The sequence below is a fragment of the Chelonia mydas genome, chromosome 9 (assembly GCF_015237465.2).
Source record: "Chelonia mydas isolate rCheMyd1 chromosome 9, rCheMyd1.pri.v2, whole genome shotgun sequence".
In the NCBI taxonomy this organism is placed as follows: domain Eukaryota; kingdom Metazoa; phylum Chordata; order Testudines; family Cheloniidae; genus Chelonia; species Chelonia mydas.
In genome coordinates, this window is record NC_057855.1 from 84,629,484 (window position 1) to 84,773,662 (window position 144,179).

At 41.9% G+C, this 144,179-nt stretch overlaps 2 long non-coding RNA genes across 4 annotated transcripts; both read left to right on the forward strand.

Moving 5' to 3' along the window:
• Positions 1-14,902: 14,902 nt before the first annotated feature.
• On the forward strand, positions 14,903-77,165 carry LOC122461716. Of its 3 annotated transcripts, XR_006283829.1 has the most exons (5): positions 14,903-14,961; positions 16,940-17,044; positions 47,673-47,741; positions 73,287-73,357; positions 74,222-77,165. It is a non-coding gene; the product is annotated as an uncharacterized LOC122461716 (long non-coding RNA). The 3 variants fall into 3 exon arrangements; XR_006283831.1 differs by lacking the exon at positions 47,673-47,741; XR_006283830.1 differs by lacking the exons at positions 14,903-14,961; positions 16,940-17,044; positions 47,673-47,741 and adding an exon at positions 58,574-58,636.
• An 8,526-nt stretch (positions 77,166-85,691) lies between these two features.
• Positions 85,692-88,510, forward strand: LOC122461717. Its single transcript, XR_006283832.1, has 2 exons — positions 85,692-86,141; positions 86,510-88,510. It is a non-coding gene; the product is annotated as an uncharacterized LOC122461717 (long non-coding RNA).
• The last annotated feature ends 55,669 nt before the right edge of the window (positions 88,511-144,179 follow it).

The window sequence follows — 144,179 nt, forward strand, 5'->3', positions numbered from 1 at the left end:
TGTTGAAAGTCAATGGGAGTTAGGTGCCTAACCCACTTAGGTGCCTAGTCAGATTTACAAAAACACATATCTTCAACTTGAGGTATGTACATGCCTTTGTAAATGTGGCCCATAGACCTTAGTTTCCAGTTGGCTATGTCATGAAGAGGAGGGAAATACATTCCTGCCCACATATTACTCTGAAAAGGAAACCTCTCTTAAGAGTAAATATGACACGCTTGAAAGACACCAATTCCTCAGCCTTTCTGTTGGGCAGATTTCATTAACTTTCTAAAGCAGAGTATGGATGGTGTTGTCTGATGCTACAAATCATGTTAAGAGAATTCTGTGCATGGGACAAAAATAGCACATTGCAGCTGTTCTAAAGGATGTGGTGGAATGCATGGAGGAAAGACAAACGAGAAGATGGCATTTTCTTCTCAGTTTGGGTACAGCTGGAACTTCCAACATCCCCCACCACAGGTGTACTTTTCCTTCTGTTTCTGAAGATCCTTTGGGGTTTAGTTTATTTTTTCTCCCTTTTACTGACCCCTCTGACCTGTAAAAGCCCATGCTAGATTGGACATTTTCTCTGCCAAAGTGAAACAAGATTTTTCCAAAGCCCATCAACGCCACTCTTTTAGTTATCCAGAAGAGGTGGCTGGAGAGCAATGTCTCTCTGTTGGGATGCCCTTGCTATCTCTGCATTAGTCCCAGGTCTGTGTGTGTTATTCCTCCTTTTTTTCCCCCCTTAAAGTAGACTCAGAATTGGTTGCACAGTGATAGAGGGAGGTCCTAAATTATATGGAAAACATCAGGAATAATTAAGAAAAATGACAGTGACTACTCCAGCCTCAGAAATACATTACTTGCAAAAAGCTCTCCCCCTAAATGTGTAGAAATCTTCACCAGCAACAAGAATTTGTTATAATAAAACGAGCTGCCATTAGTATTGCATATCATCACCTCATCCTTAGTGCTGTGTGAAATCAGGAGCATTTTAAGACACCGTGTTTCTGTTTTTTCTTTTTTAAGAAAAGTGTGGCTCTCTGGAAGTTCTGTCCTTTTATCTTAAACAACCAACTGCAATTTTCCAGCTAATAAGTGTCAATACTCAATAGGTGGCAGGTACACTAAAGAATATCAAGCTTTGTTTGTACTCAGATGAAGTCACTTTCTCATTTTGTAAATGACAAGGCTTTTCCATTGTTATCATGCAAGATTTCATCCAGAGTTGTAAATGCAAATATAATGTGACTAGGTGGTGCTGTTCCAATCTCAGCAGGGAACAGGAGCCCAAATGCTCTATTGTACTGTTTAAAGGTATGGTCTAAGAATAGAAAATTGTGGTCGTCTTTTAAAGTATATTATTATTTTAAACTAGTTAGCTTGAGGTTATGGATTACGTTATCTCCTTCTGCCAAAATACTTGTACTCTTCTGGAAAAGAGAGAGTGGATTTTTTTTTAATGCAAAATTTATACAGCAGGCTGCATAGTGCAAAGTAAATATCTCTTCAGGCTAATTAGTGCAATTTAAATGTCACCCTAGTTTATCTGCAGCTCAGGTCACAAAGATGGTGAGTGCATTGTCTGAATACAAACAGAGTATATTAACCATAAGCGACTAGTTGTGCATTGTCTGGTTGTTAAAGTCTGGAACTGGGAGACAGGTCTTCTGTGTTCTGTTTCCAACTTTGCCACAGAACCACCATGTGAGCTCTGGTAATCCTTAATGTTGATGCTTTCAAACTTGGGTGTATAAAGGTAGACGCTTAAATCAATATTTAGGCTCCTCAATCAAAATAGCATGGGCTATATCTTCACTGAAAAAAGAGTGAGTGGTGTTGTTTTTTCCCCCGGTGGGATGACATGTGTTAGATCTTCTGCTGTAAAATCCAAGTGGAGACAAGACACTATAGTTTTACTGTGAGGTAGCTAGATGAGGTCAACCTTATTCCCCACCCCATGGATGACTTCACCTCGTTTACCTCCTAGTAAATCTACAGTGCCTTGTCTCCACTAGGATTTTACAGGGAGATAGCTAATGCCTGTTAGAAATCACCATGGTAAAAATTCACCTTTTTTGGCAGTGAAGGAAAAAGTCGTGATTGGTGTTGAGTGTCCCCAGCTCCCAGTGACTTCACTGAGTACCCAAAATACAAGAGAGAGCATTCTATTGCTGTCTAGAAAATACTTCCATAGAAGTGCATCTTTTTTTTAATATATTTATTTTAAATGTAGGAAATTCCATACAAAAACTCTGTGAAAGAAACTTCAGGGTTGCAATATGAAGCACTAAAAAATACAAAAAAATGTCACAATCTTAACTCTGTCCCTTTGCACACATGCATTTCTTTAATTAAATGATCAGATTCTATTTTTTTTCTGCAGGACCCCTTCATCATTCACTGTGTAGTTTGGATTGTGAATGAGGTAGAAGTGTGTGACCCATTTATTGTGGGAATTGGATAGTGTGTAGTGAATAAAGCAGAGGCACACATTGAACAGCAACGATAAGAATAAATCTCAAACTGCCTTATTCACTGGACACTGTCTAATTTGCACTTGAAATAAAACAGGATCCTTTAAAAAAACAGTGTGTGATCATGTAATTGAAGACTGTATCCTAATGCAGACACTTAAAGGGGTAGAGTTACAATGGAACGTGACCTTTAATTTGGCATTTCTCGACTTTGGCATTGCAGCTTTAAAGCTCTTTAAAGTTGGTTGTCCGAACAGAATAACACTTACCTATCTTGCAGGGATTTGTGGACACTGAATTTTTGGATGGATTACAGTGTAGATGTGCAGAAAAAGAAAACAAAAATGAAACTAAACAGTAGTAAGTAGGGCTGGCTGCAAAATCGGAGGAAAAAAATCTCTCAAATTGTCACTTTGCTTCATTTTTTTTTCCACTGAAATTCAAAATGCTGATGAAGATTTTCATTAAGAAATCAAAAATTCAGTAATTTTTGGCCAGCCATAGAAGCAAGTAAACTCTTACTGTGGGTGGAGGATTATCTGGCTTTTATTATACGATTGCAAGAAACATTTTGCTCAGGATCTGTTCATGGGCTGGCCGAAGGAATTCTTGCTAACATTGTGGCTGATGAGAGGGGGATTAGTAATGGGATATGGAACTTGTCTCTGCTAGCTCATCTGTTGAAATCCAGGCAAAGTCAAGAGAGGTTGAAAATTCAGTGCAATGGAAATAAAAAGAAAGTTTTGAAAGAACAGCGAGAGGAGCAAGAAACAAAATTGAATACTTGTTTGATTTTCTCCAAACTCCAGGTCTCTTACTCAATCCTACTGATATTAATGGCTGTCAGCCACAGTCTGTTGTCTAACTGGGAGGAGCTTGTGTTACCTGGCACTTCTGCTCAGTTTCCCAAGGACAAATCCCATGACCTGACCTACATGTGATAGTTCTCTTCAAGGCTATTTGGGTCTCCCTCCATGCATTGAGTCCCTGTTGACATAATTGGGAGTTTGGGGTATTTAGGGAGTTCAAAACAGGTATCAAGAAACCTGGGGTGAAACCCTGATACACTTAAGTGAATGGCAAAACTTCCATAGATTTCGGTGGGAGCAGGATTTCATCTTTGTGAAAAATAAAAAGGAGAAATTAGCCACTAGTATTTCATGGGGTTAACTGGAAACCCTGCCTGAGGATATTAAAATTTTCTCCCATCACTTCCCTGGAGGCCTATACATCCTCTGATAGGGACTTATAGCATAAACTTCGTAAGTTACTTTGAAAGCCAGGAGCATTAAGGGATGGACTATGGGTGTGAAGCTGGGGTCAAGAACCTTCTGCTGATTTGTGCTTCAGAATCCCTGCATTGGGTGGCTGGGATGCACTCGGAATGAGAACTTGTAAAGAACAGGCAATGAAGCTAGATTTATGGTGCAAAAGTAGCCCTGTTGTGTTAAGGGGTTTTGAAAATGTTTTGAATATACAGCTTCATGCTAGAGTGGCTGTGAATCATTCAAACATTGAATTTTCTTTATTTTAAGTATTTTTCTGGTGGATCACAGAGGGCTTTTAAACAAGGCCAGCGCAATACTGGAAACAAACTAATTGTCCATGGCTGCTTTTGCTGAAGTTACTTAGAGCTGATGATTGGTGCTATATTAGGCCAGCCTGAAGAGATACTCGCAGGAGGGAGAAGGAAATGAAAAGGATTTATTGTATAGTAGCCTATCAAAGGTCAAGTACATAAAACAAATTCCTTTTTATTTCAAGTAGACAGATAATCTGGGTAGCAGTCTGAACTTTCTTGTAACAAAGGCACTTTTTCTTAATATAAAAGAAATAAAAATGTCAACTGGAGGCAGGTGAAGAGATTTTTTTTTTCCCCCCTGGAAAAATGTACTTCGGCCTAGTAGCCAGACAAGTTTGATTTTTACCTTTGTAGATCCTTACTGTAATATAGACATATTACTTTCATCTTGTTGTTCTGCAAATGCTGGGAGGGAATAAAAGGACGATACCCCTTTATTAACACTGCAATAATACTATTTCATTGACCTCATAACAGTGGGATTACCTTTTCTTTCCCACTTGGCAGTGCTGTAAAGGAAAAAATTCTTCTTTACTCTGGATGAAATTAACCACAGGAGGAAGTACGGTTTAGTGGTAAAAGTACATAATTGGGTTCTATTATTGGCTTTGTCACAGGATTGCTGCACGACCTAGGGCAAGTTAATTAACTGCTCCTGCCTTGGATTCCTCCATCTGTAGAATGGGGAGAGCAGAACCCACCTCACCTGGGTATTGTAAAGTTGAACTAGGATTTGTAGAGTGATTTGAGACCCTGTCTCCCTAAAAGTGCAAATTATTATTATTTTTTATTCATATTTATTTCTGCACTGGAGTTGATGAATTCAAAACTATGCTAGATCTTTTTGAAAGGGTTGGGTAATTTTGATTGAATGGTAGCTATGTGTGTAGGCAATAGGGGTCCTCGAGCTTCATGGTGCATCCCATGGGCATCGTTGCATAGTTATCTAGGCATATTATACAAGTTCATCAGTTCTTATTCAAAACATTTTATTAAAGCAACTAAGTTTCACATTAATCATTTAAAATCAACTTATGATAATTTGCAAAAGCTATCGGACATTTTATCATACACGCACAAATGTATTCAGTAGATACATGTTCCGTACACGGACTCTGTACCGTTTCAAGCACCCAGGACACTTATGTGACAATATGGCTTCAGTCTTCATGCTTGAATCTGAAATACAAAGCAATGGTAGCTCTGTTACACAGATGAGAAATTAACAATCTTGTCCCAGAGCTACACTGCAGTCTTGCATCACATATGAAGAAGACTGTTCTTCTTGTTGCATGGTTTATTTCTTCCTTTCTACCACCATTGTTTTGATCACCTAGCAATACTCGGTTGTTGAAAAGTCTTACCAATACAAAAATGTTCTAAACCACAGCCTGGTATCTTTCTCCTGCAGCACATTAATGCTTGGTGTCCTGCGAGCATGTAACAACGACCATGACTGAAAGTCTCTGATGAATATTATACAGAAAGGCAGTCAGCTATACAAATGCAGTTTCAATGAAAGAAAAAACCCCACAATTCCCAAATCCCAGCAGAAGAATCAGTGTACCTTGGGCTAGCAACAGACTCTCTTGATTTGATCTGGATGCTTTTGTTGAGTTTTGTTTTGCAACAAAAATTCCCCTTCTTTGCTGAAGTATATTCCCCTCCTGTCACATGGTGTCCAATGCTGTAATGGTGAAGTCTTCTTCAAAAGATAGGAGATGAGTAAGAAACCTGTAGGGAACTAAAATCAAAAACCAACCCCCAACTCTTTTCATAGGAAGTGAACATATCTGTGTCAGAAGGTCAAAAAATATATGTGCTTGTTAAGACTTGCCTGGCTTTCTGTTTTCTGATTTTTGTTCTTCTTTTTGGAACATACATCATATGGCACAATTTCCTAATGAAATGGAAATGTTCAATATGCCTGGGGTGAATTTTTTGGGAGCTGTTGAGGGATTGGCCCATTTGAAAATGTTGACAATAGGAAATGGGGATAAGTAAATTGTAAGAAAACCCAAGCCAGTTCCCAAGAGAGGCGGCTACGTACATGTGAGCCTTTACCTACTCCTTACAAATCCCATAAGAGACTTTCCCTCTGTGGGAAGAATGAAGAAATGAGTCCACGAAGAAAACAATGACTCCTTTTATTGCATTTGGCACCTACAGGACTTGCAGATGTATCCTTCAACTGCAGTCTGCCTACAGCAGCGGTTCTCAAACTCAGCGTCAGGACCCCAAAGTGGGTCGCAACCCTATTTTAATGAGGTCGCCAGGGCCAGCATTAGACTTGCCGGGACCCAGGGCTGAACCTGAAGCCCGAGTTCCACCCCCACCCAGGGTGGTGGGGCTTGGGCTGCGGTCCCCTTCTCTCCCCACCCGGGGCAGCAGCACTCAGGTTGCGGCCCCCTCCTGAGATCATGTAGTAACTTTGTTGTCAGAAGGGGGTCAAGGTGCAATGAAGTTTGAGAACCCCTGTCAAACAGGTAGTGAATCAAGGGGACCAAAACATGCAAAACTGTCCCACTGCTTTTGTTAGCCAATGGTTGATGGGTTAACCTTAGATGGGGGGTGTAGGCTCTGTTGGTTTCTTTTTTTTAAGAAGATTGCAAAAGCTGTCCGTTCACCAGTAGATATGCTAAAATACACTAAGTTCTAAGTAATCTTTAAAAGGCCTTTTTGCAGTGGAAGACATCAACTGCGACACAGAACTCCTCCATCAAGTTGGGCTGAATGGATCCTATGTATGAAGCATAATGGTTACTGGATCTACCATATAAGAATATGCAAAAGCACAGCATGGGTGGGTTGACTACTGGTTATTCCAGGAGCTAAAATCTGAGTCTAAAATGTTTGTCAGATGTTTTTCCGAGTTCATGGTAAAGATGTGTTGTTTAATCAATAAAAATGAATAATTTAAATTCAATATCTTCCTGTCACTATCAATAATACTTTTGTGTGTGATGTATTACTATGGTAATTCAATTTGTCAGACACCGCCAGTTTTACATGACAGTTTGTTAAAATTGTAAACTTAATTTACTATAGACAGTTGACTCAGGCTGTTTGAATTACCTCGATGCTTTATCTTAAAAGCATTGATTTTCTTTAAAGTATCTTTTCTGGCTTTGCATTATAATATTACTGCATTAATAATAAAGCAGAGAGGGTAAGGAAAACTTTGGTGTGAGGGGTGGAGGAGAGCTTTTCTATATGGATCAGATCCTGATCTCAGTTACACAGTTGTAATCCAGAGCAACTGCAGTAAAGCCAATTTAATTAACTGGATTTCTGTTGGGGTAACTGAGATCAGAACCTGGCCCTCTGCTCATGTCAATGGAGAGTGTTTGTGGGTGTTGTTTTGTGGAGAGACAAGTCTAGGATGGGATTTTCTGAGCAGCCGACCAGATTTAGGTGCCTGATTCCCATTGAATTTCAAGGGGGTTTGCTCCCATAGGTTCCTTTCAGCATTCCAGCCCTGGCATTTTACTGTGCTTTTCTGCGCCCACGACTTAGTGCATTTCTGTTTTTGGCATAACACTTTGAGTGTCACTTACCCTACTCAAGATGCTCCAAGTGGTGACTTCTCTTAAACCGAGACCTCCCCAGCGGAGAGTTTGGAGGTTCTCCTTGGAGATCTCTCTTGATTTGTCCTGTGGGGAGGGGAAGGTTTAAAAAAAAAAAAAAGTCTGAGGCAAGTGGAGGACACTTACTTTCAGGAATCAGGCCCCAATCACTGGCTGTGGCTGAGAAACACAGTGCAGCTCAGGAGAGAGTATGTAAAGGTGACTTTAGGCCCCTGATTCTGGGCCTGAGAGCTGTTCTGAGTAATGCCACTTACTAATAGCCAGCCCCAAGGAGCTAATGTGGTAGCTAAGAATTGTCATCGTATAAGGAAATCCTGGCCATGTTTTTAACTTGGCCACACCCACTGCTATGTAGAAATCATTAAGTCAGCTCCATACCACTCAAAGATCCCTTTTACACTGGGGTGATCCAGCCACAGGTAGCTATGCCAGATTTTGGGCTGTCCAGGATCAGGGCCTCAGTTGCTCCATCTGCAGAACGGGGGGATAATTGTACAGAGCTGCCCCACAGAATTGTTGTGAAGATGAATGAGTTCATGTCTACGGAGTGCTGTATCAGCAATAAACAGTACAGCATTATGCAAATTATGTATCTATATAAAAGACAAAGTCCTGATCATTCCGACAGGTGCATGCATGCAGATCTCATTCAAAGGGACGGTTGTTTCATGCAGAAATCTGCAGAGACAATCAGATCCACATCTACCATTCTGCTTTCCTTTCCCTAGGTTTTCATTCTGTTCGTGTTCTAGGAATTTTTCCAGTGAGCCGATTTCTGCCCCTGTTCTCCCCACCCTTCTGCCCTCGCTGTTCACATATTGCAGGGACCTAGGGGACTGGCTTTGCTCACTAAATCAGGTTTTTAGTCTATGGATCTGTCATATTGTACAGAGCTGCTTGGATGAATACAACCCACCTCATATATAAAAATAAAATGGGCAAACACCAGAAGATGAAAGAGCACTCAACTTGCATTCAGGCATTCGGGGAAAATAGATTCTGTTTAAAGCCATTATGAATAATAACATATTTCATGGAAATGGCCAGCTTTTGAAAGCTCAACTTAACTTTATAAAACATTTAGTTAAAATGATGGATGTTTTTGTCAGCTGTACTGAAAAGAATAATCAAACGATTACAGTAGTTCTGACAAGAGGGTAGGAAAGGAGCAGAAAAACATGGAATTCAGCAGCTAGTTCCTCCTGAGAGACAAAGGTACAGCTGATTGATGAGGGATTCATCTGTGAATTCTGACTGCTATAGTTTTTGTAGACTCTCTTTTACTTTCTTTCCGCTGCAGCCATTCTGCAATCTGAGTCATTTGCATTCTGGAAGAATAATGTCGAACAGTAATTTGATGACTGCTGTGATGCTTTGGGGCCGGCCCTCGGATAGAATGTACTTTGTAGATGAACAGGTGTACCGGGTGAAATTCACCCCCCTTAGCGGGCCAGCACAAGTCCTCTGGGCCAGTTAAGCAGTTCTAGATTACATTTTTCTGCACTGAGGTGGTGTATTGGCCTTGTGCTGATTCCTCTGCAGAGGCGTATATTTTACCCATTGTGAATCTACCAGAAATAACATTCACTCTAGGAAATGAAATCCTCCTGCCCTTACCCACGAAAGTCTCTCATGTGAGTTCTGTCTAATTTCAGATGACAGGAATGGGCCCCATAGATATTATCTCACTGGATGTTTAAATTGGTGGTTGTTGTTTGGTTGGACATTCCAGTGTTAGGAATTGAAGAGCAGCCGAGGCTGCATGGGGGATGTGTGGAATTAGTGCAATGTTTGATGCTCTGGCTATGCCCCACCCCTATTCATTATCTGGGATGGGCTAGCTGGCCTCAGGCCTCCCGGTTAAGTAGGAGGTTGCCAGAGGCTTGCATCACCACACGCTGGCCTTTCAGCACTGGAGGCCAGCATCTGGATTGTGCTGGCAGCATGCAGGGAGTGAATCATGCGCATGGTCAGCCTTTTGGCCCTTTCCACCAGAGGATCTCAGAATGTTCTACACATATTAACACTGAATTGAGCTGCACAATACCTTGTGAGGCAGGTAATTATGAGGACCCTCTTTCTGGAGGTGGAGAAATGGAGCCACAAAGACACTAAGTGACTTGCCCCAGGTCTCACAGGCAGTCTGACTCAGAGTGTGTAGTGAAGTCCAGTCCCCAGTCTTGTCCCTGTAACCCTAAGAAAACAATCTTTCTGATGTCATAAATGGAACTACAAGGAGTTTGGTGTTTCAAAGATGGCTCCCCATGTGTGAATACACGGTGCAAAGCTACCTTGAGGGCATCTTATACATTTGGAAATCCCAACATGCTTCATTGTGAAAACAGTACAAGTGCTAGCACCAAAACAATCCGCGTAGGAGTAAATTGAATTCAAAGTTTAAAAACTTCTTCTCCCGCCCCCCGAAAAACACCTGGAAAGGGTAATGATTTCCAAGGAAATTAGTATGTGTGAGCTCTTGATAGCAGGAACATCTTCTATGAAGTTGGGTCTTCAGAAGACCAAACACCTCTCTGTAGTAAAGAAAGTTAGATGTTCAGACAGTCACCATGAAGTAGAGTTGATATTACATTATTAGTAGGGCTGTCAAGCGATTAAAAAATTAATGGCGATTAAAAAAATTAATTGCAATTAATTGCACTGTTAAACAATAATAGAATACCATTTATTTAAATATTTTTGGATGTTTTCTACATTTTCAGATATATTGATTTCAGTTACAACACAGAATACAAAGTGTACAGTGCTCACTTTATATTTTTATTACAAATATTTGTATACTGTAAAAAATAAAAGAAATAGTATTTTTCAGTTCACCTAATACAAGTACTGTAGTGCAATCTCTTTATCATGAAAGTTGAATTTACAAATGTAGAATTATGTACAAAAACCCCCTATATTCAAAAATAAAACAATGTAAAACTTTAGAGCCTACAAGTCCAGTCAGTCCTACTTCTTGTTCAGCCAATCACTCAGAGAAAAGTTTGGTTACATTTTCAGGAGTTAATGCTGCCCCCTTCTTGTTCCCAATGACACCTGAAAGTGAGAACAGGCGTTCTCATGGCACTGTTGTAGCCAGTGTTGTAAGATATTTACATGCCAGATGTGCTGAAAATTCATATGTCCCTTCATGCTTCATTCACCATTCCAGAGGACATGCGTCCATGCTGATGGTTCTGCTTGATAACAAGCCAAAGCAGTGTGGACCGATGCATGCTCATTTTCGTAATCTGAGTCAGATGCCATCAGCAGAAGGTTGATTTTCCTTTTTGGTGGTTCGTGTTCTGTAGTTTCTGCATCGGAGTGTTGCTCTTTTAAGACTTAAGAGTTCAAGCCCATCTCTAATAAAAGCTCAAGCAGAACACGATTTGCCAGATTCAACATGAGAAGAAAAACAAGATTATATTTAGAATTAATTCCATTTGCTTATTTGTATTTTCTTAAATAATTGTAAGGGTGTGGTAAATGGATTCCTCTGATGCCCTCTTCTGCCCTCAGACACATGGGCGCAATACTCAGTGGCTTCAAAGGGAATTCTACCCTTCTATCTGCAGGCAGAGTTGGCCCCAGCATTCAAATACTTTAGGGAACAAGGTGCTTAAGTTATCTTTCTCTAGGATATCTTTGATACTTTGCAAACTAACGCATCCTAAGGTAAAAAAATTTCAGCTTAATTTGCCTACTACTGCTTAGCTCTCACAATTAGAGAACTACTAGTGATGATGACAAAAATCTAGAGGTTTGCACCTGCTCACTCTTAAACGGCACTTCTGATTTTCCATCCCCTGTTCGGTGCCGATTTCTAAGGTCAGCGTTGGCAGCAAGCTTTTGTTCCTAAGACCTCACCAACTCTTACTTTTTCTTCTCCTAGTCGATACCATAGTCATTTTCACAGCATCCGGTTGTACTGACAGAAAGAGAGGATTATGAATTCAAGTGCAAGAAAAGAAATAACTAGGAATGGATGAACTTTTTGAGGAAAGAAGTTGCTATTTTTCATGCAAATGTTGTTAGTTATGAAGAATGAGGGCAGAGAAATGTATAACATACATCACATGAGGTAGAATTGTTTCAAAGTAGGAAATTTTTATTAGGTTTCCAAGAGGCGTCAGCTGCTCTTTAAAATTGACTTGGTGATGTACTGGAAACCCCTGCATGAGTACAGCACAGGAGTCAACAACAAATTTGGCTGATGTAGGAAATCTAATTGCTGCACCCGGAGCCCTCCAAAAAGGATATATGGCTACATAAAATGCAATGCAATAATCAAGTCTACACTACTGGTAATGAAGGTTGGGATAAATGTCTGTGCATCAGTCACAAGAAGTAAGTGCTTCACCCTGGCCATCTTTCTGAGGTGGGAAGAAAGCCATTCACTCTTTGCAGTGACAACAGAGCTTGGACAGGGTCAGCTAAAGGTCTAAATCTACTCTATTAATTTGTTCCTCACAGAAGTGATGGCTCCAAGGTCTGCCCCACTCCAAGTTGGAGATAATAATGAGAAGCCCTTTGCACCACAGTCTTGTAACAATTCAGAGCAATTCTTCACCAAACATTTCTTGTTTGGAATTTCAAGCCTGGTGGAAGATTCTGGATTGACAGACCTGGAGACTGAAATCCTCTTTTCGTTCAGGGTCTAGTACTGCCCTGAGCCAGAGTGTCAGCCCAAGACCTAAGCATTACTTAAGCCCTCAAAACAGGATTTCTCCCTAACAGAAGAAGTGCATTGGGGTGGTGCTGCACAAGCTTCCCCCTCATTGCCATATCAGCATGCCTTCGAGTTGACCCTAGAGGGGGTGAGAGAGAGAGAGGTCTCTTGGACTCTCCGATGAGACTGCCAACTAGGGTTGCCAACTGTTTAATCGCACAAACCAAACTCTCTTTGCCCTGCCCCTAGGGTGACCAGACAGCAAATGTGAAAAATTGGGACAGGGGGTGGGGGGTTAATAGGAGCCTATATAAGAAAAAGACCCAAAAATCAGGACTGTCCCTATAAAATCAGGAAATCTGGTCACCCTACCTGCCCCCTGCCCAGCCCTTTCTCCGAGGCCCCGACACCCACTCACTCCATCGCCCCTTCTGTCCGTTGCTCGCTCTCCCCCACCCTCACTCACTTTCACTGGGCTGGGGCAGGGAGTTGGGGTGTGGGAGAGGGTTTGGGATGCAGGCTCTGGGAGGGAGTTTGGGTGCAGGAAGTGGCTTAGGGCTGTGGCAGAGGGTTGAGGTGCGGGAGAGGGGTTGGCATGCAGGCCCTGGGAGGGAGTTTGGGTGCAGAAGTGGACTTGGGGTGGGCCATGGGGTTGGGGTGCAGGAGGGGGGAAGGGGTGCGGGCTCCAGCTGGTGGCGCTTACTTCGAGTGGCTCCTGGAAGCAACGGCATGTCTGGCTCCTAGGCTCAGGGGTGGCCAGGCAGCTCTGTGTGCTGCCCCTATCTGCAGGCACCGCCCCTACAGCTCCCATTGGCCGCGGTTCCTGGCCAATGGGAGCTGCGGTGTCGGTGCTTGGGGCAGTGGCAGTGTGCAGAAACCCCCTGGCGGCCCAAAGTAGGCCCTCCTGATATGTGATCCTTTCTCTTTGGTCCCATTCAACATTGTACAAAAAGACTATTACAGACATAAACAGTATATGCTATAGATGGTATCCTGAACAAGCAGCCAAAGAAAGAGTCACCTTCTGCTGCTGGTATCAACTGTGCAAGTTTGAGGAAATCTGGGATCCATTTTTAGAAACATTTGAAACATAAGAAACACTTGAAGGCTCAGTGGGCAGTCTAGATCTCCTCCTCCGGCCTCCTCTCCCTTGACTTTTTTCCCTCCATTTTTTTCTCCTCTGCTTTCACCTTTCTCCTTCCTGCCTTGGCTGTGGTGTTGCCCTGATAGTTGCAAAGTATTAATTTATTTGATTTTATATTTTTTATTTGAGTTTAATGTGAAGGTTGTTAAAATGGTTTTGGACATAAGTTACAGGTGATACTTTTTAAGTTGGTAACTTCCATTTTTTTGGGGTTTCTTTTTGTGTAGCGTTAACGAAATTACTTCAGTTTTGGATTGATCAGTGATCAAACAAGCCAACTTAGTTGACCTTGAGCTGAAAAATGGAAAGCTTTCACTGTTTAGGAAATTGTCTTACAAAGCATGCCACTAACTTGAGATCTTGTTGAATTCATGAATACAAGGCCTTTGGTTTGTCTTTATTGAGTGCAAGCACCTTATTTACAATTTCCAGTGGATGTCTGATTGATTTAGTAGCTGAAGGTATATATTAGAATTTGCAAATATACATATTAGATGTTCAAGACACATACAGTGGATGTACTTAAAAAGTTCTCTATTTTTTAATAGTACAAGCTGTATCACACATTTTACACATATAGGGCAGGGGTTCTCAAACTGGGGCTTGGGACCCCCCAGGGGTTGTGAGGTTATTACATGGGGGGTTGCGAGCTGTCAGCCTCTACCCCAAACCCCGCTTTTCCTCCAGCATTTATAATGGTGTTAAATATATAAAAAAGTGGTTTTAATTTATAAGGGGGGGTCGCACTCAGAGGCTTGCTATGTGAAAGTGGTCACAAGTATAAATGTTTGAGAACCACTGATATAGGGAATACTGCTCTCTACAGGAAATACCTTACCAAAAGCTAAAGAGGGCCCGGAAACTTTTTATGGATGTCCTTGTATGTGACCCACTAGTGCGCTTTATAAGGAGACTAGTCATCTAGTCAGGGAACAGAACCACAATTATGGATTTTGAGGCTCAAATACCAACACTGGAAACTTTGTGAATAATCCGTAGATTGCTGTGACTGGTACAAAATAACCACAAATACGTACAAGGGAAAAAGAGAACAGGGAAACGGGTATTCTTATGAAAGTTCTTCATTGGAGTTGGTCCTATTTTTTTCTTTTTAAAGGAATATTTGGGTTACCCATGACATCTTTTCTTGTGTTCTCTTATTGGTGGTAGGAGGACAAATTGGAACTTATTTAACTTTTGCTTCTGTTTAGAGAGTCACTGCTGCTGTAGTGTTAATTTATGACCATGACTCAGAATAAATACACTGATCTGTCCTGTCCCAGATATACGAATGACACTTTGTGGTAAAGTAGATAAGGCAAAATAAAGAACAAGGAGTACTTGTGGCATCTTAGAGACTAACACATTTATTTGGGCCTAAGCTTTCGTGAGCTACAGCTCACTTCATCGGATGCATTCAGTGGAAAATACAGTAGGAAGATATATATATATATATACACACAGAGAACATGAAAAAAAGAGTGTTGCCATACCCACTGTAAGAAGACTAATCAATTAAGGTGGGCTATTATCAGCAGGAGAAAAAAAACTTTTGTAGTGATAATCAGCATGGCCTATTTCAAACAGTTGACAAGAAGGTGTGAGTAACAGTAGGGGAAAAATTAGCATGGGGAAATAGTTTTTACTTTGTGTAATGACCCGTCCGCTCCCAGTCTTTATTCAAACCTAATTTAATGGTGTCCCGTTTGCAAATTAATTCCAATTCTGCAGTTTCTCATTGGAGTCTGTTTGTTTTTGAAGTTTTTTTGTTGGAGAATTGCGACTTTTAGGTCTGAAATTGAGTGACCAAAGAGATTGAAGTGTTCTCCGACTGGTTTGTGAATGTTATAATTCTTGACGTCTGATTTGCATCCATTTATTCTTTTGCGTAGAGATTGTCCGGTTTGGCCAATATACATGGCAGAGGGGCATTGCTGGCACATGATGGCATATATTGTGTTGGTAGATGTGCAGGTGAACGAGCCTCTTATGGTGTGACTGATGTGATTAGGTCCTACGACGGTGTCCCTTGAATAGATATGTGGACAGAGTTGGCAATGGGCTTTGTTGCAAGGATAGGTTCCTGGGTTAGTGTTTTTGTTGTGTGATTGTGGTTGCTGATGAGTATTTGCTTCAGATTGGGGGCTCTCTGTAAGCGAGGACTGGCCTGTCTCTCAAGATCTGTGAGAGTGAGGAATCGTCCTTCAAGATAGGTTGTAGATCCTTGATGATGCAGATAAGGCAGAGAGACTTTAAGAGCAACATAAATCTAAAAGTGGTCTCTGGTTTACGGTGCCCCTTTTGCTTTTACATAACCAGTTTTAGATATTTTACTACTTTGATCTGTGTTTTGAAGTCATACAGTGAGAGAATGTGTTTTTGGGAGCCCAGATAAAGTTTGTGTATCTAGCTGCAGAGGCCTGCAAGAGCTAAGAATTAGATGCACCATTTTTTCTCCCCCACTGGAACTTTTACAGGATATTATACCAAAGGTGCTTTACTTGTGAAAGACAATGATGAGAGAAAAGCCATTTTCTTTTAACTTCTTCTTAACTCCCATAGAACCAGTCATTACTTGGAAGGAACAATACCAACCGATAATGAACTATTTTCTATTCAAAGCTGCAAGTCAAATATTCGTTTCTCATTAATAATTCAATGTGACAAATTTATTACCTTGAAGGTGCTGTGAGGCAATTAGACAATGGGAAATTGTGTCTTCCTTTCAGCCCTCTTAATTGGCTTTCCAGTGTGACATTCATCAAACCTTGACTTTTTATATAAACTTTCCATTGTGTAAGCCATGGCCCAGATCCTGCAACTGTGCATGGTTGGCAAAACTCAACTGGGGGTACGTTCACTTTTTTTTTTTTTTTTTTTAATGAGAGGGGGGAGAGAGAGAGCGAGCTTGTGAGTCTCCCAAAAGCCTAATTAAAGTCAATGGAGAAATTGCATTGGCATATTATTGCTTGGTACTTCCCACGTAATAAAATAGTCCATAGTTACTATGCAGTTTGAGTTATGGCTATTTGTGCTCTGTCAATGAAAATGTTACAAAACTGAAGGTGAAATTAACATATTTATCCTTTTCAGTTTCCTGTATTGTTTGAGATAGAACAGAATAGAATTTGGTTTAAATAGCATCTTTCATACCCGAGGTGTCTTAAAGCACTTTACAAAGTAATGATATGATATTTAATAGTGACAGAAGGGGGAGTAACTTCCTAACAAGCTCCCAAGGGCAAACAAACCATTTTTGAACACTTGATTTAATCTTTTTGGACCTCTTTTCCAAAGTTACTAACTTCAGTGTTGACCTTTAAAAGACTGCCATATGAGCTCTTGAGTCTGAGGAGCAGCTCTGAGTATAGTAATTTGTTTTGCAGCTATTGCATGTGTGTTTCCAATTGGTGACATTCACATTTCTTTTCTTTTGTTATTTATGTGGATTTCTTTTGTAACCTGTAACTGATTTGTTTATGGCTACTGTCTTTCAAGAGCACTCTTGGAAATGGAATCTTCAGCTTCAAAGGTTTGATCTGTCCTTGCAAACTCAAGTACAATCGAAAAGAGTAGAGCAAGTATCTCTCAAGATGTGCAGAGGTCAGTGATTTATTCTTCTCTTATTCGGTCATAATTATGGACACGATTATGTTGTGGTGGTCAACACTGTCACAGAATCTGAAAAATTTTTTCAGTTTGACCACAAAAACAGCAAGAATGCCTTGAAATGTGCCATTCCATCCCTGTAAAACTGTTTTAAATTTTTTTTCTTTGTAAGAACTATAAGTATATGTAAAAAAAGAAGAAACGAAACAAACTTGCTAACATTTGTTTTCATTCAGCAACGTTCCCTTTGTTTACAGTCAATCACCTGTAACTTTAAGGATGTTACATCATACAGCCTTCATGGAATTTCACATGTGAAAATCATGCATGTTGTAATTAATTTAATTTAAAGTGATTTATTTGAAAGAATGGAAGAACAACAGCAAACAAACAAACAAAATGAACAAAGTGGCAAAATTAAGTGCTAAGCAGTCAGCAGAACAGTATCCTAAAACATTTCATGAAAATGGAGGAAAGTTGTTTTGTGCGTCATGCAATGTACCTTTTGATTTCACGAGGAAGGCTAGCTGTGATACGCATCTTGAAAGTGCAACTCATAAGTGAAAATGAGAGGCATTAAAAACGGACAAAGATAGAAATTAAAAAAAGCAGAAAACAGCTACAGAGCTGTTTTATATCAAGGCCGAGGAGCAGCTTTACAGGAGGAATGAAGTGTTCAAATTAAGAGACGCTTTCTCTGCTGCAAATATACTTCTGCATACCCTTGACAATCCAAAACTGAGAGGGTTTTTAGAGAACAAGGTAGGTATTATACCAAGTGCAGATCAACTTAGAAAGTTTTAACTACCTGAAGAGTTTGACTGTCACATTGAAGAATTAAAGGAAAAGTTTCTGTCCTGTGAAGGAATTAGCACTGTGGCAGATGAAACTACTGAGGCTGAAGATTGGTATGTGCTTAACATTCTTGCCGTCCCCGTCCCAACAAGAAGTGACAATGCAGATACTTCAGATGCAGGTAAACACAAGCTGGATGGTTTTTTGTCACACTGTGAAGCTTTGGAAGCAATCAATTTTAAAGCAGTCAGCAAAGCAACACGGGGAAACTTGAAAAATTTGCAATACCATTTGATCCCCTCACTGCATTTGTGACCGCTAATGCCATGTACATGGGGAAAGCTTGGCATCAAGTTTTGAAACCTTTGTGTTTCAATGCTGTACACCTTAAATGCATGGCACATTTGCTTCACCTTTGGGCAATCTGTGCAGGAAGATGCTCTTGAAAGTAATTGAATTAGTTGTGGCTGTAAAACGTGCGTTTGCTGCCTGCCCGGCCGGAGAAGCCTGGTTCTGCATGTTTCTAACGGAAAGAGGGAAACGTCCTTCTATTCCAGCAACCCCCATAATAACCAGATGGAACAGCCGGTTCAATGCAGCTCTGATCACACTGAGGATTATGTTTCATTTTTTTACAGAGGAGAATGGTCACAGCAGTAGTTCAGGTGTTCAAGAGTGTGTTGATCTTTGCCAATCCACAGCAGTTATTGAAGAACTCCAGGCTCTAAGAGTTTGCACCCCGATCAAGAACAGTTCGTGCTCATCAAGTCAAAAATGACATGCATGATCTTGCATTGGGGGCAGAGAGCTGCTCTGAAATTTGCCAACACCCAAGAGAAAAACCAGCACTCTTGGAAAGCTCAAAAAAAGGTCATACATGGACACTAACTCAATCTCCCGCTTTCGCCAGCCTGCTGCCACTTTCTTCAGTGCATGCCGTGTATTTGAGCCAAATGAAGCAAAACACCTGGACATTTGTGAGACCACAGTATTTGAAAATATACCACTGTTTGAAGACAACATTCCAGCACAGAGACAATATCACGCTTACTGCGGAGCAGTTGAAGAATTGAGGAATGAGGACGTTTTCCTGTTCTGGAGAATCATGACGGCCAGATTCCAGCTCTGTCAGTGCAGTAGAACCTCAGAGTTACGAACAACTTGGGAATGGAGGTTGTTCGTAAGGCTGAAATGTTCGTAACTTTGAACAAAACATGATGCTTGTTCTTTCAAAAGTTTACAACTGAACATTGACTTAACACAGCTGTGAAACTTTACAATTCAGAAGAAAAACGCTGCTTTCCCTTTTTCTTTAGTAGTTGACGTTTAACACAGTACTGTACTGTATTTGCTTTTTTTTTAATCTCTGCTGCTGCCTGATTGTGTACTTCTGGTTCCAAATGAGGTGTGTGGTTGACTGGTCAGTGCGTAACTCTGAGGTTCTCCTGTAGTTGCCCTGTGAGGCTTAGCAGTATCACTCTACACCGTGGACGCCGAACGCTCCTTCACGTCTTGTACAAATGTTCTTGGGGACAACAGATTGCGCCTAAAAGTAACAATCTGACTATGCATCCGATGAAGTGAGCTGTAGCTCACGAAAGCTTATGCTCAAATAAATTGGTTAGTCTCTAAGGTGCCACAAGTACTTCTTTTCTTTTTGCGAATACAGACTAACACGGCTGCTACTCTGAAATATGTATAACTTGTTATACCAAAATTGCAACAGTTTGCAAAAGGGACTCTACTAAAAAGAATCCGTTATTTTTGTTTTTTGTTGTTTGAAAAATGATTGCACAATATGCATATATAATTTCAAAATAGTTTGCTTTAACAAGGAAATTAAAACTATTGCATTAACGTTGTTTGTTTCACTGAAATATTATACTATAAAACTTTATTGTTAAATTTTTACACATTTTTTGTTGCCGTGACCATACCCTGATTTTGTATGTTTTTACCATGACTGTTCTGTAAATTTTGCCTAATTTTACCATGACAAAATGGTATCCATAATCATAATGAATTTTATTAATTGAAAACACTTGCCTCTGGCATCTTAGCATACTTGCAATGCAAGTTGGAAAATAGCTTGCAAAGCTATATCCTGTTTACTCGTCCTATATGTTTGTGCTTATTTTTTGTCTAGCAGGCAATGTTTTTTGCACTGACTATATTAACGGACAACAGTTTACTTCTCTGACACTTCTGCGATGTTGAATGGTGTGCATACATTTATTTTCCTAGTATTTCTGCATACATGGGTATACTGCAATACACTATAGTGTACATAGGATATGGGATTAAGTGGAGAAAAAAAAGCACTGTACAATATTACAATACAATATAATATTAACTTTCCTTATAGTTACAAATTGTTTCCTGATATCTAACCTAAACCTCCCTTGCTTCAGATTAAGCCAATTACTTCTTGTCCTACCTTCAGTGGACACGGAGAAAAACTGATCACAGTCCTCTTTATAACAGCCCTTAACATATTTGAAGATTATTATCAGGTCTCCCCTTAGTCATCTTTTCCCAAGACTAAACATGTCCAGTTTGGTTAATCTTTTCTCAGAGGTCAAGTTTTCTAAACCTTTTATCGTTTTGTTTGTTTGTTTTTTGCTCTCCTCTGGACTTTATCCAGTTTGCCCACATCTTTTCTAAAGTGTGGGACTCAGAACTGGGCCCAGTACTCCAGCTGAGGCCTCACCAGTGCCAAGTAGAGCAGGACAATTACCTCCTGTGTCTTACATATGAAACTTCTGCTTTTTCTTATATAGATTTACAAGGTCAGTAAAGTCCTCAGGATTCACATTCCTTTCTTATCTCAGCTACTGAAATTCAGTAGAATCCATTAGTTTTGGCTCTGTGTGCTTTGCATTTGGGACTCTATTTAGTACCTTACAAAATCTGAAAAAATGTGGCCAGTTTGGGTTTGTGAGTGGAGAAAATCTTAGAAGTTAGTGACTCTAGAATATTTTGATTCTTACTAACACAAAAATGATAACATTCTTCATACAAAGGAAATTATTAGGCTCAGTGAGACCTAATTATATTAGAATGGAAGGGGATACAGGTTTGTCAGATGACAGAAAATGTACTCTGTCTGAAGTGATCTTTGTTAGTAGGATCATACATGGGACAGGAGAGACAGGCGTTTAATCTTCAGTTAAAATCCTGATTCAGTAAAATTATATCTGAAACAAACAACTGGCATGATTTAGTAGGCTGAACAATATCATATGTTGTTGGTCCATGGTAAGGACAAAGTTGGCACCTTTGTATAGTTTGCACATTTTAAAAAAAAGTTATTCTATTTCAAAACATAGTTTAGGACCTGATCCAGCAAAGTACTTGTGGTTAACTTTAAGCATGTGCACTGTCCCAATTATCTTAAGTGCTTTGGTGCAACAGGGCCCTACTGAGCCAATCAATTTGTTTAATGCTAGGAAAATATAAAAACAAACTTTCTGTACCTAGTGCAGGGGTGTAGCTGGCAGCTATATAACGTGAATTTATAAATCCTTAAGTACTCAGTGATATATGTCCTAGAAGTAAAAATAAGATTAATGTATTCCCAAGAGAAAAAATAAATAAAAAATATGGTCTGACATAGCATTTTTTGATATGGAGCCAGATTCTGTTCTTAGTGATACTGGTGAAAATCTGGAGTAACTCCATTGACTTTAATGGAGATACTACAACTCGCCAATTATTAAATGATGGCCAAAACAAATAGGTTAGTGTAAAAATTCTGCCGTAGTCTATGATAATCATCCCAACCCAACATTGCTATGGGTCTTGGACCATTCATGTACAATACTGTGTGGTCCTTTTCTGAGAGGGTGTACCAATTGATAACGTTAATATTTGTGAGAGCAGGTAATTACACTTGGTGAGAACTAGTCAGGTTTGCACTGATGTTTGAAATTCTCCTTATCAAAATTCTGCAAGACATTGCAACCATCTTGGTAAATATACTGAGGGAAACATTGCTCAGCTCAGTGGAGTTTGTGTAAGATTTCTATATGCTCTGCAAAAATGCTATATATTTTCAGTTGGCACCTAGCGCCTTGCCTCTGCCACCCCTCCACCCCCCAGTGAAGTTGATGGGAGTTTCGTCTTTTGATGGGAGCAGAACCAGGTCTAGAGAATTATGGATCCGATAGTCAACCAATGTAAATTAGTGTAGTGTGATGCAATGCTGATTTATTCCAGCGAAAGTTCTGGTCCTAGATACCTGTTTTCTTTACCAACGCCTTAGGGTTAAGACACAAAATACACACGTGCACACACACTTTCATACTCACACACAATTTACATTTACAGATCTGTGATTCCTAAAAAAATAATTAAAACATGACATCTTTCCAAATACACGGGATGTACACAATTAAACTTGGCATTTAATTCAGGAAAAAAATCCTGTCAGGCCTAGCCTATTGATAAGGGGAAGACTGGCCTTCAGATCCTCTAGTTGGTTTTTATGACATATTTATATTTTTGTCCACCTAGTTATGATTTTTTTTTCACCCCTGCTGCCTGCAGATTACCGCTTACCAGAGGCATCACACCCAGTGGCATTAATGTTGGTTGATTTTATTTCTCCCAGTAACTTTTTTGAAATGTCATGTGTGCATATGGAAGCCAGTCTTTCATATCAGATTTATGCAGTACCCCTGACAAATCATTGTTTAACATTTCCTACATGCGAGGGTATTTCTCTGAATTGGATTTCTCAATATAATGCAAGACCATTTCACTTATAAAAAGCTTGTTCATTAGCAGCATAAAGTTGTCAGTTGGTTATGCCCCTGTAAATATCAGGGCACATTAACATAAACTTGCCAAACAGGAAAAAAAGGGGCTATTTGCCTTGCAATGCTTCAGCAGGAGAATAAAAAAAATAAAAAATAAAGAGTTGTTGGAACAGCCGCTATAATTCATATGATTCATCTCTGTCTCAGACAAGGACACACTTTGTCCAACAACCACCAGAGTACACAACCGTCTGAGTGTCCATGTTATTTACTGACTTAGTCCAAGCCGTATTTGCCATCTTGAATTTACAGGAGAATGTGCTGGATTATCTCATGAAAATATATTGTCTGGCTATATTTTTAAAATGCTGTCTACCCTTCTTGTAAGACTTGAGACCCAATCAATCCTTTGTTATGACCAGGTGTAAGTCATAAAGGGGCTCTTATTACAGAATTTTATAGAGTCAGGAGCTAGGATACTCCTGAGGAAGATATGTCCATAAAAGCCTTAAACAGCAAACTATACTTCATAGTGTCTGGTTCTGGAGTCAGGATTCCTGCACTCTGTACTTCTTGTTTGCTACTGATCTGAAAGGGTGAGAGTCATCTCACTGTTGACAGCTTGAGCAAGACCCATTTAAGCCCAGCATGGGTGGAAGAGCTGTATAGGGCTGTTGGTATTGTAGTGGAACACGAAGATAGGTTCCAAATCAGCTCCCAATAAGTTAATAAGGAGGGGTCTCAGAGGCAATGCATGGGGGGTAGGGGGACATGCAGGGTCATGTGTCGTCCCCCACCCGATTTCTCGGGCTGCCTCTTGCCAGGACTCCCAGCAGCGAGGAGGCAGAGACTCCACCTGGTGGTGGCACTCAAGGTATGTCCTTGCAGCATGGGGAGGGAGGAAGCACCAGGGCCCTTCCCTCTACATGGGGATGCTTCTCCTTCCCTGCTGCTGGAGTCCCAGCGCTTCCCACTGCCTGCTTTTCAGACCATGCACTGAAGTGAGTCAGGGTGGAGGCAGAGGTGATGTGTGGGGCTGTCATGTGCCCCCCCCAAAACCTTTCAGTTGTGCCCCCGCACCACTATCCACAGTTACATGTCACCTCTGGGTCTGTTAGATGCAGGCCAAAGGCAAGCAGGAGAAAGAGGAAGTGCATTGATTTATGTAGGTCCACGGATATGGAACATCCTTATGGTGAGCAGAGGCATTCAGGCTCTCTGTAGGCGACAATTTGGAGTATCAGCTAAGGAGAGGCCATGTTTCCAGCCCCATGGCCTTTATCGGGTTGGAGAGGCGGGTTGCTGGTGGTAAATTCCTTGCCCCATTTAGTTCCTGACTCACAGTTGAGTGAGGAGGGGTGAATTCCACCGTTAGGTATCAGGATTGAAAATCCTGGATAGAACAGAAGGCTTAAAGGGCCTCATTCAGCTCCACAATAAATGGACACAACACCAGTAAAATCAATGGATGCCCCAGGGATGGATTTGCCTGAATAACTCTCTTCCATTTCCATTTTCCATGATCCTGTCTGGAATATGGCACAAAACATCTCCTCCTCATTCTTTCCTCACATCCTGTACATGTCAGGGCAAAAATATCTTACAGCTGACAGTATTGTAACTAATACATATTTATTAAATGTCTATAAAAATGCTGTAACATGGAACATCTGAGCACTGCTATGCAAAAATAAACCACAAACAGGAAATTTCACAAGTGGCAGATCGCTAAATAGGACCTGAACTTGTGTACAGAATCCAGAGAAAAGAGCAGAACAGCCCTCACACAAAGTAGTATTGACTTAACAACCTCTGCCTGAAAGATTTTGTGGTGTATCCTTTCTCTTTTCTATGAAGTCTTGTTCCTGACTACAGTGCCTATGACAAGGGTGGACATGTTTGATCCCACCTGATTTAGTGTAGCTATATGCACTATATAACCTACTTGTTTGCCATCCCTTCAATGCAAATTTTCCTCTCCTTTCTTTTCAATCACAATTCACTGAGTGACACATACTTCGCAACCAGGTAATCACACTCTTTTAATGATTATTACAGTGGGCCACCCTTAATGATACCGAGTAGAACCTTGTTTCATTAATAGTATCCATTGATGTTGATGTTAGCAAAGGTGCCAGAATCTAGATCTATGTTAGTATTATTATGTCATATAAGCTATGCCTACCGAGCGTGGCACTCTGTCACCCTCCGCCCCCTGCTTGGTGGTTAGGCCAACTAGAGACTGATGAATAAAATTCCTAAATTAGGGCTCGATCCTGTACTACCGCATGCCTCCTGTAAAGTGCTGAGAGCTGAATTTTTAAAAGTATTTAAGTGCCCAGCAATCCAATTAGGCACCTAGTGGGATTTTCACCTAACTTCTGCTGAAATCAATGAGAGCTGGGCACCAAGATGCTTTTTAAAATCCCACTAGGTGCCTATCTGCATGTTTAGGCACCTAAATTCCTTTACAAATGCAGTCTCGAGTGCCCTGAGCGCCTACTGAAATGAATGGGCATGGAAGGCACAGTTCTCTATATGCCTCTTATAATTTCTGACATCACTCCTCCTGGAAAGGAAGAAATACAGGCCCTGCTTTTATCTCAGGTTACAGACTTAGTGCTGCATGTCCTGCTTTATTTGCATACAAAGAAAACACAGATGCTCAGAGAAGACAATCTGCAACATTAACCAGATGAAAAAATGTTAGTTAATATTATTATTAACAGTATTAATAATAGTTAATATTAATAACAACAATCTCACATTTCACAGAGCATATTAATCAGATATTAGAAATGGCAATATACAAAAACCTGTAGGGAACACTTCAACCTCCCTGGACACACAATAGCAGATTTAAAGGTAGCCATCCTGCAGCAAAAAAACTTCAGGACCAGACTTCAAAGAGAAACTGCTGAGCTTCAGTTCATTTGCAAATTTGACACCATCAGCTCAGGATTAAACAAAGACTGTGAATAGCCAGCTAGAAAAGCAGTTTCTCCTCCCTTGGTGTTCACACCTCAACTGCTAGAAGAGGGCTTCATCTTCCCTGATTGAACTAACCTCATTATCTCTAGCCTGATTCTTGCTTGCATATTTATACCTGCCTCTAGAAATTTCCACTATATGCATCTGACGAAGTGGGTATTCGCCCACCAAAGCTTATGCTCCAATACATCTGTTAGTCTGTAAGGTGCCACAGGACTCTTTGCCGCATTTACAGATCCAGACTAACACGGCTACCCCGCTGATATTTCATCCAAGTATCTAGAATTCCTTTGCAGCTTGTAGGTCATGTTTACAGCATATAATAGTGGTGATTTTGACCCTGCATGTGAATACGTGGGGGTAGGAAGGATACGATGTGGCAGACAGCTTCTATGGCTTGTATTGTGCAGGAGGAAATGTAAGTGAAGAGTGAAACTAGAGGGAGTGTCTTTGGTTTTGTGCTTTGTGACAGGGCTGAGCACTTTCTCAGGCCTTAAACAACAATTTTAAGTCAGTCAGGTTATAATTACCTAGGATCGTAGTATTGCCAGAATATTTGTCTGGCCAAAATACCAACTCCCAGGACTTGTCTACTCAGAAAGTTGCACCCGTTTAACCTAAGGCATAAATTTCACCCAAAATTAGTTCAAGTGGTGTCGACCCCTGTGTGGACATTCTTATTTCAGTTTAAGAGTATTTTTTACAGTTTCATTTAAGTCATATGGGAATTTAGTTAAGCTGAAATAAGTGTCCACTCAGGGGTTTGCACTGGTTTAACTAAATTTGTTTAAACACTGACATAAATTAAACCAGTGCAACTTTCCACTGTAGACAAGGCATAAATTCCTATTTCCTTTGAAAAGTGGCATATAACTTTTAATATGTTTTATGTTAGGTTTTACATCTCACTCCTAGCAGCACTGTATCCCCTATGCGTCCCCAACAATTCTTCCTGTAACGCTTGTTTTTTCGATGGACAATTCCCATCTAAACACTGAACAGGCCCACAACCCTTAGCTAATGAGATCTGACAAGATCCAAGCGCGAGGCAGCATGCAGAAGGGACTTAGCAGTCACTTTCACGTAATGTGGCACTGCTCATAAGACTTGGCTTGATCCCATCATGCTTGAGAACAAAATACTTATGTTAGGTCAGTAAGAATGACCCTAAACTACTTCCCATATATCCAAAGTTTTGATGGTTTCTAGTTCTACTATTTTTTGGGCTAATTCTGCTTCCAGTGTAATTTGTCAGAATATTTGTAGAACTCCAAGAATCCATTTCCCGCCACTCCCCTCCAAATGAAAGAAATTTAGGGCAAGACAAGATATAAGGTACCCCCACTGCTATTAACATTATCTTAATAAAATAGCAGGTACGTACATTCTGCCTGTCACAATTAGGGTGATAAATGCCTCTTACTTTGAGGCTTGTTTGAAAGTCAATTATGCAGATTATTTCTGGAATACAGACAGATGGTCTTTTCCCCCATATGAGACAATCAAGTTGAACTTTGATATGCGCATAAAAATACTGTAATTTGTCAAGTTGCAATGGGGCCCCTTTATCACAGATCACCAAAAGACTGTATGGATTTTTGTATTTGGCTCTTTTCGATTAACACAGTCTATTTCTTTTTATTCAGACATTCTTTTTTTTAAAAAAAAATGGAAGCTTTGCTATGTTTCATCTTGAAGCCAAATATTGATCTTTCAGTCTAGTCTTCAGGTTTTGATTAACGCAGAAGGTTGCCAAGTGAGCTGCTTTTTGTTTGTTTTCTGCTAATTCTTTTTTTATTATTCCCTGGCTGCAGTAAATCTTACTTTTATTGTCCAATCACTGAAAAGAGAAAAATAGATTGATTTGAGTACCTAAATAATTCACAATGCACAGCTTTTTGGAAAGCTTGATACAATGTTGACCTTCATTTCTTCCCTCTACCGTTCACAAAAGAACATTTTTGATTGACTTTAAAAAAAAAAGATTGATTTTTGACATGTTAATGATGGTTTAATGCAACAGAAGCTTTAGAAAATCATTGTTTAGTAAGACATGCTTTTTAACAAAAGAAAAATAAGCTGTTCTCATTATTTTAAGAACTATTACTTTTTTTTTGCCTGTCACTTCTCATTCTCTAAAAGAGGGAACTTCACTCAATTATTTAAATACTGAGATGTATTTATTTATGAATCACAAATGTTCAGCCTTGCTGAATTGTTCTTCATTGGCCTTTTGGAGTGTGTTTAGTAAACAAGAGTAAATGGATAAAATGGTACAGCTGTGATGACAGCGGGAAAAGATGGTCTTGTGCCTAAGACAAGAACCCGAAGAAAATAGGTTTTATTATTTGTTCTACCTCTGACTTCCTGTGTGATCTCAGGCAAGTGACTTACATAACAATTACAACTGAGTCAGGGGAGGTAGTTGCAACCCTTATCCAATTATGATACAGTTGCAAATCTTTAGCCCGATAACAAAGACACAGCTAGGGCTGGTAACTCTATAAATATTAACCATCCTGCATTTCATGGGTTCCCTGACCCACAGTTGTAGTGTACATGAGGCCTTAAACTCTCTGTGCTTCAGTTTCCCCATCTATAAAATGAGAACACCACTGAATCAAAGTGAGGCTAAATCCATTAGCATGTGTAGAGCATTTTGAGATCCTTGGAGAAAGGTGCTATGGAAGCAAAAAGTATTACTAGGGAAGTTCCCCATTTAGAGACTGGAGTTATAGCCGGGGGGTGGATATGGAGTGGGTCCCCCACCGCAGGGGGTGTAGGAGAAGGCCGAAGGAGGATTCCAGGATGGGATGAGGAGTGGCCCTTGATCAGAATTAATCTGGTAGAATATTTTCTTCTAACTTGTCTAGATTCACTGATGCACCGTAGCTCCTATGCAACCGTTTGACAATAGGAAACCATTGTCTACCTTGTCTGGTCAGCCAACTAAACTGGGTTTATGGAGCGGCCCAAAAGTAGATGGAGCATAACAGTGATCCCATGTTGGGTAGGATCAAACCCTGTCCAAATAGCATATGAGTCTTAGCGATACTTAGAAGATGTGACACCTGTTGATGAGGGCTGGCTTGTTAACTAGGTCAAGTAACATTTCTATAAAATGGAAGCAGATGTACCACAAGTGCTTGATTTAGATAGTATTATAAAATGGACTCCGTATTGTGCTGTATGAAAAGTGCTGAGGATGTGATGGTTTTAATAGTTTAAACTATTAAAGAACAGGGATACAATGGTGCTGAGAATGTTCTGGTGTACAAGCAAGAATTGCTGTGAAAGAACTGAGAGAAAGATATGTGGATTGTGCTGCATACAATCTGAATCTAGCATTTAATGATCCAGCACAGACAAATGCACCCCAGGAAAGGGGAGGGGAATTCTGATCTGCCCTCTCTGCAAACACATAAAGGATATTTCAGAACAATTCCCTGTGAAAACCTTTCTCAGCTCCCCTCCTACCCGCCCCGCTGGGCCTAGGGACAGGTTTCACAAGGAGGGACTCTTCCCATGTGAAGGGGAGGGAGAGGATCTAGAAGCCTCAGAAGGGTGTAAAGACAAAACCCCTCCCTGTAGGAGGTCAGATAATTAAGGAGGAGACTGAGGCAGAGACTGTTTGGAAGCAGACTGATACTCAGATCCTGAAGTCAAGGGTCTGGGGTATGATAGGCCTACCCAACTGTAAGGTATGATAGGTAAGTGTATAGACTGTATGTTTGCTGTTTTAAAACCCCCTTTTCTCGTATGTAATGCTTTGGTCCCGCTGTTAAGATTAAACAGTACTTTGATTTAAGAAGGCTGTTTATGGTCACTGTATTTACCACTGGTTACAGTTCCCAAAGGGAAGAGTCACAGGTGGGACCTGCTGAGCAATCCTGGTTAGTTCACAGGGTACTGTAGACCAGCCTCTGACTGAGAGCGGGAGAATTGTGGGATTCTGCCCCAGAATGGAGAAGGCTCGAGGTTTAAAATCTGGAGATGCTCATTCAGAAGAGGGGTCAAAGTTTGTACTTTGGCCCTGAACCAGGACTGCTGGCTTTGGCTAAAAGTGCATGAACAGGGTGCTGGGTATTCCACATTTACTCCAACCTAACAGTCTGTCATTTGGTACCACAGTAAAATTCTTCCAGCTCCATCCTTGCTGGATTTCTTCTATGTCTTTTTATTCTTCTGGGCATTAGAAGCAAATTTTCTTGTATTTTGGGAAGATAAAAGACTGATGTTTCCCATGACAGATGGAGATTTTGCTTTTTTGAATCTTATTTTATTTACTCCTCACAGTTTATGATTCATCAGGGCTTTGTCATCCATTCATGACACACACACATCACGATATTACTTTTGTTTTTGTCAGAGTACTATGGTAAAGTCTCACCCAGAGTTTAAGCATTTAGTTGCCTTTGAGTCATTAAATGTTCCAAGTAACCTGCAGTCAGAAAATAAAATAACATAAAAAGAAAAGGAGGACTTGTGGCACCTTAGAGACTAACCAATTTATTTGAGCATAAGCTTTCGTGAGCTACAGCAGAAGTGAGCTGTAGCTCACGAAAGCTTATGCTCAAATAAATTGGTTAGTCTCTAAGGTGCCACAGGTCCTCCTTTTCTTTTTGCGAATACAGACTAACACAGCTGCTACTCTGAAACCTCTAATAACATGTTACTCCTCTTTGATTCACAGCAGAACAAATGACACTTCTGTCCTTTGTCCTACATATGCCTCTTGCTAGGACTAGACAATCAAAATCTAAAGACATGTTGGTGGCTTTCTAATGTGATAAAACACAGTGTGTGACAATGTTTTATGTGTTAGAGATGACCCCAACTCAAATCCATGCATCAGAGCCCAATAGTACTTTGTGGAGTTTGAAATCAGGATCTGATTTTTGCAGTCTAAATCTTTCTCTAGTTTTCCTTTAATTCAAAGAGGCCATTCAACTTTTTTGTTTCAAGCAATAGAGCAGTGGTTAGCCTGTCACTGTTCCTTCCATGATACAGAGGCTTATTCTGGGCCATATTCTGGTACTGTTACCTTATTCCCCAAACAGTCCTGCCAAAATGTATGAGTAAGGTACCAGTCAATGTAAGTATTCTGGCCCTTTGTTTTCACTTCTTCCTTATTTACATTGTGTTACACAAACACTCCATTTTATAATTATTTTTTTTAATGGCAAGGGGTGAAATTTCCAATCTGTATGTGAGAAATTAGATGCTCGGTTGTGGTTAACAGTGAAGTGGGAACTGGATGGCTGAATCCCCACCCACTCTGCCAAAACTGTTCCTTTCACTTTTCACAGGTCATGTAAACTGAACGTCTGAACTAGCTTAGGGTTCAAATAAAAGGAAGCAAATCCAGATCTGCTGTCAGTTCAGGGTGGGTCTGGTTTCCAGATAAACACAACGTGCACACATTCATGCAGATGGACATTTCTTAAAGGCCAAATCCAACATCCTTTCATACACTTGGACAGAAAAAAATTCTGCAACTGCATCCAGCCTGCTGCATTATCTTCCTGGCTGGGTTCCTCTGCAAACTTACAGCTAAAGGCAGGTACCTGTGGTAGTATCCTTATTCTGAGATGGTGATAATAGAGCTGTGAGAATTCCTGATATTTTGGCTTGCTGGCAATTGTAAAAAATTTAAAATAAACATTGTTTCGGGTCAATCCAAAACGGATTTTTATTTTTTTTAGAATTTTTGTCAAGTTGAAAAGTCAGAAAAAAATTAGTTTCTAGTCAAACAAAATATTTAGTTTAACCCCAAAGCAAAGGTTTTATTTCAATTTTGGGCTTTTATTTTAAACTATTGTTTAAATAAAAATGTAGGAAATTTTGAAAAATAAATGGCTAGCTTCACAAAATGTAGGAGCAGCAGCTACCACTCCTGTTATATCCAATAGCCTCAGTGGGAAGGGCACTTGCCTGGGACGTGGGAGACCCAGGTTCCACTCCCTGCTCTAGAGCAATGAACTTGAATCCAGGTCCCACAACCTAGGTGAGTACCCTAACCACTAGACTGTGGGGTATTCTGGGGTGGTGTACTCTTAGTCTTTCTTATAAGTTCACAATGACTTTCTGAGTCTCTTTTCCTTTCTAGCCAATGTTAGTGACCTCAGGAGATCATCTAGTCCAACCCCCTGCTCAAAGCAGGACCAACACCAACTAAATCATCCCAGCCAGGGCTTTGTCAAGCCAGGCCTTAAAAACCTCTAAGGATGGAGATTCCACCACCTCCCTAGTGATGCAGTACATTGCATCTGTCTACCTCGGATTTAGTTCTTGACAACATGGCCAGAGTTTGCTTGCTCTCTTCTCAGGGAAATATTCGATCAGTTAGGCCCAGACCATATAAAGTATATACATAAAATGTGTGCTTATTCTTCTCTGCAGGGAATGCTATTTAATGAAATGTCTGGTTAAGATTCAGCAAGCAGTCGGCTTGTTGACTCTGCATGTGCTGTACAGTGACAGATCTTAATACCGCAGGTCTTTTTCTAAGGTTATTTCATACCAACCTTTCCCTATTAGCCTGCTCCTGCAAAGTGATGAGTACCTTTTGCAAGCTAAGTTAAGTCAATGGGGGCCGTGGGTACTCACCACCTTCTAGCGTCGGGCCACAATCCCCATCATCACCGTGAATCAGATACAATAAACGGAGCATAAAAATAATGTGCAACAAGAGCAAACATCCCTAACAGGCAACTCCCTGTCAGAAGAGACCTCCCCAGAGTATCTGGAAACAAACTGAGTACAATCATGTTCCAAGGTCTGGAGCAGCTTCGGCTGTAGCTCACGAAAGCTTATGCTCAAATAAATTTGTTAGTCTCTAAGGTGCCACAAGTACTCCTTTTCTTTTTACTTCTATCAAGGTAACTGATTTTCACCAGTCCTTTCAGACAAGGTGAAATCAAGTTGATCTTCCCTGTATAAGTCCTGGAGGTCCTAATGAAGGGCACTCCAATCCACTTGGTGGTTCTCTGGTACATATTCTTCACTGATTCTGCATGAAGTTTGCCCATTGATATCTATGGCAATTTACACGGAGGCTAAAATAGGTTATTGAGATCTGTCAAGTGTGGATTAAAGAGGAGAATTTTTCTGTTTTGAGATTGATTTGTATATGTCAAGTTTGATGAGAGAATAATTGAACCGAGGGATTCTTAACATCATCCGTTGAATTTAAGGGACTAATCCTGCTCCTATTTTATTCAGTGGCAAAAATCCCATTGACTTCAATGGAAGCAGGATTGCCTGGTCCCTAACTGTGGTCTGTAAGTAGGTTGTCTTGGATGGTTGTTGACACTTGACCCCAGCATACAGTGTAAAATTGGGTAGATAGGCTGCTGCTTCCCATTAACAAAAACATGGTTGTTTCAATGCTGATTGCAGCAGTGTCTTCCCATCATGCAATTCTTACAAAGGTGAAAGGATAGTAACAGATATCCTTTCACAACTCGTGGTTGAACTACTGGGTGATATTAACCTTGCAAAGTTCCAAACATATATTATAACTAAGGCTGCAAGTCTGTCACAGAGGTCACAGAAGTCCATGACTTCTGCAGCGGCTGGTGCAAATTGGGCGGCCCCCAGGCCAGCCACACTGGCCACTGCTGGGGTAATCTTGGGCCACCGCGACCCCCTACCCCCAAGCAGCAGTGGCAGTCTTGGGCTGCTGTGCCCCTCCCCCCTGAGCACCAGCAGTGCCCCTTGACTGCCTTCCTCCCCAGAGCACCAGCTGAGCCCCTGGAGCCCCCCTTCTGAGAACCTATGGTGCCCTCTGGAGCCTCCCCTCCAGAGCACCCAAGATTTAATCAGGGTTATATAGTACAAGTCACGGACATGTCACGGGCCATGAATTTTTGTTTACTGCCCTTGACCTGTCCATGACTTTTACTAAAAATACCCATGATTAAATCTTAGTCTTAATTATAAGAAACTCATTACTAATAGCAGTTTATTTGATTTTTCCCTTTGTTCCTCTAAGTTTGCTTGCAGACTTTGCTTTATTTGGGAAGGCTACAGGTTAAAACTTGCACATTGCTGGATGTCAAAAAACCTTCCCCCAATGTGTTAATTTTGCTACCGAAATAGCAGGATATATATGAGAGTTTAGATCCCTATTATTTCAAGTCTATATGCCTTCATACATGCTCTTTATGTTTGAAATGCTGTAATATATTGAAAACAAAATGTGCAAAATAATTCAAAATGCTTGGTTGGTAGTGTTCACAAACGTCAAAGCCACATTACAAATCCATCTCAAACTGCAGGAAGCATGTTTTCAAAGGGTAAGGCTTGGAGGTATGTACAAGTTCTTTCTTAAGCTGCAGTTCAGAAAACTAAGTTGTTTTCCAATTCCTTTGCTGTGACAGGTCAATTGTGTTGTATTCCTGTGCTTCAGTAACATAAAACAAAGCAATGTGACTCAGGGAACAAGATGTAATGCATAACCACTGTGATGTGCCAGCATGGGTATATAGAGACAATGGCAAGTCCTGACAAGTACTGTTAAAGCCCCTACAGTTAAAACAGCCCAAATGTTATGTTTATCAAACAAGGTTTTTTAAACAATCACAGAACCACAGAAAATAGAAGCCATACAAAGTTATTAAGCTGTCTAGTGCAGCCCTCTGAAATTGGGTATGTTCAGTCCATGATCTTCCATGAGGCCTATCCATTGCATTCTGAAAAAAAACCTATTTGCCATCTTTATTGGTAAAATGGCCCACCTGTGATTTTTTTTTTTAAGGTCCTTGAACAAAATATGTATGGGTGGGCATTTCATACCAAAATAGAGAGCTTCGAATGTTATGCTATCTCTGTTTTCTTTAAGGGGAATATGTCGATGACTAATACAAAATGCAAATAATTACTCCTGGGGGAATTCTGTGTCAAAAAATTAAAAATTCTGCACACAATATTTTAAAATTCTGAAAAATTCTGCATATTTTAATTGTCACACTAAATAACACAATGTAATCATGCCAGTTTCAATTATTTTTGTAATTTATTTAAAAATACCTGTCGGCAAGTATGTCCGTAACAGTTCAGACAATAAAAAAGATTCAGTAAATGTCCTATGACAAATAGATTCTTTACTAGGCATATAATGCAGAACTTTGAGTAATAATTCATTTAAATTACAATATAGAAATGTATTTCCTCCATCCTTCAGAAGCAGTAAAAAGGCTTGGGGAAGTTCAGGGGTAATGGAGGAGCTGAGGGAGAGGGAAGTTAATTGCTGGGCAGGAGCCAGGGAGAGAACCTGGAGGGTTGTTGGGTGTGGGTGGGAGAAATAGGAATAGTTATTTTTGGGGGGAGGAGGGATTGTTAGGGAGTTGGGGAGCCTCCTCCATGCAGACCGTGGTTGACCCCTAGCCTATCCAAATCAGTTAGGCACATCTGCCTCTGTCCCCATGTGTCCTTGCACTCCCCTACCCCAATCTCCATGTGTCCCTGCACCCCCACTCAGCTTCCTCTCCTCCCCACCCCAATGTGTCCCTGCACCCCCTCCCCATCCCCATGTGTCCCTGCACCCTACACTCAGCCACCCCTCCTCCCCATCCGCATGTGTCCCTGCACCCTCACTCAGTCCCCCCATCCCCACATGTCTTTGCTCCTCCACTCCCATTCAGCCCCCACCCCAGTCTATCCCACCCACTAGCCCTTCTGAACCCGAGTCTCTGACCCCCCCCAGCAGCCCCATGTCCTTGTTATGTCTGTCAACCCCCATATCCTGTGTCTCCTCACCTGGCCCTGCAGGCAGAGTGCTGTGAGGAATGCAGCCTCCTCCCATCCCTTTCTGGGGGTGGGTGAGCTGGCTGCTCTCTGTTCTGGTGCCACAGCAGCCCCTGGTAGGTGAAAGGTGTAACTGCAGCACCTCTTGGGCAGAATATATTTTCTGCAGAGAAAAAAAAATCTGCGGGGGACATGAATTCTGAGCCTGCGCAGTGGCACAGAATTTGCCCAGGAGTAAAATAATACAGTATGTACATACAAATTTAAAACAATAATGGCCACTTGTCAGACTATCTGATGAGAAACACTTTCAGTGCAAATGCAATAAGATTTACAACCTATTAGCAATTTAGTGCATGGTACAATAGGAAGCCTTGAAAGAGTTACTTACAAATGAATTGGAGAACTGAAGGACAAACTCCTTGGGACTTTAAGTACAAATGCTGATGAAGAGGGGTTACATTATCTGTCAAATTGCCACAGTCCTCTTCCTATCAATATCCCTGAGCTGAGCTTCAGAATAGTCTCTGGCCCTGTCCCACATTCTTTGTTCAAATGGAAGCTGTACTATGTTAGCTCCACCTGTGGTTTGTAGAATTATGAGCCACAAACTTAAGCCCTTACTCACTTTGTTCTCAGTCAAACTCCCATTGACTTCCAGGAGCGTTTTGATTGAGAAAAGACCTCAGGATTTGACCTGAAGGGTGAAATCCTGGCCCGACTGAAGTCTGTAGGAGTTTTGCCATTGACTTCAGTGGGCACATGATTCCACCCCATGTTTTTCGAACCCAGATCAATTACTTCAATTTTCAGCCCTACATTACTTGGGGTAGATGGTCAGAACTTCGCTGGTGAACACAGGTTTCTTACTTCAGTTTTCTGTGTGCTTCTCTCCATATGTACATGAAATTAACCATTTGGTGAACTGCCTTTGTGCACGGGCTGAAATTGTGGAAAAGCAGCATCACTTGCCCCATAACCTCAGCCGTGCAGAACACAATGCCATCCACAGCCTCAGAAACAACTCTGACATCATAATCAAAAAAGCTGACAAAGGAGGTGCTGTCATCATCATGAATAGGTCGGAATATGAACAAGAGGCTGCTAGGCAGCTCTCCAACACCACTTTCTACAAGCCATTACCCTCTGATCCCACTGAGGGTTACCAAAAGAAACTACACCATTTGCTCAAGAAACTCCCTGAAAAAGCACAAGAACAAATCCGCACAGACACACCCCCTGGAACCCCGACCTGGGGTATTCTGTCTGCTACCCAAGATCCATAAACCTGGAAATCCTGGACGCCCTATCATCTCAGGCATTGGCACCATGACAGCAGGATTGTCTGGCTATGTAGACTCCCTCCTCAGGCCCTATGCTACCAGCACTCCCAGCTATCTTCGAGACACCACTGACTTCCTGAGGAAACTACAATCCATCGGTGATCTTCCTGAAAACACCATCCTGGCCACTATGGATGTAGAAGCCCTCTACACCAACATTCCACACAAAGATGGACTATAAGCCATCAGGAACAGTATCCCCGATAATGTCATGGCAAACCTGGTGGCTGAACTTTGTGACTTTGTCCTCACCCATAACTATTTCACATATGGGCACAATGTATACCTTCAAACCAGCGGCACTGCTGTGGGTACCCGAATGGCCACACAGTATGCAAACATTTTTATGGTTGACTTAGAACAGCGCTTCCTCAGCTCTCGTCCCCTAATGCCCCTACTCTACTTGCACTATATTGATGACACCTTCATCATCTGGACCCATAGAAAAGAAGCCCTTGAGGAATTCCACCATGATTTCAACAATTTGCATCCCACCATCAACCTCAGCCTGGACCAGTCCACACAAGAGATCCACTTCCTGGACACTACGGTGCTAATAAGCGATGGTCACATAAACACCACCCTACACCGGAAACCTACTGACCGCTATTCCTACCTACATGCCTCCAGCTTTCACCCAGATCACACCACATGATCCATTGTCTACAGCCAAGCTCTGCGATACAACCGCATTTGCTCCAACCCCTCAGACAGAGATAAATACCTACAAGATCTCTATCAAGCATTCTTACAACTGCAATACCCACCTGCTGAAGTGAAGAAACAGATTGACAGAACCAGAAGAGTGCCCAGAAGTCACCTACTACAGGACAGGCCCAACAAAGAAAATAACAGAACACCACTAGCCATCACCTTCAGCCCCCAACTAAAACCTCTCCAACGCATCATCAAGGATCTACAACCTATCCTGAAGGACGACCCATCTCTCTCACAGATCTTGGGAGACAGGCCAGTCCTTGCTTACAGACAGCCCCCCAATCTGAAGCAAATACTCACCAGCAACCACATACCACACAACAGAACCACTAACCCAGGAACCTATCCTTGCAACAAAGCCCGTTGCCAACTGTGTCCACATATCTATTCAGGGGACATCATCATAGGGCCTGATCACATCAGCCACACTATCAGAGGCTCGTTCACCTGCACATCCACCAGTGTGATATATGCCATCATGTGCCAGCAATGCCCCTCAGCCATGTACATTGGTCAAACTGGACAGTCTCTACGTAAGAGAATAAATGGACACAAATCAGATGTCAAGAATTATAACATTCAAAAACCAGTTGGAGAACACTTGAATCTCTCTGGTTACTCGATTACAGACCTAAAAGTCGCAATATTACAACAAAAAGACTTCAAAAACAGACTCCAATGAGAGACTGCTGAATTGGAATTAATTTGCAAACTGGATACAATTAACTTAGGCTTGAATAGAGACTGGGAGTGGATGTGTCGTTACACAAAGTAAAACTATTTCCCCATGTTTATTCTCCCCCCTGCCCCACTGTTCCTCAGACATTCTTGTCAACTGCTGGAAATGGACCACCTTGATTATCACTATAAAAGGTTTTCTTCCCTCCCCTCCCCCCACTCTCCTGCTGGTATTTGCTCATCTTAAGTGATCACTCTCCTTACAGTGTGTATGATAACACCCATTGTTTCATGTTCTCTGTGTATATAAATCTCCCCACTATATTTTCCACTGAATGCATCCAATGAAGTGAGCTGTAGCTCACGAAAGCTTATGCTCAAATAAATTTGTTAGTCTCTAAGGTGCCACAAGTACTTCTTTTCTTTTTGCGAATACAGACTAACACTGCTGCTATTCTGAAACCTGCCTTTATCTAAACTCAGCACAGAGGTACACATGATATGACAGATTGTGGCTGGCCCTTGAACAGGGTGTGTATGCAAGAATCTTCCCTGCTTGGGTGTGCCTTGCACAAGGACCAGGAAAAATTCCAGTCCCTCTTCACAGGGGAGCGTAGGGAGTACTCCCTCCATTCACCCTCTGAATCGGGGTCACAACCAGGCTTTTGCTAAGGAGGTGGCCCCGGTTACCATCCTGGCTGCCCCAAATTTGTGCAGCATTGCAACAGGGCACACACAGTCACACCATCACTGAAATTTGCCCAGTCAGCCCATCCATCATGACAGCAGAAAAGAGGCTCCCCTGTACAGATGTGATCAAGGGCAAGGGAGTCCCTGGATGAGCTCGTCATCCCAAAGAGGCCAAGAAAGATTGGTTAGGAAGCAGAGCTATGGCCCCACCCTCCCTCTGCACCAGTCAACAGAATTGGTCACATGCTCTGGAGGGGAGCACGTTGCATAATAGCACATTTGCAAATTCACTGTCTACACCCAAATGGTACCTCTGGTGATTTAGCTCTACAGAGCCCAACTTGGCGTTGAAAGTAGAGTCTGAGTGAGATGCATCGTGGGTAACCAATTCAGAACTTAAGTGTCACCCGTGATCAGCCTCCTACTCCGAAAAGTAGCCCACAAATGTTTTTGAAGGTTGCAAACACCTAGAATTGCACCCGCAGTTGAATAGCCCAAAAAGGTGGGCACATTGCATTCACAACTGGGTGGCTACTCAGTCACTATCACCCAGTCGCTATCATTGTGTCGCACATGTAGCAGCTCCATGATCTGACAATAAAATGTCTTTGGGTTGGGTGCTGAGCAAGTTCTAAATAGACAGAAAAGGGCAATGAGCATTTCGCGTAACGACGAGAAAGTTTGGAGGGACATTGCACAGTTCCTGTTTACTAGGAAGAGTTTGTATGAAGACTTTTCAGACTGGGGTCATCGCTGAGTAGTGTTTGGTCAAATCGTGGATAGCTTTGTTAAAATAATAGGCAGTGACTGTACAAGGTTTGGAAGTTATATTCACAAAATCAAGCGTTTTAAAAGATTGCTCTTGTTTAAACAGCTTAGGAAACTGTTAATGACTTTGGAAGTTTTGCATATTATTATTTAAAAAGAAAAATCTGGATGTGTACAGTGTCGTTAATGATGAATTAAACCTTTTAAATCACTTACTGCATGCAACTGTTAGACTATGTCTTGGGATTAAGTGAACATATTTGTTTTGGCCTAGATTGAAATCTGGATAAAATTGTTAAACACATTATGTTAGCTACATACCATAAAATTTACACACAGTGTGTAAGTGGTATATTTTCCTTTGTCTGTTCGCATCAGCTAAGTAAATATGATCCTGGTTAGCTGAGGAGAATTAATGAGCCTATTTGCATGACACAACAGGAGGTGAGAGCTGGGACTATCCAAAGCATTTGATCTTGAAAAAGTTCTGCTTGTGGCTGTTTCTATGTATATGTACACACACACACACACACAGTAGAATTCCTTTTTTTTAAAAACTAATTGGAGAGGAAGCAGTTAATAATAAAATCAAAAAGCTCATAAAATTAAACACTTCAAAATGACAGTAGATACGGTGCATAAGTTACAATATGGTGCCCTGCACTGCTTTCTTCTTGTCCTTCGGACCGGAGCAAAGAGATTTCCAGTATGCTGAAGGCATTAGAATGTGAAGGGATATCGACTTGCTCTTCAGTATCATCACTTTTGTTATGATTTCCCCTGCCTCCCTTTCTCCCATTCAGGAAAAATGGTTTGTATAATTGGCCATTCATAAGATTGGTGCTTGGATAATCGAGGTTCTACGGTGTAATTAAAAAGTTTATTCAAGACTGGAATAACTCTAGGTGTCTCTGAACCTGAGGCTCTTTGGAGCCTAGGCTCTGATTCAACAGAGTACTTAGGGAATGTCTACACTGCAATATAAGCCTGGAGTGAATTGAACTTGAATTAGCAGATACTGGGTTTGTTAACCTAGGGCTTGAACGTCCACACTCATTTGTAACCCCAGGTTATGAATTTGTTTAACCTGAGTCCCAGCCTGGGTCTCCAGCATCTACAATGCATTCTTCTTCTTAGCTTATGTGCAACATGCCGGAGGTGGCATGTGACCAGGATTCATCACCGAATTTGGTTTGCTAGTTGGATCATTACCTTTCCCAGCCTGGGAAGACAGTATTTTCACTTTTGTTCTCCTTTGGAGAGTCCCCTAAGGAAAGACTGCACTATACTTGGAGTCAAAGTACAGTTTAAAGCTGTCTTCCTTACAGGTCCCTTCAGTGAGATGAATTGTGTGACAGGCAAGCATGTTCACAATGTAATCGGTTGAATTTGTTTTTTCCATGTGACTCGTTTTGATGAATGAAAAATTGAAACTAGACTAATCAGTTTTGCTTTTGTTTCTAGTCAGTTACACTGCCTAGGGCTCATTCACCAGTACAATACTGCATTGTTGGAGTTGCAAACACCAAAGTAGAATGTTTAAATCTTAAAGGTTCCCGGGGAAAAATGTGGAAAAAAAAGAAAATATTTGTGTTAAAATTGGTTTTATAGACCTTTTTTCCTTCGTAAGGTCTGAACTACCTGTGTCCCTTTTAAATATTACTAATAGAAAACCTAGTTAAAGAATTAGCAGAATAGTTATGTTTAACTTATAATGCAGTAACAGAGTAGTAGGGGTAGAATGGAATTCAGAGACATAGGCAAGGAGAAAAAATAGGCATTAGAATAAGTTAAAATAACATTTTGTCAGCAGAAAATTAATGGAGTTTAGCCCTTTACCTCACAAAATCCAGCAAGAATTAAGGTAAATTTCACTGCAGCATTTACAAGTGAATAAGACGGTGTAAAATGCAGGCTTCCACTAGTAGCAATCACTCCAATAGCTACGTTAAATAACATAATCATTTATCTACCGAACTGGTCGGTGTAATATTCGTTACAGTTTGTGCTCTCCCAATGGCATCAGTGGGAGCAGGCCTTTGATGCTTCAGAGGAGTCTTTATTTAAATGGCTCGCTGACAGAATAAAGTCTGATTCTGGTTTTGATCCCAAGGTCCTTGCTCAGGCAAAATGCTTATTGATTTCAATGGGAGTGTGTCCTGAGTAAGGGTGCACCATTGACCCCTTTATTTCCTGCTAATGAAGGCCAGTGTGATCCATATCGTATCAACAGACTTTACTACTCTCTATAACCTCTTAATTGCCAAGGATCAGTGCACTCAGCTCTACCTCACAAGGGCTTGTGCTCACAAGGGAGGAAGAGGGTGCTAGAGGCTGCTCCTTCCACCCCCTGTCAGGAACAATGGGGTGTCTTATACTTAAGGACTACTATGATTCTGGAAATCTACTGCCACTGCTGGGGTGAGGCTCTGCAGGGGACCATGCACAGAGGGGGAACAGGCTGCAAACCCCATCAGGGGTGATCAGTTCATTTGCTTTCTTCCCATTCCTAGCATTTTTCCAGACTGCCCAGCATCCCTTCCCAGAGCTCTTCCCTGAGGGAAATAGCTTTTGGATTGCCTGCTGCTCAGTTCATCTCCTCCTGGTTCACCAGCCTGGGCCTGTGTTTTTATGCCACAATCCAGGACAGTGTAATGACCAGGTATTTATTCCTAAGCATGAAATGACACAGAGTCTTATATGTCTTGGTATCCTTGATGTTTTCCTCCTAAATGGGGAAGGCACTTCAGCTAGAGAGCTGTCATAACAGCCGGTCTGCTTTTATGCTTGTTCTCATCCATGGGTTTGTGGGTCTCAGGCAGCCTTATGCAATGTCTGGGGCTGTGTGTGTGTTTTAGCATTTTGAATTTCCGATGTGTCGAAGTGGGTGAATCTCAGAACATTCAGAGTTCAGTTCAGATAAGCGTTCAGAAATGTGGAAGCTCATCTATACTATCCAAACTGCCTGAGTCTGCATAATGGAGCTGCATAATGGAGAACAGCCTGTGCTACAAGATTTACAGGGCTTCCCAGCCAGAAATGCCAAGATGACTCTCTCATGGTGTTTGGGCACTTCCATGGCTGGTTTTAGGAATTTAGGGGGTCCTGCAATGAGCTTGTTCTTGGGAGAGAACCTTCATTCCATCAATCTCTTCCCTCTTCCACAAATTCCCCCCAGACCCCTCTTTCTTTGCCTTAGCACAGCTAGTGACGTGTATTCCCGTTACAGTAGCAGCAGACCACATAGTCCCATAATAAATTTGGGACTGATCCCTGATCCACAAATTGGAACACTGCCCTCCTGAACCCCATCTGAAAATTGGAGATCTCTTTAACCATAGATTGCATGTTGCCTTCAATATTGGTAGGGGTTTCCCCAATGCTGACTCTGGTCCTGTCCATATCTGGAAGGAATGATGCATGCAGAACTCACCTGTAAAATGGATGGGAGGAAAATCACTTATCTGACATTTCTGAGCCTCCAGAAAGGTTTGTTTCCAGCTCATTTCCACAAATAGAAGATTCTTGTCATTCTCTAACTTATTTTCTCGTCTCTTTAAAAAGTCTTTACTGGACTGATTCCAAGATGGGTGAGGATGATAATTAAAAGAGCTCTCCTGAATAGTGCTTAAATGGGTTAGATTTAGGACCAAATGGTTGTTGCTTTTTCATGACAGATTTCCAGGTGGAGTTCTGCAAGGCTGGGGCTGAAGAGACCCTGCCATTCATCTTGAACATTTGATTACCTTTATCTTTAGATTTGCTGGTTTTCCATTTAATCATTTAGTTTAGGCCATCCTCAGGTTTGCACCAGGATTTTCACAACTTCAAAGTGAAAATATCAAAATCCCTCCCACACTCTTATGAAAGACAATTTAGAAAATCCTGCCATCAGCGATAGTTCACTGTGACAGCAGAATCAGGATGACAAGCTTGGCCAAATATAGTTGACCTTCCTGGTGTGATGGTGGCTGCAAGTTAGTCTGCTTCTCCCTTTTGTGCTGTGATCCTAGTGAATAAATATTAATGGAAAGGCTTTCTGAATTCTCCTGTTGGGTGCTGTCTGTGATGGGTGCTGTCTGTGATGGGTGTAGAAATCCCACACAGGGGCAACAGGGATTAGGGAGCCATTCTGGGCCCAGATGATGCCCTCCCACTGTACCTTCAGAGCTTAAAAAGGAGCCAGACAGCTCAGAAAGGGGTAGACAGGATAGGAGGACAGAACTATCTTGAGAGCTCCTGAATAACAACACAGAAGAAGCCCTTCTTGCAAGGGAGGGGTCTGCAAGAGGCAGCTGCTCCAGGTCCTACAGGAGGGGCCAGGGAGGAGATGCAGGTGAGATGTAGCTGGGAGTTTTCTCCCTTGGGCTGAGGACTGAGAAGCTGAGCCATGAGTTGGGATTTAGACTGAAGACAGGGGTTGATCAGGGGCTGCAGCTTGCCTAAGACCCCAGGTAGAATCTTCTTCTTAGCGTATGCGCGACATGCCTCAGGTGGCACGTGACCAGGATTCATCACCAAATTTGGTCCACTGGTTGGATCATTAACTTGCCTGGGCCGGGTCCTGACAAGAAGTGAGACATGAACGCTGATCCATGCCCTCACCCTGGGTTGTAGGAGAGTATGACAACTCTGGATGTGGGAGGAACCTGGACGAGCTGTAGATGGGTCTAGCCAGCAAAGTAGAAGGCTACCAGCTGAGCCCAGCTGGGCTGCAGATTTAGTTATTTTTGGTATCTTCTGTTGGACTGTACATGAAGAACTTTGAGACCTTGTGGGAAAGTGGGTGGTAGAAAGTGACCCAGTGAGGCAGCCTCAAAGCACTCCAGGGTGTTTGATATTGCTTCCTCTCATGGAAGGAGCAATAAATCCCCTTCCCTCCCTGTACTTTTGTGGATAAGGAGAGGGTAGAGGCATTGTGAGCCCCAAGTAGAGGGCATGCTGTCCCCAAAGGCCTGGAGGTGGCCTAAAGACCCTCTCTGTTGAGACATTGGACTCTGTATATTTTTGTTGGACTGTGATGCCCCAGAAGGGGCAAACTCAATTGGTGACTCAGCCAAAGAATCAAGTTGCTACTTAGCAAAAGGTGGATCTCCACAGTGTGGGAACGATTGATAACGAGGAATGCTGGAGATGGGGGAGGGCTGGGCCTCTTTGGCCTAACCCCTAGGCAACACCACCGATAAGCTCAGTCGCCTGTCACAAGGTCATTATTTGAAGATGATCTTGAGAGAGGTGTGTCAGAGCTGGCTTCCTTATTTTGATTATTAGGAGATCAAACATAAACCTCAAGAAAGTAAACTGAAAGTGGAGAAGAACATTTGTGATGGATCACTTGAAAAGGCCAGCCTTGCTCCCACCTCCCCAGCTGGAGGGACAAGACTGCAGGATGCTCACAGCAGGTATAAAACACCCAGGTTGGTTAGTGTGAGTGTCAGAAATATTTCTCTTGTCTAAAGTGGCAATGATCACGGACAAAACCAATTGGCAATTCAGGACTAGCTGACACATAAAGAGGACCCTCGTGGGTTTTTTTTAAACCCACCTTCTAATTTATTAGCAGTGTTGACAGCAGTAAAAGGAATGAATTTATTCAAGTAAGTACAGCTAGAATAATGTTAATTAAATTATTCAAGTAGGCTGTGGCTGTTGTAGAGTGTGGCAGATAATGGTGGTGGTAACAAAGAACAATGACAGGAAACATGGACTGGCTTTACCTTATGGGAGTTGAGTGGAGGGGAACCATGATTTGTTTTGAGTAATAAAATTCACTAGGTTTCCCACAAGAAATCATTACATGTCAAAACCTCACAGAAAATTGTCAAGCACATGCCATGTTACAACAGTGTCCTATAACTTTCATCAGTTTATCTTTCTGTCCTATATGTTCAGCACCATACATGTATGTCTATAGGTGTATGTTAGCTGATGCAACCTGGCTGCACTATTCTTTCAATGGAGCAGTCTTCTTTTAAGTAAGTTACTACTCAATATGAATAGAGGTAGAAGAATCAGGACCTTAAAGCCTTAGTTACAATAGGGAAAATCCTGGTTTCAGCAAAATTCTAAATAGAATTGGTCAAATTTTTTTCCCTGAAAAATGGCTTCATTACAAAATTTTAATGGGAAATTGTCAACATTTTCTCATGTTGTATGTGTGACAGATGCTGTACTTTTTACGTTTTTAAAAAAAGTTATTGAAAACTTTATTAACATACTTTGCTTACTGAAAACAGGGTTCAGGTAAACAAAAAGCGACACTAACCATTTCAGGGGTGTTCTCAATGAGGTTTAGAAAGATAATGAAACAGTTGTGAAAAGTGTTTCAAAATGGTTATCAGGTCAGTTTCAACACTGTGAAAAGGAAATGATTTTGAAATTTCAAAATGTTTATGAAAATAGATTTTTATTTTGCATGCAGCTCTAATTTAAGGTGACATAAATGGTGGTATAAGTCACATGTCAGTAAGTGGGTGTCAGTTACACTCCAAGGTGGGTGGGTGGGAATTGCAGCAGTATAAACATCTTGAAGGGGAAAGGGTTACAAAATGTAACATGAAGCAGACTTCATGAGTGGGTGGTTTTTCTTGCTACAACCCCCACCTGTCTGCTCACTTGACATATACATTACACCTCTTTACCAATGCAGAACTTACACCACTGTTTGTCACTACTGAACCAGGGTAATGTATATCATAAAATCATAGAATATCAGGGTTGGAAGGGACCTTAGGAGGTCATCTAGTCCAACCCCCTGCTTAAAGCAGGGCTAATCCCCAGTTTTTGCCCCAGATCCCTAAATGGCCCCCTCAAGTATTGAACTCACAAGCCTGGGTTTAGCAGGCTAATGCTCAAACCACTGAGCTATCCTCCCCCCCCCCCATATATTTAACGTCGGAATTACATAACGTTTATCATCTTCAAAGAGTTGGCTGATTATGGTAGAATTAGAACAACAAAGCCAAAATAGATATGTTGAAAAATAAACTGGCATCTAGTTACTTTGATTGGCTATAAATGAACAAAATGCAACAACCCATCAAAGACTGAGGGTGTATTTTAGAGGAGCTGCTGAGTGGTTAAGTCATGTGGCTCACTGCTTGTGTTGTATGGTTGAAACCTTGAGAAGTTCTTGTGTAGATTAGAATGCAGGCTCGCTTGGTTTGGTAAGTTTATGGTTGGAGTTATATGTTGGGGTTGCCTGCGATAACAGGAGCCTGGACCTGATGATTCAGGAAGTCCCTCCTAGTCCTATGTTTACATGCATCAGTTTGACACTGTACAAATCTGTGTCGCTCTATACCATGGACCAGATGTGTAAAGATGTGTCCACGAACTTGTGCATGCCTAATTTATAGATGCAAACACCATGATTATGGGCGCAAATCTACATACGCACAAGCCCTTAGACTTATGCCTGCATTTCAAGTATTTGTGTATGCTAACCAGACCCATGACATTGTGTGTGCACATGTGCATGTCTTTGCTAGTGTAAAATTCCTAGCTTTAAAGAAGATACTGGATTCTCAAGAGCAGCCAGACATGAAAAACCATAAGGTGTTAAACTGCCATAGTTGGAAATGGTCCCTGTAAGCGTTAGCAGCACGTCATAACTATCTGGAAGACCAATCGTTTTCACTTCCACGGTTCCTTCCTTCTGAGGGTCCTCGTTAATGACTGAAGCATTACAGCTCCCCTGTGAGCTAAATATCATTATCCACATTTTACAGATCAGAAATCTGACTCAGATCAGACAGTAATTCTATGGCAAAAGCTTGATCTCCACACTACCAACCCCATGTCTTAGCTTCAACACCAGGCTTCTTCCAATTTAAGTGATACTGCATTTCTCTCTCTTAACATTTGCTGCACCTAACAAAAAAAAGGCCCTGAGCTCAGTGCCTGCTATTGCTGTTATTGTCCATGCAACAAACTGCGATATGTCAGCAGAAAAAAAAATTGAAATATGGGATCTTGAGGAAAAAGTGATGTTTAATGAAGTCTCTCACTCTCAGTGAAAACAGAATGATCTACTCATGCCATTTGAAGGCTGGTTATTTCCTTGTGCTAAGTTTTGAAACAAAATGACCATTTCTAGGTATTTACAGGATGCAAATGCTTTTCTGCCAGACATCTGCAGAAGGGCAGTGACACGTAGCCTGTCGTGGCATTTATTTTTCCTGTCTGAGATTGCAAACTGTAAGACTATTTATGCCTGGCATTCTAATCCTGGGGGAAGCATTCAGATTTACATTTTTAAACAACAACTCATCCAGATTTTGGCATTCAGTCAAACAGAAATTTGTCATAGTTTATAATGCTTGTTAACGAAAAACATCAAAAATTAATGCTCATTAAGGTGCTCATTAATATGCATGGGACTCTCAGTTTTGACTTAATTAAGTAAAGCACCACTTCACTGTGGTATTGTGTCACTGCAGTTAGGAAAAAAAGACTGTTCGGAAAACATACTGCAATAAGAGGTCTGAATGATGTTCCCCTCGGACAGAATTACCCTGTATTTCATTGTGGGGCACTTGTATCTTCCACACTACAACTTCCTGACAGTTAGAAACTAGAAAATCTTAACTGCATACAGAGTTACTAGGTGATGGTTTGGATTTAATGTAGTCACTACTTGCAATCTTAAGACCCACGGAGTTTGAAAATGCAACGTATCTGTATCTGAGGGAGTGAGCTAGTGTATAGCTGTTGTCCAAACATTTATAGATCTTCTAGCGTATGTACATAGGGCTACTGAGTTGTTGCTAATGTTTGTTTTGGCCTCCTGGACTTCTATTTTAAATCCGTAAGGTGGGTAAGAATTGGGAGCAGAGAATCTATTAAAAGCATAGTTCTGAATATTCATTTAATTTTGTTCTTCCTTATGTCCTGCTGATTTCCCTCTGTTTGGAATCCAGGACTCTACTGGTTACTATAGCCCCACATATGTATGGAACTGAGCTCTTTTGACCACTTCTGTGTAAAGCTGTACAGATGTGGTCCAATGAACTCTCACTCAGCTGGACCCAAGGCTTAGCGTCAGTGCATTCTGTTCAAAGCAGGCTGGGAATGTCACCTCCTTGCAGTGTTAATTCAGCTTCTGTCCTTATGCTCCTATTACTCATTTTGTGGGCTTGTGATTTGCTTTCACTTCTTATGTAGGTTACAGGGCAGGAGAAAATGGAGCAGCACTTGTAAAGGAGGCGTATAGGGACCCTGCATGGTAAAGGGCCATTTGGATGTGTGAGGTGTTTGAGGGGCATCAGTGTATGTGTGGGAGAGTGAATGTGAGGGAATATCTGGTGGATGGACACAGCATGTGTATGTGAGAAACCTGTGGGAGGGGGGCCTGTGGCTCAGGTGTATGTGGAGGCTCTGGGGCTGGGAGTGTGTGGGTGGGAGAGAAGGGAATTGCCTGTGAAGGGTGTGGGGGCGGGCTGGTAGGTGTGAAGGGTGTATGGCGGGGGGCTGTGGCTGAGGGGTGTGAAGGGCATGGGGGGCTGTGGATTGGGTGGGTACAAGGTTCATGTGGGGGTACTCTGTGGCTGGGTTGTGCGTGTGTGCGGCGGCTGTGGCTGAGGGGTGTGGCAGAGAGATTGTACATGGTGGGGAGGTGAGGCAAGGAAGGTTCATGAGAAGGTGGATAAGCAGAAACAACAAAGAAAATATCCTCTACTAAGTACCATATAAAATAAAACTATAAAATCTAAGTCTTTGCCTGTCAAGGAGGAGGTGTCATCTCCTTCCCAAATGAAAAGAGGAAGAAATGGCACGAGAGTAATTTTCAATTCTTTTCATCATGAATAAGAAATGAATAAAATAATGTACTTGGCACACATCTCTAAGAGTGAAAATGCCACCTCCTTTGATAGCAGCAGCACATTCTTCTGCAACACCATCTCGCGGTTCCCTTTGCCTCTGGGATGATCGGCTGTGCTTTCAGAAGGACTGGTTGGAGGGATTTCCATAATCACTTGCCAATCCATCTCATCGGGCTGCAGAGCCTCTCCATCTCTGCAGATACCCCTCTCTCTTTTTGGGTCTGTCTTTCAAGACTCATTACCCTACATGTATGCTATTGGATTTGTTTTCCATTTATGCAATATCCTCTTCTCTCGGGAGTGTATGATCCTCCAACTCATTAATGTAAATAACGAAGAGCTGGGTTTCCATCACTGTCCCTTACTGACTTCCATTAATAATTTATTTCCAGTCTCTTTTTTTTTTTTGTATCTTTTATTATTATTCTGCTTCACAGGTCAACTGGCACTAGGAAAACTGAGCCAATGGGTGGAGAAAGGGAAATATTATTATTGTTTACAGAGCTGGGTGAATAATTCATAACTGATAATTTATTCAGCACATTTCCTCTCCCTTTCTGATCATGAATTGCCTGCAAGGGGATTTCTCTCCCCCGCCCAATTTATTTGTTGCGTGGAATTATTTGCCCTACCATCTCCTCACCCTTTCTGGGGTGGTGTGGCTGTGCCACCTAAGTGCATGGGGGGAGCAGTCTGTATACTTCTCTGTGTTCAGGGATTGCGCTTAGCGTCTCCTAAGAATGCCAGAGGCATCTGGCCCCCTCTTCGAACCAAATCTCAGATACCAGTTTCCAGGGAATAATCCACTTGAAATAAATTGAATGACAAGGAAGAGAGTTTTAAGGCAAGCTTATCTGATGATCTAGCTCTGACACCCACTGACTCCTGTGCTAAAGTACCATACGCATTTGGTAATATGTAGCTCAAAGACTTCAGGAGTGGGCTCTGTGTTCATGCTCGCTACCCTACTACCATGGCCTGTGATTTTATGAGTTGGAGCTATCCAAACAACTATTATCTTATCTATCTTCAAGTCCTTCCTTCACACTCCCCTCAGCTCTGTGATGCCTATTAACGTCATGGCCAGGCAGATGACAAGTTGTGACTATTGCATTTCTCCTTTCCTTTCCCAACTCCCTTCTTTCCTGCCCTCAATCCTGATAAAGAAACATATACTAATTGCAACTAACAAAGCTGGGCCATTTCTTCTTTCTTGCATGTTGTATCCTTAATCCCCACGCCCAGGTGTTTTGTGTCTTTTTTTGTACAGTGTCCTGCACAATAGGTTCCCCATCGTGATATGGGCTTTTGGAGGAGATCCACGGATACATCTGTGCAACTCCCATTGAAATCAATGAAAACTGTATGTTGCCTGAATTGAGCTCTGTAGACTTTAATGGCTGGGTGATCAATGGCTTAAACATTTCTACATTCACTAGCAGAAATTAACTAAACATCTAACAAATGTGCCAATGAATCTTCTATCAATGCACCATGCTTTAAAATGATCAGGAGATCCTGCATGTGAATGTATCTAATTCTCTCTCCGCCCTCTGTGAATCCAGTCCATACATAGTCTTCTTTGATCATTTAATAATGTCAGTAAAGGATACAAAAGTCCTTATAATGTCCAGTGGTCTAAGGCAGTGGTTCTCAAACTTTTTTTTCGTGGACCACTTGAAAATTGCTGAGGGTCTTGGTGGATCACTTAATCTTTCCAAATGTTGTTCGTACCATTAGCTAACTATTGGAAAGCACTTTCGATAAAAGCGCTGTATAAAAAACCCCTTAATAATAATTAAGGTTTTTTTGTTCTACAAATAAAAGCACACAATTAATATTTTACTATCAGTAGTCTTACCTTTCTAATGCAATAGATGTGTCCTCTCTCCCCCACTGCCGCGGCAGCCCCCGAGCTGGGGCTGGGAAGGTGGGCGGGGGGGGTCTCTCCCCTACCACAGCAGCCACAGAGCTGGGGCTGGGAAGGAGGGCTGTCTCTCCTCGGCAGCCGCAGCCCTGGAGCCCGGGAAAGGCCCGCCTCTTTCTCTGGCTGCTGCAGCCCTGCACATCCCAAATCCCCCCACCCCCTCTTCTCACCCCACTGTCCCCTCCCACCTACCTCCTATTCCCCTCAAGGCCACCACCTCCCCTTACATGTGCGTCTTCTCCAGGGTCCAGGCACCTAATTAGTGGAGCCATGCCTGTGCGGCTCCACTAATTAGGTGGGTGGCTCTTCTTTCTCTCGTATGTGGCCGCCCAGGCGTGCACCTTAGAGGGAACTATCCGTGGACCACCTGAATGGAGCTTGGACCACAGTCTGAAAACCTCTGGTCTAAGGCACTGCATATGAAAGCAGAAATAAAGAAACAGCTTGATTCTGACCTCACACTGTTTTTCCACATTCTGGGCCTGATTCCCCATTGCCTGCCCTCTGGGCAGTCATTTACACCAGGGCAAAGTGAGTGTGAAATGCCACCTGCTTGTGCAAGAAAGTAAGTAGTTTTTCTTGGGAGTGCAACTCATATTGAACAGGTTTCAATCACCGTACAAGGTGCAAGGCAATAGGGAATTAAACCCTGTAACTCCATTGACTTCAGTAGAGTTACTTCCATTTTATTCTGGTGTTAAATGAGATAAAAAATAGCCTCATACATTTGTTACAAGGAGAGCCCTACTATACCTTTACAGACATTAAATAGGTACGTTCAAGCTCCGATTGGCCTCAGCTGATTTGTGGATTCAGGTCCTGACTAGTAGGGACTCAGTGCCCAAGAGAGCATAGATCCACAAATGGAACTTGGTGGTCCCCATTGCTGGAGAAGAGAGGGCCAAAAGACATAGGTGGCTGGCATTTGGGGAGGGGGCGGGGAGAAAAGGCAAGTCCCACCTGCCCTCTGTTGCCTGATTTACATACACTGCTTTATAGATTGTGGTCTGAGAGATCATACTGAATTCAAACCCAAAGGGCAGAAAACCAGCACATGTGGTGGCCCACGCACAGAGGCACCTTGTCCTACTTGAGAATCACAACGTGACGTGGGAGCAGCAGCACTTCTAACCTCTTTACATGAGTGAGAAGAAGATGACTGACTCACCCTGTGTCCTAGTGACAGCGGTCAGTAGCTTTAGCATGAGTGACTACTGTCCATTTCCTCTTCAGAGGGCACCCCTCACTGCTTCCCCTCTAGATGCTTGGTTCTCCAGGCTGATGCTGGCCATTTTAAAGTTCCAGACAACTGTCCTTATATAATTTATGCTGCAGACAAAAGTGCACCCTCACAGGCAATAAACAAGAAGGAGTGAGGGATGCTGGAAATGTTTTGTGCATTTCCCTGGTGCATCAGCACAAAGTTATTTGGCACAGGTGCTTGGGAAATTGTGATTCACTGAGAACTCGGTGTTCAGTGGCTCTCAAATTCCCAATTCCACCAGTATAGTGCATTTGTCTGTCATTAATACATGGGGCTATAATAAAACACACATGTAGGAACACTACTTGCCACTCTCTGGTTCTTTGTTCACCCAATGTAGCAGGTTGGTCACCCACTCCTGTCTGAAGGGCTTGAAATCAGCCCTAGGAGAAGGCTGAGGCTACAAGAGGGCTGCTGCTAGGGAAAGCAGCAAGCTTCGGCTGATTGGGAAACAGCCACAGCTGCAGCAACGCCCCAATCAGGCCCCAGCGGGCCTTTATAAGAGGGCAGTGGACCAGGCGGACACAGTCTCTCTCTAGATGTTGAGAGGGAGGGGCCTGATTGCTGGGAGCTGAGCAGGGTACCTAAAGTGGAGGAGGGCTAGGGAAAAGCCAGAGGAGCTGGGGATCTCTGGCCTGAGAAACCCCCAGGCTGCAGGCCTTGATGAAAGCCTAGGAAAAGGGTACGGGGTTTGCAGGGGGCAGCCCAAGGGTAGGTAGAAGCAGCAAGTCCGGACCCTCCTTGCCGATTGATGAGTGGCAATTATACTGTAGTCTGCCCCAGGGAGCAGGGGCTAGATGGTGACTGGCAGTAGCCAAAGACTGAGGTGAGGTGGGGATACAGGGTGGGGGTTCCTGGGGAAGACCCAGATCTTGGGGGGTTACTGCCAGGGGGCAGCACTCCAGTGTGAAAGGGCACCAGGGTCTGGGAGGGACTCAGGGCCCAGCAGCAAGTGGGACACTGGCCTGCAGAGGGTGCTCTGGAGGCTGGAAATGCTAATTCCCTGGATGACCAGCAGGAGGCATCTCAGGGGTGAGTCCCGCCCCACCACACCTACGTGCATCCTTTTACTTCTACATTCATTTTCAGTATATTTCCAGGAAGGGATTAAACAGCACAGGTGCTGCTGGCATAATTATACAAGCAGGCAGAAGCCATGAAAAGACTGGGAAGAAAATGTGTCTAAAAAGTTCCCGTAGCCCCATGGGAACAATCTAACTGTCAAGCAAAAGGGATTAAATACCACTTATGATACAGCCAAGCGTGCACCAACCAACCACATGCTCAGGTGAAAACGTGACAGAGGATAAATTGCAGTTGCTCCCTGGTCTGCTGGTGCTTTTGAACATAGAGAGAATTTAGGGTTTGTTTTGTTGTTTTCTTTTAAACATAACCATCAGCTGGCTTCTGTGGGTCTGTACGGAGTGTGTATCAGTGCCAGATTTCACCTGAAGAGTTTGGAAGAGGAACTAAGCAGCTATAATACCACTGAAGAAAAGGGGAATTGCAGGGACCTCCATGGAAAGTAGCTGCCTGAAACACAAGCCAAACTTCATGGAGATGATCCCTGTACATGGTATGACACAACTCAGTTTTTAGCAATTAGCAGTTACTTGCAGGTAGGAAAGGAGGAATTGTTAAGGATAAAATCAGAACTCTGCTCCATGAATCTACTTTTTTAGAACAAAAGTAGAACAGTCCCGTCTTGAGTTCCTGGAAGTAGCCGGGTAGCATCTTTCTTTCTTTTTCACATGTGTCTCTGGCTCTATTGTGGATCAAGAGGACCTGGGGAAGTCATTAAATACATCAAGTGATGACTGCACCTACTTGAAAACTCAGTCGCATCCCTCTTCTCAGAAGGGCACCCCATCTTATGCCCCTCCGAGTTTAATGGGAGCAAGGTTGAGCTTGTGATTTTTAGCCCATTTTAAACTCAAGACACTTGGATAATCCAGATAGGCAGTAAAATTTCCAGCTCTTTATTTGAACAAAACAAGTTCTTGCAAGAATTTAGCCTTATACTTATGTCTATAGTCTTATCACAGCTTCAAACCTGTGTCTCTGACAACATTGTAGTTCCTTATCTCAGTAAAGGGAACACCTTTTAGGGGGACTGTATATAGTATACACAGACATGAGGAATTGTATGTGCATATACAACATAATGAGTATATGTAATATATGCAGTGAGCCATGATCTGGGGATTTGTAGCTCACTAAGACATTAAAGTTACTGCTCTGAATGAATTACCCCAGCTCTCCAGATTCAGTCACGAGATATGGCCACCACCTTAACCACTGTAAGAGCAAACATATGAGTTCTTTGTTTTCTTGCTGATACAAGGACAATTCTGCTTAGTTTTTCCTCACTGCGGAAGAAAAATGCAGTAGCTTTGCATGCAAGCAACAGTTATTGGCAGGATGAAAAGTTTTAGTTTGGTATTGATTTTAAGTCAGGGAATTTTCTTCAGCAGGACATTCTGTGTAAAACAGTGTAGAGGCGAAGGACCCCCAGCCTCTGACATCTTGAACTGTCAATATTCTGAGTGAGATTGTTTGCTTTATTTCTGCTTCTTTTCACATAGTCTTATCCCAAGCCCAGCACCCCTCAGCTGAGAAAGCAGAGGTGTACTTTGAAAGGGAATAGTGGGGAGGCAAGAAGAGAGATTTGTGTTTTCTTGAAACCAGGTTAGGTAATTGAACAAGCTTTGCTTTTTGAAGTGTTCCTTTGGTTTGAACTCTGAAAATAAAGCTTGAGATACTCCTGAGTTCTGATCTATAAGTGTTTGGCTCTGTGTGTGTGTGTGTTTCCCTGTGTCTTTTTAAAATAATGTGGTGTTTCAGTCATTTCCCTGCCTTCAGGGATCTCTGCTCAGCTGAGCTTGTCAAAATGTCTCCTACAGGTTTTTCAATTTCTGTCACCACTTCCATTACATTTTTGGATGTCACCAGGACTGGGTGCCTTGTCAGTGGGAAGGATCTCTGACCTTTTAAATAAGCATTTTGACTGTTATCTGCACGGAAGATATGCTGAACAGATAGTCAGTTGATACCTACTTTACATCAGACTGCCACTTTTATTTAGGGGAAGCAGGTTTTGATACAGCCCTTGGGAAATTCAGGGGAAGGAAATACTTCTGATGAAGTAAACAGACTATTTAATGTCAGTACTGATGTATACAGATGTAGCTGAAAGAGGAGATGTATGGGTTAATTAGAAAACGCCTGCAACTTGTGTCTACCTGTACCTTTGTATGTTCAGCATACTGAAATATCCATGCAGAGAAATCATGTTTCCTTACCAATGTTTCTGGCACTAAAATTTCATCACTGAAGTAGCCTGTCTGAAGAGATCAGGAGGTTGAGTGACATGATACAGCATATCTCCTGAGAATGAGCATCAGGGACAGATAGCAATTTATTCTCTCTATAGCACCTGCAGTTGATGGGTTGCTGCCTGATTTCTAGAGTGGTTACCATTAAAAAGTCCGCACTTGCCAACAATTCTCATATGATGCTATCTAAAATGTCTCTTTCAAACTGGCCTTGTCAACATGAACACACTGGTGCAGACCTATAATGCAGATCGCATGCCAAAGTAAACTGCTACAGCAGCATTGCTATACTGGGGTAGATTTCCATAGGGTAGACAGGACACAAGTATTGGGGGAAACTGTAGTATTTTGGGCACTGTTATATCATAACAAGTGGCAAATACTGACTTGTCCACTGAATGCATCCGACGAAGTGAGCTGTAGCTCACGAAAGCTTATGCTCAAATAAATTGGTTAGTCTCTAAGGTGCCACAAGTACTCCTTTTCTTTTTGCGGATACAGACTAACATGGCTGCTACTCTGAAACCTGACTTGTTAATAGTGACTGTTGTGTTTGTAAGTGTCCTTTGCATGTATAAACAGTTAAACAATTCATGATCTGCTTTTGTGTCTTCCTGTGAATTTCTGTAACAGTTACCCTTTCTTAACAAATCTGTTTTTATTACATTCATGTACTCTAATTGGTTTCTGTGTTGGTATCAAAACACAACATGTCTTATTTTTCTTTGTCAATTTAAAAAAATCTATCCTCTGAAATATCAAACTATCTCTGAGGAAGAGAGAATAAATTCCTTTTGGGTGATATTTCATCTTCAGTTGTCTTGACTCATGAAAAACCAAGGTTAGCTTTTAGTAGCACTATCTTCTAGAAAAAGTTAAAGGAATCACAGTTTTCCAGGAATGATTGTTTATTATGAGTGAGCCTCAGAAAGTTTTGAAGTTCAATGCCCTCGCTCAGGCACAAGCATGGCTGAACTTCTTTGGTTCAGACATCGGATGAGAAGTCTCATGAGCTCTCAAAAATTTAGCATTTTTGCTCCCAGAACCAGAACGTTCAGAGGTGCAAACAAACAACACATTTAAAAAAAAAAAATCTTGGAACCTTTCCAGTTCTCCAAATGCTCACCTTCAGTTTGAGTTTCAGGTGAAGGTCACATCTGTTCTTTTAAAAATATTCTTGACCAAATATTTAACTTTTCAAGTACTCACATTTTGACACCACATGTCAAAAACATTAAGCTTTACTGTACAGTTGGGAGTAAATTAACAAGTGATTTATGGGACTCTTGCATCTTAGTGGTTGTGTGTCTTCACTATGAATATAGGTGTGTTCTTAACTCTAGATACCAAACTCAAGACACTTCCCAGTGAAGACAATGCATCTGTAGTTTTTGTGTGAATTAGGGAGTAAAATACAGTCTATGGGGGAATGACTCTTTAACTCAACCTGCTAATTTATGCAAAAACTGCACACTGCGTTGTCTATACAAGGATTTTACCTTGAGATAATTAACTCCAATGAGCTAACTTGGGTTAAGAACACACCTTCCATCCCTCCCACCCCTCCCTAAAAGAAGACAAGGCCAATGAGAGCTGACCTCCTAAATCTAACACCTCACCCTGAAAATTGCCCATCACATTTGGCCCGATATATTTCCAGGGTGCAGAGCCAGACTCTAGGTAGAAATTTGTTCCAAAGAAAAGAACGAGAGCTCCTCAACAATCTGCCGCTTCTGCTTACCAGAGCACTCTTAGGCTGTGTCTACACTATAGACAGTACAGCAGCACAGCCGTACCGCTGCAGCTACGCCGCTGTAAGGTCTCCTGTGTAGCTGCTCTATGCTGGTGGGAGAGCGCTCTCCCGCTGGCATAATTAAACCACCCCCAACCCAACAAGTGGCAATAGCTATGTCGGCAGCAGAGCACCTCCCACCGACACAGCGCTGTCCACACTGGCACTTTTGTCGGTCAGGGGTGTGTTTTTTCAACCCCCCGAGCAACAAAAGTTTTGCTGATTAAAAGTGCTAGTGTAGACATAGCCTTAAACCCTGCTTTAGCATCCTTTACTCCTTTTGTATAGTCCCTCTAAAATCAATGTACTATGTACGTGGGAACAGGACTGGGCTATTAATCCTTAGATCTTTTTTAATATAACTGTTTTGTGTCTCTATGTGGTTTTGCAATTATGTGAAAAGGGTCAGTAGATAGATTCTCTGTTTGTCTGTTTCGTTTCAGGAAAGCTCGTCCTTTCTGCTTTTCCTTTGTCTGCTTTTTCCCCTTAGAGTATTTGCTTCAAGTTTAACAGGACACACAGTGAGCCACTTCCCTTTGAGGTTTCCTTGGTATCTTCTGTCTCTTTTTCATGTGAAGGGAAGTGCCATAACACAACAAGATTGATGAAGGCCATTATCGCTTGTCATATCCAGAGATGTGCTAAAAGGCTTAGCAAACTGTGAGTTTCACTGGGCATGGAAGAATCCAGCAGCCAATCGCCTGGAGAGGGGCTATTTATCGGCACAACCTGCACTTGTATCCAAAATTCATCATGTTAAAAAAACATTTAAAGCAATTTTTATGGCTTTTTTTTTTTTCCTTTTTTTTTAAAAAAGGGCAATTTCATGGCTCTCTGTGTAAACAACATTTGCCGGTGTCTCACTTTGTGAATTTTCTGCTGTATTTTTCAGTTTGTGGGATGGAAGGGGTAACACTGAGAATCAGGGACCAAATCTGTGCCAGTACCTCAGGTATTGCACTTAGAATTTAAAAATTAGCCACAGAATGACCTGGCTGCTCAATACCCAAGTTGATGGTTTTTTTTGTTCAATCAGATATTTTTAAAAGTAACATATATTTTAAAAATCCCTTTATTTTTTGAAAATTATATTTTATTTGAAGCCAATCCTGCTTCTTCTTTGCCAGAATGGATGGCCAATGGAGGCTGAGGCGGTGGTAGGGTATCAAGAAACAGTGTGGTCCAGAGGAGAGCCAGTTGGAATCTTTTTCAGTGAGCTGAAGTCAAAACCTTTTGTGAAGCTGTATCGGTTTGTGGTGGGGGTCGGAGGGAAGGGACAAAAGGGATAGCCTCTGTACAGCCTGGTGGTTAGGGCACTGGCCTGTGTGAGATCCAGGTTCAACTCCCTGCTCCGCCTGATTCAGAGTCATCTGGTATGAAGGCCAGTGTCCTAATCCCACTCCTCGCCTTCTGGATCAAAAAGCTGAGGTTTCAATCCACTTTGAGAAGTGTTGGCTTTGTTCTAAAGTGGGATGAAACCAAATGTCAAAACCTCGAAATTTGCCACCAAAAGGAGAGGCTGGATATGCGGGCAGGGAATAGATCAGTGGGTCTATGGCTGTGAGAATTCACTGGTCAGACTTCCCCCTTCCAGCTCTTGGGACTGATTCTTCTCCCACCTAGACTAGATTTTACGCCAGTAAAATTCTTTTGACTTCAGTGGATTCACACGTGATTTATAGCTTTGAATCTGGTCCATAGTGTGTATGTGGATGCAGCAGCTGTGGGCTGGCTACTTTGTGGCTTAGGGCTATACGCAGCATCCAGGGTCTGACACTTTGACTTCACTTTAGCCCCAAACAGATGTTCTGGTTGCTTTTAGTGTTATACAATGCTAACGTGCACGCACAGGGAGAGTTTGTTGTTCTGTGGCAACTCTACAGCTATTACAAGATAAAATGCTATGTAATGGACTAAGAGCGGGAGATTTTACCACTGAATCTAGATCCAGAATAGTGCTGGAGGGTTACAAAGCAGCCTAGAGGATTTACCTTCCATTAATGTTGATGGATTACATGTATCTAAATCCCCTAGATGGCTTTGAAAATGTCAGCCTAATTGCTGCAGCCCTTGTACACATTGACTTTAAAGAGAGTTTTGGGTATACAAGGAATATAGGGTTGGACTCCAGATTGATCTGGGAGGAATTGGGATCTTCTATAGTACAGGGTAGAAAATATCTTAAAATAAATAATAGGTGGTTATATGATAGACAAAAGAAAGTCTTGTCTGTTCTTGGAACAACAGGAAACTATATTCTGCATACCGTTTCCCTCTCCTGTTATAGAGAACTCAAATGGCAAAGGAAAAAAATATTTACAAGTTTAGCGCTAAGTTTTTCATTCACTCTTGACTACTATCAGGATTCAATTTTGTCTGCGCAATTTAACAACATATAGAGATATTTAGGTAATAGGGGAACATTAATTATGGACTCTGAGAGCATGGCTTTAGAAGGATTCCTGCCACTTTCTGGCTTGATTTGAGAGAATGAGCTGAAAACCCTCACCATCCATATTCAGTCACTTAACTACACACCGTTGAAAGCATATGTGACTGACTAATTAGCAGTGAAGTATGCTTTGGCGTATGTCTGTTGCTGAAGCTCGTTCTTAGAGGGACTCAATCTCTGAATTTATCTTTATTAGGGCCTTGTCCAAATGATAAATATATACTGCCTTCTTGGTATCTGCCACTTGGAAATAAATCACTTTAGGATTGATTTGCTAACAGCTTTCTTCTCTCAGTGTGTACTCCTGCCCTGGAGGTCAGACTCGAGTTCTTCAGAGACAAATACACCCAAGCAAGCTGAAATGTGGGGGAAAAGAACACTAACAACCAGCATGTCAGAGAGCTAGGTGTTCACAGGCACATATATTTTAGTAATGCACTAGGCTAGTGCATTGTTTTGCTACAAATTCATCTTGAGCCCTAATCTGTGCCAACACTGCCTTCCTTTACATTTGCAGTATATGTGCAAATTATAAAAAAAAAAAAAGAAGAGAAAAAACGAGGGAGTGGGGGGAAGGCTCTGAAAACACCATAAATGTTAGATGAGCCCAACGAGAACTCAGATCTGAGTTTCATAATAAGAACCTCTCTGCTATATAATAGGCAGATGTGGAACCTGAACATTCCTGCCGGTCTTCGGGAGAATTTAAAAAAATGGTTTGTAGCAGTATCCATCTACCTCAGTCAGGGACTATTTTTGTAGTGGGGTGAAGCAGAATCCTCAAATCTTGGGAATTATACAATTTGAACCTGAGCCCAGATCTACCTTTTGTGACTGGGATCTATATACAGACAGACATAGTGCAAATATAAAGTCAGTGATGACAATGGTTGGATTCAAGATCAAGTAATAACCAAGTACACTGTGAGAATGCAGACGTGTGGTCTGTGGGCCAAATCTGAAAACAGCAGGCTGATCACATGGTGCTGGGCCTCTTCCTCGCTTTCCCCTATTAACTACAATAAAAGACAGATACAAATACTCTAAATACTTTCCCAGCATTATATTTCCATGTCAGCAATTGCTGTAGTTGCCACGGTGATGCTGTGATCATGAATGGAACAGGAAGGCGGTCCACTTCTCTCTGCTAATATGTGCTTCACACTATGAAAAGACTTAAACTGCTAGGCTAGTGTATTGTTAAATTATATCGGTATAAAAATACTCGAGGTGCTGTGCAGAACAGAGAGAGAGATGGTCTCATGCCCCAAAGCGTGCAGTGTAAGGGCCCAAGCCTGCAGCTGACTCCTTTGACATCAATAGGATTTAAGCATGTGCTTAAAGTTAAGCGCATACCGAAGTGCTGACTAGGGATGGGATAACTCACATGTCTAAATTTGAGGAACTGCAGAAGTGCCATGCTGAATTAAGTCTAAATAGGATTCTGGAGAAATTTAGTCTAAAAACCAATAGAATCTGTTTTCTAAAATTTTTAAGCCAGCTGATAGAGTCTAATAGAAAATAATATATCCCTGGACCCTGCTGTAGAATTCTGTAGGTTGGTTTTGAAAGGTTGTCATTCTTTATGAAATTCTGTAGGATTTGTCCTTATTAGTGGCTATGATAATGTACAGCACATGTTTTGATAGTCTTGAACCAGGGATGATTTGCATTAGTTGAGCAGCAGCAACATCTGTTGGTGGATCCACTGTTATACAGAGGCACAAATTATTATATTATCCTCTTTTACACAAACAAAAGTTCAGACATTGCCTCTTTACCCTGAAAGAAAAGATGAACGTTTCTAGATAAGCCTCAATAGCTTGATCTTAGAAGCATATTAAATAACATGTTCCTGAATTTCTGTTTCTGATCTGGAATGGTGACCAGAACTGGAAAAGCTCTGTGGTGCTTTCCAACTATGTATTTAAATAATAACTGCAGCAGAAAGTGGTGTTAATGTTTTATCCAAAGTGCAGAGCACAGTGAATTAGATGTGGCTTAAAGCATTTGTAAGAGAAGGTGGGTCATGTACATTTCATCAAATGTACATCTCACTTCCTGTCTTAGAATTGTGCCAGGTGCCACCTGAATGTAGGAGGCCTCCAATGAGCTACTAAAATGTTACCCTGAAAGGAACAACTTCTGCCCATACTCCATGTTAATAAAGACACAGACTCAGTCTTCTTTTTACTAGTGTTGCTGAACAAAAACACTGGTATGCAAAATATTTTTGATTTACAACCACTTTTGAGATCACAATAAAATAATTTAAAATATATTTTCCAGAAAGCAGGGTTTAAGGCTTGTAGACTTGACAAGAGAGGCTGTGATTCACATCTCTCTTACCTAACTGCAGGGAAACATTTCCAGCCAAAGCAAGGTGATTAAGATAACTATAGTTTTGAAACCGGGAACCAACTGACCCTAAAGTGCTTCATGAAACTTAGTGTCTAAGCAAATGTGTAAGTGATTGGTTGGCTTGAGAATTGGAGACAGAAAATTATCAACATACAATTATGCAAATGACCATCTGGGACTATTGAAAAGAGAACTTGTTAGTAGCAACTAGTGCCCCATGCTTTCAGTGGGAAACATCATTGGAAATAAAGTCTGGAATTTTCAAAGAGGTCTAAAAGAGTTAAACGCCAAACTTCCTTTTGAAAGTCCATGATTTGGATGTCTAATTTCTTGGGTGCTTTTGAAAGATGCAGCCAAAAGGTACTGGGTGATAATACTGGAATAAACCCAGAGCAAATCCATAGCCTTCAGTGGGGTTAATCTGAGTTCAACTGATTTGATTCAATTGAGAACAGAATAGAGTTCAGTCTTTTTTTTTTAAATTGTATGTTTAGAAGAGCAAAGTCGATACTGAAATTGTGTATTCAGATTGTATTTGAATTTAAAGAATTAAAACAAATGAACAGTGAAGGGCAATTATTTCTAGAGTGCTTACTGGAAAGCATGTTTTTTTTTCTAAATTTTTAACTATTGATTCTTGTAATAAATGTCTCCTTAAAGGCAGCACGGAAGTCAATAGGTGTGGTTATTATGATTAATTGTTGATATCTATGTCTGTTGTGAGCCTTTTCCCTTTCCATGTCTGCCTTACTCAGTTGCACATACTTTATGCCTATTTGTAGCCATGCCTCTCCCTTTGTGAACATTCGCTACTGGGAATGTGGGTTTTAAAGCAGTCAGCCTTTCCTATCCTTGAGCCTCTCTAGTTATTGCTATTGTGCAAACTATACAGACTATCACTGTAGCAGTTTTAGTTAGATTCATCTTTCTCTGGAAGGCCATTTAAAAACCTGCTAATGATTCATGCAAAAATCTGGAAGAGATTCTGCCAAGAGGCTGTTTTACCTGAGCATGAGAGATTTTGTGTGTTTTCTTTCTTAATTGCTCTTCTTAATTACACTGGATGTTTGCATGAAAAAGAAGTTTGTGGTGTTAAAAGGCATACTGACATCTTTAACTCGTATGTCACAGAATTTAATGTCGTTTTATGCTATGCTGCTGATTGTCTCTTCAGCAACCATGAACTGCTGTTCTAAAACTGGAAAGTTCCACTGAAATCACAATGGGTCATTGTCTGACATAGCTGGAATTGGATGGGGAGAGCACTGGAGAAGCATTTTGACTGGGGTACCTTTAACAGCCAAGTGGCTAAGAATTGCATGATATAAAAGCTTTATGCCATGAGTCTGGGTTGGCTGCATTACTGGCGTGGCAGAGAATTACATAGAGAGATGAACTGTTTTGAAACCTCACTGAAGCTGTACAAGACTTAACATTTTCAGCTAGCAAATTTTCATTTTAATAGAGAGGGTCCACATCTTCTCTGACTCTGAATAATAAAGGACCACATCCTTGAGACCTTGGCTTGACATTGGACCTGCGTTGGTGGGGTTGTGGGGAGAAGGTGGTGCTAGAACATCAATTTTGCTGTCACGATCATGGGTTTTTCCGCTATCTCAGTCATGGGGCGTCCTTGTGGCCTGATATGGCCCTTGGCATAACTTAGAACAATCTAAGTTCTCATCTAAGTTTCACTAACAGTAACAGGCCTCTAGGGACTGCCCTACCATCCAGGGATTGGTGGGGAACAAGGTGCTCCACCCCTTTCCTGATCCCAACCACTCCCTTACACTAGGACAGCTTTTGAGCTTCTCGTGCTGCCTGAGTTAAGTGGTGAATAAAATCACCATATACTTCCCTGCCCTGGTGAGTTCCATATGTGTATAATGAATTAAACCAGGACATGTGTGAATTTTGTATTTGTAAAAGTAACAAAGTGGAGCGCATGTTTCAGAAAGGCTTATTTTCCTGAAACTGTTAATCTATTTCCATTGCCAACACGCTTTAAATGAACCTAGAAGTTAAGAACAGCAACAATGAATAAATTACCAGATAGCTGGTAGAAGTAAGGTACATAAAGGGATATACAAAAAAATGGATTTTGTCCATACATGTATAGAAGAACCAGCCCTTCACTATGGGGCCAGAAAGGACTGACTGGACACCAAAAGCCCAGTTACCACTGGGTGTGGGGGATACCAATTCTCAATGATGTAATAGATGGCATCCACTGAGGTCAGGAAGTAAAGGGTATGAGTCAGTGAAGTCAATGAAAAGACTCCCAAAGCGCTGAAAGAAAAGGAGTACAGACTAACATGGCTGCTACTCTGAAACCTCCCAAAGCACTGTACATCAGCTAAGAATTGGCAAGGTGGTACAGAGCTGAGTTCCACTCCTCCCCCTTTCCATCCTTCCTTGTATACCAGAGCAGAAGGTGGGGAGTGCCAGATGGCAGTGTGGGCACTCTGCCAGCTTTACACCAGCTGAGACTTTCCTACAGTGGAGAAATTCTCAGCTAGGCAAATTCCAGCTTCTTGTGCAACTGGTCTGGAACAGATGGAGAGAATCTGGCCCTCTCTCTGTCTTGCTTTGGTGACTGGCAGTGAGAGAACCCAGTGGATGAGACCTTAGATGTTTCAAATATGATTAAGAATATGAAGAGTTTTGTCATTTAAACCCCAAGTGGGTTAATTTTTACATATTAGCCGTTATTGTTTTACTTCTTTGCAATTACTATGGGGAAGGATCCTGAAAAAATGTGACTGCAGCTTGGTAATGTAGCTGGCAAATAGGTGCTTTCATCTTGCAGCTTGATCCTAACAGCTGCATCTCTGTGTGCCCTGACCTTCCTGCAGAACACATCTCACAGATGGAAGTAACTTGGCTTAAGAGGAAGATGATGGTCTAACAAATGCAAGATGACTAAGAAAAACTGTTTCCTACTTACTCCTTTTCATTCCGCCTCTCTTCCTCTTTAGTTCTGGATTTGTTCCACACCCAACTGTTCTTAAGGGAGGTGGAGGTTGTATGGATTAGTGAGTAGGATACCGGGCTGGGTGTCAGGAGACTTGAGTTGTGTTCCCAGATCTTCCGCTTACTTGATGTATTACCTTCGGCAAGTTCTTTAACCACTCTGAGCCACACTTTCTCCATCCATAAAATGTACACACTCAAAGGAGGTTAGTGAGACTTAAATGATCAATACTTTGAAAGTGCTTTGAGATCCTTTGAGGGAAGGAACTATAGAAATGAAAAACATTATGCTCTATGTCATTATTGTGGTTGACTTTAAGTCTGATGTTGCACTGAGAATTCTCTACTGAACAAAACACTGATTTCCTCTTTTTACTCACTTTCCCTGCACTGGAAATTCCTTCATATGGAAAGTTTTGATTCAGGATTTCCTTGGATCAATAGGGTTTAACTGTAGCTTGAGAGTTACTTCACATGTCCAAGCCAGCTCCTTTTGGTTAGTTTCTGGCTATATTTATTTTCTGCTATGTAATTTTCTCGTATCAGTTAAATTTCTTTTTATCCTTCATCTTGTCCTCCTTACAAGCAAGTGTTTTGATTTATTGATGTTTACTACTGTAATTTTTTCCTTAAAGGATCAGAAAAGGGTTGTGTAGAAGGGCACAAAATCCATACAAAAAGGAGAGAAGCAGCCAGCCCCTGTCTACTGGGCAGTGCTATTCTCAGTGAACATGAATAATCCTTTTTTCATTCCTATAGAAGTCTGATCTTTCTTCCTCCATCTAAAATAAAACAGTCCATCTGTCCCATAAATGCATGGTGAGGTGTAATTTCACGTCAAATCTTCATTGCATTGCCAGGCAATCTGAAGCTCACCTAACGGCTAAAAGAGCTTGACAAGCTCCAGCTCACCAAAATGGTAATGTTCATCCCTGCCTGAATCTAATTTGAGCTTGCCTTTGTACTTCCCTTTCCTGTGCAAGATACCTGAAAGGTCAAATGTGCAGAAGGCAGAATGCTGCTGCATTTTCTAACACAGGATTCCAGATTTCTAACAGTGCAATCCAGGAGATGGGAGTGCAGTTCTAATCTGCTTTCTTGTTTCTCACAAGAAAACCAGGTAATAGCAAAAGGCCTCTGGGACTTTAACATAGTATTTCTTTGGATGTCTATGGTTGCTTTTTTGGGGGCTGAAACACCTCTTGACCACATTGGTGTTTTCTACTTCAATGGCCCTTTAGGGCATCTCAGTGTCATTTATTTTTTATTTTAAACAGGTTTAGAAATCTCATTTTACACCTAATTTATCGATCAAATTCCTCTTAGTTTTTATTTTTCACTATGAAGAATTTGTTTGGATCGATCGTATTGACCTCTTGACTCTTTGACAAACTTTATTTAAGTCTCCCACATGAAGTACCTTGTTAAATAGAATAGCTCAGTATGCTGGGTTTTACTGTGTATAAGACACTGAGCCAAGGACACCCAAATGTTGCCAGGACCTCAATGGTAATTTGCTATTCATTTGCCCAAAGGTCACACCTACCATAGGTTGCAGATACCCTTCTTTTTGGTCTGCAAATGTTCCAGTCGTCTGCTTGGATCAAGATGGAACATTGCTATTGGGATGCAGAAAGGGCACCATCACCTCCTGAGCAACCCCTTGTGGCTGAGTGTGGCTCTGCATCATCCGGCCTCAGTTTCCCCCCACCTTCATGAGGTAACAGCCTGGTCAAGGATGAGCCAAACACTATTGTACAGCCATATATCTCCCTTTAATAAAGCTTTCTGAAAGGAGAACTTGTACCTCAGAGCCAAAATAAAATGTAAAAGTCCCAAAACAAGTCTCTAGGTTCCAGCAGCAGCTCCTTCTGCTGTAAGGGCTCAGCCTTCTTGCTGCCCAGAGAGCTTTGGCAGTCTTTTCAGTTTTTCAGGGTCTCTCCCAGGCTTCCGTCCCTGGAGACCTTTTTGCCTAGTTCAGGATCCCTAGCAACCCCCCTCCTCTGGAGCTTACTTTCTCCTCAGGAGCCTTTTTTCAGCTGAGCTCCCTTAAGTCTTTTATTAGTCCTGGGAGCGCCTTACTTAACTGCCTTCCAGCTAATTAGCAAGTGTACTATCCCCAGGTGGAGCTGCGTTGGCTCATTCCCTTCAGTGGAGCCTGTCACAGGTAGGTTGGGTCTCTGACTCTCTTAAAGGGCCAATCCTGTGACATGAGGCCAGTAGTCATGGCACGCCATACCTCCTTATTAAAGATCAGGCCTGACAAGAAGTCTGAGTATGTCAACACTGCAGTAAAAGACCTGCAACTGGCCCTTGTCAGCTGACTCAGACTTGTGGGGCTTGGGCTGTAGGGCTATAAAATTGCAGAGTAGATGTTTGGGCTTGGGCTGGAGCCCGGGTTTTGGGATGCCCCTGCTTCTTGTGGGGATCCCAGAGCCTGGGTTCTAGCCCAAGCCCTAGTGTCTACACTGCAATTTTATAGCCCTGCAGTCAGAGCCCTGTGAGCCTGCGTCAACTGATGTGTTGCCATGGGTGTTTTATTACAGTGTAAACGTACCGTGACCGACCACAATTGGCTATCCCTTGCTCAAGATAATGGGCCAGATTCTCAGCTTGTGTAGATCAGCATGGCTTTATGGGCTTCAATGGAGCTACATTGACTTACACCAGCTAAGGATCTAGGGTATAGACCAGGGATTGGCAACCTCTGGCACGCGGCCCTTCAGGGAAATCCGTTGGCGGGCCGGGACGGTTTGCTTACCTGCAGTGTCCACAGGTTCAGCCAATCACAGCTCCCACTGGCCACAGTTTGCTGTTCCAGGCCACTGGGGGCTGTGGGAAGCGGCGTGAGCCAAGGGACGTGCTGGCTGCCGCTTCCCGCAGCCCCCATGAGCCTGGAGTGGCGAACTGCAGCCAGTGGGGGCTGCGATCTGCCGAACCTGTGGACACTGCAGATAAACAAACTGGCCCAGCCCGCCAACGGATTTCCCTGACAGGCCGCATGCCAGAGGTTGCCGATCCCTGGTATAGACTAAACAGCATCCCTCATTTAGGGATAGGAGCAAATAACTTCCAGCAATGAAAATATTATAGAAATTAGAAACAGAAAAGACCTGTTAGGCAGCAGGCTTGAGGGGAATCCTTTTCAGTGTCGCATCTTTACAATTCAGGTGTAAATGCCTCTGCTGAATGTGGTTTTTTCCCCCCCAATTCTCTGGGCTATTGGGGGAAAGATTGAGCGTATATCTACCCCTGCATGCCTCCTTTCAGCCATCTCTGTTCAGCAGCTACGGACACATCACACAGATGCACCAAGGCAATTCCCAGCAGGAAAGCCAGAATTTGGCCTATTGTTTCTAAATCTGTAAAATATGTGGAGGAGTGAGAGCAAAAGGCGGTCTATAAATTAAACAATAATATTAATTCATGTGGAGAGTGGCAGTTGGGCTGTGATTGAAAGGTGCTGTAAGCTGTGTTCATGGCAGATGAACCTTTGGTCCTTGCCAGTTAGCTTTGGGGCAGCTTTTAAACCAATCTCGTAGCAGGATTGCCACACAGGTTCACCGTAACAACTCGGGAACACATAATTAAAGCCACTCCCACCCTGGAAAAGCATTCTCAGCAGACTTCAGAAATTCTAAAATTCTTGTTTATTTAATAATTATCAAGCATAATTATGGGAATGAGTTTAGTTCACATTTACATATTAGCAATACATTTTAATGATCTGATTATACAAAAGTGAGATACAATAGATTGCATTTTATATAGAAAATTTGTTACCAGTCATAAGACAAAAAACCAAAACCAAAAACCAAACAGATTTATGAGAGCTCTGGGAATTATCATGTACTAAATCCTGGGGTTGTAATGAAATAGCTAGAGCAGAACAAAACTCAAACCACTCTATGTGCAAAAATCCCCAAATGCCGAACTATTGCAGAGTGACATGAAACAATGCAACTTTTTGGAAGCTTTTTTAAATACCACTAAATGGACAACAGGGTCTTTGGAGAGGATTTTGTGAAGAATGGTTTCCCTTAGGAGGTAGAGATGTTGCTTTCTTTTTGTCTGAGCAATGGAGTTAACCTGCCCAGATAAAGAAGAAAATGACCCTTCTGTTGTTTCATCCAGCTCTCATCTTTCTTTTTTTATCTGTCTCATCCTTCCTTCCTTTCATCCATCTCTTGCTTTCATTCACTGGTGTTCTGTCTAGAAAGCACTGTTGTGTTTCGTGCTAATAATGTCTGTATTTTTATGGTGGGGGTAATTATATTTTGTTTATGTATGGCTTTTTGCATGCTTGGGCTCTGTGTCAAGCCTTTAAAAATCTTTTTTTCTTAGAGACTCCATTCCTTTGATCTTAATTTGGGGGAATACAATATTATCTTTGACTCATTAGGTGTCCTCTTTTTGTTGTTTTAAGAGGTTTGTGATTTATTTTGTGCAGCACTGCAGCAAATTGGATGATCCTTAAGTCAGGGAAATCAAAGCATGGCTGTGCGTGTGATGCACTGACTGGCATATGGGGAGAACATGGTGAAATATTCAGTTTGTATTTGAGGGGTTTGATCTGTTTTTGCTGTAAATAATTAGAAGGAGATTAGGTGGAATAGTATGACTAATAGAGAAACTGAAATGCTAGAATTAAACAATCCTGCGAGAGCTTCTGAAAGAACTCTTGGGCTCAGATGTTAATAGTCTCACTCCACAAGATACAGAGATGCATGTTGTTTTTGTCAGCATGCTTCAGTGTATATACTAATTTGGCTCTGTTGGAAGCACCCTCAGCTGTGGTCCATAAATCTTGGGTTCAGGGACTACACAAGAACTGGAGTTCCCACGAAATGCATAAATTATGGAGTCATTTGTGAAGGGAGGATGCTGCAATATTAGTAGCACTGTCCTTTGGGGATGATCATGTGGACCTGATTATCAGATGTTTGCACCTGAGTCACGTGATGAGCGCATAAATTGGTGTTTAGAGGCCCAAATTTACAAAATAAGTCAATACGTTCTGATCTGAGCATTCAGAGGTACAGCTGGGTGCCCTAATGTCTGGTGCCCAAGTTTGAAAACTTGAATCTTCATGTTAAACCAATGTTTCTACCACAGAGAGAGGTGTGGCATTAGTGATTAGAACATGAACCTAGGACCCAGGTGCTCCTGGGTTGTAACCCTGGCACTAACATACAGCACCATCCTGTGGTATGGAAAGTGACAACCATCAGACACCTGAAACCAATGGAGAGGGTCACATTTCTAGCCCTGCCCTTAACAATGCCTTCATTTAAAAAAAAATATTTATTTTGCAGATGCAAATTATTGCTTTTGCATATTTTTGCAGGTATAATTATTTCTGCCTGCAATTTGCTCCCACAAACATGGAGACCAACTTCTAAAAATCTGGTTCTTAAAGCCTACTATTCACAGAGCCTTGTATTTGATACAACAAGCTACTTTCCCTCATCTGTCTTGCCTGTTTACTTTGGTCTACACAATGGATCACTTCATCCTTATTGTGTAAGTATTCCAAGAATGAATTTGGCTAAGTCTCTCACTTTACCTTCAGTTATCTATAGGTAGTCTGATGTAAACCTAGTAACGCTGGTCTTTAGGGTTGTTTGTCCATGTTTTAGGGTTTGAATGCTATTCACCATGTGTCAAAGAACAAGAGTTGAAGATTTAGTCGTGCTATTTACACTGTGCTGCACAAGGGTATCTCTGAAATGCAAGGCACAGCACTTTGACTGGCATATTGTTGCAGGGGACTCAATTAAACCAGGAAACATCTGATATCACTATTAGCAGCGGCAACACCCTGCAGTTCTAAAACAGAAGCTTGGCCTTGCTCTCAGGACCTATCTCCTTCAATAGGTTATATCATTCCAGTCACTTGATGAAATGGATTCTATAGTTTTTACAATAAAAATCACTTACGTTCGTATTAAGAGAATTCACTATGTTTTTTTGAATTCAGTATTGGTTATTGCCCTTAACGAAAAAAGACCAGCACTATTGTTTACTTTAAAGGTTTCTGCTTTCTATTGAAATCAGCAGGAGATGAGTCACTAAAGTGCAAAGATGGCAAGAAGCCACTAATCATGAAGAGTGAGCTCTTTATCTTCCTTCTACAGAGCTCTTTGCAGGAAACGACTTTGTTGGTTGTCCTGTAGGCAGCTTCATTGTCAACGTTCAATGGAACTCTCCCTTTTAACAAAAGGAGATACATTTCTTTATCTCCCTAATTAAGGCTTAGACTCTAAAACATTGTGTTTTGTCTGTGGCTCCAGTGATATGCCTTAAGAAGAACAACACCCCTTTGGCTGGGGTGAAAAAACTTGATGCTGTCTGGTTTCAGAGTAACAGCCGTGTTAGTCTGTATTCGCAAAAAGAAAAGGAGTACTTGTGGCACCTTAGAGACTAACCAATTTATTTGAGCATAAGCTTTCGTGAGCTACAGCTCACTTCATCTTGATGCTGTCTGTACTTCATGGATTTTCAAATCAGAGGGAGAGCTTTAGGAATTGAGAAGTGCACAAATCCTGTGGACTTACGCTGCATCAATGTAGATGCACATTACCTTGGCTATGACTGCCCAGTAGTCAGATGGGCTGGAACAGAGAACATGCAAATTCTTGCTGTGTGTACTAAAGGAGCTTTCCACTGATAACACTTGGATATGCATTCTTACTGCACAGCAGCTGGTTTTATATGTTCATGCTAAAAGCCAAACAATAAACAAATCTCTAGAGCAGGTGCAGGCTGCCACATTCATATTCAACAGCTTCCAAGCCAATTCAAAATGGCCCTATTGGCTTTCAGAAATTCCATGGACTTGCCCCATCCTACCTCTCTGGCACCATAGTCATCTCTGCTCATCAGTCTGTTCCTCCAGATCTGTCCTGCTGTCAGTCTAAAAGGGTTTGAACATCTGAATGAGAGAGAGGTAGTAGGGGCAGGGATATGGGGATCCTGCAAAGGGAAGGCCTATGAACAGCCAAAGTTGGGGGACTCTTAAGCCGAGATATGTAGTTTACTGTTGTTAAATGGACAATAAAGGCAAACTCCAGGAAGGAACCATTTTTGGACAAGATTTACTGTCGGGTGCAATTTATTTATTTATTTTTGCTTCTGGAAGGTTTTTCCCAACTGTTCATAAATCCTTTTGCTCAGAATGAAGCACTGGAAAGCACCTCTTCCTCGTTGCCAGGGCAGAAGCAAAGCATGGAACAGCTTGGCAGGGGCATATCAGATTTGTGTCAGCTGTCTGTTACACACCTGAGTTCACTCTTTCATAATTAACCTTTTAAGGTTTCCTTTATGTTCTTTTCATGTGGGTTTATCATCCAGAATTCCCCACTTCTCCCTCTCTTTTAATTTCCCACTGCCACACTCAAAGACCAAACCTGTCTTTCTTCCAGAGCTGGACATGCCCACACCAAAGCCATTAATTGCATCATCGTAAGGGACTGCTAGAAAGTAACATGAACCAGGGACTGTGTGGGTTTCTAGCTTTGGTTAACTGAATGGGGATGACCGATGGGCTGTACATGCCCATAGGCAGATCCCCAGCTGCCACTCCACCACCAGATCATTGTTTCTTCTTTCAGTAAATGAAGGGGCCAAATTCTGCCCCAGCTACATCTGGGCCACTCACTCTATTGACCTCATTGGTAGTTTCACCCCATAAGTGAAGGCAGAACTGGTGCCAGTTTATTGGTTTAACAATGCAGAAGATAGAAAACCCATGCTCTGTAAACAGGTAGAACTGCCTTATAGATACTACTACTGATACTTCCTTGCACTTCTCCAGCACTTGCCAACCTGAGATCCCAAACACTCTCTCAGACATCAATGGATCAAGCCTCCCAATGCCCTTGTGGGGTAGGTACAGTAAGTATTATTATCCTTGTGTTGCAGCTAGGGCAGCTGAGGCAGTGAAGTGAGTTGCCCAAGGTCACACAGGAAGCCTGTGGCAGAGCTGGGATGAGAGCCCAGGTCTTTTAACTCCATCCCCTCTGCTTTAATCATGTTATACCCAAGTCCTGTCTCTTCTCTCTCCCCTGAGATGTTACAATGAAGCAAGGAGGTGAAAAACAAGGGTTGGAAAGAAATGTACCCTGTCATAGTAAGTGTAGCCCTGGGGACTGCTGCATTTCCTCTGAATCCTTACACTAGGGATTGGCAACCTCTGGCATGTGGCCTACCAGGGAAATCCGCTGGCAGGTTGGGATAATTTGTTTACCTGCAGTGTCTGCATGTTCAGCCGATTGCAGCTCCCACCGGCTGCGGTCCCCCATGCCAGGCCAATGGGGGCTGCGGGAAGCAGCGTGGGCTGAGGGATGTGCTGGCCGCCACTTCCCGCAGCCCCATTGGCCTGGCACAGCGAACTGCAGCCAGTGGGAGCTGTGATCGGCTGAACATGCGGACACTGCAAGTAAACAAACAGTCTTGGCTAGTCAGCAGCTTTCCCTGGCGGGCCATGTGCCAAAGGTTGCCGATCCCTGCCCTACACTCTAACAGCTGGCACACAGTGGCTGCAGTGCCTAATCCTATGATAACAGCATGACCCAAGTCGCTAGCGCCTAGCCATATCCCTTTCCCTCTCTGTCTGCTACCGGTTGGCAGCACATGTGGTTCCATCGCAAACAGTGCAAAAGTTGCCCATTAAGATCATTTTTATGAGCAGCTTTTCCTACTCAGGTTGGGGCTGTCTCATCCGAGTGTGATTCCGCCTTCCCTCCCTAGGTTGTCTCACGGGCCTAGCAGGCAGAATATTAACGCTGCTGGCCCAGTCTGGGGAAGCCAAATAGGAACAGCAGATCCAGCGCAGACACTTAAGAAAGGAACTTTTGATGTAGAGTATCTTGTTTTTTCCCGCAGAAGACACCAGTGAATAACGAAGCCAAGTCGTGGGCCGGGGGGAACCACACACACACACACACACACACACTCTGCCCACTGCATGCCTTTCTTTTTGTTTGCTGAGTGCTACTGTTGTGACTTGCTTCTTGAATGCTCTCTGCAGTAATGATGAGTGACTGGAGCAACAGTAATTATTTTTGATCTCAGAGTAAACAGAATAATTAAAAATAAATGAGTTTACAATATTTTTAAATGGGGGAACTTAGTATATAGTGTTAGAAAATATAATAATTCTATTCCTAAACAGGGATGCTGAGCAGCCAGCATCTGAGCAAACACAAACTCTTCCATACCAATGGGCAATCTGGTTAATTGTAGCTTATTTTATGTGTTTATATGACCTCCCATTGCCACAGTGTCTGAGCACCTCACAATCTGTAATTATTTATCCTCACAAACACCCCTGTGAGTGCTACTCTCTCCTTTCACAGGTGAGGCACAGAGAGACTAAATGACTCGACTAGGGTCACATAAGAAGTCTGTGAAGTAGCTGAGAATTGAACCAAGGACTTCTGGGTGCCAAGCTAGTGCTCTAACCAATGGATGATCCTTGTGGTATGCCTTGGTGATTGGTTTCTTTGTAATTTTGGCACCAGTCTGCTTTGCTAGACTGCTGTCAACCAGAAGGTGGCTGCATACACAAACAGCCCTCTTAGAACCCATCCATGAGAAAGGGGCCTGGATCCCGTCTCCATCCGGCTCCTCTATAGCAACAGCAAGAAAGTAGACACATAGCGTTCTTCCTTGCTACACCTCATTGGCTTGAAGAACCTACATCTGTTACTCAGGTAAAACATCCACTGAAATCAGTGGAAGTTCAGGCCATGTGGACTCACTGCCTGTTCCCTCCTACATGTTAAATTGCTTTGATCTCAGCAGAAATAATGCAGGAGTGTCCACTCTTACAGAGGAGTTTGAAAGATGGTGGCTCAGCAGGTCATCAGATCTGTGCATCTCACTCACCACCCTCTTTGGTCTCCCAGGTGGATTCCCTGCTGTCTGCCCAGGTTTGTGACAAATGGGTATTATTGGGGGCCTCATAATGAAAAAGTACATTGCCACTTCCTATCAAAGAGGCCACGCTGCAGTCTGCCCATCCAAATGCACAGAGACACTGATGAATTCAGGCTGCGTAGCTGCTACCGTTCTTTCATTTGCTGCTATTGCACGTCTGGATACCCCTTATTGCACTTGTCTGTTCTTCTCCACTATATCACTTTGATAGACGAGTTTTAGAGCATTTTCTGACTGCCCAAAGTGAAAGTGTAATTAGATATCTAATCAGCTGCAGCACGTATAGTTTAAAAGGTTAAAAAATGCATGTCTCTACCATTAGAATAAAGGCTTCTGCTAGACATAAATATTGCTTTAAGCTCTTTAACCTGCGTTGTTTCCTAAAGCACCTGGTGATATGTAAAACTCTAACACAACTTAACAGAAGAAATCAGTTATGTAAATTTTCGACAATGAATGTGCAACTCATAAGTGATGGTGTAGCTCATAACTGATGTAACCTTCTCTTTTAATATCTATGAAAGGAAACAATTTGTGCCATCAACACTTCTGTTAACTTTAGTAGAACTCTCTCACCTAGTCACGGGGCAGCCCTAAGTGGCTGTGCAGGGACATAAGAGGAAGTAAGAGACTGTCCCCTCCTCCCAAAACTCCCACCACCAGCCTCCTCGCATCAGAGCTAGAAGTGCAGGGTGGAAAGCAAGGGCCTCATGACTGTTATTTCTCACCTCTGCACTAATGGGCAGGGAGTGAGTAGAGGGGAAGTCGCAAATGGGTATAGTCTCAGCTCCACCTCTAGTGTGCAAGCTGGGCCAGCCCTGGAGGCCAGACTACTTCCCCCTAGGAGCAGGGTGTAGCAGAGAAGGAAATTTGCCTCTAAAACGATTCCTTCCTTATAGCCCTTACTGAGGGTTAGCTGGAAGTGGGCAATCTGGCCCTCGGTGATTTAAACGTAATCAGAAGTGAGGGAGGGTGCAAATCAGAACCATTCATATTGCTCTTCTGTTTCCTCCCACCCAACATACATCCCCCCCCGACACTTTGTAGGGGGATGGAGAAGGAAAAGTCAGGCCTGAACCCATCCTACCCTGAGCTTTGCCCATCCAAAACTTCCTTTGCTTTTTATCCATATCTTCTAGGAGTTTTCAAACGTAAATACTTCCCACTGGTTTTACTCTTTCAAAAGCAAACTCCTCAGAGTTTCAGTAATTCTGCTTTGAAACTGAGTGGAACAACCCACAGCTCTGCTGTGAGGACTAGCTGCTGGGACCTCCTCCATAACCTCTCTCCACACCCCTATGAGTTGTATATCTAACACATCACACAGGGGAAAGTTTGCTTCATATAAATGTACTCTCATTTCCCTGTTTTTACTCTAGGCTTCAGGATATACCATAGCACATCTCATACCATTAGGGATCTCAGATTGGTGGGAAAGAGCCACTTTTCTTATTAATTTATTCAGACAGTTGGCAGGGGGAAAATCCATGGCACGTCATAACTATTAGATGAGTCTATTGGATATTGAGCTAAATGTACCTGTGGCTGTTAAGTCCATTGACTGCAATAATGTGGCACACTGTTAGAAGAACTTCACCAGAATGGTAGGTGTTGTGGTCATTAGGCATTTTTGGCTGATGACTAGCCACATGGCACCCTTCATGGGGCCATGCTCTTTCATTCAACTGCAGCAATATGGTACGTAATGTTACAAAAATATTCCCTTAGTCAATTACCAACTGCCTCCCCCCCCCCCCCCCCCCCCCGCAAAAAAGACAAGAGGTTCTAAACTTTTTTCTGTTCTCCCTCTGTGTGTGTGTGTGTGTGTGTGTGTGAAATAAATCTGAAGTCCTCTGGGTACTAGGTTTATTTGCTGTGTTTGTAGGCTGTTGAAATACTTGGTGTTTTGCTTCTGATCTGAAAATGCAGAAAAAACACTGAAGGAGCTTTGTCACTGAAGCTGTGCAAATATTCAAATGAACCAACCAGCTTCCTGGACAAATATACTCTGGGTATTATGTGTCCCCTTTTAACATCTCATCCATTATCTTTTAGAAAAAAAACAGACTCCTCTTTCGCTGAAGTTTTAAAAGACTTTGCAGAGAATACATCTGGTGGTTTTTAAACGTAGCACAATAGTTTACTTTAACATATAGCCTGAAGAAAGAGTCTGCACGGGCATTACAGTGTGTTTGAGATAAGGACCAAACCCCATGTGCTTCGCATACAGAGCCTGGATTTAGTTTGAAGAAAAGTCATGTTCAGCTTTTAAGAAAGCACTCCTTGCACGCAGTGATGAGCTGCCAGAAGCTGAAGAACCGGTTCCTTCAGTCGCTCCAGGTCTTTGGTGGCACTGAAGGACCTGCCGCCAAAGTGCCGCCGAAGGCCCGGAACGAGTGAAAGACCTGCCGCTGAAGTGCCGCCAAAGGCCCGGAGTGCCGCTGGGTGAGTAAAAATTCTCAGGGGAGCTTCCCCAGCTGAGAGCTCAGGCAGGATGGAAAGGACGGTCCTGTAGGCCGCATGTGGCCCGCGGGCCACAGTTTGCCCACCCCTTTAGCAACTGGTTCTAAACCGGCTTCAAAATTTAACAACTGGTTCGCGCGAACTGGCGTGAACCGGCTCCAGCTTACACTGCTTACACGCCATTAGAACAAGGGATGGGGCTGATAATCAGTCACTGTTCTACATTCTTCAATTGTGTTTGCCATTTTTGGAAGTATTCTTCAGCTATTTTCAGTGCTTTTCATTAACAGATTGTTGATCATTCAAACTGGTTCTGGAAAATAGCCCTAATTTCCGTGTAATCTTTCTTCCTGACGCTCCTGGAGAACCAGTTAATTTCTCAACATTAGCTTCCATTTTAAATAGTTACAGTTAAGTTGGGTTTAAATCTAGCCACCTTCACACCTTGGCCACAGGGTTGTGGGCTCTTATTGAGGACAGAATTTGGCTCCTTGTGTCTAAATTGGTGAATAATGCCATAAAGGTAAACAGACTCAATAAATCATCTTGTTTTATAGTCAGAGAGTGAGAAGACCCCAGATGTAGCGCCAAATGCTATTTGGGATCCTGCTTGGGATTATGGTAGAGACTGTAAGCCCAATATCCTCGTCACGGCATGATACAGTAATTTGATTATAGAATGCTACTTCAGTGTAAGAGCTGTTTATTCCTAGGTTGTAAATGTTATTGTTTATCCACTCTTACTTAGGGCAACTTCTTCTTTTATGTATATTCATAGGTCTCATTATGGCCTTATTTTTATTATTAATTATTATTTTTATTGATTGCTTGAAGTGCCTAGTTAGCCCAAGTCATAGACCAGGATCCCATTGTGCTAGGCATTGTACAAACACCAAACAGAAAGATGGGCCCTGCCCCAAAGAGCTTATAATCTAATGTGAGAGAAAGCATGGCACACTGGATACAGTGCTGGAGTGGAAAGGCAGGAGACTTGAGTTCTGTTTATGGCTTTATTATTTTCTCACTGTGTGAAAACAGGCAAGTTACAAAACCTTCTCTGTGCCTCAGATTTACCATCTGTAAATTGGGGATAGTCTTACTTTTCTATTATTGTAAAAGAAACAAAAAAAAAGTCAAAAGTGTTGTGTACCATTGTAATGTCCCATGCAACAGCAGACTTAACTTTCGTGGTTTATTTTTGGTTTCTTGTTATCAATTAAAAGTAGGTCTGTTTTTATTATAATGGTCAGATAACTGCTGAATATCTAGGAAATAGAAATAACAATTCTTCCTTTCTCCTACTCTTTGTATATCTTATCTGTGTAGAATGTACATTCTTGGGGGAAGGGAATGTCTCTTATGATGTACATGTTCACTGCCAAATGTAGCAGAGTCCCTCTAGGTGCTATTGTAATACAAATAATTATTGATCACCTCCAGGTTCTTATATTGTCACCCATCACTGAATTATCTGAGTACTAATAATTATTTTTAATACTTAGATATTTCATTGTTTGATATTGTTAATTCACAATCAAATTCCATTATGGAGGTTCCACTCTTTTCACTGAAGTATTGGTCACTATTCATCATAGTTTATTCAACTGTATGGATGGTTGATGTGTTCAGTTATGATCTTTTCTATGTTTCAGAGGAACCCAGAGGATATCTGGCAATGGTAAAAAAAAAAAAGCAACATTAGAAAATCCAAACAGGTGTTTTTTAATCTGTAAAGAGCTTTATTTTTATAAATGTCTGACTAAATCTTACATGTTGTTATGACATATTAACACATTGTGCTTTGCAATCAATACATTATTTCACCTAAATTTAACACAGGATTCCAAATGTGTCTTTAACTAGGAACAATCATTTGGAAATGTGCAAGTAATTGGGAAAAATAGGTCAACTGTCAGTTACTCTTTGCAGATGCTATTTATTACAGTTGCTACATTGCCAGTTATGATGTCTTTTTATGAAGCTTCTAATCTTTGTCCTGTGGTCCTATTCTCTCTGAACAAATTAGCAAGAAGATGAATTTCATTGTGCAGCCTTCATTTTGCATGCTAGGAGACGCTGAAATGGTTTCTAATGGACCCTCTGGTCCCACCCCTCCCATTGCTACCCCATTATTGTGGTTTGCAGGCAGCATGTGCAGGTGGTGATAATGCACTCACACCTCTTCCTGGCTGATACAATTTGCATATGACATTTTCTCTGAAAATTGCCTGATGCCATGAGAATTAGCTGACCTGAGCTGAAAGTAAAGGGCGGCTATTTCCCTCTTCTTGTTGAGCACAATTACACTAACTACCCACACTAATTTGGAGGGGAGGGAGAGATAGCAAAGGAAGGGGTGGCAAAAGGAGGGACCCCACAGGGGGGTTATTATGCAGGATTATAAAGTGGCAGGAGGCCAAGCACGCTTGCCAAGATTAATCTCTTTCGGGAAGTTGCCAGTCTGAATGTTCAGGTAGTGCTTTCTGTTTGCTGATTCATGTGATGGAATAGGTATCAGTCTCTCTCTCCTGGCAGAAGGTAATAACTTGAGTGAGAGGAGACTGGGAATATCAAGAGGGTAAAATAGAGCAGGATTAAATCAACAATATAAAACTCTGGATAAGTTAGTCCTGAAGCTCCCAAGCAAACCTTTTGAGCCTGATTTTCAAAACATTCCATGCAAAATTGTGCCTGCAAATGGGGCAGTGATTATCGTTTGTTTATTATTTGACAGTTGGATCCATAACGATCCATTAGCATGTACAAATGCCTGCTTTGCATGAACAGTTGTGGCAACTATACATGTACATTAGTGTGACCTGTGTGTGTGCACAATCAGGTTCCAAATACAATAAAAACGCAGGTGAGAAGCCTGATGTACAGGGTTTGACTGGAGCAGGAAGGGTATATGAAAGGGTATGCCAGGAAAGAGGGAAATTCTTTCACAAATGTTCAGAAGTGTCCAAAGCAGTTTCACTGTGAGAAATCAGAACGAGAATACAACACATCTTTACAAAGTGGCCCCGGTGCATGGCAATAGCCATGCAGGTTGTGCCCACTTTGCACTCTCATGACCAAGTGATTTTTGCATTCCAGTAAATTAATCCTGTGAATAAGGATGGATTGTTCCAATACAACTGCTAAGGGGAAGGAATGGGGAAGACTGACTAGCAAGAGTGAAAAAGAGACAAGGCCAGCTGCCTCACTCAGAGGACAGAGATAAGAATTTGAGAATAAAAAGAAGCATCCATTTCTTTAAAGAGGATTTTCACATCTCAAAGATGTAAATGTAAAAGAAAACCCCTCGTAGGTGTTCCTTTCACAAGATGAATAAATAATGCAGAGAATGATGAATACCTTATCACATAGCTGAGAGCTTTTCTGTTTAAACTTCACATAATTGGCAGGGAACTAAACCTTGCCTTGCTGAGCCACAGACTCCTCTCCTTGGTGGCTGGAGGAGGATCTCTAACTCCGCTGGGAGAGCTGTGGACAGTTTTTGAAGCCTCTGCCATTCCATAGACTGGGCTGCAGGGGGTACCAGCACGCTTCTCTGATGGACTAGCTCATGTCACCTCCACTAGTCCAAAGAGAAACTCCAGAGTCTAATCCTAAATCTAGATCTTCTACTTGGCAATGCTATGTGCTGCTGCCACAAAACTCTTTTTGGCTCAGTCTCCCTTATTCAGTGCTATGGGCTTTAAGAGAGAGCCATTGATAGCAGTGAGGGTAAAAGAACAATAGAAGAATAGAGCAGCGCTGAACTATTTCTTCCTAAATTTCCTACCCCAACTCAGGCTATTGGTACTTCATGGATTCACCAAGGGAAAGTCATGCCTGACTAATCTAATTGCCTTCTATGATGAGATAACTGGTTCTGTGGATGAAGGGAAAGCAGTGGACGTGTTATTCCTCAACTTTAGCAAAGCTTTTGACACGGTCTCCCCCACAGTATTCTTGTCAGCAAGTTAAAGAAGTATGGGCTGGATGGATGCACTACAAGGTGGGTAGAAAGTTGGCTAGATTGTCGGGCTCAATGGGTAGTGATCAATGGCTCCATGTCTAATTGGCAGCCGGTATCTAGCGGAGTGCCCCAAGGGTCGGTCCTGGGGCCGGTTTTGTTCAATATCTTCATTAATGATCTGGAGGATGGTGTGGATTGCACCCTCAGCAAGTTTGCGGATGATACTAAACTGGGAGGAGTGGTAGATACGCTGGAGGGTAGGGATAGGATACAGAGGGACCTAGACAAATTGGAGGATTGGGTCAAAAGAAATCTGATGAGGTTCAAGAAGGACAAGTGCAGAGTCCTGCACTTAGGACGGAAGAATCCAATGCACCGCTACAGACTAGGAACCGAATGACTAGGCAGCAGTTCTGCAGAGAAGGACCTAGGGGTGACAGTGGATGAGAAGCTGGATATGAGTCAACAGTGTGCCCTTGTTGCCAAGAAGGTCAATGGCATTTTGGGGTGTATAAGTAGGGGCATTGCCAGCAGATCAAGGGACGTGATCATTCCCCTCTATTCGACATTGGTGAGGCCTCATCTGGAGTACTGTGTCCAGTTTTGGGCCCCACACTACAAGAAGGATGTGGAGAAATTGGAGAGAGTCCAGCGAAGGGCAACAAAAATGATTAGGGGACTGGAACACATGAGTTATGAGGAGAGGCTGAGGGAACTGGGATTGTTTAGTCTACGGAAGAGAAGAATGAGGGGGGATTTGATAGCTGCTTTTAACTACCTGAAAGGTGGATCCAAAGAGGATGGATCTAGACTGTTCTCAGTGGTAGCAGATGACAGAACGAGGAGTAATGGTCTCAAGTTGCAGTTGGGGAGGTTTAGGTTGGATATTAGGAAAAACTTTTTCACTAGGAGGGTGGTGAAACACTGGAATGCGTTACCTAGGGAGGTGGTGGAATCCCCTTCCTTAGAAGTTTTTAAGGTCAGGCTTGACAAAGCCCTGGCTGGGATGATTTAGTTGGGATTGGTCCTGCTCTGGGCAGGGGGTTGGACTAGATGGCCTCCAGAGGTCCCTTCCAACTCTGTTATTCTATGATTCTATGATTCTATGTCTGCACAGGCACTTACTTTATTTCACTGGCATGTAATAAAATATAATTTAACTCAGATAAAAAAAAATCCCATGCGATGTATATAAGATCCAGAAAACCATTTAGTACAGTGATTGCTAATATGCTGCTTATCGGTTCTATGACAGTTCAGTGAAAAACCGCAGCCATATTTTCAGTCCGTGTAATAGATTAAGAAGATAAATCTGACAAGACCTGCCTAGCAAAGTTAGCAGTGAACTAACAAATTCTTTTCTCCCCATTAAGAATGGCCTCCATTGATGGAGAGTCTTCACATAACAGAATGCTTTATATCTCCAGACAGCTGCTGATAGATGTAAATTTGTGGCAGACATATGCAGAAAACTAATAAGCTTGGATGATCAGGGAATGCCACAACAGTGACACTCCATCACACGGTAAAAGCTGATTAGTTTTGTGCGTGTGTGGCTGTCCCTTTGCCTGTCTATTGGAAAGGTTTCAGATAGGAATAAGAATGGTAAAGGCAGTGGCTCTTCATTTCCCTCTGTGGAGAGGGTTGAGAAAATGGGAAGGAGCCAATTCTTCACCTTGAAAGTGGAGCAAAATGGATCATCAGTCACGGAGGATTCTGGGGTGACTGGAACATTGGCTGTCCCCTTAACTCGGACGGCATGGCTGTGACTCCATGAGGAGGAGAGCATGTCCTGAAGATTGGGGCTAGGTCTGTGAGAAAAGGTTGGGGAGGCAGGGTTGTAGCAAAATTGGCTGAGGAAGTTATCTGCAGCGGACAGAAGGGCCACATGTCTGGGACAGTAGAACCAGTTCTAGGGTAAAGCAAACAGTGCGCTGGCACACAGCACTCTCCAACTGTGGTAGCTTCCAAGTTCGGGGCTGGGAGCAGTGGGAATAAGTGAATGTTTCTGTAGGAGTCTTGTGCGGAAGAGGGATGAGAAGCAAGAATCTCTTGGGGAGGGATGGGAAGGAGATAGAAGAAACTTCGCCCCCTCCCCCCCCACGCGCCATGAATTTCCTCTAGGAATATGTCTAGTCCTGTAGTCCAATAAATAATGTCACTGGGGGTGGAAATTGAGGATCATGGAAGATGGCACTGTGGGATTGAGGCACAGTGCTAGAAATGAATGATTTGCTTACATCTGGGACACAGAGAGGACGGAGTGCAAGGGAAACTCTCACTTCCTCACATTAAAGACTAACAGATTTATTTGGGCATAAGCATATGCCAAAATAAATCTGTTAGTCTTTAAGGTGCCACCGGACTCCTCATTGTTTTTATGGATATAGACTAACAGGGCTACCCCTCTGATACTTCCTTACATTAATATTTTATTTTAATGAAAAAAGTGCTCCAGTTTAAAACACCCAAATTATTTCATGCACCCTCAAAGAATGAGGGCAAAATTGAGAGAAGCAGGTGCAAAAAGCAATAATGTACTGAGTTTCTTGTGTTAAGGTATGGTGGGCAGGAAGAACAAGCGCAAAGAGGATACACAAAGAACTTATAGAAAGTATCTTGGAAAAAAAGAGAGAGAAACAAAAGTCATTCCCGTAGCATGGTCATCTAGTCTCACCTCCTGCATATCTCAGGCCACAGAACTTCACACACCCACTCCTGTAATAGACCCCTAACCTCTGGCTGAGTTACTGAAGTTCTCAAATCATGTTTTCAATACTTCAAGTTACAAAGAATCCATTATTTACACTAGTTTAAACCTGCAAGTGACCTGTGCCATATGCTGCAGAGGAAGGAACACTCCCGCCCCCAGTCTCTGCCAAGCTGACCTGGGGGAAAATTCCTTCCTGACCCCAAATATGGTGATCAGTTAGACCCTTAGCATGTCTGCAAGATTCACCAGCCAGACACTTGAGAAAGAATTCACTGTAGTAACTCAGAGCCCTCCCCAATATCTGGGGATATTTGCTACTAGAAGTTGCAGATCAGCTACATGCCATTGTAGGCAGTCTCATCATACCATACACTTCTCAGGCTTAGCCTTGAATCCAGTTAGGTTTTTTTCCCCCACTGCTCTCCTTGACAGGCTGTTCCAGAACTTTACTCCTCTGATGGTTAGAAACTTTGGTCTAATTTCAATCCTAAACTTGTTGATGGCCATATTATATCCATTTGTTTGTGTGTCAACATTTGCTCTAATTTAAATAACTCCTCTTCCTCCCTAGTATTAATCCCTACGATGTATTTATAGAGAGCAATCATATTTCCCCTCAGCCTTCGTTTTATTAAGTTAAACAAGCCAAGCGATTTGAGTCTCCTCTTATAAGTTAGGTTTTCCATTCCTCTGATCATCCCAATAGCCCTTCTCTGTACTTGTTCCAGTTTGAATTCATCTTTCTTAAACATGGGAGACCAGAACTGCACACAGTATTCCAGATGAGGTCTCACCAGTGCCTTGTATAATGATGATAACATTTGCTTACCTCTACTGGAAATATCTCATTTTAGGATTGCATTAGCCTTCTTCATGGCCACATCACTTTGGCAGCTCATAGTCACCTGTGATCAACCAATACGGCCAGGTCTTTCTCCTCCTCTGTCGCTTCAACTGATATGTCCCCAGTTTATAGCAAAAATTCTTGTTGTTAGTCCCTAAATGCATGACCTTACATTTTGCACTATTGAATTTCATCCCATTTCTATTACTCCAGTTTTCAAGGTCATCCAGGTCTTCTTGTATGATATTCTGGTCCTCCTCTGTACTGGCAATACCTACCAACTATGTATTTTATTAGCACACTTCCACTTTGTGTGCCAAGGTCATTTAATGAAAATGTTAAATAAGCTTGGTCCTAAGACCAGTCCCTGAGGAACTCCACCAGTAACCTCTCCCCAGCCTGATACTAAATCTTCTCACAATATATAAACTTCATTAAAAGGTTCCCAGATGCCAAAACAATGCAGATGGTCCAGTGGGAGGGAAGTAGAAGAGAGGACTGCAGGAGTCCTAAAGAAGCACTGGAGAGCCCTGGTGGGATGGGGAGGGGGCATCATGGCAGAAGTGGAGGGGCCAACAGGAGGGCTATGGAGAATCAGCAGAGAATCTTGCAACAACAGGAGAGGCTGTTGAAGGAGCAGACTGCAGCTGCCTACTAGTCTGTGTAAAAGCTGCAGTCATGTGTTTTTAAGTGCATGACTGAGGCTGAGTCAAAGCTCACACTTGACTGTACACAACGATATGGAGTGAGCATCATATCTAGCATTTTTAAGTTGTGGCTTCTTAGTCCTTATTTACATTTTTTCCTGGCTCTGTTACAGCTTTATATCAGCTCTGTTGTAGCTACTGGTCTAATTTTCAAGGAGGGAGCTCCCCAGATATTGCAGTTGCTAGCAATAGAGCAAAGCTGCTGCCATGGTTATGATGCACGGCCAACTCTCACAGTGCAGTCACCCTCAGGGCCCAGCTTCCCACTGGGAGTAGGGCTGGCCCAGTCTTAGTTCTGAGGGAAACTCCACCCTGGCAGTTCACCGGGGGCTATGTAACATTTCTCGAGTTTTGAGTATGAAGAATTTGCACTCACATCATTTGAGTCTCCCTTTGACTTCTAAAGGCAAACCCCATCTGGAGCTGCTGGCTGAGAGTCTCTTCCAAAGCTTGTACTGCTCTGCTCAGAAAGAACGATTTGGCTCAGATTGCTAGAAACCGGGCCCTGGTTCCGTCAAATGCTCCACAAACCTTACAGAGCTGTTCAGCACACGGACTCGAGCAGAGACAGGGGCCACTGCTACATGCTAATATCGATACTGTAGATGGCTTTGAATTTGGAATGAATCCTCAAGCATAGTGAATTTTGGCTTCCTGGTGAAGGTTTTGCCTAGCTGTAATATCAGTACCCTGATCTGTTCTATAAAAGGTTTAAAATCTTAGGCTAGTCTGAGTCCAGAGAAAGATTGTTCTTACTCTAAACCTCTTTGTTTTGCTTGTTACTAATGGGGACTCCTAAATTTTAGATTTGATTTCTAAAATGGTCAAACTGATTTGACAATGATCTCCTGCTGGACTGCAAACACTGCGCTCTGGAGTGCATCGACCCCAGTGTGCAATTGTGAAGCTGTGTTCTATTTAGGCATCTTTCACTTGTAATACTAGAGGTGAGGTAAACACGAGAACACCCCTTTTCCTTCCAAGGCAGGGTGAGAAGTGTCGTATCAAGGATGATGGGGCTGGTTCCTCAGCAATTCAAATGGTAAATGTTCCTAACCTTCCTCTGCCACCCTGCAGAGAACAGGGAAATCTTGTTTATCCATGAATGCTTTTATTTTTGTTTAAAGTTGCAGTTTATGCAATGGATTGCCTCCCTCTCGAGCTCCCTGGAGTGAGGCCCTGGCGTTCAATTTCCCACCTCCCACATAGCTCTTATTTTCCCTTGTACTCTCCTCCTGCTGCTCTGACTACTTGGCAATAGGGTAGCATCCTAGGATAAATTTGCACCAGTATTCAGAAGTATGTTCCATTTTCACACACCGTTATAAGTGCATGCCATTACTATATACTAGGGGCTGGGAGTAAATTTTCTACTGAAATGTTATCTCAGTGGGAAATGACTTTTTGATGATTCCCCTTTGAATCAAAAATATTCAGGTTTTCAAAAACCTAGAGATTCTGAAGAAAATTTGTGATGAAAATGAACAATCATTTCCATCTACATGTTTGGTAGGGGAAAAATAATTTCCTGATCAGCTTTGCAGTATACCATTTATAGATCCCAATATTTTAAGGTCAGAAGGAGCTATCTAGTTTTGTATTCTGCATTACCAGTGCTTCACCCAGTGATCCCTGCATTGATCCTGATAACTTGCAGTGGAAACAAAGCATTTGGTCTAGAAAAACATCCACTCTGGGTGTGTAAGACTTCAAATGACGGAGAAACTACCAGGAGGAAAACCAGTGATTCAAACCCACAGCCTTCTGGTGTTGAGGCTGACTTCCTGTCATTGCACCCAGTGTCCCTCAGGGTACTTAGTGTCTCCCTGGCACATTTGCCGTAGGTTATCCCGCTGCCACATACCATTTAGAAGTCTATCTCAGAGCCCATTACCAATCCCTAAGTCATCCAGACATAGAGATTGACATTGCATTTTTAGTGAACAATGACGTAATAGAGAAGTATTAAAATCCATGTGCTGGCTAGTAGTTTAAATTAGAGGAAAAAATTGAAGTAGAACTATTAGTTACATGACATATAATGTCAAGTGTTTGCCTGACAAAAAATGTGTTATCTTTTACATGGATCTGATGCCATGTTCATATATGATGTGGGATGTGATTGATAGCTTATCTCGGGGAAAGTTCTCCCCGCCAAACATTTTACAGTCCTTATTTAATTGCGCTCTTATTTTTTATCTTTGGTTAGATGCAGATTTTATGCACACCTGTGAGCTGCCATAACTAGACCTGCTGTTTTTTAAGTGCCTTTGAAATGTAATTGCTTGGTTGGGATAATTTAAGCCCTTAAATTTATAACCTTTTCCAACCACTCAGGTCCTCAGATTTAGAAATATTCAGAGAGCTTAGAGTTTGGGTTTCTTTGATTAAAAAGTTGTTTTTAAAACTAGCATGATGTTTTCTGTTCTGCTGCTACTGTTCAACCTCTCCACTGTCTCTCGGACATTACTAGGCAGAACCTTCCTTTTACTCCTAAATCTACATCCAACCGATATTAACCTGCAATTATTGCTTATTTATTTGTGTCATTCATGAGCATTTGAAATGTTGAAGTATGGAACTGAGGCTAGAGACTATGTGTCAGAGCAGCCCCTCCACTTCTTTGGGTTACAGATGATGTATCTGGCTGGCAGTGTCAAAGAGAGAGAGGAGTGCTACACACATAAGGATTTAAAACAGGAAATAAAGGAAAAGAAAGGGCCCCATAAAAGGGAATATTTCTGGAATGAAGAATGAAAAGGGAACTGCTGTGGAAGGGCTAGGTGGCTCAAGGCAGTGGTGATGGGATGTATCGTCTTTTGTCTGTCAAGCTGATTCGGATTTGAAAAATGGCTTTATTTTTTTTTAATCAGCTGATAGCTCTATGTAGTGCTTAGTTCATCTAGCTCCTAGCAGACTAGTGTCCTCATCATAAATGGAAAACTTTGAGGAGAGAAGACAAGTCATGAATGGTCGGTTGGGAGTGAAGACTCCCATGCCTAGAGGTTGCCCATCTAGTTTGGGGATGAGGAAAAGCTTAGAACTGTGGCTCATGTTTTAGCGTTCTGTAAACAAAGAAACTCAGTCTCCAGGGCTCTCCATCCCAGTATTTGCCCAGTCTTACTTTAAATCAGCCAAAGAATACTGGCTATCAGAGGATGGAACTTTTTGAAAAGGTGATGATGAGCAAATTGAAAGGAGAAAAAAAGTGAGACAATTTTAAAAAATAATGCTAAGAACTGAAATAGTTAGGGAGGGGAAAAGATAGTTCAAAGTAACATGAGAGACTGCTGGTAAGGAACATAATTAATTGACATGAAGGATGAAAAACGCAGCCGAGCACAGGGCTCAACCCTACTTGCCAAGGTTGCCATGGGAGTTTTGAGGGCAGGCCCATAAATTTGGATTTAAAAAGTAGCCTGTCTTCATTTCCATGTTACATTTGAACTTGGAAGGTGGAAGAAAAGTGCTTCAGGAACATTAATTTTCACAACAGCTCCTTGAGGTATTAGCATCTCTCTTTTACAGATGGGCAGACACAAAAAGGTAGAGTGATTTGTCCAAGGTCACATGGTAGATCAGTAGAAGAACAGGAATAGGATGAAACCTAGGCCTACATTTTCAAAATCAACTGGTGCTTGTTAGGTGCCTCAATTCTGGGGCACCCATCATGAAACCCCTTAAAGGTACTTGATTTTCAGACGGCAGGTGCTCAACACTTTCTAAAAACTTTATCTCGGACGGGACACCCCTAACCCAAATCACCCTAAATCACTAGTTGCTTTTGGAAATTTAGGGCATGTCTACATGTACCGTGCTGCAGTGCATCTGGTGAAGAAGCTCTATGCCGTCAGCACAATAAAACCACCTCCACGAGTGGCAGAAGCTATGTCAGAGGGAGAAGCTCTCCTGCCAACATACCGCTGATCCCCGGTGCTAATGTTGGTGTAACTTATGTTGCTCGGGGGGGGGGGGGGGGGGAGTTTATTCACACCTGGAGTGACATAAGTTCTGCCCACATAAGTGGTAGTGTAGACAGTGCTTAAGGCTCACGGTGTTGTAGTTTAACCTCTGCAGAATTTCCCTGCTAATGCTCCGTCTAAGAAATGATTAACTTCAATATTAACCTAAGGGTTCACCACTGGCTATTGCCTGAAAGGATCTTTTTTTTCCCTCTTGAGATTCTTCAGTGCAGGGAACATCCAGGGAATGTTTGATTGTAATGCAGTCTCTCTGAAGAGTCTCAGAAGTCCTTCCTTGTGGAGAATTTCCACTTTTTAGTGGTCTCGATTACAAGTAACTGCATATACAAATATCCTTGAATGGAATAAAGTGAATCCCATAGCCCACTCAGCCAACATTACAGGCCCCAATGAATGCCAAGTGATATATCTTTCATGTGCATATTTCTCATCTGAGCCTGATTTTCTAGCATGTCTCTTTTTTTGGCTGGAAAATTTCATTGGTCTCTAAATTGTCCTTGAATTGGTAGCGATATTTTAAAATCGGATACAGTTCAGATCTAGAGGAGGCTAGCTACAGTTTTCTAAATATGTAACTTCTCCTTTTGGATTTCATGGTCTCAGTTTAGGCCATTTGTTGCTGATCATTTATTTTATCCTTATTTCTGAATCATAAACTTCAAGGGAAAAAAGGGGACTCCCAGAATGGCACTGAATGGTACATTTGTTACAGTCCATCACTGCAGTTTCTAAGAAACTGTATATTAGCGAGCAATGATCAGGTGCTTTTATCACTCTTTCCCTATATATAAATGTACCTCTGTCTGCAGGGGGTGATGTTTGCCATATGCTATTGGATTGTCAGTAAAGAATTGCTTTTGGTTACTTGCTCTGGGATCTTTGCTAGCTGCCCATTGGTCTCTGGGTGGAGTTTTAGGGGTTGGTTATGTCGTATAAAGTAATATATGATCTGGTACCTCTCTCCTGGTGCCATCATGTGGTCAGCAGTGGGGACCTTGAGCCGGATATCCGTAGTTATTAAAAAGAGGGGTTGGCTGATGGAGTATGCTCAGTGAGAGCTCCACTGCAATTTACTCCCCTAGTCCAAAATGGCTCAGATTTGGTGACCTTCCAGGCATACGGAAGAAACTGATTATTTGATTTTTTTGGAGAAGGTTGGGAGATGCTTCCCAGATGATGAAGGGATGCAAAGGAGCTTTTTAGGTAGGTAGCTGGCTGATGGAATTCCTTTCTGAATGGTTATATTAATGCTGCTGGTTATTGTTGAGGTAATAATTATGTGTTAGAGTACCCAGAACTTTATATAGGCATGTTATTATTATTACCTAAAATGAAATGAAAATGTTTTAATGTCAGGTGTCTTTAACAATACATTCTATTTGTATAGCGCCTAAATGCCACAGGATTCATAGAGAGTTAATCCCGCAATTTGTACTCATGTGAGTAGTTACTCATGCGAGTAAACCCATTGGAGTCTGTGAGTGTGAAAGTTAGTATGGAAGTGCTGGCAAGAAGGTACTGAAGTCTCAGTTCAGCAAAACACATAGGCAGGGGCCTAGCTTTAAAAGCCATTCAGAGTTGAAATCATTCGGTTAGCAAGGTACACGTCTAAAAGTGAATCCATGCCTAAGCTACATGTTTCCCTCGCTAAAGCAGGAGCTAGGGAGTCAGTCTAGTCCACTTTCCTGTAAACCTCCACTTTGGAGCAGTACCTTTTCCTGTCTGCTTCCCTAGCTGTAAAAATGGAGAGAATACTGTGAAGCCAATGGGATAGCTCGTCTGCTTCAGTGAGTGAGTGTGTTACAGAGCCCCTTGTGTGCCTGCTGTGCACAGGCCATGAGTCTCTACCAGCCTCAGTCATGGAGCCTTGGCTGTTTAGCTCAAGCTGGAGCAGCTCCTGCTTTTCTCTCAGGTTCTGTCCCCAGCCTGTCAGCCAAGGTGGCAGCCAGCACATAAACTAGAGTTTAAGTGTTTTGATGAATGGAGTGGAGGAAGAGAAAGCAGCCAGTGCCAGCCACCTGCCTGTCCTCACTACTGGCCCTCTTCAGTCTGGGGTGAGAAGAGGAGAGGATTCAGGGTCAGAGGAAGGGTGGCACAGAGTGAAAATGAAAAATGGCCAGCTTATAAGTAGTAATAACAGTTTGCATTCACATGGCACCTTTCCTCTTAGGATCTCAAAGGCCTAGATCCTCAAAGGCAGTTAGTGCATAACACCCATTGACATCAATAGGCGTTAGGTGCCTAAACACCTTTGAGGATCTGGGCCAAAGTGTTTAACCAGGGTGGGTACTGTGATTATTGTCCTAATCAGAGGCACAGAGAAGTGCAGACACTTGCTCAAGGGCAATGTGAAATAGAAACCATAGATTCTGATTCTCTAGCCCTTGTTTTAGCCAGAGGAACACACTACTTACACTAAGGATTCACTCTTATGGTTCATCCTTATAACGGAATAGCTGCTCAATGGAAAGGAAATAATTACAAGTTACAGGCAATCATGTGTCTCTGATTTATACATGAGAATCCGACTGCAAAAATGTGTAAAAGAGAAAACCTTAACCTTTTATCAAATGACATGGTGTGAGTTATAATTAGATAATAGCTATTGTCTCCTGGGGGTACTGACAGCTTGAAATGATTCTCACCAGATTGTTGTGGGATCAATACTAGCCGAATAATTAAAATTCGATACTTCTATGTCTCTATCAGTAACACTGTGGGGAATGATGTATGACAGATTTAATTGAATTTGTCAGACACCGTGACTACATGCATAGATCACTGGGATATTTTTAGAGTTATGTATTTCATTTCCTAATTATACTTGCATTGTGCCTTTTAACATTCATGGTTACTTCCAAGCAATAAGACCGCTTGCTCTGGGAGAAATGACAATCTGTAAACAGTGACCCTGAGTTTATGCTGAACTTTTAGTCTAAATGTTAAGAGCCTTAATGGAGACATCCAGTAATTAACTGCAGGGTAAATATTAAAATACAAAACAATGGCAAATTGGAGAAAAGAGAATAGTATTTTGTCCTTTTCATAATTTCTTACTTGTGGGATACTTAACTCCTTCACTGATCGCCTTTCGTGGCAATAACCGTGCTGTTAACATTCCACTGATCTGCACAGAATGGTACGATTGTGGCGTAGATACAGGATGTACGAAGCACAAGCATATACATACTAATTAGATATCTAATGTCAACCCAGGAGTTAATATTTTCTCAAGAATGGCTGCTGCTTTCCCCCGATTGCTTAATGTATTCAGTACGAGATGGTAACACTTTGATCCGTGAGACCAGAATTAAACCACTAGATTCTGAAATAAATATTTAAAAGTTTGAAATATTGTTGCTGAGGAGTTGGCAATTACCAGAATGAAATGGCAAGCCTGCTCTTTGTGCCCCAATGTGAGAACCAGAGAATTGGGAGTGGTAGCATTCTGATAGACTAGTTGTCATTTGCTGGAATAAAGATATATTTTATGTTGCTTACTTTTGCACTGATAAACTGTATTGCAACATTGTGTCGTGTTTAATTCTAACACTGGATTTTAAATAATTAGCAGCTGGAAGGGACTGAGCAGCTGTCGCCTCAAAGGAGCTGCCTCCTGATCATTAAGATTTGTCACACTTCAAAGTGTGATACTGTTAAAAGATTTATTTATTTAAAGAACTGACAACTATCTTCCATTAAGACTGATGGAGAAAGGGTGGGAACATCAAGCTTATTGTACCTGGGTAGTACTAAGATATATTTTTTTCATTTATTATCAGTTATAATTGTAAACTTCATTATCAACATCATTATGTTTTGTTATTAATTAATTTATACTTCACGATAGGTGTACACAATGCTTTTCCAGCAAATCATATTGACATGTTCTTTCCCCAGCCTGCTGATGGTGATGTGTGTGTGTACGCTGTTCTCTTGTCTGACACAGCATTACAAAATCATTCAAAAATCATGAGTCGGTCTGCAAAAATAATGATTGGCTCAAAAATCATAAGGTATTTTTTAAATTGCCTTCTAGGGTTTGATTCTTTAGGTTATACTCAGGTTACATTTTTCAGGCCTTTCTCTGCCAACAAGTAGGCTAGAAACTTTCTTTTTTTTTTTTTTATAATAGCTGCAATTTTTCATGACATCACTTGATTCCAGCAGCTGGGGCTTTAAGAAAAACACCAAATATTATAAATCACTTGATAAAATTGTGAGAGTTGGAAACATGTTTGTTAGAATATCAGGGGATCTGCAATAAACCAATAACAATTGTGTGAAATTAGTAGTCTTGGAATAGCCTTTGAAATTGGAGTCTGTCTTCAGGTTTGCAATATTCCTGTGTAGACATGAGTTCAAGCCACAAGATTCAGATCTGGAAAACCCCAAGATTTTCAGGTGTTTGGATACAGTGTTTTGGTTCATCTATCTTCTTGATGTAACAAGAGAGACAAAAAGCATGTGAAGTAAATGTGTCCCTTTATGGTGTTCCTAAGAGGCCCATCAATGTACTACTTAACCCATGAATACAGTAATTAAGATGCCCAGAGATGTCCATTGTAGCCTTGGTTCCTAAGGTCAACAGCTTTGCTTAGTATTCCTATTCCCCTTCCTTTACTATTACTCTGTCTCTCTCTTGTGATTTCTTGGGCGAAGTCTCACCCCTGTTGAAGTTAATGGAAGTTTTGTGACTGGCTTCAACTGACTCAGGATTTTCTCCCCTCAACTTCATGCTTTAGTTATTGTTGGAGACCTTTGCTAAAAGGTGAGTCTTGAAGTTTTCTGGTGAAACAGATTTGGGCTCAGCCTTATGTTCTCCCTTAGGTCTTTCCGCAGGGATCTTTAGCTCCGTCTCTCACAGCTGGAGGCTTCCCTAGACGCTTATAGCTACATAGTCCCCAAAGAGACTAGGTGGAACAGTGATTTGTAAATGAAGAGTTGGGATGAAAGGTACTCAGGCCCCAACCCTGAGAGACTCTTAAAGAGAAGACTTAAATTTTCAAAAGTGACTGACTAGTGGTTTTTGAGTACCTTGGCTGTGGGGGCCTAACTTGAGACACTTTAAATCTGATTTTCAGAAATTGCCGAGCACCCACTCTCTAGCTCCTTTCAGGAGTCTTAAGCTGAGGAAATCAACGTCACTGTCACTTTTGAAAAGTTAGGCCTAAGACCAGGGTCTTGAATTTGCATGAGAATTGGCACTCTTGGATCAATCAGCAAAAAAGTATTTTGATTCTCAGAAGCCAAAAAAAGTCTCTTTCTCCCCATGAAGATGTTTCTTTTGTCTTCACAATTGTCCTGCTGCTATCTTTGCACATCAGTTTTATTCAACACAAAATATAGTAAACTTGCATGGCTCCATCACCACCACTTTTAAATTGAACATCTTCCTCTCTCATATGGATTCATGTGGTTCCAGTCATAATGGAGACTCCTTGTTTTAATGAAGCAGCTGAGAAATAAATGAGAAAAGAGAGAGTCCAGGTTAGGCTGTAGAGTGAAAGGCATAATTTTAAATAGCTGTGAGGCCATTTTTGCAAGGCAAATGACTGTTTATTTTTGAGAAACCTGGAGGAAGATAGACATTTTAGAACAGAGCGGTACATTTGGAATGAGAAGGGAGAAAATTTTAATTCACCTAAAGTGGTGATATGAAAAGTATGTTTGTGAGAGATGAAATACCTTGAATGACCTCCAGTGGATCAGTAGTCAGAAAAGCACAGAAACTGATGACAACATTCAAACCATGCAACAGCTATTTGACCTTAGGTCAACACTTGTTGCCAGTGTTATGACCAGAGAGGACAAGGCCCGGCAAAGTGCTAGGATGAAACAATGTACTAAATTCAGTTTTATTGGAAATTAGATTAACTTGATATTTAAAAAATAATTTGACTTCAAAATAACGTACATGAGTGAAATCAAACCCCCGTTGCAACAAATGGGAGTTTTGCCATTGATTTCAATGGAGCCAAGAGTTCATCCTGATGCTTAGAGATACATTCCAAAGCGGTTTCCATGTGGAGTGTTCCGAGGCACTAAGGTCTAAGACCTGAATGTAATCTTAAAATAGTAGCGCTTGATTCTAGTCTCTTTACACTATGTTTGAACCCCAGCCGGGATGCTCAGGTACTATCGTGTAAATGCCTAAGCAAAGCAGAGAGAGAGGGAAGGTTTGATATGCATCAAAGTGATCTGTGATGCCTTCGGTGCAGCTTCACCTACCCTCAGAGCATTGCTTAATCTTTCAGAGACTGTTTTTGGTACAGTCGTATCATATCAATCTACATGACATATCACTGAAAACATCTACCGAGTATAGTAAAGAGACCTAATGGCCAGTGGATCTGATCCTGTAATTTCTGACAGGCCTGAACTGTCGCTGCGTTGTTAATGGGGATTGAGAGCACTCAGTTCATTGCAGGATTGATCTCACAACCCTGTGTTGGGTTGGGTTGTCACATGCACCCTGATGACAAAGTTGTCACCCGGACTAGAGTGCCAAATGGGTACGATGCCAAAAGGGCAGAGACCAAAAGCCTAGTTACAAGGAGGTCACTTGGTTGAAGGTACCAAAAGGCCCAAGGTGTCCCGGAAGCGCAGGGTATGTCATGCCTCTGGTATGTCATGCTCACTGCCAGCTAAAGGAGCATAATGTAGAGAGGCCCAAATACCACACACCTGAATCCTGCTTGCAGGGTGGTCATACTGCTCAAGAAATTAAAAGGCTCAGCATCCCTTTAGACTGTCCATTCAGGATGTGACCCTAGATCTAGTTACAAGGATGTCAGTGTGCTCAGAGACCCTTTCCTTCACCTCCAACTCCAGTGACTTGTTTTCTTTCCTGCCTTTCCCTCTCCATTTCTGAAATGCTTTCTTCTTTTCTACTTCTCCTTTGAAGTGTTGGAAAGAGAGAGACAGAGCGTAAGTCAGGTAGTCTAAGGACAGGGCTGAGCAGAGTCCACTGAGCACCAACTAATGAGGCAGTGTTCTTTCCTGGGAGGTCTAGCTCTACTGGAATGCGAGCTCGTCTTCCTACTCAGTTGGCACGGGCCAGTTGTGGAGTGTAGACATACCTAAAGGTGCTCTATTAAAAGTTACAGAAAAATCCAGAAGGACTGGAACAAATTGGTGCCCATAAGTTATTTGAAAAAATCACAAGGTCAGGCACCAGCTGTGAGGGAATTCAGATATATGCTATTTAGTAAGATTTTTGTTTACAAGGATTCTTGAAATATAAAGGATACTGACAAACTCAGCCACAAAAAATGATTTTATTTGGATGCATTATTGTATGCACAGGATAAAGTAACTAATTAAACTTAAAGTATCAGGGGGTAGCCGTGTTAGTCTGTATCCACAAAAACAACAAGAAGTCCGGTGACACCTTAAAGACTAACAGATTTATTTGGGCATAAGCTTACTTGGGTAAAAAACCACTTCTTCAGATGCATGGTTTTCAGAAGCGGTTTTTTACCCACGAAAGCTTATGCCCAAATAAATCTGTTAGTCTTTAAGGTGTCACTGGACTCCTTTTTGTTAATTAGACTTAAATGAGAAGGGAGGGGTAAAAAGGATGGGATTAAAGGCTGATTTGTATTTCCAGGGTTTCTAAATACAGACTTTGTTGGACCATATTTGTCTCTCTTGTGCTACACTTAATGTTCCTACAGTGCTAATAATGTCCCTAATCTTTATTTTGTTTGAAAATATTCTTGTTTGTAGAAAAGAGAAACTATGCAGTTCACATAGGAATGGAAAAGGCCTGTACTCCATCCTCAGCACTTTTGTATGGAGATGCAAGGTGTGCTGGGGTACCACGGGCAGGGCCGGCTTTACCTTTTTTGCCGCCCCAAGCAGCGAAGCCAAAAAAAAAAAAAAGCGGCAGCCGAAGTGCCGCCGAGGAAGGGAAAAATAAAATAAAAAAACGCTGGCGTGCCACCCCAAGAATGGCCAAAGGCTTCCTTAGCCGGTGCTTAGAGCCGGCCCTGACCACGGGCTGGGTAGCATGCCAGATTTCTCTAGTATAAAACTGAGAGTTTGATTCAATTGCTATTTTTCAATATGTACAGCAAGGCCCAGTTCCTCCAAGGCAGGGGTCCCCAAGGTGGTGCCTGTGGATGCAGGGGCAGTTGTGTGCGCCGCCGAAATGCCACCGAGAAGTGTTGCCGATTTTCGGCGGCATTTCTGTGGCGACGCTTCTTTTCGGCGAGGTGTCTGGCGCCCGCCACAGTCTTCTGGGAATAGGAATGTGCTAATCCCACAGAAAGTTTGGGGACCATTGCTCCAAGGTATTTAGGCGCCTCGCTACTTGTGAGGATCTGTACCTACAAGTCTTTTCTTTTGCAATTAAATTGATCTTTCTTGTGTTTAGTTCTCTTCTTTTTCCTTATATCAGACACTAGATACTCTGTGGCAAAATAAAGCAGACTTTGAAGTCAGTCTCTAATTTCCTCTTTATAGATATTATTGCTGGAAGCTGACATTTAAATGAAGTCTTGGTTCACAAAAGATTACAGTAGGGAGGAGGAAGATTTAAAAATTCTGCCACGAGTCCTTGAGGAAGCAAAGTTGAGTACTGTTTGCAGAAGTCAATAAGGTATTGTAAGCAGTGTTTGTATGTTCTAGCACAGAAGGCTGAAACAAATCAATTTCAATTTACTTGTCCAGCAAAGGAGCCATTATTTGGAACTGAATAGCCATATCTCCTGTAATATATTGTGAAAACTTATTGTAGTTTTAGTGAGAACTAGCTTATGATGAAATTATTTGTTTAGAAGCAAAGTGAGGATGTTTGTTGAATATATATTTCCAAGGTATTGATTAGAGCTTGCTGAAGAATGGATCACATTTATTTTCTAAACCTGGAATCAAAAGTAATATCAACCTGACATTGATATTAGAGCTTATTGCTGTTGGAAAAAGGAGCTGCTGATGGTTATGTAGACAATAGCAATTAGCATAGTAAGGAAATGTAATGTTAGTTATGAAGCACCAGCTACTTCACCTTTAAAGAGCAACTGGACTTCTAAATTTGATTCACTTACAAGAATGTTGCCCTGAGTGCTGTATTTTACATTAACTCCACTACTCAGTATGTTACCAGTAAATTGTTGGAACTCCCTGTAGCAGTAACATTTAAGGCCTGAATCGCTAAAGTTTTATGCTTTTCTTTGTGCACAGTTTACATTAAAAAAGACATTTGGGCTCTGAAAAGGATTTATGCAGCAAATTGGCTGATTGTGTCCTTTTTTATATTCACCTTGCCTCTTCATGCATCTTTTCCCAATCCCTGCTGCAGCTCAGTGGTATAAATAATAATTTAGTGCAGTCGACATAGGGAACTCCTGTTAAAGGAATAGCTCTATTAAATGAATACAGTTTCTGCATAGCAAATCAGATTCCAAAAATACACAGGGAAGTCCTCCAAAATTAGCACCTGTTAAACTTCAGATTGACAAGACGCGAAAGGTAACAGAATGTTGATCTGTTTATTCTACTAGAATATGAGTTTGTTATATCCATTGCATCTATACTCCTCATGCTAAAAATAAATAGTAAAATAGTAAAAATAAAACACTTTTTTGCAATGAAGTTATGCTTTGAAATGGACTCCACTGTAACATACAATGATAAATACCCAACACCAGCAGAATGAGATTTCCCCATGCTTTTCATACACGAATGCAATTCCACCCATTTTCGCTTACCTCCCAGAAATGAAGGTCCAGCAAAGGGAACTGTAGTGGACATATGTCTGTTTGTAACTAAGGCACTGCACACATTCTATCACATCTGTGCCTTTTGCACTATAAACCAGTATCAATGGAGATCACATTTACAAGCACAGACTTGCTGCTGCACAGTTATAACATCAGCAAATTTGGTTTTCAGCTTATTTTAATTTTAGTCCTCTGTCATTCTGGGGTTACAGCAATAGAACAAATGAACCTGTGTAAATTGGAGCCAGACCCAGCTTCTCATGACATCCATGATACACTGCTTTCTTTGAGAGTCAAATGTTACACTGGAAATAAAACCTCTTTGGGTTTTTATTTTATGAAGCAAGAGTGTCTAGTGATCAGTTGCCTTAACCACAGATGATTGATGCACTGGATGTTAGAGATACTGCAGTGTAAATGTAAACCCAGGCTCTGGTTACTTCTTGACTAGAAGGAACTGAATTAAAATCAGATTAAAAGGGCCGGATTCTCAGCTAGTGTAGATGAGTATAGATCCATTAAAGTCAAAGGAGCAACACCAGCTATGAATCTGACTCAGAGAATTCACCATATTCACAATATGCAGGATTTCAGACCATTGGGATTTGAAAATGATTAATCACCCATGTGACCATGGCAGCAATAAATTGAGCCTAAATTCAGGCCTTTGCCTGCTGAGACAGCAGTGTTATTTGTGGTTAATGATGGGGTTAGCTCTTTAGTTATTAACTTTTGATGCTGCTGTTATGTGCATGTGTTCGGAGGGTAGGAAAGGATCATTTCTACAAAATGAAAGCCAGTTTGTGTACCCACGTCTGGGTTTTGCTGTGTGCCAAAAGTCAGTCACCAAAGCTGGGGTTTCTAAAGGAGGCAAAGGGATTTAGGGGTTCACTCTTACTGACTTCCACAGTGGGGTTTGGATGCCAAACTCCTGAAGGCTCCTTTGTAATCTCAGCCCCAAATGTGGATGCCGTATAGTAAATATACTAAAATATGGGCATGTAATCTTGGACAATCTTGTCCATTGAATTGCATCTCAATGTTAATCAGCAAACTTGTTTGTTCCTTGCTTTTGCCTGTTGTGGATTCTGAGGCTTCCGAATGGACTGATTTGTCCGAGTCTTGGAAACATTTTATAGAGAAATTACATTCCAAGCTGTATGTAGCCTTCTGAAATGCAAATCGACAATGTATTGGATGTGAAAAGCGCACTGGCCTGTGGAGTTATTGCATATTTGGGCAAATTCTATCCACATCTACAAAGGTACGAATCCAAAGTAACTCTATTGAAGTGAGTGGGATTACTCCATGTTGGCCCCATTGTAGCCAAGAGCAGAATCAAGCCTATATTTACTCTTACGCAAGTGTAATTATGTATTCTTGTGACATTCTGCATATGCAGCATGTGTCCTAAATCTTAATTCTTAATAATACAGAGCCCTTCTGCTTCCTGTTTATCAGTGTTCTCCTTAAGAATTTTCTACACAAAAGAAAAATTGAGTGAAGTGCCTCACAAATCACACAATGCAGTGTTTATACCTCCTCTTTCAGAAGTCAATTATTATGTGTATAGTGAAGCCTGCGTTGCAGCCAGTGAAAAGTTATAACAAAGAAAAGAAGTGAATTTCACATGGATAAAAGCTCACAGAAACGTGTAGTCAGGACAGTGCTGTGCCTCAGCATCTGATAGAGTATTTTGTAGTGTCTCCAGTAGATAGTTCCAGTACATCGACCAGACCAGTTGAAAACATTGGGCCTGATTCTGTGCTGACTTACAGTGGTTTTTACACCCGGTGTAATTCAGGTCAATTTCAGTGGAGGTACTCCTGATTTACCCCAGTGTAGGTGAGATCAGAATCAGGACTTACAGTATAACCTTCGAGCCCAGTTAATAGGGCTTCAAATTTGTCCCCGAATAAAGCACCGACCATTTTGCACATGGAATGTTCATTGATGTACACAGATCTGATATCAGACAGATATCTATTTACCTTGCTACATGTGCTCAGCCAGAGTTTTGCACTTGTAATAACCTAGAAACAAAGGGGGTGGGGAATATCAGTTTGAAATGATAGCAGCAATTCTGGAGGTCATGAAAAGGTATCCCTTAGGGACTGGATTTTGAAGATCACAGGATTATTTAAAGTAGAGTATCCAGTGGAGTGGGCAGAAAAATTTGAATTTGGGCCCCAATCTTAGCCCAAATTTTGATAAATTAACAAAGTACATATCCATCCCCCTTCTGCTTGTACTCAAGAGACGGGGTCCTGGAGCCCTGGGCAACAAGCAAACAGCCAGCTCTCTCCTCATCTGTGTACTCTGGGTATGGATTGCCAGAGAACAGGGATATTCCAGGCCAGCTGTGAGGAAGGGATCCTGCCACCCACATTTGCAAGATAAACTGATGGAGGGCAGGATTTGTTTTGTTCATGAGTTTCCTCTTGCATTGCAGCCTGACCACATTTGTATCCTGTCACTGCATCTACTGAGCTAATCGCTCTGGGAAAGATTATGCTGGCCCATGTGTGGATGTGCAAAGGAAGGGGAGAGTGTACACAGGGTCAGACATAACATGGTCCTTTCTTGTATCTCCAAAGTGGAAGGGAAGGGGAGGATGTGGGAATGGTCAGGAGGAGCTATGGTCAGGGCTGAGATGGGTTTGGCGAAGATAAGATGCAGCCCCCCTTACTGCTCCCTGGAGGCAGGGCCCCCCACAGTCCACCTCTGAACTGCACCCAATACTGGGCTGTCTCTCTAAAGCACAATGCAGCCTGTAACGGGATGGTCACCAGCTCCTGCCCTGAAGGGCTTGAAATCAGCCCTGGGAGAGGGCTGAGACTGCAAGAGGGCTGCTGCTAGGGAAAGCAGCAAATCTCGGCTGATTGGGGAAACAGCCACAGTTGCGGCCACGCCCCAATCAGGGCCCAGCTGGCTTTTATAAGAGGGCAGTGGGCCAGGAGGACACAGTCTCTCCCTCTAGATGTTGAGAGGGAGGGGCCTGACTGCTGGGAGCTGAGCAGGGTACCTAAAGTGGAGCAGGGCTGGGGAAAGGCCAGAGGAGCTGGGGAGCTCCAGCCTGAGAAACCCCCAGGCTGCTGGCCTTGATGAATGCCTAGGAAAAGGGTATGGGGGTTGCAGAGGGAAGCCCAAGGGTAGGCAGAAGCAGCAGATCCAGACCCTCGTAGCTGATGATGCGTGGCAATTATACTGCAGTCCGCCCCAGGGAGCGGGGGCTAGATGGTGACTGGCAGTAGCCAAAGACTGAGGTGAGGTGGGGATACAGGGTGGGGGAGACCCAGATCTGTGGGGATACTGCCAGGGGGAAGCACCCCAGCTTGAAAAGGGCACCGGAGTCCGGGAGGGACTCGGGGGCCCAGCGGCAAGCGGGACACCAGCCTGCAGAGGCTGAAAACGCTAATTCCCTGGATGACCAGCAGGAGGTGTTGCAGGGGTGAGTCCCGCCCCGCCACACAGCCCTTAATATTGTATTGGATTGAGGAAACTCACATATCACTGATGCAGATTTCTACAGACTAGTGGGCCCAGCCTTGCTATTCCCAGCTTTTTCTGTTCTACCTGATGGCCAGAATGCATGGCTCTTTCCAAGAGAGGTGAATTAGCCAGCTAAAAGAGACAGAGCACACAGAAAATTAGCTGTTTCCTCTAAATACAATTTATGCTCATTCACAAAGGAGAAGCTTAGAATTTGCAGCTTCATATTACACATTTTACCTAGCTAACTTGGCCTTCAAACTATTCAAAAGCATGAGGGTTAACACATTAGCTGTTATCTGGATTTTGTTCATTTCCTTTGTAACATCATCATCATGGTACTGTAAGCAGAAAAGGTCTAGCTCAGTCTACAGGAGCACAGAACACACGTGGTCACTTCTAAAGATGACTAGATATTTTTTTCCATCAGGCATCATTTTGCAATCTCTTCAATTTGTTTCTAAAAAGAAAGTGTCAAGTGTGACAGGCCTAAAATGTAACCGTACAAACGTCAAGGTCGGACGTCGAGCATATTTCATTAATCTATGCAAGTGTAAAACTGGCTCCAGCTAGATGATCTACAGTGCTCTCTCTTTTGTATTTTTAGTCTAATTAAAAATGTGGAAGGATGGCGTGGCGGTTAAGTAGGTGGCCTAGGAGTGTGGAGACATGAGTTCAATTTCTGCCCTGCCACAGATATCCTTTTACGACCTTTAGCAAATCACTCTGTTTCTCTGTGCCTGTGTTCTCTAGCTATAAAATGGGGATAATAGCATTGCCCTGCCTCACTGGGGTGTTGAGGATAAATACAATGGGAACTGTGAGTTGTTAAGATGCTTTGATGATGGAGGCCAGATAAGTACTTAGGTTTTGGGGGTTCCCCCCTGGCTCCCCAAAACTTTTACCCTCAAACAAGAAACCACACTAGTGCCTCCCAGAACTCCTTCCCACTCAGACAGAGCTTGGCCATTGCACCAACTCTAAGAGGCTGCAGCATGGGCTTCTCTTCCCAGGCTACCTCTGGTGGATAGGGCAGGCCGTGGTCCCACCTCCCTTCCTGCCCATGCCTTAGGCTAGAGCAAGGACTTGATGCCTGCATAGAGAGGCTAGTTTTACCCTCCTGACTGTGTACTCTTACAGCACAGGGCACAGCATAACATGAGTACAAGGTAATGCCCTGTCCTATGTGACTCTACAATAACAAGTCCAGGGTGGTGGTTTCTTTGAATGGCTGGCACAGGCATACATGCTGTTACCTCTCTCCCCTGGGTCTCTCTGCACACCAGTTTCTTAGCAGGGGATTGAGCTATACAAGAATCCTATCTGTAATGCCGGGAGAGCAGAATCCTTGTGTATTTCTAGAGCTTATCCTCTCACCCTGAGAGAGCAGACATGCAGTGACAGCATGACCTGCAAGTGTGCCCCCCCCGAAGATCAGAAAAGAAAAAATGGACCGCTCTAATGGTAGCCCTGCCAGTGCCCTCTTAAAAGTCACATATGAGAAGGTGACTCCTAACTGTGAAATGAAGAGAGAGAATTTAATATCAATTCCCATTCTCTATTAAATTCTCTACGATTTTTCGACAGTATAGCAGGTGGTGTACTTGGTCTGTGGATAAAGAGGGGATTTCATTCTCCAAGTGTGTCAGGCTAGCGCCTTTCACCAGCCCTGGGATTGTGTGGAAGGAACAGATTTAGAGAGATATTTAGATGCCTAAAGATGCTGATAGGTGCCTAGGTTTCTATGCTGCTTTGGCGCTTCTGGAAATCCCATTAGGCAGCTATCAGCATCTTTAGGTGCCTAAATACCTTTCTAAATCTGGCCCTAAATTCATACACACACAGAGCTTAAGACAATCTTTAATATGAATGTAGTTTTCGCTGATGGGTAGTATTGCTGAGTTTCCTAGATTCACTGAAATTGCTACCTTGACAATAGCAAGCAGACATGAGCAGTGTAAAGTACCACAACAGCAATGGAAGGGACAGGCCATGCAATCACGGCTTGAAAGAAGCATAAAAGCTTTTTTTCCGCATCGTATAATCAGGTCTGTGTCAGTTGATCATTGAAGTTGTATCACAGACAGCCTATCTATATTTATTTAATACAAAGCCCAGGATACCATATACCAGAAACCTACTGACCACTATACTTACCTACATGCCTCCAGCTTTCATCCAGACCACACCACATGATTCATTGTCTACAGCCAAGCTCTACAATACAACCGCATTTGCTCCAACCCCTCAGACAGAGACAAACACCTACAAGATCTCTATCAAGCATTCTTACAACTACAATACCCACCTGCTGAAGTGAAGAAACAGATTGACAGAGCCAGAAGAGTACCCAGAAGTCACCTACGACAGGACAGGCCCAACAAAGAAAATAACAGAAAACCACTAGCCGACACCTTCAGTCCCCAACTAAAACCTCTCCAACGCATCATCAAGGATCTACAACCTATCCTGAAGGACGACCCATCACTCTCACAGATCTTGGGAGACAGGCTAGTCCTTGCTTACAGACAGCCCCCAACCTGAAACAAATACTCGCCAGCAACCACACACCACACAACAAAAACACTAACCCAGGAACGTATCCTTGCAACAAAGCCATTGGTCAAACCGGACAGTCTCTATGTAAAATAATAAATGGACACAAATCAGACATCAAGAATTATAACATTCAAAAACCAGTTGGAGAATACTTCAATCTCTCTGGTCACTCGATTACAGACCTAAAAGTCACAATATTACGACAAAAAAACTTCAAAAACAGACTCCAATGAGAGACTGCTGAATTGGAATTAATTTGCAAACTGGACACCATTAAATTAGGCTTGAATAAAGACTGGGAGTGGATGTGTCATTTCACAAAGTAAAACTATTTCCCCATGTTTATTTTTCTCCCCTACTGTTCCTCACACGTTCTTGTCAACTGCTGGAAATGGCCCACCTTGATTATCACTACAAAAGGTTGTTTGTTTGTTTTTCTCTCCTGCTGGTAATAGTGCACCTTAACTGATCACTTTTGTTATAGTGTGCATGGTAACACCCATGGTTTCACGTTCTCTGTGTATATAAAATCATCCTACTGTATTTTCCACTGCATGCATCCGATGAAGTGAGCTGTAGCTCACGAAAGCTTATGCTCAAATAAATGTGTTAGTCTCTAAGGTGCCACAAGTCCTCCTGTTCTTTTTGCGGATACAAACTAACACGGCTGCTACTCTGAAACCATAGAATGTGCAGAAGCCATTAAAAGAAACATTTGGAGAAATGAGTATGAGTACATACAGCCTTTGAAATTGCTTTTCATAAGTTATCTCCTAATAATCAAATCCAAACCGGAGAGGTGAGGGGGGAATGAAAAGAGCCAAGCCGGATGTGACAGGTACTTAGCTTAAGAAGAAAATAGGTACTTCTGTGTTATTGTTTTCTTCCAAAGTAATAATAAAAGACCCTAGGAAGTGATCTTCTCTGTTCTACCTGCAAGTGGGAAATCAATAGCTACCATTTCCAGACACTTCCACCCCTCCAAAAACTAGCCCAAACCCAGCCATCTCCCCTGTGTCATCTGTTGACTGCTGCATTGTATTGTATTTGTTTGCTTTGTGGGGTATTTTTACTCTGATTGGTGCCAAGTGGTGCCTGAGTGAGAAAGACAGGGCTAGATTCTAGTCCTGGACAAGCGATGTATAGGGACCACAACGGGGCTGCAACAGCTTGTGGGGCAATTCTCCCTGGTGTAAGAATACCATAGAGCTAACTTCCTGGTCCTATTCTGTCTCCTTGCAGGCCCCAGTGGTGGGGCATCCCGGGGGTAGTTCCAGCCATCTGATCTCAAGCACAATCCTGAGCAAGTGCATAAGCAAATTTACAGCAACCTAGATATAGTCCTGGAAGGCAATGTGACTCAGAAGTACTCCTCTGAGACACGAGTTCTTCTCCTCTTGCTCCCAAAGGGGTAGCTATTCTGGTCAGTGAATAGGGGAAGAATTCCCCATTCCGCACCCACCTGCTCCAGAGGGGGAGTAAGCAAACAAGTCGTGGAGGATAAGTTACTTTCCCTATGACCCTAGCTGGGTTATTCTAGGCCCAGGTAGCCCAGCTAGGGACATAAGGAGAGTAGTTACTCCCCTCCCATTCCCTTGTGTAGTCAGAATCAGAATCTAGCCCACAGTAAATAGTTCTGTTTAGCATCTGACCTGAAGACATGCCCATCTTTCAAACACGTGCACAAGTGATGCTGAGAGTCTGCCTGCTGTAACTGAGATGAGCAGCTTCTCAGTGCAAAAGCAGCCCTTAGCCCACAATATCTAATATATATATAAATGTCTAAACAAAACTTTACGCATGACATATTGGCAAAACACTGCTGAAATAAATTTTTATGCGGGTATAAAAATATGCTCAGTGGGTGTAAATTTTATATGGCTATATACAGATTTCAAAATCTAAACTTGACAAATTGATGTGCTGGCAGGGCATAGCTGTATTTTCTCTCTCTCTCTTTAAAGTGATAAAAAAAAATTCAAGTGCTGTAGATTCAGATAAAAATAAATGTGATCACATAATGCATTTGATTTAATTTATGAAGCACTCCCTGTCCTCCTCCCATAGCAGAGTACTCAAGGCATGTTCAAACGTTCTAATGCTACAGTGCATGGGCTGATCACATGGGAGTGTTAAAGCATCCATTGCCATTAAGTGATGTCCTCCGCTGTGAATGTAGGTGGCACTTTTGTATCACTGTTTACAAGCACTTGATGTTATTCCCTGTTCATTTCATTCTCTCCTCTCTTAGCTTTGATGTTGTCCAGCTGGGGTTCCTTTGTCTTCTCCTGCCCCTTTCACATTCCCTTTTGTTTTCCTCCTCTTTACATTGTAGGCACCTATAAAGAGAGCATTCCAGCCTCCTTCTCATGATCTTCACACCCCCCTGCTTCATTCCACATTGCCTTTTTTCACTAAGGCCCTGATCCTACAAAGAAACTCACAGAGGGGAACCTCATTGACTTCAGTAGTGCTCTGTGCAGGCTCAGGGGTCCACACATTGTCACTTGCAGGACTGGCACTTAACATATTGTCTAAAGATATGTCTGCACGCAAAGAAAGGTATGCTAGCTAACTTGGGTTAAAATAGCAGTGAAGGCATGGCAACTCAGGTTAGCAGTCCTCGTTAAAACCTATAGGGGAGCCTGGGGTTGAACTCGAGCAGCTAACCCATGTTAAAAACAGAGTTGCTGTATCTTCACTGTTAACCCGAGGTAACAATACACCCTTTTCTATAATGTAGACATACCTACGTTTCTGAATTTGATTATCATGGACAAGGTGTATTTTATTTATTTTGATTTATACACTCATTCCATAGTATCCTTTGCTTTAGGTGCTCCAGGGCACATTTTAAAAATCAAGCTATCAAAACTGACTGCTCCAATAATCCCTCTTCATTGAATAATTAACACACTGCTCCTAATAGCTCTACTCTGAGCCAAGGAACATGGAATCTCTAATTTCAGTCTGTGCAATTCACCTGCTTCACCTTTAGCTCTGTCTGAAGAGCAGTAGTAGAAAAGGCCAGATCTCTCTGAGCAAAGTCTTTCTGGCCCATCCACGAGAATAGACCCAGGAAGCCAGGTAAGTAATGGGTTTTTTTTGTTTTTTTTTGGCTGCCTTGATCAAACTGTCTCTGCCTTGGACCATCTAAGTCCAAGGAAGACACATTTAAACCCAAGAGCGCTGCAGATACTGGAAGGTGAGAAGAGTGATCTCGACTGAAATGGCAAAGTTTGGGAGTGTTCAGCTCTGAGAGTTGACTTCCCCACCATAAAGATAAGGTCCATATGCTAACCGTGGATCCAGATCTAGATTAAGATTTCAATCCCCCCACAAATTCAAAGTTGTTTGGATCAAGGATTTTGTTTTGGGCCCATCTCTCATGTCAACAGGTAGGTGACATCTGTGTCCACCCCTCAGAGCTATGACACTTCCCCCCCTCATGGCCTTCAGCTCTCTAGGAGGAATGTGAAATAGATGGAAGGTAGTTTGGATGCGGATCCAAACCTTGCAGCTTGGGGCTATCTGCAGTTGAAATGTAAAGAAGGGAACTTAGGGTGCTGACCATCTGACACAGTTGCTCAGCTCAGCTCTGGTTTCGGTAGGATGAACTTTTGGGGAGGAGACAAGTGGGGAAGGAAATGGAAAATGGCAAGAGAAGACTGCAGTAGTCAAAGAGTTCACCTTGTCACCCAGACTATTGGTTTAGTATTACACAACTTCTAATATTTCATAGCAACTACAGATTCTTTTTTTTTTTCACTCTTGATCCCCTGGCTTCTTATTACCACACTGCTTGCTCACTGCTTCTGACTTCACCCTAAATGTTAGTGATCAGATTGTCTGTAATAGCATATCTGCTCCAGGAAATAATGGTGGTTCTGTGGATGGGACAGACAAATAGGTGAACAAACTTCTAATTGATGGCTGCACATCTGCAGTCTGCCAGTGCTTACTGATGACCTGGTAAAAATGGAAGAATGGCAGTTTGTGTCCTGAATTGCGAGTTGGGCTTTGGAAATAGCAATTGTATTTGCAGAAAGTGCCCAGCGATTACAATATGCTTGGCTGAAAGACTGTTTCACTGCTGAAGGGACTGGAAGTGAGGAATCAAAAGAACAGTGTAATCACATATCTTATGCCCTTCAGCTAGCATATATCTTACGACAGATGTTTGATGGAAAACATTTACTATAGAGAAGCTGTCATAAACTTATTAGTAATTCAAAAGGTGATGATAAGAATTAAGAAGGAAGGGAAAAAGTGAGGATCAGTAAAAGATAATTTGAAAAACTTATCTTTGCAAGAATGAAATAATTACAGTATCTAGAGAAAGCAGAATTGTCTTGGAACAAGATAATATTCTTTCCTGGCAGACACCTGAATATATACTGCACATTTCTATTTATAAACAAATACAGAATCTTGCTGGTGGCCTAAAGTGATGCTGAATATTTAATCCTTTTTGCTAATTTCCTTCTAAAACATCTGTAAGGAAGTAGATGGCTAGAGTTTAATTTTGCACAGAATCTGATATAAACCTTTGTGGCCATTCAGAAGTAGAATGTCACCTTCTTATTCAACTCTGTTTTGCTCTTGGGACCTATTCCAAAAACCTGTGATGTCTTTTCATTGATTTGAATGGGCTTTGGATCAGGCCCTATATGTTTCTCATCAAGAAGTATCTTCAGACTTTGCTGACAAATAACTTTTCATGAGGGTCATCCTAGCATTGCAAATTCAATATAGGTAGGGGAGTGTGAGGTGGATTCTGCTCTGCTTCAGGCACAAAACAAAATGCCAGTTAAGTAAGCACTAGTTCTTTATTACTGATCATTACTTCATTGCTAGTGTTTTCTCTAAATGACAGGAAGAACACAATTTAATTTTCAGATTCTGGGTTGCATTTGCAGTTCTGCCAGTTAAAACAACACCTCTGCCCCAGGTTTTGATTAGAAAACTAAACTCACTTACTATGGAACAGTAACAAATGGGGTTTTTCAATTAATAGCTGATGAAATGGACCAGGTTTTTAAGGACTGGATGGCATGTTAATTAGGAAGGAAAACCCAGATTTGATATGGGAATGTAATATTTTGATACAGTGCTGGGCATGAAATAAGATATTCAGGGTCTAATTTCTTCGTGGACCTGAAAATGGCTTCTAAAATTATATGTGGAATTTGGCACCTGTAATTTTGTGAGTATCAATTGTGTGTGCAAAGAGTAGTGTACTGATGTCTAAACGATTGATTGGAGTGTGCAGGTAGCTATATTTATAAATCTGTTATTTGTATTTACAAGCCATATGTTTATGCAATTTTGTAGGCTGTCCTGGTTTTGTTTTAAAATTTGGTGCTAAATGTCATGGACAATGCCTTCGGATGCCTTTGGATTCTTTTTATGAAAGAAGAATAACCGAGCCTGTTATATGCTAAGTTGACAATATAGGTGACAGAAGATTACAGCTTGTTTCCTAATTTGGTCAGGTTCCTTTTCTTCCTTCGGAAGAAATTAGGAACAGGTACAGCAAGGTCAGTAAGTCACTGATAACAGGTTGGAACAAGTGGGTTGATTACATTCTAAATGTAGAGCTCAGTGGAAGTGAAAAAAAGGGCCAGCAGGAATGTTTCTGCTCTAGTTTTGTCTATGTAAGGAAAGAGGTAATGGGACCAGTAGCATATCTCTAGTTATAGGCATCTGCTGAGAGGCAGATGGAGTTTTTGAATGCTGGGGATATTTAATAAGAAGCCTAATCTGAAGACACTTGAATTGGGAAGAAGAGCCCATTATAACACAGAAGAACTGGACAGCTGGGAGCTAGACATCTGGGAAGTAGATGACATGTCTGGTGTGTTCCTTAGACACAATGTGATCTATTATAGGCAGGTGAAAAGAAGGCAAAGACAGATTGCGACAATGGAGGAAATGAATGTTACATTCAAGACTATACAATAGGTTATTTTTGGTATCAGGCTGCAAAAAGTTAGAGCCCTGAAAGGTGAAGTCTTGCACTTGAGTTAGGAAAACTGATCGTAATATTACTTAGGAGAGGGTCTCATATTTAAGAAGTGGGTCCTAGGAGTTGCTAGTGGGAGGGAAATGAATTATTTCTGCACTCTCTTGATCTGCTGCTGGAGAAGGCAGTAGAGATGCCAGTAGGCAGGGATGCATATTATCTACCCCCTTCCCCCCAGAAGAGAGTGGGATTCAAGTGGCTGCTTGCTTGGGCTTAAGATGCATTTTGGTTTGTGCTTTGGGTTCAAAACAACCCAACAAGTGCTAGTGAAACTCCAGCAAAACCATTGTGTTTCACCTGATTTTGCATAGAAACCCATGAGGTTTGAATGATTTCTCCAGTTCACTCAGAACCTAGTGCAGGGCTGTTTGAAAGGTTTGCAAACTCTAGAAAACTTCGCTGAACCTGGGCTGGGTTTGTTCCTTGCAAGTAACAATACGTGAGATCAAGTGAGTTTTCTAGGATTTCAAAATTCGTAATGAAAATTCTGCATTGCTCCAGTTCTGTTAACGCTTGGGGCCACTAACAAGCCAGGCTCATCACAGGACACTTCATGGGGCAAAATATTTTCACAGTATGTAAGGCCCGGAGAGTTTCACAAATATCATTCTTTGACAACATCTCTGGCTTCAGAAAGAAGAACAAAAACAGAGCAAAAAAGCTGAGCATGGAGCTATTCTCATAATGGTGGCTGTCAGTGGAGTGTGAAATGGCACATACGATGTTCCCATTCTCAGAGGAAGGCAAGGATAATAACTGATGCAATCTATTAAAGGTAGAGAGCTAGAAAGTGTATTCAACAGCCTCTATTGGTTTTTAAAGCCTTGCTCAGGGCAGATGGAATATAACAGCCATAGAGGACAGGACTGTAACCTGGAAGAGAGGGGGAAAGCATTCAGCCTGAGTTGGAACTGGTTCTGCCCTGCTTTATCCAATGCAAAATATGATTATATACCACTAATATTTATTTCTTTAAAATGCCTTCGTTATGAAACATTTAAATGTGCCAGGAGCAGTCACAGCGCCCACCAGATGGGCTGCCCAAGACAGGAAGAGCAGAGCTGGGCTGGAAACCCCTCTTTTTAGGTAAATTCTGTATTTTTTATGGGTATTTTTATACCAAACAAACACCAGCAAAAACATCCAATGGCTTCCCTGCTGTTTGAGGCTCTGATGTTCCCGTCTTGGTATATCTCATCAAACTGTCTTTCCTATTAGAATTTTCAATACAGAGGTGACTCCCAGTTCATATCAATGGAGACTGTGAATTTGAAAATGGTGCTTTGTAATTGACTCGTTATTCTGGTAAAATGAAACTTTTTCTAGGCCTCTAAGGCAGCAATAAAATGCAGTTTTCCTTTAATAAATCACAGACTATTAAGCTATTGAACCCAATTACAATCCTAACCATGTTTAACCCAGTTCCATTTAACCAACTCTGCTTATGTCCCCTAGGACATAAGAGCTAACAGACCAGAGCTAACAAACCAGCAGCAAACTCAGAGTTTGGAAACTGCAGCATAGCCCTATCAAAACTGGCTGGACCATATCCATCCTCTCTGTCCATAAGGAGTGGAGGTAGCATCTCCTCTTCTATCTGTAGAATAGATGCTGGCTGCATCACCCCTTGATTGCATGACCCAGGCACTGTAAAGTGGCCTGCGTAATTTCTCCATGGTTTCAAGCTGGGGCATTGCAAAGCCAACCATTTCCCCCATTGATCCTAACCAGGATTATGTAAAGGTTATGGATGTTGTGGGAAATTTTGGTCAGTCCACAGAGTTGTACTCTATACTAAATTACTGACTCCATTCTAAGCAAAATAGAGAGAAAAGAAAATGTTGAAAAATATTAATTATTTTTTTGCCTAGAACAAAGAGAAGAGAGTAAAATTCTAAATACTGGTTCCATATACTATCTCCATCTATGGGACTGCACTATACATTTATATACTGAATCCCTTAATCTGATATATCAAATATATGTAATCCCTTAATCACAAAATTGTGATTCTGGATGCCCAGTTTGAGAGACCTTAAAGGAAGTTCTGAGCTCCCACCTTCAGAACACAGGTAAAAATGCAGGCACCCAAAATTTTGAAAATGGTGGTCAAATTCACCCTCAAATATACATATATGTGCCTGCTTCAAACAGTGAAGTCATGGGAGTTGTATGTGTGCTTCCAAGGGCTGTTTTTGACCCTTACGGGTGAAAATAGATAGCCATACATTTTAGATGGTTATCTTTTAATCAAGCTGCAAAGTTTGACATTTTGTGTGGATCTGGCATGGTACACCTCCGGAAAACAATTCCTCACCCATGGAGCTACAGATATACCTGTTTTTTTTTTTATTGTTAATTTCTTTCAGACTTCATATCTCTTTTTAAAACTATTGGATGGATTTTGATCTCAGTCATACTGGTCTCAATCCAGAATAAAACCATTGAAGTAAATGGAACTATCAAGTTTGACTATGGAATAAATGATTGCAAAATATGGCTCATTATTTTATGCTCTTTTTCTTTCTTCTGTAAATGCCAGATCGGGTTGTTTCAAGATCTGAATTGCAACATTGCTGCATTCTACCTTCCAGAGGGAATCTTGTATTACTTTTTTAAGGGCTACACATGGGACGTTCCTTGGCATAATAACAGTACAAACCTTTTCTTTACACTCACAATCAGTGTTGAATATACTATGAGATGAAGAGTCCTGCACTAGAATAATATTACTGTCTGACGTAATAAGGTAATTGCCATCTTTCTTCATAAATATTGTGCTTTTTGTTAGTGTGGTAATGTGGGATTCATAATTTATTTCAATTATATCAGCCATTGTAGATGCTCGTGAAATGTGATACTAACAATGCTGCCTTTACTCTACCACCCTAGTTTTTCTGGGAATTAGACAGTCCTGCATTCTTTGGGGCAACAACTCTGTCTTTCTCCATCTTTCAAAAACACTAGTTGAGTTGGCTTAGGGTGCACCAGGAGTCTGAGCCAGGAGGAAGGCAGAAACTGGGAAGAGAAAAACAGGGGGGGAGAAAAGGAACAAAAGGGGATGGAAGAAATGGTGGACAGAGATATAGCCAAGAGGAAGGGACCAGGGACAGCAAGAGGTGTGTAGGTGGAGTAGTTTTACCATTCAAGAGAACAGAATAAAGTGGACACACTGTTTGGGGACAAAAGGACAGACAGACAATGCTGAAAAGAGAGGGTTAAAGGGAAAGAGGAGGAGTAACCAGTATATTCATGTGTGCAATGAAAAAGTCATTGCAAACGCACCTTCACTTTATGGATTCTATAAATTGCTACAATCCAAACTTTTCTATGAGTTTCACCCTCAGAATTTGGCATTGATTTCACCGGCTGCTAGTAGCCAGGCCATTATCTCCCCTTGACCCAAGACCTCAGATTTTTTGAAGCATGATATGTATGCTAATATAATTGCTGGTATCTCCTAGACCTATTTTGTGGTCTTCCTTTTTCTCTTTCAGAATTCCTTTTGGGTCTCGTGCAAAACTCAGCCATTTCCTTTCTCCTGGATTCGCACCGCGTGATGTAAGTAACCAGCTATCAAACATGAATAATGAATGACCAATAGTGAATAGAGGAAGAGGATAGATTGTGAAGAAGCCATAGTTTGCAAATGATCCATCCAAACTATCTGGTGAATACTTATGAACGCAAAGTACATTGCAAGAAAAGCAGGGTATTTCATGGGCAAAAAGGGAGTCAATATTTGGAATGAGGGTTACATGTGACCAATAGATCAACAACCGATAGATCAACAATAGATCAAAACCAATAGTCACACTGTCCTCTCCGCTCTACTCTTTGTTAATAAAGGTTTGTTTACAGTCAGTATGCGGCAAGCCGGAGTGTAAATCTACAGAGCTCTAGTGTCTGTTTGGACCCTGATACTGGGCTCTAAAAGTTCCGTGGTGAGCTTTGACATAGTACTGTTTTGTCAAAGGGTACTGCAGAACTTTTAGTGCAAGGTAGCAGGGTCCACATGACAAATTAGGGCAATCACATAACATCCCAATGGCAACTACAGTGGATGCTTTATGGAAAAAAAAAGATTAGGAAGATATTTAATGTATTCCTTTCAATGTTTGAATCCAATTTAGCAGCAGCAAGAGCTGGCAACCATACGAGCAGCCAGTTCTCTGAAGACCACAAGCTGCTGGTCCTCAGACAGCCAGTGGAGCAGAGTTTTGAGACTCTTTGTACTGAAGTAAACTCTAGCAACTGTCTTTGTAAAACTGTAATCAGATATACTGATAATCTCATTCTTGGGTGGCAGGTTTTATGCATTACACAACTCCTAAACAACCTAATATAATGTGCACTATTCATTTATTTGTGTATAAAAAAGATTTGCCGTTGTTCGTGCTGGAAGAAAGCACTCTGCCACTCTCTTTGGAGTTCAAGCGGGTCAGGAGAGAATATTGTAAATTGAACTTTTCAACCTGGTGTTCCCTCACGATAATGGCAGCCAGCAGCCTGTTAAGAACACAAGTTCAGCGATACAGAGTAATAATGAAAAATGTAGTTTTGCAACTTTTCTGTCAATAAGAAAGCTCATCTCTTTGTGCCAGCAAGACACTGCATGCAGCACACATTTCAAATTCAGTTAATCTCAAAATAATTCAAAAATCAAAGAGCTTATTCAACCATCAAGATATATGAGATTGACTCACTGTGTATTCATGGAGGGGAGAAGGAGAGAGAAGAAAGAATCCAATATCAGAATCAGTAAAAGCAGTGCTAGTTTTTGTTCAGTTTAAATTGTTTTTAGACTACATGAGCACACTATGAATACTAAGAGAGATACGAAAAGAATATTTTATGAGTACATTGTTTGAATTACTCAACTAGGGAGAAAATTCACGCATGTCAGAAGATACAATTAGTCTCTCTCTCTCTCACACACACGCACACAGACAGACATTTTAAGACACTATGCATTTTTAATGTTGTTCAAAGGGTGCGTATACAGCTGGTAGCATTAAACATTAGGACCTTGAATACCCTGCAGGTTGATCTTGCACTGAAGTGAATGGAGTTGTGAGCATGCGCCACTGATGGGATGATTGGGTCCACCCACACTAGTAACATTTGCCCAGGTATTTGCAGTATGTCCTATTCCAAATACTGTCTGGAGAATAATATGAATTTTATTGTCACAGAGAATTCCTCTGCACAGTAAATATCCATTTTATTGGCACCTCCCATAGACAGAAATTGAATAAGATGGGTGAGTATTTCTGAATAACAGATATCCTCTGATTAACTAAGTATAATGAACTTGTACCTAAAACATGTTAGCTAATGTTACAGGCTCAATCTTCAGATGGTGCAAATCTGCATAGGAAATCCATTGAAATCCAGTCAGCATAGCTCCCTTGAAATCAATTACATCAGCTGTGGATCATCTGGCCTATGTCTTGTATATGGTTGAGCCCTAATGCGGGGGGAGAAAGGGAATACTGACCAGCAGTGGTAACTTGGGGCATTATGCCCCTTTAAAGAATCCTTATTGAGGTTACAGGGACAAACCATCCCGATGTGTAGAAAGAATAGTAAATATGGCAGGCGACCAGCTTGGCTTAACAGTGAAATCCTTGCTGCTCTTAAATACAAAAAAGAAGCTTACAAAAAGTGGAAGATTGGACAAATGACCAGGGATGAGTATAAAAATATTGCTCGGGCTTGCAGGAATGAAATCAGGAAGGCCAAATCACACCTGGAGTTGCAGCTAGCAAGAGATGTTAAGAGTAACAAGAAGGGTTTTTTCAGGTTTGTTAGCAACAAGACGAAAGTCAAGGAAAGTGTGGGCCCCTTACTGAATGAGGGAGGCAACCTCGTGATAGAGGATGTGGAAAAAGCTAATGTACTCAATGCTTTTTTTGCCTCTGTCTTCACGAACAAGGTCAGCTCCCAGACTACTGCACTGGGCAGCACAGCATGGGGAGGAGGTGACCAGCCCTCTGTGGAGAAAGAAGTGGTTCGGGACTATTTAGAAAAGCTGGATGAGCACAAGTCCATGGGGCCGGATGCGTTGCATCCGAGAGTGCTAAAGGAGTTGGCGGATGTGATTGCAGAGCCATTGGCCATTATCTGTGAAAACTCATGGCGATCGGGAGAGGTCCCAGATGACTGGAAAAAGGCTAATGTAGTGCCCATCTTTAAAAAAGGGAAGAAGGAGGATCCTGGGAACTACAGGCCAGTCAGCCTTACCTCAGTCCCTGGAAAAATCATGGAGCAGGTCCTAAAGGAATCAATTCTGAAGCACTTAGAGGAAAGGAAAGTGATCAGGAACAGTCAGCATGGATTCACCAAGGGAAAGTCATGCCTGACTAATCTAATTGCCTTCTATGATGAGATAACTGGCTCTGTGGATGAAGGGAAAGCAGTGGACGTGTTGTTCCTTGACTTTAGCAAAGCTTTTGACACGGTCTCCCACAGTATTCTTGCCAGCAAGTTAAAGAAGTATGGGCTGGATGAATGGACTGTAAGGTGGATAGAAAGCTGGCTAGATTGTCGGGCTCAACGGGTAGTGATCAATGGCTCCATGTCTAGTTGGCAGCCAGTATCAAGTGGAGTGCCCCAGGGGTCGGTCCTGGGGCCGGTTTTGTTCAATATCTTCATAAATGATCTGGAGGATGGTGTGGATTGCACCCTCAGCAAGTTTGCAGATGACACTAAACTGGGAGGAGTGGTAGATACGCTGGAGGGTAGGGATAGGATACAGAGGGACCTAGACCAATTGGAGAATTGGGCCAAAAGAAATCTGATGAGGTTCAACAAAGACAAGTGCAGAGTCCTGCACTTAGGATGGAAGAATCCAATGCACCGCTACAGACTAGGGACCGAATGGCTCAGCAGCAGTTCTGCGGAAAAGGACCTAGGGGTTACAGTGGACGAGAAGTTGGATATGAGTCAACAGTGTGCCCTTGTTGCCAAGAAGGCCAATGGCATTTTGGGATGTATAAGTAGGGACATTGCCAGCAGATTGAGGTGATCGTTCCCCTCTATTCGACATTGGTGAGACCTCATCTGGAGTACTGTGTCCAGTTTTAGGCCCCACACTACAAGAAGGATGTGGAAAAATTGGAAAGAGTCCAGCGGAGGGCAACAAAAATGATTAGGGGACTGGAACACATGACTTATGAGGAGAGGCTGAGGGAACTGGGGATGTTTAGTCTTCAGAAGAGAAGAATGAGGGGGGATTTGATAGCTGCTTTCAACTACCTGAAAGGGGGTTCCAAAGAGGATGGCTCTAGACTGTTCTCAGTGGTAGCAGATGACGAACAAGGAGTAATGGTCTCAAGTTGCAGTGGGGGAGATTTATGTTGGATATTAGGAAAAACTTTTTCACTAGGGGGGTGGTGAAACACTGGAATGCGTTACCTAGGGAGGTGGTGGAATCTCCTTCCCTAGAAGTTTTTAAGGTCAGGCTTGACAAAGCCCTGGCTGGGATGATTTAGTCGGGGATCGGTCCTGCTTTGAGCAGGGGGTTGGACTAGATGACCTCTGAGGTCCCTTCCAACCCTGATATTCTATGATAGAATATCAGGGTTGGAAGGGACCTCAGAGGTCATCTAGTCCAACCCCCTGCTCAAAGCAGGACCAATCCCCAATTTTTGCCCCGATCCCTAAATGGCCCCCTCAAGGATTGAACTCACAACCCTGGGTTTAGCAGGCCAATGCTGAAACCACTGAGCTATCCCTCCCCCTAAGAACGAGGGGGTGGCGGCACATAGCAGGAGTTGCTCCCCACAGCTCAGGGTGTGGGAGCTAGGGCACCCACACACTGTACTTTGTGCAACTATCCAATGCTGAGCATAGATGGGTTTGCTATGAAATACATATGTGGATGGATTCTCTGATCATTCTATCCCTACGTTACTCTTAAGCAAGAAATAGATTATGCCCCAATACGTTGTTCTGATCATTTTGCTTCCAGGCTCATGCCATTCCCGTTTTGACTTTTGTATGCATTTTAGAAGCTTTCCAGACAGACAATGCGAGTTGCTGGAGACATTTTCCCCTGCCAGGTGTGAAGAACTTTTATTCTTGGAAACTAATTTATTTCACCTGTTAATTATCTAGGTTCTGTTTGTCTTTGCACAGCAGAGTCTAATCTAATCTAAGCCAATTACAGATTGTCTTTTAATTGTCAGTCAAACAGAAGACATGGCAAAAGTCCTGATATCCTTAGCTTTGTTCAATGTGGGAATCGCAAGTATTTTGGCAATGAAGTTTATGCTAGTGATGTGACAGGGAATGACTTGAATTTCAAAGAGAGATTTTCCAGGAGGTGTGTGCTGAAAAGTTTGGGGTCACATGATTGGGAATCCTGCAAGTGGCTTGCTTGAAAACTACATAATGAGAAAAAACAGAAGATGGACATATCTAACCGGAGATGGACATTTATTCTGCCCCATCCCAATAATACCTCATTAGTGAAGCATTACCACATGGCAGGGCTGGATTAAGCCATAGGCACTCTCTGCTGCTGTGTGGGGACAAAGCCACAGCATGGAGCCAGGCCATAAGGGCCCTATGTTGTATGTGCCTAGTGCCTCAGATTACTTCCATCTAGCCCTGCTGCATGGACTGACCCTAGTTTCTACTGCCGCAGATGTCTGGTTTGGCACCGTTTGGTCAGACATAATAGAGGCCCCAGTACAATGCTCAGATTTTCTCTTACCTTTAAAAAAAAAAAAACACTAAAATTTCAGCTGACTTGGGACGTCTTCCTAGCTAACTGTACTGTTGACTCCATAGCTCCCTGTCAGTCCGCTGAGCCATGGTAAGCTAGGTCACGCCCAAACCCGTGAATAAAAGATAAAAGGAGATTACGAGGGAGTATTTTCCGCTGAACTTTTTCTTTAACTGTTTGCTTTAACTGATGCAAGAACCAGTATATATTCTTTCCATTAACATCAGTTATTTATCTCTCTTCGGCATCATGCCAGCCTTCCACCCTTCTTGCGCGTAATTGATGTGGCGAAGTGATTAGAGATGGCATGCTACATAACAGCAGTCATTATCATAACTACAAGGGCATGAACAAACAATGTACAAGCTATCTTTAATTGATAATTTTTAATGACAAAGGCAGTGGTCATTTACAACATTCATTTGTTTTCCTTTTCTACCAGGGGCCAGGTGGTAGGGCTGTTGAGTGCATTAGCCTCTTCCCTGTGGAGGCTGTGTCTGGCACTATGAAGATCAACACAAAGAGGCAGGTGGTTTCCACTGGCTGCGTTTTCAGGCTCTGAATAGTATCTGTGTGGTGTTGGAATAGGGTTCATTGGCAAAGCAGTGGGTGAGGCTGGCTTGCAGAGTACTTGCTTGCACATTAAACAGAGTTCCAGCAAGTGCTATCAGGCTCCCGTGTCTCTGAGCATTAATTAAATAAAAACCAGAGAAAAGCTAAAAGCCTTTCTCATTCTATCTGGACATCGATTATGGAAGTTTACAATTGTTATTGTCTACAAATTGAATCAAATTAAAAACTACTCCTAACTGCCTCGTCTCTTTGGTAAGTGAAGGCAAGGGGGGGCCTGACTCTGCTCTCACTCGCACAAGGATCACTTGGGAGTAACCCAATTGAAATCAATGGGTGTAAGCAGAAGAAGAGGTGAAAGGGAGATAAGAATAAGGCCAAAGAGTCCCGCTGCTCAGGGATGAGCTCTATAAAGCTGCATCTTTCTCTTCTGCTTTAAACTCAAAGTTACAGACATGTTCCGTTTGATTCTGTCAACTACAATTGCTTGCTGTGACAAATTGGGACTGTTCTTAATGTTTCCTCTGAATACTGTAGGGGTGCCTCAGTTTCCCCTATGCATTTCTTAAGTCTCTAGGTGGTGGGAGAAGGGGGTGTAATTGTTGCAGAGCAAAGGGCCACTGTACATAAATGGCCGACACTCTGTCTCCTGGCAACTGATGGCCTGGGCCCTTCCCCCCTGCAAGCTGATAGCTAAAGAGTTGGAGAACAAAGGAATCAGGTGCTCTCCTGACCCGGGAAAGGGACAAAGCCCAGAGGAGGAGGGGCTGGAGGATGAGTCAGTTTGGGCTGGCTGGGGACGAGGAGTGAAGTGCAGATGTGGTTGTCTGGCTCACAGCCCCGCAAAATGGACCCGGCTAAGGGGTCCTGTTCTCTGTACTTACAAGCTCTGTTTTAGACCATGTTCCTGTCATCTAATAAACCTCTGTTTTAGTGGCTGGCTAAGAGTCACGTCTGACTGTGGAGTTGGAGGGCAGGACCCTCTGGCTTCCCCAGGACCCCGCCTGGGCAGACTTGCTGTGGGGAAGTGCATAGAGGGGCAGAGGATGCTGAATGCGCTGAGGTCAGACCCAGGAAGGTGGAAGCCATGTGAGCTTTTTGCCCTGAAGACAGTCTGCTCACAGAGAGGAGACTTCACCAGAGTTGTCATAAAAATAAAGGGAAGGGTAAAACCCCTTTAAAATCCCTCCTGGCCAGAGGAAAAATCCTCTCACCTGTAAAGGGTTAAGAAGCTAAAGGTAACCTCGCTGGCACCTGACCAAAATGACCAATGAGGAGACAAGATACTTTCAAAAGCTGGGAGGAGGGAGAAAAACAAAGGGTCTCTGTCTGTCTGTGTGATGCTTTTGCTGGAGCCAGAACAGGAATGGAGTCTTAGAACTTAGTAAGTAATCTAGCTAGGTATGTGTTAGATTATGATTTTTTGAAATGGCTGAGAAAATAGCTGTGCTGAATAGAATGAATATTCCTGTCTGTGTGTCTTTTTTGTAACTTAAGGTTTTACCTAGAGGGATTCTCTATGTTTTGAATCCAATTACCCTGTAAGGTATTCACCATCCTGATTTTACAGAGGTGATTCTTTTTTTTTACTTCTATTAAAAGTCTTCTAGTAAGGAAACTGAATGCTTTTTCATTGCCCTAAGATCCAAGGGTTTGGGTCTGTGGTCACCTATGCAAATTGGTGAGGATTTTTACCAAACCTTCCCCAGGAAGTGGAGTGCAAGGGGTGGGAGGATTTTGAGGGGAAAGATGTGCCAAACTCCATTTTTTCAGGAACCCAGATAAAGTTTGGTGGTGGCAGTGGAAATCCAAGGGCAAAGGGTAAAATAATTTGTACCTTGGGGAAGTTTTAACCTAAGCTGGTAAAAGTAAGCTTAGGAGGTTTTCATGCAGGTCCCCACATTTGTACCCTAGAGTTCAGAGTGGGGAAGGAACCTTGACAAGAGTCCTGACTGGCTTCGTCGGGAGCAGTTCCAGAGCATTGCCCTGGGACTCTGTGAAACTTGCTATCAAGCCTTTTAGCTGTCTGGTTGGAACCATTTATTTTTCATGACCTAGAGGCAATTTTTAGCGCAAGTAGTGATGGAAATGTACTATAAATGTCAGAGGTTTTGAGCAGGCAATACGTTATAAAACTTTATATACCCCTTGTACAGATGCACAGCTCTGCTCTGTTGTAATGAAAAGGCCTAGTTAACCTTAATTCTTCCATCTTTAGTCTTGCTAATGATTTCGTTTTTTTAACATCTCAGCATACTGTGTGTTCACCAGCTTCCCCAGTCAGACACAGATGCAGTAATATGCAGTACAAGGGAACACCTATCATTTTTATATAGCTTTCTTATCTAGCCAACTACTTTGCAAAGGTTTAAGCTAAAGATGAAAAGAGACTTTACAGTATTGATAGTTGAACCACAAAGAGTTCAGTGGTTCAGGTGAAAGTTTTGGAGACTTACTAGATATCTTGGATCTGTGAAATCCCATAAGAACAGTCTCTCTCATGACATTAACATAGATGGACTAAACTAGTTCTTGTGGTTTGTGATGATTCAAACAAATATTCCCTTGGTTTGGGTTTGCACCCTTGGATTATTGCTTTGAATTTCTGAATTACTGTAGGAGACATGGATCTTTGGTTAAAGTCTGACCAACATTGGGCCAAACCCTTGGCTGGTGTAAAGAGTGATGCTGATTTACACCAGCTGGGAATCTCGCCCATGACATTTTGCCTGGTTTCGGGCCTAAACAATGCAACATAGTGTGTGTGCACCTGAAATTAAAACTCATGTCAGACTTGCTTGAACCAGGTTTGCTGAAAAGTTCTGAAATCTGGTAAGTGCTTCAGGTTTGTAACAAAATCCAAAATTCAGATTTCATTGTGAGAGTTTTGCACAAGGCCTACTCTCTATCTCTCCCTGCTCCAGGCGGGATGGCAGTGCCTCAAGAAGAGCCTTTCCTTTGTAATGCACTGCTTTGTGTGACTTTATGTGTACATGTGATGTTGCCCTCTGTTGACTGGCTCACAGGGAATACAAGCTATCTATTAATTGCTTCTTAAAGGCTTTCTCCATTAGCATAAGTGATAGAAGGCCCCAGTATTTGGAGCTGAAAAAACTAGTCCTAGCTACCCAAGAGTGTATGTGATGGAGGGTGTAATTATGTATATAGTCTGCAGTCTATTTACACTTCTGGTTCTGTCGAGTGTTGAACTGGTTTTCCCATCCCTAGTAGAGAAAAGGGCCAGGTGAATGGTCCAGCTGGCAATCCAAACCTGCCTGACTCAGCCCTGCTGAATCAAACAAACCTGGTGAGCATGAGCTGGTGCTGAGTAGAAGCAGGACGTGAAAATGTGTGTGATAAGAACTGGCAGTGGAGCATTGCCAGAGCAAGTGCACTTTCTTTTAAGTTTGTCTCTGTCCAATCCTTCCCCAACTCCTGTCACGTGGCAGAGATCAGCAGGAGCAGCATGTCACAGTAAAGAGATATTCCCAGAGGCCTTTTCAACAGCAGCTCTTTTCAGCTTCAAATAAAGCCTTCCACCTGTGAATGTTTTAAAGTGTTTGTTTTTTTAAGTTAACTTTTTTTCTTATTTTCTGACGCTTGTTATGTTCAGAGGTTTGGGTTTTGCCTTTGTTTCCTGAATTTTTCCTTCTCAGTTTGTCTCTGCTCCCATCCTAGTGTGCTAAATAATGTAGAATTTTTCACGGGGTCCCAAATGCAGCTGGTTAAACAAGCCAGTTTAGCTCTTTGTGAGAGCCAGTTTAGTCCTTTTTCCTGTTCACACATAATATACAAAAAGAGATTTTGCTTCATTAGTTTTTCAGAATTGTCTGAGGAACACTTGGGAGTCCCATGGGTTCATGAGCTGTTTACCTGGCCTGTATCTTTCCCCCCCCCCCCCAGATTCATCCATTATGCATTATTTGTGCTATTTACTCCCCAAAACTGCATGATATTTTTTTCTCCTCTATGGCCCTGATACCCAATTCAGAAAGGGTGCTTGTGGCATGTGGTTAACTTTAAGCACATGTTTAAGGCCCACTGAAGTAAAGTTATAGTTAAACACGTGCTTAAGTTCTTTCTTGAATTGTAGCCTACAGTTACGTAACCAGCCCTGCTCTGGTTAACAGCAGGGTTGGAATCTGGAACCATGGACAGAGCACTGGACTTGGACTCAGGAGGCCCCGGTTCTATTCTATTCAGTGACTAATTCTCAGTCTGACAGTTGGTCAGGCTCCGTTTGTTCTAGTGCCTGTTGTACTAGAAATTGAAATTTCCAATCATTTTTGTTAGTTGTGATTGGACAAATAGGTCACATGGTATTGTTTCTCTCCCTTGAATGGATAGCATTATTCTGCGTCAGATTTCAGGCATCAGAATTTACATTTATCCTCACCAAAATCCAGGTGCAGTGAGGAGGGGGAAGAAAAAGCTCCCTGTACGTCTGAATCCATTGAGCAATTGTGCAGGTATAATCACCCAATTCGCTAAAGTGATAAACAGATAAATGGTGGTTTAAGGAATGACCTGAATGTCCAAGACTTTTCAGAAATTAATACCGGGAGGTAGTATTACATGAAAGGGGCAGGAAATGTTCCACGGTGTACATGGTAACAAAGGACCTGTGAGCATTGCTTGTTAGAATTTTATTGATTTGTGCTGTGTAGTAGGAGGGACTGAACCAATGTACATGGAGCATACACAGGTGTCACATCATACAAACTGCAAAACAATCTGATTTCCCTACGTTAAAATCTGCTACTGTCCACCAGCTTCTAGAAGGATGCATCTCGCTGCTGCTTCACATCAGAGTGGTATGATTAGCCAATTCTGAAAATATGACCAGACATTTTAGTCTGAGTAGATCAGATGCTCAGTGCATTAGACCAAGCTCTCCAAGGTCAAGTTTGACTTACAAGCTGGAATTTTAGTTCATTTTGCACTCTTTGGAGAAAAGAATGATAGGAGCACGGTAATTTGTTCCCTTTCTATTTTCTGAAGCATTTCCAACCTTTTCTCATGGGACTGTCTCTTTTGCTCCACTCCCAAATTCTCCCTTTCCTTAGTATCTGGAAAGGTATCAGAGCTACATAGCCTGCTGTTCAGTGTATGTTGCTGATCCCATTCTGTCTGGAATACAATCTGCTGCGGCTCCCCGTTACAGGGCTTAGTCTTGTAGCTCAAGACATGGCACCCCCAATTTTCAGCTCTAGAGGTCCCCTGTTTAATCCCTAGTGATGACCAAGCTGATAGTCAATATAGATGCATGCTGTTTCTCCAATAGCAAAATTGTGAAATAACCTATATTGTGTATCACATTCCCCATTGATTGTGTAAAGCGATGAAAGAATAAAGCCTATAAAATATTAATTTTGCAAGACACAAAGGCCCTAAACTCTAGAAGAAAATCCATTGTCCTAGAAATGGTTGCTAGAGCAAATGAGTGGTTTTCAGCACAGATTTCTGAGCTTTAAAAGAAAGATATTCATGATATAAAATGAAAGCTTGAGGCTTATACATTTCTTAAAAGAAACCCAGGTCTTCAGGGTTTATAGCTCTCCAATATAAAAGATTTTACTTGTCAATATTTGATGCTCTCCAAATCCTTTCAGCCAGCAGTGCTCACTAAGGAAATGACAAGATGTCAGGATGCACTAGTAGATATATTGCATGTCCTAGATGCACATATTATGAGCAACATAAGGGATCTGGAGAGTTTGGGACACACTTTTAAATGATGTTGATTGGTAAACAATGATAGAACCCACTACACTGGGAACAAAGGCAATGCTGTTGCTCTCCCAATTCCAGACCATAAGCACTTTAAGATCCTGGGCCATGTGATTGGTATCTCCCTATATGGAGGAAAGAATCCTCCCCTGCAGATTATGGAGCAACTATGGAGTCTCTTCATACCTACTTCTGCAGTCCTCAAATACAGTAGTTTCCCCTAGTCCTCTTATATCCTTTGGGAGGACGGGAGGATCTGTGTTGTAGAGATCTGCCCCACTTTCCCATCTGCCCCTGAATGTAATAGGTGAACCATGACCCTTTAGTATAATATATTATTATTTCTTATGGTTTGTCTATACTTCTTAATTTGCAGCATAAAAACATAAGAATGGCCACACTGAGTCAGCCCAAAGGTCCATCTAGACCAGTATCCTGACTTCTGACAATGGCCAATGCCAGGTGCCCCAGAGCGAATGAACAGAACAGGAAATCACCAAGTGATCCATCCCCTGTCGCCTATTCCCAGCTTCTGGCAAACAGAGGCTAGGGACACCGTCCCTGCCCATCCTGGCTAATAGCCATTGATGGACCTATCCTCCACAAACTTATAAAGTTCTTTTTTGAACGCTGTTATAGTCGTGGCCTTCACAACATCCTCTGGCAAGGAGTTTCACAGGTTGACTGTGCATTGTGTGAAGAAACACTTCCTTTTGTTTGTTTTAAACCTGCTGCCTATTAATTTCATTTGGTGGCCCCTAGTTCTTGTGTTATGAGAAGGAGTAAATAACACTTTATTAAATTTCTCCACACCACTCATGATTTTATAGACCGCTATCAGATGCCCCCTTAGTCATCTCTTTTCCAAGCTGAAAAGTCCAAGTCTTATTAATCTCGCCTCCTATGGAAGCTGTTCCATACCCCTAATCATTTTTGTTGCCCTTTTCTGAACCTTTTCCAATTCCAATAGATCTTTTTTGAGATGGGGTGCACACAGCATTCAAGATGTGGGTGTACCATGGATTTATATAGAGGCACTATGATATTTTCTGTCTTATTATCTAACCCTTTCTTAATGATTCCCAACATTTTGTTTGCTTTTTTGACTGCTGCTGCACATTGAGTGAATGTTTTCAGAGAACTATCCACAATGACTCCAAAATCTCTTTCTCGAGTGGTAACAGCTAATTTAGACCCCCATCATTTTATATGTATAGTTGGGACTATGTTTTCCAATGTGCATTACTTTGCATTTATCAACATTTGAATTTCATCTGCTATTTTGTTCCCAGTTTTGTGAGATCCTTTCGTAGCTCTTCACAGTCTGCTTGGGACTTAACTATCTTGAGTAGTTTTGTATCATCTGCAAATTTTGCCACTTCACTTTATCCCTTTTTCCAGATCATTTATGAATATGTTGAATAAGACTGGTTCCAGTACAGACCACTGGTGGATACTACTATTTACCTCTGTCTAGTCTAAAAATTGACCATTTACTCCTATGTTTTGTTTCCTATCTTTTAATTAGTTACCAATCCATGAGAGGACCTTCCCTCTTATCCCATGACAGCTTACTTTGCTTAAGAGCCTTTAATAAGGGACCTTGTCAAAGGCTTTCTGAAAATCTAAGTACACTATATCCACTGGATCCCCCTTGTCCACATGCTTGTTGACTCCCTCGAAGAATTCTAGTAGATTGGTGTGGTGATGTCAGGCTTACTGGCCTGTAATTGCCGGGATCACCTCTGGAGCCCCTTTTAAAAATTGGTGTCACATTAGCTATCCTTCAGTCATTGGGTACAGAAGCTGATTTAAATGATAGGTTACAATCTACAGTTAGCAGTTCTGCAATTTCACCTTTGAGTTCCTTCAGAACTTTTGGGTGAATACCATCTGGTCCTAGTGACTAATTACTGTTCAGTTTATCAATTTATCCAAAACCTCCTCTAATGACACCTCAATATGCAACAGTTCCTCAGATTTGTCACCTAAAAAGAATGGCTCGGGTTTGGGAATTTCCCTCACATCCTCAGCTGTGAAGACCGATGCAAAGAATTCATTTAGTTTCTCTGCAATGGCCGTATCATCCTTGAGTTCTCCTCTAGTATCTCTATCGTCCAGTGGCCCCACTGGTTGTTTAGCAGGCTTCCTGCTTCTGATGTACTTACATTTTTTTTTGCTATTACTTTTTGAGTCTTTGGCTAGCTGTTCTTCAAACTCTTTTTTGGCCTTCCTAATTATATCTTTACACTTCATTTGCCAGAGTTTATGTTCCTTTCTATTTTCCTCACTAGGATTTAATTTCCACTTTTTAAAGGATGCCTTTTTGTCTCCCACTGCTTCTTTTACTTTGTTGTTTAGCCAAGGTGGTACTTTTCTGGTTCTCTGTTTTTTTAATTTGGGGTATACATTTAAGTTGAGCCTCTATTATGGTGTCTTTAAAAAGTTTTCATGCAGCTTGCAGGGATTTCACTTTTGGCACTGTACCCTTTAATTTCTTTTAAAGCATAGAATCAGCTTTTTATCCTGTCCCCATTTTGTTGCAGATGAATCACAGGCACTTAGAAATTCATGACTGATACTTTTAGGTCTACGATTTAGGTCTACATCACCTACGATTTCAAAATGTTGCATGTATTTCGTTTGCTTTGTCTGAGAAAGCTTCCTCATAATGGCTGCCTTCTTAGAAGTGTACATTAAACGTATACTAAATAAAACACACACTGTTCTTGAGTGGGATTGGCTTCTGCTTAGATAAATTCACATTTTCTTCTGTGGAGAAACAGTCCTAAGATGTGCAGCATTTGATCGCAGTTGTAGCAGTCAGTGGTGAGTGCAGGTTTACATTTCAGTGCAAGGTCCAAGGGGGGCATACTACAGTTGGGGGAGTCGTGGATTAACTATTGGCCAGTTGTAAACTCAAGGCAGGGAGCAATAGAACAGAAGGCACTGGTGCCACATTACTGTGGTTAATTCAGAACAAAATGGGGGAGAAGTAGATAAGAGAGAGGCTCAAGCGACTTTAATCATCTTTGTGATGACAGAGGTTTATGTTTTCATCTCTGCTGACTTTGGCAAAGCAATTTCTGTGTTGATCCAGTACCTGAACAACATTCAGCCTGGATATCTGAACATTTTCAGAACCCCAAATGTCAGAAAACAAATGTGATTCTAGTTGATAATCCCCTGGCCTTCTGAGTGATACTTCATCCTTTGCAGTTCCTTTTCATGGGAGCAGTGTTACAACCTGCTACGAAGGTTCATAACTTCGGGGTCACTACTGATCATGAACTGTCTTTTGATTGCCGTTTTATTTGCACCACAGAGACCTCATTCATTCTTCTCTGAAATACCGCAAGGTATCAGGAGGATGCCATGTCATTACTTCATCCTTTTGTAATGTCTCAGCTGGATGGCAAGAATTCTAGGCTTCTGGACTGAACTTTTCATGTGACAACTCATCCAGAATTTTGCTGCTAGAATTTAAACAACAGTATATTATTGCACTAGTATTGAGATCTTCATATAGCCTTCTGGCAATGCTTCAGATTCATTTAAAGATGCTTCTTGTTACACTTAAGTCTATCCCTGGCCATGCCCTTGCTATAGTATATCAGAGAACTGGCTTCCATAGGCTCCTAGATGGTCATTGTGCTGTGCCTGAGGTCTAGATGGAGGCTCTAACTTCCTACAGTAAAAATAGTGACTTTTGTGGGCTAGATTCTCTTTTTCTTTTTCTTTTAAAATGCTGTGAACAGAGAATGTGGACTCCATATCCTGGTAGGAGGTCATAAGTAGATACACTCACAGGAAGCAAATTGGCTGTGTTTTGATATCTCTCAGCCTTTTTGTGACCAGAAGTTCAAAGCTGTAGATAATACTCATTCCTCCAAATGGCTGGTTTCAACATACACTGTGTTTAGCATTCCTGAATTGACATAATTTTGACTGTTATGGAGGCCATTTTATAAATAGCCTGATCCACTCAGTGTATGTTGAGTCAAGCTCTGCATCAGACTGAAGCAAGAAGCAGTCTTGCTTTTACTTTTTCTTTTAAAACCATAAGGAAGGTGACAGCAAATGTTGAAAAAGAAGAAAATCTGGACAAATGTTCAAACTTCCCTATTACTAATCACCATCATAGTTGAGTGCTTCACAATGTGTAATGTATTTATCCTCACAACTCCCCTGTGAGGGAGAGAAGTACTATTGTTCCCATTTCACAGATGGAGAACTGAGGCACAGAGAGACTAAGGCCCAAAGTCTCAAATATATTTATATGCCTAACTCCCACTGGTTTACTTTATGAATGTGATTTCAATGGGAGTGAGGCACCTAAACTCGTTTGAGGATATGGGCCTAAATGACTAGTCCAGGATTGCACAGAAATTGGCAAAATAGGAAAGTGAACAAAGGTCTCCCATGAGCCAGGCTATTGCCTTAATTGCTAGACCATCCTTCCACTCTGGCTTAGCTTTCAGTGGAAATAAATGAGGAAACTGGAAAAGAAATACAACCTCTTGTGGAAGCTTTTTCGTATGGGGGCATTTCAAGCTTCTGTTCTCTCTTGCATTCACACACACATGCTGGTGTATTTATACTTTTTTCCCTCCCTATATAAATGCTTAGCTGTGTAATTTTCAAGATTTACTTGCTTCATACTTTTTAAAAGAAAATTTTACAGTCCCAAACCAAACCTTGCTGCTCACTGTACCTCTTTCCTAAGCAGTCTCCAGCTACGGGAATAGTCCAGCATCCCATGCAAATATTTTCTCAAAGATAGAGGCTGTTTTCCCCCAAACAATTAAGTGGCAACTAAAAACATTACTTCAGTATATAGTGATGCCCTAAGATCAGAGAGCTAGAGGGCAACACTTTAATATTAGAGTTGCTTGAACTATGTAGGAGTTGAATAGTTTCCACATGAAATTGGCAGCCTCTGAGTTATTTGCAAACTGTTTGCTTCGACTTTTCTCTAGCCTAGTTTGTGGGGTGTGATTGGTCACCAGAGTCACAGGGCATTCTGCTCTCTGACTCAACAAGTGGCATTTTTAAAACAGGAGAATAATGGACTTTCTAGTACAAATTCCCTGATAAGTAATTACTTCTGTGTGTACGACACCTCGCACAAGGGGGCACCAGCATTTGGGGCTAGAAATGCTGCTGTGTCACTACTACCGCCACCACCACCAGTCCTGAAATTAACAGAAACTGACCGGTTACACAAAAACCCAGCAGCTCTCCAATGGAAAACCAATAATTCACTCTCACAACTCATAGCAAACAGAGGACTGGTTCTGTTTGTGAAACATTCACTCACCAGGTTTTTTCCCCAGACCAGCTCTACTTAACATGCTGTTCAATTTGTTACTGGGCTTATTTATGCTCTGCCATTTTCTTTGCGTGAATGTCAAATGATAGACACGTAATGAACAATATTCCTAGTTTAAAGTATAATTTGTCGTGTGATAAATTCCTGTGACCACAAAAGTTTCCCGTATGAAGTGCCCATCTTAGTTATAATGTCCACAATGGCATTGGAGGTATAGGTGTAGGATTTTCTTTCCTTCTTTCTTATAAAATTTATACTGCATTTTCAGTGCCATCTTCGTGAGCAAAAAACACTGCCCATGTAGCAATATTCCTTTTTTTTACGTAGCTGTTTAATGAAATGAATAAAAATCTCTTCTATTGTTCTGTCAAAAAGTAATTAATGTGCTTACTATATTTCCTGCTGTGATCAACCAATTTGATAATTTAAATCTAAATGTGCCATAATCTGAACACCAGGAGGATTAGAAAAAGTCACAAGGAAAAACCCCACATTTACATTTGATAGATGCCCTTTGAGATCTTTTTCCAATGTAGTGTTGGCTCTCTCTGCAAAAAACAAAACCAAATATCCCTAGAATAATGTCAAAAAAGAGCAATGCTGCATTAATTAAGCCACAAAACACAACAGGGTGTGTTTCAATGGGCCATTAAGCCTAGGGTGCATTGTGAAGCACCAGGAGAAAGGACAAATTACTTAAATTACCCAAGAATATATTAAATGATTCATTAATACCTGCCATGGAGGCTACATGGAACAAATGCCATGTGAGGAGCAACGCTGGGTGATTCTCAAATGGGCTGATTTAGATAAGCACCTGAAAATGTGGATACTGATATTAACCCTTTTCAGACCACTTGGGCCTGCAAACTTTGGCCCTGATTTTGCAGTTGGATCAAAGCAAGGCAGACCCTTGTACCTAAGCAGAGCCACATTAATTTCATCTGAACTCCATGCAGCTGTGAGAGTCTCCCTGCATGGATCCAATTGGAAGATCTAATGTCTAGGACTGTGAGAATGTGCTTTCTCCTCCATAGATTGTTCAGTCCTATCTCCTTCTGGTTGGGCTGAAATTTCTATGAGAACAGGCTTTCACAATATATTTTGGAAATTTACAGAATACTTTTTAGTGTCAGTGCTATTATTTTACAAGAGACCGAGGTAGTGTTTTGCTGAAACATGGCCTATATTTCTATGTTTGGGTTGTTCACCTTGCTATTCAAAGACCTCACATAAAAAGCATGAAGTGAAAGAAGTCCGGAAGGCAGGTGGAACTAGTCAAGGATCCAGCACCAGAGGCTGCGTTTGAAGTCAAAAGTCCGAATCAAGTGTTTCAGGTGCAATAACAATAAGCTGTGAGAAGATGGTTAACCCCCTCTCCACCTCACCTCCCCATCCCTTAGTTTCCTTTCCCTATCGCCCCTTCCCTTACTCCCTTCCCATTGAAGTGAATGAAGCAAAACTCCCAAGTTGTTGGGGAGGAACAGGCCCAGCTCCACTATATAAGCTTCTAACTGGACTAGAGCTGTCCCTTGTCTGGGGACCTTAAGTGGCATTTTGCACTTTCTTGCTGTAGGAGAGCATGCCTTATGCCCTCATTACATCTATCAATGATTGTGCACAGCCTGTAACAGGTACATCTGCAGTGCACAAAATCAGCCTTGTCTTCACTATTGAAATCCTTTATTTTGCAAGGAGATTGAGAGGTAGCCGTTCTTAATGATGCGTATGGCTGAGGATGGCCTAGTGTGATATATTTTTTTTTAATTACATCTGTAAATTGGTGGGAAAATAAACAGTCCGAACCACAGCCATGTCTTCCTTTCCGAACTAAGGAAGCAAGTGTATTAGAATTGTATTAGAGATGTAAGAGCACAGAGCAGTGTCACCAGGTTCTCACCAGCATTTTATTTTCAAGTGACTGCTAAGCCCTCCAAGACTGATGAATGGCTGCTTTTGATGACTTTGATGGAATGAGGTACTGCAGGACACTTTTCTTCTTCAGCAAACATGAAGTCAGTCTCCACTGGCAGCTCAGCAGAGTAAATGATTAACCTCGTGGCTTAGACTTAAATGATCAAATATTCATCAGCACTCGTTTTGTTCCTTTGCCCTCCTTCGCAAATGCAAATGAATGAAGGTTTGGAACCACCTTGGCTACTACATGTAATGTGTGTGGTTTTTTTTTTTTAACTTGTTGAATCAAGTCATTAGGAAATAAGTACAGCAATAAAATCTGTGGGGCAGTTTTTGACATGATGTCAGGCAACAGCTCCAAAGAGTGTTAGTTTAATGAGAAGGTCCCTGGGCATCTACATTTGTGCATAAAGTGGCTGCTTAACTCTCCCATCTCTGAGAGCCTGCAAGAGCCTTGCACTGCCAAGAAACTGAGCAGGATTGATCAGGAGGTCTCCTAATTCACAGCATCCCTGTACAGGTATCCTAGGGATCTTGGCAGAGGCTTTAAAGCTTCTCCCACTCTGTGAAAGATTAAGGATAACACCATCTGCAAGGAGAATCCACCCCGTTGCATATGTTAGTATAATTTATCCCTCCCTGCACTGGCACATTAATCCAAACCTATTTCAGTTTCTGTAGGGAGTGAAAATTTCTATTTCAGATCACAGATCCAGGATATATTTAGGAAAGTCTACTGGCCCGGAAAGTATTTGAATGATTCAATGAAGATTTTTGTGATTCTTCTTTTTAGCATATGCGCAACGTGCCTCAGGTGGCACGTGACCAAGATTCATCACCAAATTTGGTCCACTGGTTGGATCATTACATTCCCTGGCCCTGGATGTGAATGCTGATCCATGCCCCCCTAATGTAGATTCCGGCACGGGTGTAATCTATTACATTAAATCTTTTGGCTGTATTATGTAAACTTTAAATTCTCGGGAACTACTGAGATTAATCTCTTTACCTGTCCTCTAGTTCCTTATGCCAGTAAAGCCTAAGAGGCTTTTTGGGTCCCAGGCAGCTGCTGACATAAGTAGTTCTTAATTGCAGGTTTTAGAGAAGCTACAATGGCTCAATGATTCCATAGATTTTAAGGCCAGAAGGGACCATTGTGATCATCTAGTCTCATCTCCTGCATAACACAGGCCATAGAATTTCACTCAGAAATTCTGCATCTAGGAATCACTGTGTGAAATTCTATTAAGTTAAGTGGATTAAACATCCAATGTAGAATTAAAAAGATAATCAAGTCTGATATTTTCTTTTTGGCGGTGGTCCAAGACTTAATACAGTGCAGCACTGAGGCATCTGATATCCATGTTTTTCCCCCCAGAATAGGAGCCATCTGTAGTATCAGTTGGCAATTATTGATTTTTTTTTAAAGTATCTACCCGTAATATGAAGATATAATCAGATTTATTAATGTTAGGTTATCAACAATTGTATAGTTCATTGTAAGGTATAACATCATTGTGGGGAAAGTTCATGACCCCACAGTAGCTTTGGCAATCTCATGGCTATGACACTTGCATCCCTTAGATGAAGGGGAACATATATGCTTTTCCTGCTTATAGCCCATGTAGATAGGTATATATTTGAGGTCTATGTTGCATCTCTGAGCTTATGGTCAGATACTAATGTTAAACTAATGTCTGATAGGCAGGATGGCTGTGTGCAGCCCACGTTATCAAAGATGATACTTGAGTCAAGATCCTCCTTCTCCATAGGCAATATCTTGTCAGATGACTGAGCTGAGATCACATCCCAGGATCATTGCTGTGCTTCTCTTGCATGTGGTTTGCTTTGTAAAATGCCAGATGCCATCTCTTTCCCTGATTCTTTTCTTTTCAGATTTCAGATATAAAGCAATACCCTGAGCACAGCCGCTTGAGGGAGGGTGTGTTGTTAATCTGTTCAGCATTTAAGAGATGGCACCAACATCATATTAGGAGAGTCACATTAATGAGATACAAGTAGCTCTCCATGTGCTGAAGACAGCCACTGACACGCTGAATTCAAGCTAAGATGAAGTTAATAGCAATACAACTTAAAGTGTAGTATTTGCCTTTCCTGCAATTGATTGAGCAGATGTTTGCTGTTCCTCTTGACTTAACACAGGTGATTTATGGCCAATAGAAAAAAGGTGGCCAGTAAAATGCAATGAAGTAGATTCCCTGAGAAAGTAAAAGATCTGACAGGTTTGCTCTTGTGTATCCTTCTGTGACTAGGTAGCTAGCTAGCTGTAAAGCTATGCATGAAGAGAAAGGGGAGTTTAAAGTGGAAATCAAATTCCCTGGTCTGTAGAGACTTCAGAACAATCATTAGTCCATGAGATTTAAGAAAGTTCTGGGAACTTTTAGTGTATCTATCCACGGTAGCACAACAGCTGGAGAATATAGTCAATTATTTAAAGGCATCATGCTTCTAACCCACAGCCTCTTGTGGTGAATTCCTAATGCAACAGAGGAAAATACACTGATGACCTGGTGCCCTAAAGGCCTGAGTGCGAGGTGGTGGGGGAAGGCTTCTTCACAGCAAACCTCTTCTTTTTGTCAATCGGAAAGGTTGGCAGTCTCATTCTGAGTTGGGAGCAACAAATCCCTGCAGAGGAGAAGAAATATTTAGGGCATGGTAAATTTTCCTAGCGTGTAAAAGTGTGAAGTGTCATTCATTACTTACATGAAGAGTGCTTTGTGTTTAATTCAGTGGTAAAGCTAAAGCAAAATGTATCTCCATTGACTCTATTCCTACACCCATCTCTAAGGAAAACTAGAAAATTCAAGTCAAGTAGGCAATGAGTTTTGGGTATTTCTGACCTGGGGAACTTCTTGAAGTACTTCATATAGGGAAAATAAAGAACACGTTGGGATGGGGAGTGACGAGGGGCCCATCTGTATCCCAGTTAGAGCTGTATCAGGGGACATGGTTGTCCTCGAACATGGTTAAGCCATCGTTCAACTTTGCAGTGGATGGGAAGGTTGAAAGAGTGTTAGACAAAACCATGTTTTAACAATGTTTGTTTTATACCGAGTTCCGCTGACGTGGTTATTTCTATAGCATAGATGGGCCTTGTGAAATGTACGTGATGCCATATGTCATGATGCATTTACAGCAACAGTATCAACATTGTGTTCATGCTGGAACAGCGGAATGTTTACTTGAATAATTATTGATTCTAGTGGAAAAAAGGGTTATGAATTAACAGGCTGAAACAGAAAAGAGGATTTGAAGAAAGTGGGTTTTTTTGGGCAGTGTAAGAAATAGTCCAAGGCTAATGGCAAAGGAGAGGATGAGGGAAGCCCGTGAATCAGAAGGGGTGAGACTGGAAAATGGAGAGGTCAATGAATAAAATGGTCAGGTAAGATGGAGAGGCAGTAAAAGGAAATGAGAGAGCAAAAAGACACTTGGGTAGGTAGAAAGCAAGTACAGAATTAGAGTGGTGATTAGCGACTAGGTCCAGGTCAAGAGACTCTCTCATAAGGAAGGCTATAGAGCTGGATAAAATAGCATCTAGGATACAATAGCAAAGGATACAAGAGCATATTGAGTTGGCAAGAGGCAGCGAAAAGGCTGAGCAGTTGAAAACATAGTATATAAACCAGTGGACTGCTAAAAGAGGTGGTGAAATATTAAAGGAAGATTCGAGAGAAAGATTAGAATGGAAACATACTGGTGAAATTAATGAATGAGGCAAGAAAAATAAAACAGCAGGAAAATAGCAATAAAGACCATAACAGGGAAAAATCGATTGTGTCCATCCAGGTTGGTGGTGTCCAGAACAAGGAGAGAGATTTAATATGCTTTTCAGAATCTTTACTCGGGCATGAGAAGCCATTGCAGAAGTTGCTAGCACTAAAATTCTAGCTCTAGGGCAGGAGGCACTGAACAATTTACAGAAACAACCTAAACATCATATTCTTATGTCTTCTTGCTCCCCGGCTTACCCCGTAACTCACTATCTCTGCCCATCATGTAGTTTCCCCTGTATGAGGAAACTGTGTGTCAGGAGGGAGCTAGGCAAATCACAATGAAGAAATTCTCCAGTAAGGATAGAAATGGACTCTGGACATATATAGTTTTAATACTTTGTACTTGTATAATGTTGATCCAAGTGTCTCACTGAAGTTAATTAATTTAGCTTCATCACAGTATTGGAGCTAAGAGGCACAGAAAGATGAAGGCGATTCAAGCTAATGTTTCAAATAGTAGCCATTGATTTGGGGTGTCTGAGTTCTGGAGTACCCTATCGGAGGTGCCTAGAGCCTCATTTCTGAAGTTCTCAGCACCTGCACCTAAGTCAATGAAAGCTGAAGCTACTCAGTACAATTGAAAATCAGGCCAAAAGTGTCCCAAGCCAGGCACCCCAAGCTGAGGAACCAAAACAGATGGGCATATTTTAAACTGTGGCTGTTTGTGGCTTGCCCATGAAATCCATCTGAATTTGGCTGTAAGTGACATCCCCATAGGGAGCCTGCACCCTACTTTATTGACTCTCAGTCCTAGACTTAGTCACAAGATCATCCTTCTGCTCTTAAATAACGACTTCTTAATAAGTACAGTAAACTACACCTCAGTAAAACAGCATGACCCAAGAATCGGAGAAGAAACAGCAGAGGAAGTGAAAAACATCATTAAAACTAAAGGTATTACAAGTATACAGCTGGCTTGTGGGGCTACATCAACTGCCTCAGGGGCCTGATCCAAAGGCCATGGCAACAAAGCCCACTGTCTTCAGAGAGCTTTGCTCAGACTTCAGAATCTGTATGCAGTCTTGTTTCCTATCAGTGGAAGTGTGATGTTTTATTGTTTGTTTCTCTCAAGGAAAAATGAGTAGCATTTTTGCACTAATGCTCTCTAAAATTGTCCAGAAGAAGTAGAATTACAATTTTCTCTCTAAAGCTCCAGCAGGCTAACCTTGGAGGTCAAGAGAAAATAGTTTAACATAAACTTGGAGTGTAAGAAAATACGGTTTGTGTACTATTATGGGGGAGGGGGGGAGGCGGGGAAGGGAAAGAGATTTATATGCTAAGATAGCGAGTCAGATGCTGTAGTCTTGGTTTGTTCCCCCACCCTGCCCCCTTAGAGCATTCAACACGGATTTGAGAAAATGTTAAGAATGATGAATGAGGCATAAATATAGGATTTTTTTTATTTTATTTTTTTTTTTACTGCAAGCCATAGGCAGTAAACATATTAAGCTTACAACTGTTCAGTCTAATCATGGACATTATGCGGGCATACAGGAACTGGTGTTGACTGTCACAAGTATCAAAAGCTATTGATTAGCTGTTACATGGACCCTAATAAAACTATCACCATTAAGTGTGATGAAAAAAGCACACCACCTCTACAAGTAGCATGCTAACTTTTTGTGCTCAGACTATTGCTGAAACCCAGGCAGATCGTTTGTATTTCATCATCACATTCTGAATGCTGGACAAATGTAAGGTTCCGACATTACTTCATCGCAAAGGGGGTATTTTATTATCTTCTGGCAAAGAATCCAAATGCCTCCTGCAAGAAATCATTACTAATTTTTGCAAGCTGTGCTCCCTGTAAAAATCGGTGATGTTTTTCAATCTCCATAATATCAAAGAGCAGTAATCTGTTTTTCAATATCAGGTCAAGTTGCTCTCACCTAATCTCTTAGACTTTTTGCTTAGGAATTGTAAGAAGAATTATTCCTATAAATGAGATATTTATGAAAGGAAAATTAGTAGTTTACTGTTATTGACACCAGTGAGAATGTGAAAACAGGTTTTTGAAAGCACTTCAATAGTTTACCCCTTCCTAGATGGTTGGAAAGGTATAAAATACAGAATATCTAGCTTTATGTTGTATAATATTATAAGAAAAAGACAATGGATTATTTAATCTTGTGTTCTAAGATAGCCATTCTGGATGTAGAGTGATCTATATTTGGCCTCTGTTTTAATAAAGTCATGGGCCTTTCCCCCTTTGTAATAACTTAGGCAAAGGGAGGTGAGTGAGAATGTGCATTTTTATGGGAAAAATAAAACATGGGCACAAAGAAACACCATTTATAGCTCACAAAAAAGGACTCATTCCCATATACTGCTGGAGTGTATAGGAAAGCCATATTTATTAACATACTGTATGAGAGAACATCCAGATTTCTTCCCCATAATACGGTGGCTAAATTGCTATTTTTTTTAAATAAAAAGCTGAGCTGTCTTCCAGACCCAGGAGCTAGGATCCACTTTTTTTCTAAACCCTTTACTCAAAAAAGAGAAATTGGCTTTCCTAGTGGTCTGCAGAAAGAAACACCTTGAGAACCAAGCATGAGGGGACTGCGATGTTGGGTAAAGAGGTGGTTCAGGAGGTGGGGGGTTATTTATTTCTTGTGAGAAGTCTGTAGAACAAAAGAGCTGAAGAACCATTCTTTTGAAAAAAGATGCAGTGTATAGTCATAAAAACCAATGTGTTTTCTTTAGTACATTCATTACAGTCTGTAGAGTGTCTGGGCCAGTTCTTCAGTGGATTTATACAGATTAATTCCAACCGAAGTTAGTGGAGCATAGCAATTTACACCATCTAACCCTCTGAATGTTGTTTCAACAACTAACAGGTCATATCTTGAGGAGAATCTACATTTTGCAAATCACTTAATTGTTAAAAAGCTTGCTCTTTGAAAGGGCTATGTTGGAAACCAATATGTAAAATTCCCCATTCATGCCTAGAACAAACACTACATACAAATTCTCAAAATATAATAAAAGAAGTAAACTCTGGGTCCAGTCCTTGCAACAATGACATCTTGGTGATCTGTAAGAGCTGAGTTAAGGGAAAGCCCATGAAAGCTTATGCTCTAATAAATTTGTTAGTCTCTAAGGTGCCACAAGTACTCCTGTTCTTTTTAAGGGAAAATTAGTAATTCATCATTACTGACACCAGTGAGAATGTGAAAACAGTAAATTTAAGCAAAGTTTCTCCCAAAGCAACATGGAAACAAATCCATAATGTATTCAAGATTGATTACATTTACACTCAAATCCCAATTTGTAGAGGGCCAAAGCTTAGACTGAAACCAGGAATCAAACCCAGGTCTCACATGTGGTCGTCAAAATTACTAACAGTTAACACTATGCAAGCCCCAGAGGGATAGATGGATAGAAGTCCCTGCTCCCTCTTCAGGGAAAAAGAGGAAAAGGCCCTCTGGCTAGTCTCATTTACATGAATTTAATGTTGCTTACCCATAGTCACACATAGTGTGTTGTTTTTGCTTTAGACGAACTTTGTCTATATTCTGACTATATAAACGATACCAGGCTGTTGCTGTAAATGTACTCATGTAAGGGCATAGACATTGTTCAAGACATGCCCTAGAGTAAGTGAGTCACCCTGACTTTATAGATAGCGGACTCTGGTTTGGGAGTGGGTTTCAGATCCACCCAAGACCTCTATTCTAGTAGCTGAGACTTTACCTAGCAGTCATGTTTTGTTCTAGGTTCCCTAGTTGAAGAATCTGAATTGTGGATGGAGTGGTTCTACTGTACTGGATTAGATGAGACCAGAATCAGCCAAGGTATAGAGCTGAACTCACAGCAAGGTCTGAGTAGACCAGTGGTACTTTTGTAGGGCTGATTTTATAGTGAGGACTGACCAAACCTGCTGCAGCAGAGCTGATGTCACAGAACTGGAGCAGGTAGCTGCATGATGAAGTAGGGTCTGGTGGTGCAGACGTCTCTCAGCTTGAGCAGGTGGATAGAGAGCGCTCCATGAAGCTTTTCACTACTGCTGACTCTAACTGAATTCATAAGTGGGGTTTTAGGTAGGTGGATGGGGATTATTCTGGTGACTGAGTTCTGCACCTCAACAAACCAGATAATCAATACATGGAGCTGTGGCGTTGGCCATACTCCAGATACACGGAGTTTTGCTAATTTTATTCCGTGAAACTATCTAGTGTTATTGTGCTTCCTGAGTTGGTTCTCCCCCCGCCGCCCCCAACAGAAGGTATTTGTGATTCAATATTTCCAAGGACTCCTGAGTATGTGCAAGGGGGAAGAACAATCTGTGAAGGTGATCCGGGATGTTATATTTTAATTTCCCCGAGCTAGAAGTAGGAGTGTTGCTCTGGGTGGGGCTCTAGCCATCCTTCTATTTATTTTAGTACAGGGCCCCTAGGCAGAATCCAGCTGTTATTGCTGCCACTGACACCTGGAAGAAGAGTTACAAATGAAAGTTTAAACAGAACTTGCTCACCCCTCTGCCCTGGAGAAGTGCACGTAGTAACGTGCCATTGCAGTTCCAGTTTTCCCTGAGTATTTCTAGGCTGAATATTTTGCAGAGGCAAAAGTGGGGAAGTTAGCATTTTCTGGGTGCTCCATATTATTTTTTAAACACTTACCAAAACCTGCACTAACTCAGCACCTCAAATAACGGCCCTCTTGGGTCACAGTACTGAAGGATGCATATAAGTTAGTAAAGTACCCACAAAATCTCATTATGGAGTTTAAACATCATCTATTTTAGAGTCTGGCTTTAGTAATCAAAAGGTAATCCCAAGATAACACTAGACTAGTTCAAGCAGTCTTCCCAGGTTTGACCATTCCTAGGGTTCCTTTTCTAGACCCTAGCTCAGCTGATTTTCCTATCTGCCTTTTATTCACCATGGAGTATAAGGAGCTACATCTGCTCCAATGAATGGGTAGCAATTAATCTGTAGCCTCTGCTGTGCTCATACTCTTGAGAAACAAGAGGGGGCTACAGAAGAATCCTAGCAACTTCTTCCAGTGCTGTTCAGTTCTTACTTTCTCTCTTTAGTGCTCTGTGCCAATCTTCCCAGACTATCAGCAACAGTGTAGTTATTATATGCAGCCACGTCTGGCTATATTATACCTATGTATCCTTACAAACAATATACTACATTTGTATGGGAAACTTGCCATTAATGATGCACTTAAAGAAATCGAGAGATATGATTAAAGAAGCAAATAAATGGTGGCTAGAATATGATTTAATGTTTCTCTTCTTTCAGGTTTCAGAGTAACAGCCGTGTTAGTCTGTATTCTCAAAAAGAAAAGGAGTACTAGTGGCACCTAGGAGACTAACCAATTTATTTGAGGGGCCACTAGTACTCCTTTTCTTTCTATTCTTTCAGTGTAGTATAATTATATAAACAATCTCACAAGTCAATGCTCGGTCACAGAACCCTATTTCCCCCTTTTTATTTTTTGGTGGGGCAGTGCTACTTATAATCTTCTTGGTGCAATTGTGTATTAAAGGGTTTAGCCACCACAGCTGTAGAAAGGTAACTCAAACAAGAAGGCTAGGTAAGCAGAGCAATAGTGGCATAGGGTTTATTTGCTCCTGCAGTAGTAGAAGCATGCCTGGTTCATTGAAAGAAGTGAGTGAGGTACGGTATATTTCTGCTTAGCCTTCTGTTCCCATTTTCACTTCAGGTGGATTAGCTGGAACTGCATCAGACTTGGCTGAGTCTCTATCAGTTTGGAGCCGTTTTTAACATCCTCTGTTCTGTTAAGATATGATTTTCTTTCAAATCTAAATTCCAAAGGGAGTGGTCGTGACATCAGAGCTGATGAACAGAGGGAAAGGAAAGAAGTTTAGATCAATTTTGTAATTTTAGCTTAGATGTGGGTGGAGAAAATCAATTCTCTGATTATCTCTTAAAAACACTCAAGCTGCAGATACAACAATAACATAACTACTTGTCCTCTTAAAGCATGGCAGCTGTTGTGAATTTGGGATGCTTTGTAATGTACTCAGTAGTCAGAGTTCTTTAGGAGGAGGAACTTAATTAGCTATACAAATATTCAGCTTAGTCTGGGTCATCTCAGGTTCTGAAAGTTTCTGATACACAGTGGGTATGCTCACAGGAATTGACTGCAACCGCAAAGGGGCAAATATAACCCTGTCCTCACAGGTAACCATTATATATAGTATCTGTGACCGATGGCACAGCAGTTAGAGCACCAGC